The sequence below is a fragment of the Coregonus lavaretus genome (assembly GCF_964263955.1).
Source record: "Coregonus lavaretus genome assembly, chromosome: 23".
NCBI lineage: Eukaryota > Metazoa > Chordata > Actinopteri > Salmoniformes > Salmonidae > Coregonus > Coregonus lavaretus.
Window position 1 is genome coordinate 30721500 of NC_140010.1, and position 144179 is coordinate 30865678.

The 144179-nt window shown below is 43.8% G+C and overlaps 4 protein-coding genes across 4 annotated transcripts; 1 reads left to right on the plus strand and 3 right to left on the minus strand.

Moving 5' to 3' along the window:
- Positions 1 to 3687: 3687 nt before the first annotated feature.
- Positions 3688 to 9737, minus strand: LOC311099264 (alpha-tocopherol transfer protein-like). Its single transcript, XM_084139965.1, has 5 exons — positions 9372 to 9737; positions 6805 to 6958; positions 5141 to 5334; positions 4680 to 4790; positions 3688 to 4407 (listed from the first exon to the last, which is right to left on the minus strand). Exons 1-5 carry the CDS (start codon positions 9588 to 9590, stop codon positions 4165 to 4167), a joined length of 921 nt encoding a protein of 306 aa, XP_083996091.1. The 5' UTR covers positions 9591 to 9737; the 3' UTR covers positions 3688 to 4164.
- Positions 9738 to 18797: 9060 nt separating this feature from the next.
- LOC311098962 (xenotropic and polytropic retrovirus receptor 1 homolog) lies at positions 18798 to 63043 on the minus strand. Its single transcript, XM_084139531.1, has 14 exons — positions 62565 to 63043; positions 42860 to 42911; positions 31867 to 31968; positions 31294 to 31514; positions 30067 to 30216; positions 28232 to 28397; positions 27790 to 27977; positions 27154 to 27333; positions 26788 to 26950; positions 25798 to 25992; positions 25308 to 25474; positions 20204 to 20343; positions 19715 to 19936; positions 18798 to 19496 (listed from the first exon to the last, which is right to left on the minus strand). Exons 1-14 carry the CDS (start codon positions 62631 to 62633, stop codon positions 19442 to 19444), a joined length of 2070 nt encoding a protein of 689 aa, XP_083995657.1. The 5' UTR covers positions 62634 to 63043; the 3' UTR covers positions 18798 to 19441.
- Positions 63044 to 63160: 117 nt separating this feature from the next.
- LOC311098625 (dual specificity protein phosphatase CDC14AB-like) lies at positions 63161 to 90555 on the plus strand. Its single transcript, XM_084139156.1, has 13 exons — positions 63161 to 63359; positions 78253 to 78343; positions 79301 to 79376; positions 79587 to 79679; positions 79763 to 79842; positions 80480 to 80546; positions 81493 to 81643; positions 81814 to 82044; positions 82363 to 82501; positions 84197 to 84362; positions 89430 to 89515; positions 89653 to 89796; positions 89888 to 90555. The coding sequence occupies exons 3-13, from the start codon at positions 79335 to 79337 to the stop codon at positions 89934 to 89936; spliced, it is 1248 nt and encodes a 415-aa protein (XP_083995282.1). The 5' UTR covers positions 63161 to 63359; positions 78253 to 78343; positions 79301 to 79334; the 3' UTR covers positions 89937 to 90555.
- A 14850-nt stretch (positions 90556 to 105405) lies between these two features.
- On the minus strand, positions 105406 to 109706 carry LOC311099134 (cytochrome P450 7A1-like). The gene is made up of 6 exons (XM_084139794.1): positions 109474 to 109706; positions 108447 to 108687; positions 107715 to 108319; positions 106728 to 106858; positions 106423 to 106601; positions 105406 to 106295 (listed from the first exon to the last, which is right to left on the minus strand). Exons 1-6 carry the CDS (start codon positions 109554 to 109556, stop codon positions 105996 to 105998), a joined length of 1539 nt encoding a protein of 512 aa, XP_083995920.1. The 5' UTR covers positions 109557 to 109706; the 3' UTR covers positions 105406 to 105995.
- Between the last annotated feature and the right edge of the window lie 34473 nt (positions 109707 to 144179).

The window sequence follows — 144179 nt, forward strand, 5'->3', positions numbered from 1 at the left end:
CATCTCCTTCTTGGGATACAGGATCAGTCCTCAGGGGGTGTTCATGGAAAGAGCGAAGACAGACGCCGTCAGGTCATGGCCAGTCCCCACCACCATCAAGGGCCTACAGAGCTTCCTGGGCTTCGCCAATTTCTACCGCCGTTTCATCAGGTCCTTCAGCTCCATAGCCACCCCGCACACCACCCATACAGCAGGGCACTCCGGTATTACGCGCACCCTGCATTCTCTAGCATAAACATACTGGTGGCCCACCTTGGCTTCTGATGTCTCTCGCTATGTCAACTCCTGTTTCGTACGTGCCCAAACGAAGACACCTTGGAATGCCCCGCCAGGCAAACTAGTTCCTCTACCAGTGCCTCAGCGACCTTGGTCACACCTGTCCATACACTTTGACACCGACCTCCCACGTTCTGACGGCTTCACCACAGTCATGGTGGTCATAGATCGGTTCTCAAAATCATGCCGTGTTTTGCCACTAACTGGTCTTCCTTCTGCTCTCCAGGTCGCTGAGGTCCTGTTCCAACAGGTCTTCCGGCACTATGGACTTCCAGAGGACATCGTCTTGGACCATGGCCCCCAATTCACCTCCCGTGTGTGGAAAGCTTTCCTGGAGAAGATCGGGGCCACGGCCAGCCTCACTTCCGGGGATAGGCCTCAGCCAAATGGGCAGGTGGAGTTCATGAACCAGGAGCTGGGGAGGTTTCTTCGTTGCCACTGTCAGGACCGGCAGGGTGAGTGGGCGAGGTTTCTTCCCTGGGCAGAATATGCCCAGAACTCCCTCGTTCACTCCTCCACGGGGCTCACTCCCTTCCAATGCGTCCTGGGGTACCAGCCGGCCCTGGACCCTTGGACACCCAGCCAGACTGATGAGTGGTTTCGCAGGGCCGGACAGGTCTGGGACGCCGCACATGTCCGTCTCCAGCGGGCCATTCGTCAGCAGAAGGACCAAGCTGACCACTACCGCAGTGAGGCTCCCGTATTCCAGCCTGGTGAAACTGAGCCCCCGGTTTGTGGGGCTGTTTAAGGTCCTCCGGCGGATTAATGAGGTGTCGTACCGGCTGCTCCTTCCCCCTCACTACCGTGTCTCACCTAATTTCATGTGTCTCTCCTCATGCCGGTGGTTCCTGGTCCTCTGGCGGATGCCGTCCCCCGGGGTACGCCCCCTCCGCCCCTGGACATTGACGGGAGTCCGGCGTATGCTGTGAGGGATCTGCTGGACTCCAGGTTCCGTGGGGGACGGCTCCATTACCTGGTGGACTGGGAGGGGTATGGCCCTGAGGAGAGGAGCTGGGTTCCGGCTGGGGACATTCTGGACCCCAACCTAATTCGGGACTTCCATCGTCGCCGCCCTGACTGGCCCGATCCTTATCCTCGGGGTCGTCCTCCTGGCCGGCAAAGTCCTGTGGCGGGAGCTGTCCTGTGGCGGGTACTGTCACGTCTCCTCCTGTTGCTCCCCTCCTACGTTCTGATTCGCCGGTCTACTGAGCCACCGGTCTGAGCACACTACCTCGGCAAACACAGGAATGGAAACCCAACGCACCCTAATCACCTCCAGCGCACCTGCACCTCATCTCATCACAACCACTATATAGCCCTGGACTGTTTGTTCATTGTTGTGTGTAATTGTTAGCATCGTGTCGTTTACTCGCTCTTTGTTATTCTCTTTTTCATTGTGAAGCAAACCTTTACCTTGTTAATTCCTGCGTCTGCGTCCTGCCTCTTCGTATACTCAGTACTTGTCACAACGGGACGGTTGAGCTAACGTGCGCTAATGTGATTAGCATGACTATTGTAAGTAACAGCAAACTTTCCAGGACATAGACATGTCTAATATGGGCAGAACGCTTAAATTATTGTTAATCTAACTGCACTGTCCAATTTACAGTAGCTATTACAGTGAAAAAATACCATGCTATTGTTTGAGGAGAGTGCACAACAACAAAAAACTTTCACAGCAACTGGTTTGATACATTCACCTCTGAAGATAAATGATGTACTTACATTCAGTAATCTTGTTCTGATTTGTCATCCTAAGCGTCCCAGAGATAAAATGTAGCATAGTTTTTTTTTACAAAATCCATTTTTATATTCAAATGTAGGAACTGGGTTCTACAGTTTGAACCCCTGCTGTCTCTGGCTCCACACCCACCCCGCCCGGCCATCTAGATGTGTGAAAGTTAGTGTGTAAGCTAATGATCCATCGTGTATGACATTACTGGGAGTGTGTAAACTTACATTTTGTATTACCATATCATTGTTGTATGTTCTCTATAGTTATGTACTTCAACATGTATAAATTTGGCACATTTGGGCAGACTTGATAAAAAATAGTCCAGTATTGCAATTAGGGGTGTAACGATCCATCTACTACATCGATGTATCGATTTATATTCCTATGATCCAACTACATCGATCTGTGCTCGGCGAGTTGGCCTTTTGGACAACATATATCAATCTAACATCGTTTTAAAATGTAATAAATCGATTGTATCGATACTAGGAAATAACCCATTGGATTTAAGCACGTCAGACTTTATATGGATGTTTTTTCTTAGCACTTTTAATGATAAAGGCTTTAAATATTACTCGATTCAGTCTGCCTATCCGTGACGTCATCGCCCCGCGCCAGCAGCAGCGCAAAGGCGCAAAGACAACAAAACATAGCATGGCGGACGACAGAGGAGAAGCCGACGAGCGAGAAATTATCAAGCCACCATTGCGGTCCTTACAAGAAACAGGAATCTAGGAAACTTCACCTGCACTGTCCAGTATCCAGGTATTTATTTCAGTCACACTGGTTGAATTTTTGGCTAAAAGGTTACTGAATCGATTTCAAGTCACTGAATCGTTTCGGATCGTATCGTTCTAAATGAACCAATATCGTCCTTGAATCGTATCGACAACCACGAATCGTGATACAAATCGAATCGTTGTTAAAACGAATCGTTACACCCCTAATTGCAATGCTTCACTGGATCAAATCTAAATTGCGCCTAAACTGCAATATATTGTGGCCTTTCTCTTCCATGTTTTTTTGTTTGTATTATATTTTACCAGATCTAATGTGTTATATTCCCCTACATTAATTTCACATTTCCAGAAACTTCAAAGTGTTTCCTTTCAAATGTGATCAAGAATATGCATATCCTTGCTTCAGGTCCTGAGCTACAGGCAGTTAGATTTGGGTATGTCATTTTGGGTGAAAATTGAAAAAAAGGGTCAGATCCTTAAGAGGTTAAGGGATTGTAAGTAAGCATTTCAAAGTAAGGTCTACACCTGTTGTATTAGGCGCATGTGACAAATAACATTTGATTTTATTATCTGCAACATGTCTGTTTTGATGGAAACAAACCTATGGTGGGAAAATGTGCATATTTGTTTAATGCATATTTTATAATATTCACATTAACATCTCTTGCAAATTGGATGGAAACCTAGCTTGTGACATCACAGGGTAGGATTAAAAGTAAAAAGTGGTTTTCAAAACTTGCAACAAGTTTCTAGCCAGAGGGAGGGTATTTGCATGCTCCCAACGTCACTGCGATTCTCATAGTGTTTGAAAATCACTCTTAACTTTTGATGTCATCGGCTAGAACTATTTTCTTCCTACAAAATGTTGAAATGTGCCGTTTTCACATATGTAGACACTGGCATTGTGCTGAAGATAATGAAAATGAGGTTGAAAAGTGGTGGAGTTGCCCTTTAATCTTCGTAATTAAAACACCAATCATATAAAAATACAAGTCACTAATACAGTAGACATTCATAAAATTGAACAAATAGCTAAAACGTACATCTTTAACCTTGGTCTTAGTTATAACACATTATGGTAACTGACAGTTGGCTGAGTACCGCTAATACACTTTTTAAAAACCCATAAAACAGGAGATCTAGGTAGTCTAGGTCTAATTCCAAAGTGTTATTCATTAAACACAATGTACTCAACTCTTTTGAGCACTTGGTCCTACCATCATCCCTCATCATCATTCTATCTTTTCATCGACATCTGACAAACTTAATAACCAGGAAACTGGTAGTAAACTTGAAACTAGCATATCATCTTGGAGCTCGAGGGCTAAAGTTGTGCACCCCAACCACTCCAGAAGGATGCTACGAGTTGTGTGGTTGTTGGTTGGTCGTTGAGATACACTCTGGGATGTGGAGTCAGGAGCTGTAGGCGGACTGGCTGTCAGGGTCAGGTTCTGGCTCCAGGTCAGGGATGACCTCATCTCCTGCAGGGTAGATGGAGAGCTGGGTGAGGCGTTCCTCAGACTGCAGGATGTGGGAGGTCCACTCCTGACACACCTCCTCCATGGAGGGGCCGCTGCCCCCGTACTCCTGGGGGAGAATGTCTTCGGAGAAGAAGTCACTCAGAGTCTCTTCGAAGGTGCTGCCGTGCATGTGGATCTAGGAGTAAGACAGAAGGGAATTGACATGAACTAGCATCACTGCCATCATGATAAACATTGTTATTGTTGTCATTATTATCATCAGAGGCAGCATTATCATCATTATCATAATGGGTTATAAGCACCTGCTCTAAACAACATCTGAGGTCACTATCATCATCATCATCATCACCACCATCACTCCCATTGACAATGTATGAAAGAGATGTATCCAGGTGAAGCAAAAGTCATAGTGCAAGAACATGTGAATGGTGAAGAATGGTGACTGACCCGTTGTTTGATCTTATCAGGCAGGAATGGACGGATCATGGCGAAGACGGGTCTGAAGAATATGGGCTCATTGATCAGATGGATCCCTCGCACCTTCAGAGGAAACGAGTCCTGACAAGATCACATTTACAGAGGCTTATTACAGTATTATTACAGGCTTATTCACAGTATAGCTGTGTATGTAGCTATATTATATAAGAGTAACATGAGATATCTGCAATACAGACAACTCTGGATCCAGACATAACCCTAAGCTTCAAAAGTATTGATAATTCTAAGATTATTTCTGAAAGCAGCAGAGGGACCCTTTAAAAACAGCAGTTCTGGGTTCTGTTCATTAGGCACCAAACTAAAGAAAACAGACTGAAACAGGGAGGGACTACCTGTACTGGTTCAATAGGAAACACTCATTTTTCATTGGGTGTCCTAAAGGACTCAACCCAGTTCAACTGATAGCCTACCGTGAGCACAGAGGAGATCCTCTTTGCCAGGGAGGGGTTGATCTGTAGGGCATGAGCGAAGCACCATCCCTGCATGTCGAAGATGGCCTTCAGTCCATTCCTCTGGGTCTCTGTCTCCTGGACGATCAGCTCCGATGTGATCAGACTAACACGGAACACCTCGTAAGCTGTGAAGTCTTTAGGGTTCCACTGGCCTGAGGAGACAAGCAAACATCTCAAATGACAACTTCTCAAATGACCCAATAGAGCAGGGTCCTCCAACCCTGTTCTTGGAGAGCTACCGTCCTGTACGTTTTCACTCCAACCCTAATCTAGCACACTTGATTCTAACAATTAGCTGGTTGATATGCTGAATAAGGTTAGTTGCAACTGGGGTTGGAGCAAAAACCTACAGGAGGGTAGCTCTCCAGGAACAGGGTTAGAGAGCCCTGCTATAGAGCACATAAATTCTAATCTTGACATCAAAGCCAGTTCCACTGCTTTTTAAAAATTATTCCCTTCTATTGAGGGACTGATTTAGACCTGGGATACCAGGTGGGTGCAATTGATTATCAGGTAGAACAGAAAACCAGCAGTGCTCTGGATCTCGTAGGGTAAGATTTGAATAGCCCTGTTATAGAGTATACTATATTAAGTCAAACACTCCTCACATAGCCTTTTACACAGCCCTGTGCCATGGGCAGATGTATCAAAAGGAATAATGTTCAAAGTACATTTCAAGGTTGCTGCGTTCACGTAGCAGAAGTGATACTTCGGTGCATCTCCATACGATTCAAGAGATTAAGTTACCCCAGGATACCCATTGTGGGCGGTAACAGTAGATGACATGGTATCTTTATTCACCTCAGGGGAATTTAACAAAATAAGGTAGCTTTATTCACGTCAGGGGAATTTAGCAAAACAAGGTAGCTTTATTAATGTCAGGGGAATTTAGCTGAGTGCAGTGCACCTCCATACAATTCAAGGTTGCTGCGTTCACGTCAGGGGAACACAGCAGGGGTGAGACTTAGGTGCAACTCCATACGATATGATATGTGGCTCTGTTCACTCCAGGGGAACTGAGCAGGAGTTAACGTCTTCGGTGAAACTCCACATGATTATTGCATTTCCATTTTCGTGTGTTACACTTGCGTTCAGTAGCATCTATGAGTCACATTATTATGAACCAAGGACACAGATGGTTCCTGATGTTGTGAAACTCTCTCTGTTTTTTACAGAACAACTGGTGCTGTGAGATTAGGATATCAGTATTCAAGGTTGCTGTGAGATTAGGATATCAGGATTCAAGGATGCTGTGAGATATCTGGACTTGCTTAGACACAATATATCACAATATATGGGAAAATGAATGGCTGCGTTATTGCCGTTATAATGAGTGCATATGATGCATGGAATGCTAAGGCATAAATTTATGAAAGTGTGTATTCTTATTTTAAATGTATGTAGTTCTGTCCTTCAGCTGTAATTGTCTATTAAATGTTATGTATTATGTCATGTTTTAGGTTTTGTGTGGACCCCAGGAAGAGTGGCTGCTGCTTTAGCAGTAGCTAATGGAGATCCTAATAAAATACTACAAGTAATAAATACTATTTTAAGTGGTTTTATGCAGTGGTGCCATTTGCCTTGCCTGACACCCAGACCACATCATATAGATGAGGACTAACCTATCCTATAGATGAGCACTCTGCTGCCGCTGTGGTCCCGGTCCCTCAGCACTCCATGGTAGTTATTCTGGAGGAGTCCCAGGACAGAGGACGGGTGCAGGTTGGCACTGATCTCTGGGCACTCTCTCCTCCAACGCTGGTAATTAATGAGTAACTATAGGGATGGAGGGAGAGAGGAAGCGAGAGAGAGAGGGAAAGAAAGAGAGAGGGAAAGAAAACATATTTTAGATTGCAACAGAAAAACAACAGCCAGCGGTCAGCCTGTCAAATCATGTCAGGCTATTGAACCAAGCATGACATTCTGAATCAGGGGAGGATGGAGAATGATCTACACCTTTAACTTTGAGGAATTTAAAATCAAAATAAAGAATAAAAAAAGTAAAAATGTTATCCGTCTCATCTACATTTTTTAAATGTTACGAACAACGATTCTGAGGTAAGTTGACCTAATATTTTGTCATTTAGAAAAAGATAATTAGTATATATACAGTACCAGTCAAAAGTTTGGACACACCTACTCATTCAAGGGTTTTCTTTATTTGTACTATTTTCTACATTGTAGAATAATAGTGAAGATGTCAAAAATACGAAATAACACATATGGAATCATGTAGTAACCAAAAAAAGTAATAAACAAATCAAAATATATTTTAGATTCTTCAAAGTAGCCACCCTTTGCCTTGATGACAGCTTTGCACACTCTTGGCATTCTCTCAACCAGCTTCATCAGGAATGCTTTTCCAACAGTCTTGAAGGAGTTCCCACATATGCTGAGCACTTGTTGGCTGCTTTTCCTTCCCTTTGCGGTCCAACTCATCCCAAACTATCTCAATTGGGTTGAGGTCGGGTGATTGTGAAGGACGGGTCATCTGATGCAGCACGTCATCACTCTCCTTCTTGGTCAAATATCCCTTACACAGCCTGAAGGTGTGTTTTGGGTCATTGTCCTGTTGAAAACCAAATTATAGTCCCACTAAGCCCAAACCAGATGGGATGGTGTATCGCTGCAGAATGCTGTGGTAGCCATGCTGGTTAAATGTGCCTTGAATTCTAAATGATTCACTGACAGTGTCACCAGCAAAGCACAACCACACCATCACACCACCTCCTCCATGCTTCACGGTGGGAACCATACATGCAGAGATCATCCGTTCACCTACTCTGCGTCTCACAAAGACACGGCGGTTGGAACCAAAAATCTCAAATTTGGACTTATCAGACCAAAGGACAGATTTCCACTGGTCTAATGTCCATTGCTCGTGTTTCTTGGCCCAAGCAAGTCTCTTCTTCTTACTGGTGTGCTTTAGTAGTGGTTTCTTTGCAGCAATTCGACAATGAAGGCCTGATTCACTCAGTCTCCTCTGAACAGTTGATGTTGAGACGTCTCTGTTACTTGAACTCTGAAGCATTTATTTGGGCTGCAATTTCTGAGGTGCAGTTAACTCTAATTAACTTTTCCTCTGCAGCAGAGGTAACTCTGGGTCTTCCTTTCTTGTAGCGGTCCTCATGAGAGCCAGTTTCATCATAGCGCTTGATGGTTTTTGCGACTGCACATTTTCCAGATTGACTGACCTTCATGTCTTGATGGACTGTCGTTTCTCTTTACTTATTAGAGCTGTTCTTGCCATAATATGGACTTGGTCTTTTACCAAATAGGGCTATCTTCGGTATACCACCCCTACCTTGTCACAACACAACTGATTGGCTCAAACGCATTAAGAAGGAAAGATATTCCACAAATTAACTTTTAACAAGGCACACCTGTTAATTGAAATGCATTCCAGGTGACTACCTCATGAAGCTGGTTGAGAGAATGCCAAGAGTGTGCAAAGCTGTCATCAAGGCAAAGGGTGGCTACTTTGAACAATCTGAAATCTAAAATATATTTTGCTTTGTTTAACACTTTTTTGGTTACTACATGATTCCATATGTGTTATTTCATAGTTTTGATGTCTTCACTATTATTCTACAATGTAGAAAATAGTAAAAATAAAGAAAAACCCTGGAATGAGTTGGTGTGTCCAAACATTTGACTGGTACTATATATATATATATATATATATACCATTTGGGGAGCCTAAAAACAAATTATCCACTTGTTTAGAGATACAAAAAAGTATCAGTTTTTTATAAAACAGTAGCATTTAAGGTGAGTGAGTAGGGGGTAACTAACTAGACTTTAGCTTTTAAGAGTTAATAAATAAAAAATCAAAATAAAACGTATAAATTTGTTTTTAAACACACTAATCTTCTACACTAGTACTTTGGAAAAACTGCTTTTTGGGTCAGCAATTTCACATTGTTCTTGGGAGGGGAGGGGGGGGGGGCTTGTTACGCCACGTTACCCTACATACAGCCTGATTAATCAGACTAGCATCGACACAACTTTCTTTCACTGACAAACAGTTTTGATTCCAAGTTCTAAACGACTGCAAAATGCATTGACACAACTTTCTTTCACTGACAAACAGTTTTGATTCCAAGTTCTAAACGACTGCAGAATGCATTGAAACCATATCTTAAATAGTTACAATTTACAATACAGTTAACCCACCGCGGATACCAACCTTCAGTGACAGCTCAACATCAAAGTCTCTCGCTCTCAGAAACTTTATTAGAAAACTGTCCGACCAATTCAAGCTGTCCTGCGGGTCGATGATGTCTTTCTGTGCCCTCTGTCTCAGTTGTAATAAATAACGTTGGACAACATTTGAGTCGTCGGGTAAACTATTTAGGTCTCCTTCATAATCTCTCTCCTCTCCAGACATGTCGGAACTGTATGACATTTCACGCCCACCACACACAAAAGTAGGCTATTCTATTTACATAAAGGAAAATGGAGAAACCATGCAGTCAAAATGGAATTGAAATCATTTCTGCTCTTCAACCCGCACGCGGTTCACCTAGGCAAGGCCCTACTCACCGCTTGCAACAAGGCAAATAATCGAAGCGCGTGTCAACAAACATGATGAAATCAAGGCAACTGTACAGCCTATTGGTGGTGAGGGGTAAACCTTTGTTTTCAAGTACTTCTCGACCTAAAGTCTACTGCCATTATACGTTGCAGCAAGGCAAGACAGTGGAAAAACGTGTGCAGTGACTTGTGGAATAGGCCAATGAGCTGTAATTAGTCTAAATAAATTGTTATGTTATGCTACAATTCAAACACTTAACAATGCAGGCTATTTAAGCAATAAGGCCCTAGGGGGTGTGGTATATGGCCAATATACCACTGCCAAGGGCTGTTTTTAGCACGACACAATGTGGAGTGTCTGGATACAGCCCTTAGCCGTGGTATATTGGCCATATACCATAAACCTCTGATGTGCCTTATTGCTAATATAAACTGGTTACCAACCTAATTAGAGCAGTAAAAATACATGTTTTGTCATACCTGTGGTATATGGTCTGATATACCACGGCTGTCAGCCAATCAGCATTCAGGACTCAAACCACCCAGTTTATAATACACTATACAAAAGTATGTGGACAACTGCTCGTCGAACATCTTATTCCAAAATCATCGGCATTAACATGGAGTTGGTCCCCCCTTTGCTGCTATAACAGCCTCCACTCTTCTGGGAAGGCTTTCCACTAGATGTTGGAACATTGCTGCGGGGACTTGCTTCCATTCAGCCACAAGAGCATTAGTGAGGTTGGGCACTAATGTTGGGCGATTAGGCCTGGCTCACAGTCAGCGTTCCAATTCATCCCAAAGGTGTTCGGTGGGGTTGAGGTCAGGGCTCTGTACAGGCCAGTCAAGTTCTTCCACACCGATCTCAACAAACCAATTCTGTATGGACCTCGCTTTGTGTACGGGGGCATTGTGTCATGCTGAATCAGGAAAGGGCTTTCCCCAAACTGTTGCCACAAAGTTGGAAGCACAGAATCGTCTAGAATGTCATTGTGTGCTGTAGCGTTAAGATTTCCCTTCACTGGAACTAAGGGGCCTAGCCCGAACCATAAAAAACAGCCCCAGAACATTATTCCTCCTCCACCAAACTTTACAGTTGGCACTATGCATTGGGGCAGGTAGTGTTCTCCTGGCATCTGCCAAACCCAGATTCGTCCATCGGACTGCCAGATGGTGAAGCGTGAATCATCACTTCAAAGAACGCATTTCCACTGCTCCAGTCAAATGGCGGCGAGCTTTACACAACTCCAGCCGAAGCTTGGCATTAGGCATGGTGATCCTAGGCTTGTGTGAGGCTGCTTGGCCATGGAAACCCATTTCATGAAGCTCCTGATGAACAGTTATTGTGCTGACGTTGCTTCCAGAGGCAGTTTGGAACTCTGTAGTGAGTGTTGCAACCGAGGACAGATTATTTTTACATGCTACGTGCATCAGCACTCGGCGGTCCCGTTCTGTGAGCTTGTGTGGCCTACCACTTTGCGGCTGAGCTGTTGTTGCTCCTAGATGTTTCCTCTTCACAATAAGGAACAGCACTTACAGTTCACCAGGGCAGCTCTAGCAGGGCAGAAATGTGACATACCGACTTGTTGGAAATATGGCATCCTATGACGGTGCCATGTTGAAAGTCACTGAGCTCTTCAGTAAGGCCATTCTACTGCCAATGTTTGTCTAGGGAGATTGCATGGCTGTGTGCTCGATTTTATACAACTGTCAGCAACGGGTGTGGCTGAAATAGCCGAATCCACAAATTTGAAGGGGTGTCCATATACACTATACATACAAAAGTATCTATTTGGTCATGGATCACTCCCCAAACTGAATAAAATACTGATAGATTAATTATTAATGACTAATTATTACACCCTGAAACTGTGTGAAATGTGTTGGAAATGTGTGAGTGTAGGACCAGTAAAGACTATGGCATTGAGCTACTATTTAGCAATGTGAGTAAGAGTTAGACCAGACAACAAAGGAGAACTGTCTAAACCAAGATAAAGGGGCCTCCCAATTTAGGGAGGAGAGAAACTGTTAGACTTTTTGAGGAGTATGCAGGATATTGTGAGGATGCGATAACTGAAGTTTGCCACCTGGCCGAGCAAGGAGTAGGAAAATATAAGAACAGTGTGTGTCCTAAGGGTCAGGAGAGCAGAGGAAAACATGAGCTGAACCGAAGTGTGTGTGTGCTTACAGGATGTGTATAGTGGAAAAATACAGGCCGCCTAAGGGGGGGGGATGTTTTTATGACGTATGAGTATAAAAGATGGACTCTGAAATTGTGATGGCAGAATTCTCAATGAATAAATATCTCTGACTATGCAGACCGGGACTCTGTCCGTTACTTAAATCCCAAAATACTTACAACCTTTTGGGAGACGCACAGAGACACTGAAATAGTTTGTTAAATAATTCACATAACAAATACTTCCAGAGAATGAAAAGGCATAGTGTACCATTACAAAAGTGGCCGTAAAATGTTACCTTGTCTCTACAATCTATCATATAATTGTATCCTTTGTCATCTACCCACATGTACATACACTGCTCAAAAAAATAAAGGGAACACTTAAACAACACAATGTAACTCCAAGTCAATCACACTTCTGTGAAATCAAACTGTCCACTTAGGAAGCAACACTGATTGACAATACATTTCACATGCTGTTGTGCAAATGGAATAGACAACAGGTGGAAATTATAGGCAATTAGCAAGACACCCCCAATAAAGAAGTGGTTCTGCAGGTGGTGACCACAGACCACTTCTCAGTTCCTATGCTTCCTGGCTGATGTTTTGGTCACTTTTGAATGCTGGCGGTGCTTTCACTCTAGTGGTAGCATGAGACGGAGTCTACAACCCACACAAGTGGCTCAGGTAGTGCAGCTCATCCAGGATGGCACATCAATGCGAGCTGTGGCAAGAAGGTTTGCTCTGTCTGTCAGCGTAGTGTCCAGAGCATGGAGGCGCTACCAGGAGACAGGCCAGTACATCAGGAGACGTGGAGGAGGCCGTAGGAGGGCAACAACCCAGCAGCAGGACTGCTACCTCCGCCTTTGTGCAAGGAGGAGCAGGAGGAGCACTGCCAGAGCCCTGCAAAATGACCTCCAGCAGGCCACAAATGTGCATGTGTCTGCTCAAACGGTCAGAAACAGACTCCATGAGGGTGGTATGAGGGCCCGACGTCCACAGGTGGGGGTTGTGCTTACAGCCCAACACCGTGCAGGACGTTTGGCATTTGCCAGAGAACACCAAGATTGGCAAATTCGCCTCTGGCGCCCTATGCTCTTCACAGATGAAAGCAGGTTCACACTGAGCACTTGACAGACGTGACAGAGTCTGGAGACGCCGTGGAGAACGTTCTGCTGCCTGCAACATCCTCCAGCATGACCGGTTTGGCGGAGGGTCAGTCATGGTGTGGGGTGGCATTTCTTTGGGGGGCCGCACAGCCCTCCATGTGCTTGCCAGAGGTAGCCTGACTGCCATTAGGTACCGAGATGAGATCCTCAGACCCCTTGTGAGACCATATGCTGGTGCGGTTGGCCCTGGCTTCCTCCTAATGCAAGACAATGCTAGACCTCATGTGGCTGGAGTGTGTCAGCAGTTCCTGCAAGAGGAAGGCATTGATGCTATGGACTGGCCCGCCCGTTCCCCAGACCTGAATCCAATTGAGCACATCTGGGACATCATGTCTCGCTCCATCCACCAACGCCACGTTGCACCACAGACTGTCCAGGAGTTGGCGGATGCTTTAGTCCAGGTCTGGCAGGAGATCCCTCAGGAGACCATCCGCCACCTCATCAGGAGCATGCCCAGGCGTTGTAGGGAAGTCATACAGGCACGTGGAGGCCACACACACTACTGAGCCTCATTTTGACTTGTTTTTAGGACATTACATCAAAGTTGGATCAGCCTGTAGTGTGGTTTTCCACTTTAATTTTGAGGGTGACTCCAAATCCAGACCTCCATGGGTTGATACATTTGATTTCCATTGATAATTTTTGTGTGATTTTGTTGTCAGCACATTCAACTATGTAAAGAAAAAAGTATTTAATAAGATTATTTCATTCATTCAGATCTAGGATGTGTTATTTTAGTGTTCCCTTAATTTTTTTGAGCAGTGTATTACCTCAATTACCTCGACTAGCTGGTGCCCCCGCACATTGACTCTGCACCGGTACCCCCCTGTATATAGCCTCCCTACTGTTATTTTATTTTACTGCAGCTCTTTAGTTATTTGCTTTTATTTTTTTACTTAACACTTTTTCTATTTTACTTTATTTTTTTTAATGCATTGTTGGTTAAGGGCTTGTAAGTAAGCATTTCACTGTAATGTCTACAGCTGTTGTATTCGGCGCATGTGGCAAATAAAATTTGATTTGATTGATCCTTTCTAACAATGTAACAATTTGTATTTAAACCTTTCCCCAGGGCTGTGTCGTGTTGATCCACATTTAATATAGCGGATGTCCCAAATAGGGACATGAGCATATTATTTTGGTGTCAAATCTGTGGCTGGCCTTGGCCTATACAATATATTTTCTGTTTTATAGGAGAAACATGGGAGGTTTCAGCCTGCCAAGCATGGGCATGACACTATTACTTTGAGTAGCTATAAGAAGTCATTTCATTGACACCTCCCTATGCAAAAGAAACCAAAATGTATAGGAAAATATTCACACCAGTCTACATTCAAACATCATAGAATGCCCACAAGAGGTCATAGAAACTGCGGCATCTGCAGAACAAGTAAATGATGGAAGAGAATGAATAAAGAGGAAATAAATAAGTACAGAAGGATGAAAAGAAAGAACTACGAGTCCAGTCATTTTGTGTTTGATCTTTTTTTTTTTTTTTACTCAAAAACAGTATAACAGGGTGCGGGAGGCGATCCAGGCACCTAAGTTAGCAGAGAATGCCAAATGCATGAGGAGTACTCCTTTAAGGTTGTAGTTACAGTGACCAGAGGTACAGGGTACGATGACAGTACACAGGGCGAGCATGTCCAAAAACTGGAACATAAAACAACGCTCTCGGGACACATGGGACATTTAAACGTAGTCCGTTTCATATAATTCATACAGGATCTTTATTAAGTCTTTATAACGTTCTAGGCATAAGGGAAACATGGTTACGTTCCACAAACTTTCTAAAGAGCTTTGTTTTGGTCCAGGCTTTTGCTACAGTAGATTCCACTCTTCTTCCATGGGGAGGATCCATTTGAGTGACAGCTTTGAGAGATCCATTGATCCAATGAGAAGCGACAGGGAAACGGGTCCAGTGCAACTCCACCCTTAGCATTCATAGATCAGCTGGAACATACTCCAAGCAAGGCGTGTGTGTACAGGGTATGCTTGTAAGCAGGGTGTGTATAAGCACTTCGGAGAGTGTGTGCATGTATATTTACAATATCTCTGTATGTGTGTGTGGGCCCTCCAAGGGTGTGACGTTAATCTAGGAATGTAACAAAATGATTGCTAAATATTTACTTATTTCCCCACTAGGTCCATTGGTTGACCTAGAGGTGTAGTCTCCAGACCTGAAGAGACCACAATATCTGAAAATGTAACAACTGATGGCCATCACCATCTTAACAACGGGCGGGGGACCAAGGTCGCACAGGGTGTTAACTCGTTACTAGTTGTGTCCCATATTTTGCGCATTCGTCAGGAAAATGAATCGCTCGCTTATTCGGTCTGTTATGATTCTTTTTTAGCAGCTAAAGTGCACAAGTAGGTACACATTGATGGCAAATCATTTATTTTTGCCAGAAATTGGACAATCGGATGAGGTGGAATCTAGTTAAATATTGACTCATTGATCTACAAAGCACTGAGGCCCAATGAAAATCAACAGTTTGCCCTGAGACACTGGAGTCCCCCCCTCCCTCGGGTACAAACACTGCTTGACACTTATTAAGACTTATTACAGGGATAAAGCATGGCCGTTATTGCTCACCAGCTCAATTCAAGTCTATGGGCCTCTGTGGAGGGTCCCATCTCAGCTGGGCAAGGCCGACAGTAAAGCTCAACCATAAAGAGACGGGGCATATCTAAAATTACACCCTATTCCCTATATAGCGCAATATAGTGTGCTACTTTTAGTGCACTATATCAGCAATAGGGTGTCATTTGGGATGGAGCCACAAATAGATCACCATGTTGTCTTTTCTTGGTTCTCTTCTTCACCACATTATTTAAGACTAGTTCCCCCAGACCACATTTAAGCTCCATCAGGCTTTCCACAATCACCATTATAGTTGACCTATAAACTACGAAATGCAGCTTGAGAAGCATGGGCCAAATCCTAACCTGAGATACACTTGGGTTAACTGGGCATATCAAGTTAGGATTCTACCCTATACAATTGCTTATATCTTTACAGTGTTAGTAAATCTACCTGGGCATACAGAATGGAGGTTAAAACCCTCAGGTGGCTTTTAGGAAGGGCAGGGATTCTGGGAAATGGTGTTTACTAAGTATGAGTAGAAGGCTTAAAGCTTTTGCCTTCATTAGAACTGAGAAATGCATCGGATTCATTCTAATATTCAAGTCTCCTTAGGTGAGCCAATGCAGACCCTTCTCTTTGGAGTCTTTATGTGAGAGCACACACATTGCATTTCTTGGCTGGAGTTACTAACAGAATGATACATTCAACAAATGCCCCAAAGTGAGAAGTGTCCGAGCTAAGAACACATCCAAGGCTAGGAATAAAATGTCTGGATGGATGGAATGACTTAGATTTCTGCTACAGAAAAATATGATGCTGTTAGACAGTAGAATTAAACTACTACTAATATTAATTTCAGTTAGGGTTAACCCTTATGTACAAAAAGACACTAAACACACCCAGGAAGTGGAAATCAGAATGGACAGGGTGTGTAGATGGAGATGATTGGCAGGTGAAGAGGCCAACCCCTGCACATCCCCAGATACACGACGCCTCACTCCTAACTGGCATTGGGTGTTCAGACCTAAGATCTAATGGAATGGCAAGGACCAGGAGTTTTCCCAACTATGACACCCGCCCAGGAAAAACTCTGGGCCCCAATTATAACACAGTCAGGGGAAACTCCTGGCCCTACTGATGGCTAAACTCAATTTCAGAACAGAGCTGGGCTGTGGTGCTTAGTGGACGCAAAGCAGCATATCATCACATACAGAACTAGGATGTCTAGAACAGACATACGTATCACAGGTGGCTGGCTGGTGGCACCTTAGGATGTGATTTTCTCCTGACCGTGTGACCTGACTCGAAAAAACTAATGTCGCATGGCCAAGAAAAAGTAAGGGCCCTAATAGTGAAATATATTTTCTATAGATTTCATTTCTATCTGCTGTGCAATATCACAAAAAGGTGCTGCAGGAGCAATCCAATGTCTGCATTAGCTGTGCAGCATTTACGGTGATACAGCCTCTGCAGAAGTCAGGGCATTCATACTTATTTCGCTTCGCGGAGCAGCGCAGAACTGTTGTGAAGGAAGTGAGTTTGTGTTTATACAGGACATACCGCCCTCACCTACCGTCAACCAATCATGTCAATGCTATACAGAGCTATATGAAGCCCTCCGCATTGTTACAAAATTTGGGAGGCGCACCACGATGCAGTATGGACCTCAATTTGGTCTCTGCGTGCCTTCGGAGGCTCCGCAATTGCGTCACATCCTCCATACGGAGCCTCTGACCACATTTTCAGATCAAGCATAAATGGGCATTTAGTGAAGCGTTGCGCTTTGGAAGCACAGCTCTCAATGGAATGTTTCAGATATTTGGCTAGCAAGAAACATAACAATAGTTCTAAATCCTGAAATTCCCACACCTACCACGGCTTACTGAGCGAGACTGTTAGCTCACACTGCTAAATAAAAAGAAGACCTACAAGATTTGGCATGAAAGTAAACAATGCTACAGTTAAACCATATTGGTAAAGGGTCGTTCCATATGATTTCAATCACTTTCTGACTGCACCCCTTTTGATTTGAACGAAACCTTTCAATCACGTTTGCCCATGGTGGAAGTGGCCGGAAAGTGACTTTTTGGAATGCCAATGCATTCAGGAGATGGTGCTCAAAGCTGACCCATTTTGCATACCCCACCCTACCATGAGACGTCCACGTCTTCATCACTGGAAAAAATAAACGGTTGAGTTTGATATAATTTTAAATCTTACAAACAGGGTTGTCAGATTATTCTATGATTTCATTTAAGAAAGTTCTTAAAACTGTAATTTAAGCTATAACGTCTATCTAAAAACGCGGAAACTTTTTTTATTTTCACAAATGTTGTAGCTTAGACCAGTGGTTCCCAAACTGTGGGGTCGGCGGGGGGGACTGTCTGGCTTTCAAATTACTCTTGAATGCACAAGATGCAATTTCAAAATTGGGTAGTGCATCATCAGTTTTCCTCTTGTCATTGCAGACCTTAGAGCTATTTAGAACTTGTCAGAATGTCCAGATCAACTAGTCCATGTCAGCTAACGTTTTTTAGCCCATCGATTTTGTTGTAATGTTTGAGTCACTCAGATATCACATGAACACGCATAAGACATGCCAAAATGTGTGGAATTGCAGAAAATTAGCCTAAAAATGGCAAAAAAAATCTCCACCCCATGGCAAAATGTATAGAATTACAGGAAATAAGCTTTAAACCTGCAAAATCCTCTCTGCCAACAAGAGTGGTGTGAACAGTTTTTGTCATGGAATGCACTTGTGCCCATAGAAATAGACGTGGGGGTGGGTGGGGTGGGGTGGGGGTGGGGGGGTGTTCCCCAATGATGGAAGGCCCCCCTCCCTATAAAGGTTCAGAAGACAGGGAAGGGGTGGGCTTGTTTTGAGAGAATTGTCCAATCAGAGCCTCCTGAGGGTTTTTGAACATACAATGTCATTTTATAGGATGAGATGCCCTGAAGCACTGGTCTCTGATCAGCCTTATATTCAGACCGACCCATACTGAACCATTAGAACAAACTCCCCTCCCCCCTTACCAACGTTCTCGGAACAGTTCTTATTGGCAACATTAGGCAGACACTTTAGCAGCCATTTCAAATCAGAACCCCCCCCATTTCACTACCAAATGTTTTAGGCATCTCTCCCCTCACATAAATAACAATTTAATTTAATAAAATAAAAACCAAGGTATTCGTGGAAGAACTTATCGCACCTGGAAAGGACTGCCACATCAATACAGTCATCTTCATCATCATGTTCATCAAAAAAGGTAATTAGAAAGTCAAAGAAAGTCTTGGACCAGACTGATTGCAGAGGAGTGTCTGATCACTGTTCATAGTCCAACGCTCTCAAAGTCTTTTTTATATTAGATCATTTCTGATTAGCCATCTGATATTTACATCAACATTTACAGTCTTGGTGTTTCGTCTCTGCCCCATGAAATCAAAAAAATAACGGGTGACGTCAACTCAGCACTAAATGGTCCATGAAAGTAACAAAACAAAGTGGCTTAAAATTAGCTGTTCCAAGGTGTGTGCGTGTGATATTTGTCTCAAATTGTCATCTTCTGTATATGCCTATATTCATGTCTTTGTACTCTGTGTGCATGTGTGTTGATGCAGATAGGCAGCTCTGTGATGGACTGATGAGGGGGCAGGTCATCAAACGATCGATTGACTGATTGATGGGGGAGGAGGGGGGTCAGGGGGGCGTGCCCCTAGGAGGGACGTGGTCCTTTAAAGAGGTTCTGAACCCATGCTATGGATGCAATGGGTCTGGCCTGATGTCAGGTGTCATCGTCTGTGTCCTCCATGAGAACTTTGGTGTCCCGGGTCTTGGTCCTGAGAGGGAGTGCGAGAGAGAGAAAGTTTAGTAGAGGGAAACATTAGTCGAGGGAAACACAGCCATACGCTTTATTTAAGGTGTATGTGGGGTCCAGTCTGTGTGTGTTATTATTATACTAGGAAGCGAGGCACGGTTGTCTCAGAGACATGCTGTAGCTTTGTGTGTGTATGCATGCATGCCAATATGTGTGTGTGGAGCAATTGTATAACCGTACTGGGAAGTGAGGCGCGGCCTTCTCAGGGACATGCTGTAGGAGCGTTTCCAGTTTTTCTTGCCCAGGCGGTTCCTGACTCCGTCCTCCTGGTCCATCATCTGCTCCAGCAGCGTCTGGTCGTCAGCGTTCAGTGGAGCCACTGAGATGTCCCTCACCGCTCGGAACTCACCACAGTTATTCAGGTGCTCGTTCTCCAGACGGAAGAAGTTCCAGACAAAACGCCTGCAGTGGAGAGGGGGAGGGGGAGGAAGAGAATATCAAGTGAAATGTTGTTGAGGTGTTTCATCATAATTTCATGTATGAAATTACATTGAGGGAGGTATTTAGTGGTTAAATGGTCACCTGTTGAAATCTTCAGGAGAAGGGCTCTACCTAGTGGTTACCACAATAGTAGGCATAGACTGAAATGTTCATTCAAAAAGAAAGGAAGAGAATGCAAAGAAAAGATAGAACGAGAGAGAGAGAGAGAATAAAATAATGTCTTCTCACCTGAAGACCTCCAGAGGGGCTAGGATGGTGGCCATAATGTCTGCAGCTGAGGGTATCCCACTGACCGTGCTCAGGGAGAGGGGTATCGTCCAGGCAAAACGCAGCAGCACATCCTCCAGTATGGCACAGTAGTAGTAGGCCTGAACACACACACAAACACACACACACACACACACACACGTGTATTATCATCACATAACCACATAAACATCTTCTGACGTTACATAAAAATAGTAGGCCTGAAAATATTTGAATGATGATTTATTACATTAGCAGACATTCTCTTATGGCTGGGCGATATGGCCTAAAAATCATACTTGATTTTTTCTAACTTATGAACGATTCACGATAATATCTCTAAATAAGCTTTGTTGTACAATTAACAGTCACATACACTGTATTTCAAACAGTCATCAATAATCTAATGAATTCAGGGCTTGTGAAATTACACCTAGGCTAAATATACAGTGGGGAAAAAAGTATTTAGTCAGCCACCAATTGTGCAAGTTCTCCCACTTAAAAAGATGAGAGAGGCCTGTAATTTTCATCATAGGTACACGTCAACTATGACAGACAAAATTAGAATTTTATTTCCAGAAAATCACATTGTAGGATTTTTTATGAATTTATTTGCAAATTATGGTGGAAAATAAGTATTTGGTCAATAACAAAAGTTTCTCAAGACTTTGTTATATACCCTTTGTTGGCAATGACACAGGTCAAACATTTTCTGTAAGTCTTCACAAGGTTTTCACACACTGTTGCTGGTATTTTGGCCCATTCCTCCATGCAGATCTCCTCTAGAGCAGTGATGTTTTGGGGCTGTCGCTGGGCAACACGGACTTTCAACTCCCTCCAAAGATTTTCTATGGGGTTGAGATCTGGAGACTGGCTAGGCCACTCCAGGACCTTGAAATGCTTCTTACGAAGCCACTCCTTCGTTGCCCGGGCGGTGTGTTTGGGATCATTGTCATGCTGAAAGACCCAGCCACGTTTCATCTTCAATGCCCTTGCTGATGGAAGGAGGTTTTCACTCAAAATCTCACGATACATGGCCCCATTCATTCTTTCCTTTACACGGATCAGTCGTCCTGGTCCCTTTGCAGAAAAACAGCCCCAAAGCATGATGTTTCCACCCCCATGCTTCACAGTAGGTATGGTGTTCTTTGGATGCAACTCAGCATTCTTTACCAAAAAGTTCTATTTTGGTTTCATCTGACCATATGACATTCTCCCAATCCTCTTCTGGATCATCCAAATGCACTCTAGCAAACTTCAGACGGGCCTGGATATGTACTGGCTTAAGCAGGGGGACACGTCTGGCACTGCAGGATTTGAGTCCCTGGCCGCGTAGTGTGTTACTGATGGTAGGCTTTGTTACTTTGGTCCCAGCTCTCTGCAGGTCATTCACTAGGTACCCCCGTGTGGTTCTGGGATTTTTGCTCACCGTTCTTGTGATCATTTTGACCCCACGGGGTGAGATCTTGCGTGGAGCCCCAGATCGAGGGAGATTATCAGTGGTCTTGTATGTCTTCCATTTCCTAATAATTGCTCCCACAGTTGATTTCTTCAAACCAAGCTGCTTACCTATTGCAGATTCAGTCTTCCCAGCCTGGTGCAGGTCTACAATTTTGTTTCTGGTGTCCTTTGACAGCTCTTTGGTCTTGGCCATAGTGGAGTTTGGAGTGTGACTGTTTGAGGTTGTGGACAGGTGTCTTTTATACTGATAACAAGTTCAAACAGGTGCTATTAATACAGGTAACGAGTGGAGGACAGAGGAGCCTCTTAAAGAAGAAGTTACAGGTCTGTGAGAGCCAGAAATCTTGCTTGTTTGTAGGTGACCAAATACTTATTTTCCACCATAATTTGCAATTAAATTCATTAAAAATCCTACAATGTGATTTTCTGGATTTTTTTCTCTCAATTTGTCTGTCATAGTTGACGTGTACCTATGATGAAAATTACAGGCCTCTCATATTTTTAAGTGGGAGAACTTGCACAATTGGTGGCTGACTAAATACTTTTTTCCCCCACTGTAAGCCTTCCACAACCATAATAATTTAATTGTTTTATCAAAATAGTTTAACCTGCTTTTTTGCGATAATCACTGATCTGGCTTTCAAGTCAGTCTATGAAAATGCCCTTTTTGTTACACATTTACCAGAACCATGTATAATGCACATTCACTAATAATGACTAACTTCGTATAGAAGACATTATAAAACAGGTTTCATAATCTCTCTAGCACAAACCCACGTGCTAGTGAGTAGCCAGCTAATCTCTATACAGTTGAAGTCAGAAGTTTACATACACCTTAGCCAAATACATTTAAACTCAGTTTTTCACAATTCCTGACATTTAATCCTAGTAGAAATTCTGTCTTAGGTCAGTTAGGATCACCACTTTATTTTAAGGGTGTACAATGTCAGAATAATAGTAGAGAGAATGATTTATTTCAGCTTTTATTTATTTCATCACATTCCCAGTGGTTCAGAAGTTTACATACACTCAATTAGTATTTGGTAGCATTGCCTTTAAATTGTTTAACTTGGGTCAAACGTTTCGGGTAGCCTTCCACAAGCTTCCCACAATAAATTGGGTGAATTTTGGCCCATTCCTCCTGATAGAGCTGGTGTAACTGAGACAGGTTTGTAGGCCTCCTTGCTCGCACACGCCTTTTCAGTTCTGCCCACACATTTTCTATAGGATTGAAGTCAGGGCTCTGTGATGGCCACTCCAATACCTTGACTTTGTTGTCCTTAAGCCATTTTGCCACAACTTTGGAAGAATGCTTGGGGTCATTGTCCATTTGGAAGACCCATTTGCGACCAAGCTTTAACTTCCTGACTGATGTCTTGAGATGTTGCTTCAATATATCCACATAATTTTCCTTCCTCATGATGCAATCTATTTTGTGAAGTGCACCAGTCCCTCCTGCAGCAAAGCACCCCCACAGCATGATGCTGCCACCCACGTGCTTCACAGTTGTGATGGTGTTCTTGGGCTTGCAAGCATTCCCCTTTTTCCTCCAAACATAATGATGGTCATTATGGCCAAACAGTTCTATTTTTGTTTCATCAGACCAGAGGACATTTCTCCAAAAAGTACGATCTTTGTCCACATGTGCAGTTGCAAACCGTAGTCTGGCTTTTTTATGGTGGTTTTGGAGCAGTGGCTTCTTCCTTGCTTAGCGGCCTTTCAGTTTATGTCGATATAGGACTTGTTTTACTGTGGATATAGACACTTTTGCACCTGTTTCCTCTAGCATCTTCACAAGGTCCTTTGCTGTTGTTCTGGGATTGAACGCACCAAAGTACGTTCATCTCTAGGAGACAGAACGCGTCTCCTTCCTGAGCGGTATGACGGCTGCATGGTCCCATGGTGTTTATACTTGCGTACTATTGTTTGTACAGATGAACGTGGTACCTTCAGGCGTTTGGAAATTGCTCCCAAGGATAAACCAGACTTTTTTTTCTGAGGTCTTGGCTGATTTCTTTAGATTTTCCCATGATGTCAAGCAAAGAGGCACTGAGTTTGAAGGTAGGCCTTGAAATACATCCACAGGTACACCTCCAATTGACTCAAATTATGTCAATTAGCCTATCAGAAGCTTCTAAAGCCATGACATCATTTTCTGGAATTTTCCAAGCTGTTTAAAGGCACAGTCATCTTAGTGTATGTAAACTTCTGACCCACTGGAATTATGATACAGTGAATTATAAGTAAAATAATCTGTCTGTAAACAATTGTCGGAAAAATGACTTGTGTCATGCACAAAGAACATGTCCTAACCGACTTGCCAAAACTATAGTTTGTTAACAAGAAATTTGTGGAGTGGTTGAAAAACGAGTTTTAATGACTCCAACCTAAGTGTATGTAAACTTCCGACTTCAACTGTATTTCAAGTTTCAAGGATCAATTAGCTTGCTAACAAGGCAGAACAGTTGAATTGTTATGAACACACCGTTCTGTCTGTCTCCAACTGTTTGAACAGCATGATAGCCTGTCCACTTTGTTCAGATGTTGAAATCAAGTGGCCTACCTTATTTCTCAGAATGAGAACGAGTTGCCAATTCCTTATATAATAGTTTGTTATGCTCATTGCACATTTATAAAACACAGACTAGACAGCTAGTATAACTGTCTGTGGCTAAAATGCTGCTAGTGGTACTGCAATGCCACGCGCAACAAACTGAGCATTCATTTTCCAGAATCAATGTTCATTGATACACTTTAGTAGTGTCTGCTCTGCGCGCATTTTGAGCAGTTGAGACATAAAAAGGGTATTGGTAGAAAGGTTAACTTCTCCTCTAATACAGTAAAATAATTTCTCAATGCGTTTCGGTGTCCATATGACCGATTCTGTTGGACCAAACCTCAAAACGCAAATAGCAAGTTGAAACCGCTTGTCGGAGAGGAAGAAGTGATCTCTCATCTTTGTTGTGCGAGTGGCAGGGGGAGGGGCTTGGTGTGTGTGTGTGTAAACAGAGAGGAAGAGGCGAAGCGAGAGGTTTCACAAATAAACCCAATGCGTTTCTATGGGCTTATTTCGGACCTAAACTGGTCGACTGCCTTCCCGCCTTTGGGACAACGACTCCCATTGTTAGGGCGGAGACATGAGCATCTTGTCATTATATACAAATCTCTGGTGTAAATGGGAAGGTGAACAGCACCGAAGGAACGAAGGAGACGAGACCAAAAAGACAACATGAGAACAAGCGGACATAAACGCTCATAAAAACTAAAAAACGTTATTCTTGAGATACAGGCATTTAGAATATCGCGCAAAAACATACTGTAACAACCCTGGGTTTATAAGCGCGGATATCGACTCTGCCACGGGAGCATGCTTTTGGGGCACAGTCGATGGCGCGCTGGACTTTGGCCTAGAAGGTTGAGGGTTCGAGACCTGCTCCCTGCCTGTTTCATTACAATACATTCAAATTCATTCCATATCGACCAGCCCTACATCCTCTCGGTTCCTCTTTGAAGCATACGTTTTTCTGAACATTGTGTGTGTATTACTGTATATAGATGATTACCTCTAGGCAACTTTTATTTGTCATTTTGGTCGTTATGTCCCGTTTTAAAAAGGTACACTAACTTTCTGGGGGTAGACGATCTCCTCTCTGAGTATGGTGTTATCTCCTGCATTGCGGTCAAACAGGCCCCAGTCCATCTTCAGGTCCCACACCAGGGTGTAACAAGAACTGACTAATGAACAGCCAATCAGCAGGTAGAAGAAGATCTTGGCGTCATCATGACCCTCAGCTAGGAGGGGAGAGGCATAGAGGTCAAGGTCAATCACCCAATCACTGATCAATCAACAAAGCAACTGCTCAATCAATGATTCAAGCGTTTGGTCAATTAATCAATGTAGTGCATACGTATCAACTACAAACGTTATATTGCAATACTATTACAGTACTAATCTCTCCTTGTTTGTTGTTCCATTGTTTGTGGATCCTCCCTCCTCTTATGAGAATCACTGGTATATGCATGTCAACCGGCGTAGTGGCCAAAAACATTTCTGTACTTACGATATGTCATTTAGATCCTAGTCTAAGATGAGACTATAAACTTTCTCTCCATACCTTTGTGGGTGCTGTAGAGGGCAGCGAAGGTGACAACGAAGAAGGTGGTGGAGTATTTCCCTGCGTTGACCAGGTGAGGGAAGGCCCGTTTGGAGTCGCGGTAACGCCGCAGGCACTGCACAAAGCGGAACCAGGCCGGCAGACACTGGATCACTGCCCGCACGCCGTACGAGTACGAGTGACACACACCTCCACCTATCAGAATACACATTGATTATAAATTAACCCATAAAATCCCGCCCACGGTATACGAGTAGGAGTGACAAACACCAGCACCCATCACAATACACATTATCAGTCAACCAATAAAATCAGCCGAATATGTTCCATTTAAATTCCCGTCTGTTGGATTGGACATATAATTAATTTATTGGAATGCAATTCAATATACTCAATTGACATGCGTTTAAGATGGAGTTGACTTCAACACTTAACACCCATGCAAATAATAACATCAACGGGATAAAACGTGCTTGAACAGGGCTAGGTGGCGGTGGTGGTGTGTATGTTTATTTGGACTGGATAGTGTTTGGAGTGAGCCATCTATGGACTAGGTTATGTTTGTGACTGGGCTATGTTTGTTTGGACTCAAGTTCGCTTTGTTTGGACAAAAGTCTTGAGGGTATGTTTAATGTGGGCTTGATTGGCCTGTAGGTTTGTTTTGACTGAGATTTGTATGTTTGGATAAGGTTGTGTGTTGTGTGTGAGTGAGAAACAGAGAGATACAGACAGAGAGAGGAGACGGGGATAAAGGAGAGGAGAGAACTGAAAGTAGCCATCAGAAATGAGAAAAGCCCTGATTGTTGAGCTGACGGATTGAAAGTAAAACTAACAAGCTTATTTTCCATAGAGCTTGGAGTGTGTTATTGTGTGTGTGTGTCTCCGTGCGTGTATGTATGCGTGTGTGCGCAATTATATGTGTACATTTACACATATGTACGCATTGTATGTATCCATGTGTACTCATATGTGTGTGTATCCGTTGCTTACTGTCCCGCAGTAGCCCGTCCTGTTGCTTCCAGTCGAGCTCGAAGCTGTAGAAACAGATGAGGTACTCCAGGTCCATCAGAACCACCCCTAGAGAGTTGAGCTGGTCAGCCAGCCAGAAGTCTGCAAACTCTACCCTGTGGAACGGGGCTGTCACCACACGGAACTGGAGGAGAGGGAGGGAGAGGGAGAGGGGAAGAGCGAGAGATATATATTACTGACTGAGGATGCACAGGACTACAAAGCATTTGCCAACATAAAAATGTCTACATTGTCCCCATTTCCCCCATCATGATGTCAGGCACATGTTCAGACAGGTTCAGCGGCCCAATAACATTTGACGCTTCTTCAGCATTCTGAGCGTCTCACCAGCAGTTTGAGGAGCCAGAAGCGTGACTTGTAGTAGCAGGTCTTGAAGGGGTTGATGAGGAAGAGGAAGAAGAAGCCGTAGAGGATGAGGGGGTTGGCCTGCATGGGCACCAGGATGGACTTGGAGAACAGACAGGACAGGATGCTCACACACCACAGCACCCCCAGGAAACCAGCAATCTATGTGGAGGGGAAGAGAGAGAGAGGTTCACTTGTGTTGTAAAGCTAGTTTAAATATGAGACAAAGAGGGAGAGATAATTCAAGCAAATGACTTGATAATAATGTGAAAAGCAAGATCCAGTAACACTACACTAAATGTGATTATAAACTGGGTGGTTCGATCCCTGAATGCTGATTGGCTGACAGATGTGGTATATTGGCCATATACCACATCCCCTCAGGCCTTATTGCTTAAGCATAAAAAGCCACATTGGTACAAGTAATAACCAGAGCTGTATGAATAAAACTCAACCAGTATCCAACGACAGACTTATAGGACAGAACTAATATATATGCCATTTAGAAGACGCTTTTATCCAAAGTGACTTAGTCATGACCCCGGGAATCAAACCCAAAATCCTGATGTTGCAAGCACCATGCTCTCCCAACTGAGCCATACAGGACCAAACTCTTACCTCAAAGAGGTGCTGGTGGGAGAGGTTGTTGCGGGGGTTGAGCTCGAAGATGAGCACATGGTTGACCCCCGCCTGGCGCCAGCCGTACGTGTTGATACCCAGCAGGAAGAGGAACTCGATCAGCAGGAAGCCGCCGCGGTAGATCCTCACTAGCGGCCACACGTTGGCATTTTCTATCACAACAGCAGCTAGAGGCCAAGACGGTTAAAAAAACATTAATAATGTATTAATAACACATTAACGTCACCTTTCTGTCATTAACGCAGCTGTCAAATCCTGAACTAGAGCGCTTAGCCCTGTAGGAATGAGGAGGAAAAAAAAATCACTATCGAGCTAATCGTTTTACATGGTAAAGCTCTTCACACCACCAGGTTTAAAACCTGTGTTACAGCCTCAGTGGGAGCGAGGGAGGGAAGGAGGGAAGGAGGGAGGACGGGCATACCTGTGATAACGACGGTGACCATGAGGACGAGGAAGACTCCACAGTACAAGCCGACCCTAAAGGTGGTCCACGCCGGAGCAGGCTGTGCAGCACCCAGTGGGGGCACTCGTAGCCTCTTCATGGCTTTCTGTCTGTCTCCTCCCTCCAACTCTTGTGTTACCAGGGCCTGAGAGAAAGAGAGACAGAGTGAGAGAGATGGAGACGGAGCGAGAGAGATGGAGGCGGAGCGAGAGAGATGGAGACGGAGCGAGAGAGATGGAGGCAGAGCGAGAGAGATGGAGGCAGAGCGAGAGAGATGGAGGTGGAGCGAGAGAGATGGAGACGGAGCGAGAGAGATGGAGGCGGAGCGAGAGAGATGGAGGCGGAGCGAGAGAGATGGAGGCGGAGCGAGAGAGATGGAGGTGGAGCGAGAGAGATGGAGGCAGAGCGAGAGAGATGAGACGGAGCGAGAGAGATGGAGGCAGAGCGAGAGAGATGGAGGCAGAGCGAGAGAGATGGAGGTGGAGCGAGAGAGATGGAGACGGAGCGAGAGAGATGGAGGCGGAGCGAGAGAGATGGAGGCGGAGCGAGAGAGATGGAGGTGGAGCGAGAGAGATGGAGGCAGAGCGAGAGAGATGAGACGGAGCGAGAGAGATGGAGGCGGAGCGAGAGAGATGGAGGTGGAGCGAGAGAGATGAGGCGGAGCGAGAAAGGCGGAGACGGAGCGAGAGAGATGGAGACGGAGCGAGAGAGATGAGGCGGAGCGAGAGAGATGGAGGCGGAGCGAGAGAGATGGAGACGGAGCGAGAGAGATGGAGGCAGAGCGAGAGAGATGGAGGCAGAGTGAGAGAGATGGAGGTGGAGCGAGAGAGATGGAGACGGAGCGAGAGAGATGGAGGCGGAGCGAGAGAGATGGAGGCGGAGCGAGAGAGATGGAGGTGGAGCGAGAGAGATGGAGGCAGAGCGAGAGAGATGAGACGGAGCGAGAGAGATGGAGGCGGAGCGAGAGAGATGGAGGTGGAGCGAGAGAGATGAGGCGGAGCGAGAAAGGCGGAGACGGAGCGAGAGAGATGGAGACGGAGCGAGAGAGATGAGGCGGAGCGAGAGAGATGGAGGCGGAGCGAGAGAGATGGAGACGGAGCGAGAGAGGCGGAGCGAGAGAGATGGAAGCGGAGCGAGAGAGATGGAGGCGGAGCGAGAGAGATGGAGGCGGAGCGAGAGAGATGGAGGTGGAGCGAGAGAGATGGAGGCGGAGCGAGAGAGATGGAGGCGGAGCGAAAGAGATGGAGGCAGCGCGAGGAAGGAAGAGATTGTGTCACAGCTAAAAGTTAAGACAAGATAATAAGCTAATAATTCAGGCTCTGTCGTAGCCGGCCGCGACCAGGAGACCCATGGGGCGGCACACAATTGGCCCAGCGTCGTCCAGGGTAGGGGAGGGTTTGGCCGGCAGGGATGTCCTTGTCCCATCGCGCTATAGCGAGCCCTGTGGCGGGCCGTGCGCAGTGCACACTGACTCGGTCGCCAGGTGTACGGTGTTTCCTCCGACACATTGGTGCGGCTGGCTTCTGGGTTAAGCGGGCACTGTGTCAAGAAGCAGTGCGGCACGGTTGGGTTGTGTTTCGGAGGACGCACGACTCTCGACCTTTGCCTCTCCCGTGTCCGTACGGGGGTTGCAGCGATGGGACAGGGACTGTAACTACTACCAATTAGATACCACAAAATAGGGGAGAAAAAGGGGGTAAAATAGATAATAAGCGAATAAAAAAATAAAAACTGTATGGATTATAGTACATTGATACTACCCAATGCTTTTCATTGATAAGAGGGGAAAACAAAATGGCTGTCCAGTCCAGTACCTCAGTCTCAGAGATGAGCTGCGTGATCTTCTTGCAGGTGTAGAAGGGGGCCACCTCCACGTGGGCCACGCGCCAGTCGGCTCCCCGCGATGTCTCCAGGATCTTATCATGCTTCTTCAAGATCTTACGGAAACCTGTGAAGTTCAGATTCTGGGGAGAGGAGAAACAGTTGAAGGGTTATAAATAGGAGTCTCCCATTGAATTTTTAGGACAAAAACTTGTTGCAATGGATCAGAAGGTGACACAGAACAACAAGGTTAGGGTTAGTGGTAGTGTCTAGGGTTTGGTGATTAGGAGCTGGTACCTAACTTGGTAGTTCTGCAGCAGGATGAGGCTGTATTTGTAGCTACTTTTTAAGTTAACACCTGCAGTCAACTTGTGCAATACATTAGGAGATAAAGCAGATTGCGTTCTTCATTTCACCTGTCACATTATTTTACATTATGAAGCTTACCGTAGTTCCCCAGAACAATTGAGCCAGTCACGTGTTTGTTTGTAAATAGCACAACGGGAGAAAGCGAGAGCTGGTGAGTCCATAGCGTTCTATATCTATCGGCGAGTCTCTGTTGTGCGGCACACATGAGGTGATGAAGTTACACTTGTGTGCAATTCACTACTAAATGTTTTCCATCAGATATCCTATAATGGCTTTCTGCCAGAAGTCAGAGATCTCTGGGTGAGTTCTGTACAGCTGCCATTTTCTCCCTGTGCTTCCTACTAGCATTTTGTCTCCTCCATTTTTGTCCACTCTGCTCCATGTACACATGCTGCTCTTCCTTCAGAAAAGCATGCATCACAACTTCGTTCATTTGCACAATTTCTCTCGTTCACTTTCACTTGTAAATGTCCACACTCACCGAAAATGACATTTGGTAGCTACTAGCTATGCTTGTATAACTTTATGAGCTGGATTTGCCTGTCTGCAATTAGTTTGTTTGTTTTCACTATTAGTTTGTGCTACTTTTGTTAGCCCAATGGCCTTATCTTGTGTTTTTAGCACCCCCTTGTGTGCTATGCCGGTAATACCGTAAATCCCGGGATGAGAGAAGGACGGTATGACGATATGAAAATCTGGATACTGCCCAAGCCTAGGGTCTACTAACTTGGTAGTTCCGCAGCAGGATAAGGCTGAGGTAGAATCTAGCGGTAGTCTAGGGGTAGAGTCTAGGGATAGTGTATAAGATGTAGTGCATAGGGGGTAGTGTATAAGATGTAGTGTCTACTAACCTGGTAGTTCTGCAGCAGGATGAGGCTGAGGTAGAACTCTGAGAAGGCCAGCTGCAGGTCTTTGATGTTGCGGTGTTTGCAGCGCTCCTGCTGGGACAGGTGGAAGACGGCCTTGCGGCGGCGACGGAGGCCCTGCATGCTGCTCTCCCGCTGGGCATCCAGCGAAGACTGCAGCTCATTCTGCAGAGTGGCGAAACGACGCTGGGCCTCGGCTAGCTTTTCTGGAGAGGGGGAGAGAGGGAGAGAGGGTGAGGAGAGAAGAGAAGGAGATTGAGTAAGAGATTCAGTCTCTGTTGCCTAACTATTGGCAGGGAGATTCAGTCTCTGTTGCCTAACTATTGGCAGGAAGATTCAGTCCCTAAGGGATTAATGTTTGTCTTCTGACCAGATGGGCCTTTAGTGGCCTAGACCTGTGGTGGACAGTGAAGAAGAATGTGACTGTTTGCTAATAAACGCAATGTGAATGGGCTGTTGGTTTTTTGGTACAATCATAGAAATAGGCTAGCTAAGTAGAGAAACAAACGGTGGTTTGGTTATATCAGGTGCATGAAATACAGCAACATGCACAGTTACCTGAGTAGAATGTGTTGATTTTGGCCAGCTCCTTCTCGCACGTCTGAAAGAACTTCTCCTCAAACTTGGCGTAGTACCTCTTGACTGTGTCCTCGTCTGTGACTGGAAAGACAGGAGAAGAGAGGAAGCACAAGAAAAACGAGGTGTTATTAATCTTCTCTCTTTTACAGCTGACGTATTTCAAGGGGTTTGCAAATGTCTTTGAGACCTTGCTATTTTTGCCCTCTGTGATATCGAGCAGTGGTCCTTTCGCCAAAGATAGCCTCAACCCAGTCGTTTCACATATTTGATGCATTCCAACACTAACGGCACAGATTTAACTATCTAGTCAACTGATTAGCAAGCCCTTGTTTACCGTAAATACATCAAAACATGTGAAACGCCTGGATTCCTAAGTAGGGATGTCAAACGTTCAGCCTGCTGCACTGACCCTATGGACGCTCTAGTCTAGAGCGCCTTGTTCAATTGTGCTTAGGAGCATTTCTAAACTCTCTCCATGGTTAAAGTAGGAAGAAATATATGTCATTATTGTAAAAAATGTGTGAGTGTGCTACATTTACCATCATCATATATGAAAATATTGAACTACTTTGACATATTGAATTATATTATATTACACTAATTTCCATATGGTGGACAAAACGTGTTACTACATTACACAAGCTTGCATTTTCACCACAAAATTGAGTGGAATTAAACATCCTTTTTACCTCAGATTGGAGATGCTATTATAAAACGTGTATAGTCATCACGCCAACACTAAATAGATTGCTTGAAATCAGATGAATATATTTGGTTTGGTACCGTTGATTTTGTCATACGCGCCTGTCTGTCGCAGGACTTAACACCATTGTCGTTTTCAAACTTAAATGGTACAGACAATTCGTGGCGCACTCTGTATAAAAGTCGCTGGCCACAAACTAATACACAGACTTGACAGTCATCACTCAAATGAAAGCAACCCCTGTCACTATTTAGAACTACCTGTGGAGAGATGATTCGTTGAAATCCACAGTTACATATAGTATACCCAAATTCGTTGTGGTTTTTCTTTTAAAAGAGTGCAAACGATACATGTCGCCGTCCCAGTTCCATTGATTTCAATACAATATGGATGTGAGTGATTCATTTGTGTGCTCTATTGATTACAGTAGAACAAGCTAATCCATTTCAGTCTAGAGTCACTGCTTGGTAAATACTGGTGCGTGAGCAGTTTAAGGTAAATATGTGTGACGTGTGTGTGTGTGGGAGTAATTTATATATGTCAACTTATTTCAGCATATTGATTATGAATTCTGACATTTCAAACCAGTGTTTTGACACTGTTATAATTTTTAAAATCCATGACAACAGGAAGCAGCAACAGTATCATTTTCAACGTATGTTTTAGTAATATTAATGGTACTTTTTACATTATTTTTCAGTATTCTACTTAAATCAGGTCAGATCTAATGAATGAGCCCAAAAACATGCTATGATATATTGATTTTGATGATATTAGTGTCTTGCCTACACTAAGACTGCACTGAGAGAGGCTGTCCTAAGAGATGGTGTGGTAGGTTATTGTGAGACTCAGTAGTGAGCAGGTTTTCTGTACATACATTACACAGTCATTACTTAACCTCTCAAAGTTAGCTTATTCTGCACATTCAGATGGCATGACATGGTGGAGATGAATGGTGCAGATGACATTGACAGTGTCGACAATAGACCGCAGCAGTTCTAGCATGTTCATAATGCTGAGCGCTGCTGAGGTCTTTTAGAATGTAGAACAGCTAGCCATGTTTGAGAGTTCAAACAGTAGAGGGTGAGAATGTTTTGATAGAAGTGAAAAGCAGTTTTGCAATGTTTGAAGAAAGAGAGCTAATGTTTCATAGAAGGCTAATATGTTCATACAGAGAACATAGCAGCGGTAGAACACTAGACTGCTGTGAGAGACTGAAACGGTTCCAATTTCTATGGGAAGAACATATATGATGGATATGTACAAAGTGTTCTTCACTCCTTGTCCTCCTGGAGGCCCACAATGTGTGAAGGCTTTTGTCCCAGCCTAGCACTAAAACACTGGATTCATCTTGTAGATTAGTTGAATCAGGTGTTTAAATTAGTGCTACACTTGAGACCAAAGCCTGCACACATAGCAGCTCTCTAGGAACACTGGTCTAAAGCAGGGGTATTCAACCGGGGGTCTGCGGAGGTACTGCAGGGGTCACCGAAAATATATACAGTTCCAGTCAAAAGGTTGGACACACCTACTCATTCAAGGGTTTTTCTTTATTTTTACTATTTTCTACATTGTAGAATAATAATGAAGGCATCAAAACTATGAAATAACACATATGGAATCATAAAGTAACCAAAAAAGTGTTAAACAAATCAAAATATATTTTATATTTGAAATTCTTCAAAGTAGCCACCCTTTGCCTTGACAGCTTTGCACACTCTTGGCATTCTCTCAACCAGCTTCATGAGGTAGCCACCTGGAATACATTTCAATTAACAGGTGTGCCTTGTTAAAAGTTCATTTGTGGAATTTCTTTCCTTCTTAATGCGTTTGTGCCAATCAGTTGTGTTGTGACAAGGCAGGGGTGGTATACGGAAGATAGCCCTATTTGGTAAAAGACCAAGTCCATATTATGGCAAGAACAGCTCAAATAAGCAAAGAGAAACGACAGTCCATCATTACTTTAAGACATGAAGGTCAGTCAATCCGGAAAATGTCAAGAACTTTGAAAGTTTCTTCAAGTGCAGTCGCAAAAACCATCAAGCGCTATGATGAAACTGGCTCTCATGAGGACCGCTACAGGAAAGGAAGACCCAGAGTTACCTCTGCTGCAGAGGATAAGTTCATTAAAGATACCTGCACCACAGATTGCAGCCCAAATAAATGCTTTACAAGTAACATACAAATCTCAACATCAACTGTTCAGAGGAGACTGCGTGAATCAGGCCTTCATAGTCAAATTGCTGCAAAGAAACCACTACTAAAGGACACCAATAATAAGATTAAGAAAAGTTCCAAAATTCTGCATTTTGACATGTCCTCTGTGCAACCTCTGTGACTTCTAGGAAGATTTTAACCCACTTAACCACAACATTTCTCCAAGTTTTCACCATCATTGTAAAGCCCTAGTTATTTTGTTGCTTTGACAAAGTCATTTCTGAATATTATTATTTATTTCATGTGATTTAGTGATTCAAAACCTGTCCCTCATTTTAAGGTCAACCCTGTTACGTGAACTGAACTCTTAATATGGTGAAACTATTCCTTTTAATATATATATATTTTTTTAAAGAAACTTTCAACATGTAATAGTCAAATCATTTTGTAAAAGCAAGTGAGCTGGTTCTACTCTTTTTGCCATTTTCTGGTGTTTTTTTGGTGGAAAACTGAGTGGGTCGAGCATAACATGTCAACTTGGACATTAATGTTTGCCAACACATGGCTAACCTTTGTTTAACCAGCTAAACAGCTACTCTTAGCAAAATGTGTTTGGAGTTACCCTTCTAGCTAATAGGCTAAGTTAGTTTACACTTCCACTTAATGTGGGAGGTCAAAATAATGAAAAATAATCTACCAAAGCTATTCATTTTAAAATATTAATTATTTCTCCTTGCCATTATCATTCACCTGATGATAAGATAAGACATGTTCATTTGTATTTTTTGCTAACGTATAATGGGGGTCCCCGGGCCATCGGTTTGACTGAGAGTGGGTCCCCTGGTCTAAAGTCATTTAAAGAAAGTACAGTATGTGCCTCGATACGCCGCTGCCTCACTCCTGTAATACCTCAGAGGGCCATCAGGAGGAGCCATTGGAGAGAGGGCAGCAGGTTGGTTCCGAATAATTCCCAGTGTTATAGTATTAGGTTCACTTACAGTAGGGCTATGCGTGTCCAGACAGGTGCCTCTGACTCAGTGTCTGAGCACTATCTGTGAGTCAGAACAGCCAGACTGTGGTCTGGAAAAGACTGGGTGGGTGTCAAGAATATTTCAAGGAGTCTACCTTCCCCTTACGTGCTCATGTAGGGTTCATGATCATTTTATCAGGTGCATTTGTGCTGGGATAGATTAGAAGCAGGCACATACTGTGACCTCGTAGAACTGGAGTTAAGGAGAATGCCGACCTCTGTATTAAGTCCTTGATGACTTGTATTCCTGAAATCGGTTTTGAAACTATGTAATCTCATGTATTTGTAGGATCAAAGACGCTGATATGAACTTGAAATGTGATAGGCTGGGAGGATCTGGGAGGAAAGGATTAATTGCCCTAATAGCCTTGCTTTAGATGCGAAACTCTTGATTCATAACAAAACGCTCATCCTTCTGCTTTCTGCAGAACGAGTATCATGAATACATTACACACGCAAGGACACATGCATTCAGACATTTGCAGCAAAAGATAATCACTGGAAGGTATTTTTTTTATCAAAAAGGGGCTTAGGTGGTGGGCGTGGCAGGGGGAGGCAATGGGCAAGAACATTTTAAAGGCACCCTCCCATCTTGGCAGTGTAGAGAAATGTTTGCAGTTTTAAAGTACATTTCCTGCAATTCTACACATCTTACCATGGAGCTGAGAGAAAAGGTTGCAGTTTTAATGAAAATGTCATGCATTTTGCCATGGCTGATGCTGTGTTCTAATGCTCAAACATAATAACAAAATCAATTTTCCCTGACTGTCTAGCTTTTATTTTGGTGAGTTAGTCTTCAAAGATGATATATATATTTTTAAAGTATTTAGCTCCATTATATTTTCTACATACCTTATATCTGGTTTCAGTCATTTGAGTTTACACTGAAAGTGTTTTTTTTTCAACCCGAAAATGTATTAAAAAAAAGAAAAAGTGTTATGACTCCAGTTTCAATATACAGTGACACATGATGACCAAATCTGAGTGGGGACTATCCAAGAGGGGTTGTTGTGAGTCTGCAGACTGAATACAGCTCATTTTATTAAAATATATGCTATTTTATCTCAGACAGGGATCCTGACAGTGGCTGAATCATGGACCAAATGACAGTTTTTCCTCAATGTCCCTTTTCTTGTTTTTCCAATGGGATCTTAATATTATTGAATTGCTATGAACCCCTCAACAGGCTACCTCTGCTATATACCACCCAATAAAACACTTCTCTGGTGTGATGTTTATCAAGTTCAATGTACACCGAGTGAACAAAACATTAAGAACACCTTTTTAATATTGAGTTGCATCCCCCCTTTTGCCCTCAGACCATCCTCAATTCATCAGGGCATGGTCTCTAGAAGGTGTTGAACGCGTTCTACAGGGACACTGGCTCATGTTGACTCCAATGCTTCCCACAGTTGTGTCAAGTTGGCTGGATGTCCTTTTGGTGGTGGACCATTCTTGATACACACGGGAAACTGTTGAGTGTGCAAAAACCCAGCACCTACTACCATACCCCGTTCAAAGGCACTTAAATATTTTGTCTTGCCCATTCACCCTCTGAATGGCACACATAAACAATCCACGTCTCAATTGTCTCAAGGCTTAAAACTCCTTATTTAACCTGTCTCGTCCCCTTCATCTACACTGATTGAAGTGGATTTAACAAGTGACATCAACAAGGGATCAGACTGGTCAGTCTATGTCATGGAAAGAGCAGGTGTTCATAATGTTTTGTACACTCAGTGTATAGTGTAGGAAGTTGAACTCCCAGTTTGATTAAGGTTATCAACTGCCCCAGGGCATGGCAACAGCACTAGCACATCCCAGCAGTTTGTGTAGTACTGGTTTGACTGTGAGCCAACCCCTGTATAACTGGTTTGGGTAACTCTCTGTATAGCTCTACAGAACTGGGTCACTGAGGCTGTCTGGGCCCCACACACCAACCAATCGATACACAGCTGGATGACACACTGACAAATCACAGGAGCGCCTGAGTAGTGTGCACATATTGTTGGCCTAGAGTTGAAGAAAGACCCTTAAAACAGTTTTGACACAGTGGGTAGATGGTGGTGGCAGTGAAGTCAGACTTGTGAGAGTGCTGGTAAAGTAAGTGACATCATGTCGTCTGTGTGTGAAAATTAACGGGCAAAACCAACCTCACAAGTCTGCAAACCTCAGCTGTTTCCAAGGACCATCATTAACTTTTCAATTACATTCAATTTGGCCTAAAATGGGCCTGTGATTATCATCAGTCTGCCATGGCAAATAACAGCTATTTACACCCAGTTCTGGCACACACACACACACACACGTAATGGTACAAAAACAGCAGCAGAGATAATCAACACACACCCACACACATATTCATAAGCATCAGCCATTCATAACTGTCATTTACAACACGTGGGTAGGTCACATCCTCGCTCCCGTTCTCTCTGACACACTCACACAACACATTGACAAACAGCTGCAGAGATCACAACAATCAATTCACGCATAGTTCTATTACCATCTGTTGATTGGAAACAACTATGCCTTTAGGCCTAATTCATGTAGTGAATGCATCTATGGTGTATCATAGTGATGTAAACAAAGACGACTGCAGTCTGCAGTTGTGAGTTTGGAAAGGGTAGGCCTACTGAAAAAAGAGCTAAGGGTTAACAAAAATCAAACAGTTGGTTGGGAGTCTCACAGTGTGCGGACTGTGGTGTCTTCTTGGTTATATAACACAGGGTTGGTTACTATTTTGTTATTACAGTAAACACACTGGGAGCATAACAGTGTCCCAATACTTTTTTGCTGATGCACTGGTGAGTTGAGTTTCAACCCGGGCAACACTCCAGGCCATGTGTCCACTGTCCAGCCATAGCAACAGCACCTACAGACCCAGAGATAGGCTCGCTCCAATCCTATCAGTGGCAGTGATGGTTGAACTATGACCTCAGATGAACACAGGAATCTGTGTTTGTTTTCGCGCCGAAGAAACACAGGGATATACAGTGTCTTCAGAAAGTATTCAACCCCCTTGACTTTCCCCACATTTTGTTGTGTTACAGCCTGAATTGAGATTTTGTGTCACTGATCTACACAATACCCTATAATGTCAAAAAGTGGAATTATGTTTTTAGAAATGTTTATAAATTAATCAAAAATGTAAATCTGAAATGTCTTGAGTCAATAAGTATTCAACCCCTTTGTTATGGCAAGCCTAAATAAGTTCAGGAGTAAAAATGTGCTTAACAAGTCACTTAATAGGTTGCATGGACTGTGGACTGTGTGCAATATTAGTGGTTAACATGATTTTATTTAATGACTACCCCATCTCTAGACCCCACACATACAATTACCTGTAAGGTCCCTCAGTCGAGTAGTGAATTTCAAATACATATCTCACCACAAAGACCAAGGAGGTTTTCCAATTCTTTGCAAAGGGCACCCAATGGTAGATGGGTAACATTTTTCAAAAGCAGACACTGAATATACATACGTTTGAGCATGGTGATGTTATTAATTACGCTTTGGAGTTACTACAAAGATACAGCCGTCCTTCCTAACTCAGTTGCTGGAGAGGAAGGAAACCGCTTAGGGATTTCACCATGAGGTCAATGGTGATTTTAAAACAGTTACATTTACATTTTAGTCATTTAGCAGACGCTCTTATCCAGAGCGACTTACAGCTAGTGAGTGCATACATTTCTCATAGTTACAGAGTTTAATGGCTGTGATAGGAGAAAACTGAGGATGGATCAACAATATTGTAGTTACTCCACAATACTAACCTAAAATGACAGTACTAACCTAAAATATTCCAAAACATGATTCGTGTTTCTTTTTTTTCTTTTTTTTTAGGGGGTAGATCAGCTTTAATATTTCAGATAGATTGTAACATGCATCATGATTGCAATAAGGTACTAAAGTAAAACTTCAGCAAAAAAAACTAACTTTTTGTCCTGAATACAAAGCATTATGTTTAGGGCAAATCCAACACAACACATCACTGAGTACTACTACATATTTTCAAGCATAGTGGTGGCTGCATCATGTTATAGGTATGCTTGTCATCGATAAGGACTGGGGAGTTTTTCAGGATAAAAAGAAACCGAATAGAGCCAATCCTAGAGGACAACCTGATTCAGTCGGCTTTCCAACAGACACTGGGAGACAGCAGGACAATAACCTAAACACAAGGCCAAATATACACTGGAGTTGCTTACCAAGACAACATTGAATGTTCCTGAGTGGCCTAGTTACAGTTTTGACTTAAATCTGCTTGAAAATCTATGGCAAGACTTGAAAATGGCTGTCTAGCAATGATCAACAACCAATTTGACAGAGTTTTAAGAGTTTTAAAAATAATAACGGGCAAATATTGTACAATCCTGGTGTGCAAAGCTCTTAAGAGACTTACCCATTAAAACCCATTTGACGTGACGTCACTTTGAATATTGAATAGCTCCCCGTGTGTTTATGCTTGAGACTTAGTTCTTTCAGTGGCTACAGCTCAATCCCCACTTTCTGCCGATATAAAGCTTGCGCCTATTCCATAACATGGGGCATGTGAAAGAGGAGACACTCACAGTGTTGTTTGTTTTGCTCTACGACATTCACAAGCTTTACGGCAGTCATCTGAACATTGACGACCACGTCCTAATTTCGAAGATGTCTTCTCACAAAACCGACTGTCCAGACTGAACCGTTTGAGCTATAAACTAATAAGTCACCAACATCGACAGGTAAGATGTTCACCAACATCGACAGGTAAGATGTTCACCAACATCGACAGGTAAGATGTTCACCAACATCGACAGGTAAGATGTTCACCAACATCGACAGGTAAGATGTTCACCAACATCGACAGGTAAGATGTTCACCAACATCGACAGGTAAGATGTTCACCAACATCGACAGGTAAGATGTTCACCAACATCGACAGGTAAGATGTTCACCAACATCGACAGGTAAGATGTTCACCAACATCGACAGGTAAGATGTTCACCAACATCGACAGGTAAGATGTTCACCAACATCGACAGGTAAGATGTTCACCAACATCGACAGGTAAGATGTTCACCAACATCGACAGGTAAGATGTTCACCAACATCGACAGGTAAGATGTTCACCAACATCGACAGGTAAGATGTTCACCAACATCGACAGGTAAGATGTTCACCAACATTTAGCTCTATGACGCGCACAGGCTTCAGGGGAGTCGTCGGAAGCTAACCCAGTGCCGGGCCTTAAAAATGTCACAACGTGAATAGGGTGTAAAAGTGCCATAACCAAAGTTTGCTTATATTTCCTAGATATAGGACAGACACATCAAAACCTTATTCCTTAGGATTTCTTTTTTGACTGTCTTTTGCCATTTATGAATGTGTTATTCAATGCGTTTCTATGGCTATAGCAGTAAAGGCCAAATTCAATATATGTCACGACTTCCGCCGAGGCTGCCTCCCCTCCTTGTTCGGGCAGGTTTCGGCGTTCGTCGTCACCGGCTTACTAGCTACTGCCGATCCCATTCTCATCACTCCATTTGTCATGTCTTGTCTTGTCAATCACACACACCTGGTGCTCATTCCCCTAATTAGTATGTGTATGTTCCCTCTGTTCCCCTTGTTTTTGTGAGTGATTGTTTATTGTGAGAGCGAGTAGCTTGGTTGAGCTACTCTTCCATTTGTATTGGCCAAGGTGGAATACTTTCCCTTGTTATAGTTTCATTTTCACGCTGGTTCGTTTGATTTATGTAAACGGAATAAACTCTGGACTTTGGTGTTTTACCGCCTGCGCCTGACTCCTTCATTCACACCTCGTCACAATATATAAAAAAATAATAATATATATATATATATATATATATATATATAGGTCCTAAAATTCAAACTCAAATAGCTAAATGATCCTTGGTATGACCATCTTAAAACACATGTTAGCTTAGTAGATATCGCGAACAAAGGGAGTTACACCCCCCCCCCCCCCACTTTGACAGAGTATTTTGTGTAGATCATTGACAAAAAAAATGACAAATCAATTTTAATCCCACTTTGTAACACAACAAAATGAGAAAAAAAAACAAGGGGGTTGAATACTTTCTGAAGGCACTATAGGCCTATACACACACACACACACACACACCACACCACACCGAAGTTCAAATACAATCTGAAACCTTTCAAATACTTTGAGCATTTGCTTGCCCCTGCCTGGATTGCGAGGTAGGTGGCTGAAGTATTTGAACCCAGGTCTGACACACAGATATGCACACGTTTGATAGTAAACCCTTTCTATCCTTTGAGAGAAGCTCCAGTGTACAATCCCCCACCTACATGTTTTCTCGGGTCCCCTCAAGCTTTCACTAGCCTAACGCCTACGTCTAACTTCAGGCACATCTCAAGGTTGATAGATGCCAACTCTTTCCACCCTAATCAGCTACACTATACAATCCTACACCTACATGTGTGTACTGCAGTTCCGTCCAGCTTTGACTGTGTTACCGACTTCAGGCTCTTACAAAGGTGTTGACAGGCGAGTGGAACAGAGTAGCCTCTGTGGCCTGGTCAAACGTAACAAGCTGGATTAAGTCTTCAAGCCCACAATGCCACGCAGACATCACAGGGAACTCTTAACAAAGGAACATGACGCGTTTCACTGAGAATCACGCTGTAGAATTGGATTAGCCGTCCAATAAACTGAAAACAGCTATGACGACGCCAGCGACAGTAGAAAAAGGCCTGAGCAAAGCATTCTGTCATTCTTCTCCATGTTAGACCAAAGACTGATGGACAGAAGCTTCATTTAAAGAGAGAGGGGTATTTGAGGGATGAAATTTGATTATTGTGCACTTTTCTTCCTCTCCCTGGCTCGACAATCTTTTCCTCCACTCTCTTTTCTCTCCTAGTCTATCTAATGCAGATGATTGACTTCGTTCTTGCATTGCTATCTGCAGCAGTTTGATACTGAAAGGCCAAGGGTTACCTAATAGTGGTGTGTTGGGGGGGACGTGTGGGTCAGGGTTGTGCCCTAATAGTGTGCAATATGCACGTACACTGCATGTGCACGCACACACGCGCACACACACATACCTTACCTTCGATAGAGGGGGCCTGGTCCTGGGCAGAATACAGCATATCCTTGAACGCCTACAGATCAGAAATAGAAAAACAAGAAAGGGGTAAATAAAAATCATAATAATCACTAACCTAACTATTCGGATGACACATATAAAAGGCATAATGCACTGCAGACGTTTTATTTGAGGCGACATTACTTATGTTTCGACCTTTAAACTCTTTAAATAATGCACTTTATGTACACAGATGTAAGCCGACAGCACAATGTGGTATTGCAGCACATGATGCAGGGCTCCACAGTTCGCCCAATTTACTCGCATATGCGCTTAAATATTTTGCTGTGCGACCCAGAATTTTTATTTAGGAGCACCAGTGTGCCTAGAAAAATGAAGGATTCTAGCTTTATTACCTCATATTTTTCATTGTGCTCCTAAATGCCTTTGTGTGCACCTACATTGTTTTACTTAGGCGCACACATGATCCTTGTAAAAAAGGTCAGCGTAGAGCCCTGTGATGTACTGTAGTGTATGACTCATGACGCTTCCACTACTTAACATGGGCAACCAGATTATTCCACCGCTGACTAGCTAAAACAGACGGCAAATTTCTGCCCAGGAGCAAGTAAGCAGGCAGGCAGGCACAGAGGTAGACAGACAGCGACCAGAGACAGTACAACCAACCAGCCAGCCAGCCAGCCAACCAGCCAACCAGCCAGCCAGCCAGCCAGCCAGCCAGCCAGCCAACCAGCCAACCAGCCAGCCAGCCAGCCAGCCAACCAGCCAACCAGCCAGCCAGCCAGCCAGCCAGCCAGCCAACCAGCCAGCCAGCCAGCCAGCCAGCCAGCCAGCCAGCCAACCAGCCAGCCAGCCAGCCAGCCAGCCAGCCAACCAGCCAGCCAGCCAGCCAACCAGCCAGCCAGCCAGCCAGCCAGGGGAAATCTACTGAAGCAGCAGAGTTGCGTGATAAAACAGGTCATGATTTTCAGGGCTTCAAATCTACCAATAGAAAAGGAAGGCGAAAAAGGGGAAGCGTTCTGTCCTAGCTGTCCTTGGCATCAGCGTGACAAAGGAAACAGTCAAGGATATTCTGGTGCATCAGGGAGCCAATCACATAGAACAGAAGGCGCTTTTCGAAGCTCTAGCCCCCTAGTCGGAGAGTCCAGACAATGGGTACAGAATAGACAGAGTCAGCAGCAGATAGCTACTGCAGTCTTTCTACAGTCTCTCGGTGTGTGTCGCGGAGTGCAGAGAACAAGAAGCCACTCATTATTGTGGAGAAGCCAGCGAGACAGAAGACAATAAAAGTCCTCTGTGCCAATAGAGCCGCATGGTCAAGGTCACTCATGCTTTGCTGAATGAGTGGATTCAGTAGATTTACAAACAAACAAGAGCTACGAATGAAGAGAACGAATGAACAAATGATTGGGAAAGAAGTCTAGTTCACTGGAAGATAACATATTGGTTATGTTGTACTGATGTGGACAAGTGCAAACAGGAGTTTCAAAGTCTTGCCTGTTTTATTTCGTTGCAGTCTGTGCATGACCTGGGATCAGTCATTTTGCTTTGGGTTCGTTGGCATACTTGTGTTGTGTGGGAGTGTTTGGCGTTTGTGTGAGTGAGTGAGTGTGTGCGCGCCTGTGTGTGTGCGTGTGTGTACTATCTTACAGTGGGAATCCCAAATCAATCATTCCCAATCATTCAGTGTTTGCTGGTTCTTTATCAGGGTTCCATACTGTCACCTTATCCAACGTGTGTGTTTGTGTGTGTGTGTGTGTGTGTGTGTGTGTGTTTCCAACACCGCCAACCCCCACTGTTCCCAACAACAATGATGTAGGCAGATCCATTCTCACATGCTTGTTTTTTTCTCATCATGTGACTCCTTGGAACAACAGTTTCAACATCAGGCTACAATAACAAGCACCCTCAGTTCCTCAGTCCAAGAGATGCCCCTAAAGAGTCCAGATAAATGTTACTCCTAGGCAATGGCCTGGGGTCAGCTTTCGCTGCCTTAATCCAAGCCTACACTATTAGAAATGCTGTTCTTAGAGTCTAGACAAGAGATTCGGGGGAAAGTCTACCCTACCTAGATGGGGGAAAAAATGACTTACACTAGTTTATGCCTATTCTCTTAGAACTTGGCTAGATCTGATAGAATCTCATAAATAGTAAATAGCGAGAGCGTGAGAACCAACAGACTAGGGGCACTGTGTAGTCCTCTTTCTTAGCTATGGTCTTCTGTGAGGGGTTGGTTGTGTTCCAGCCCATCTCCACACAGTCGGACTATGTTTATCATATTAATGTGGTTCCTAAGATGTAAAACACTTCTCCAGGCATTGTGAGATCTGATCATTTGCACAGTGCGACGGGCTGGAACGCAACCAGTGTCTTTCTTAATCTGCCCTGGAGCTGAGCTAGTCAATGACACTGATACGACCCTGCCGTGAACCTGGTTCCTGCCTGACCCTGCTCTGCACTGTACCCCACAAAGACAGTCACGGGACTGTCCCTGTGAGAAAGAGGGCTAATATAATGGAACAGTCCACTGTTAAAATGATCCAGTAGTTTTATTAGAAGCATTCATTTTTGACCACAGAGGGGAAGGCCTGACGAAGACCCTTTTGTGGTAAAATCTTTGCTAGTATGTAAAACCACGGGAACATTTAGCCCCTAGGCTTAACCGTGAGAAAGTGTCTTCCTCTTTTTCACATGACGTTTTGTACCCTTTTTTGCACTACTTTCGAACTAGCAGTCCAGTGTTTCCCTAGGCTTGTTCTGTTTTAAAGTGGTGAATGTGTTTTGACTGAGCAGCAAACGGTTTGTGGCACAGATGGTAGGGATGATAACAGCGGCAGCGGCAGGGATGGCATGACATGACATGGTCTGCTTACAAAGCTCACCAACTGTCATGCAATGTTCAGCATATAGCCTACACGGCAGAGCGCGCTGCTACTAGTGTAGCGAAAGCCCTCGCTTTCCCACACTACCCACGGTGTACGGGTGTGTACGTGACAGAGAGGGCAACTGCCCGTGCTTGAGCCTGTGTGTGTATCAGCGGGTGCTAAAGCGTACGTTTCCTAAAGAAAGCAGACCACTACAGGCAGGCGATTATCCCTTTAGCCCAACCTCCCTCCATCGTCCCTTCATCCTCCCTCCTCTTCCCTCTTCTCTCCCGCTGTACTCCTGTTGGCCTTTCACAGTTCTGTGGTATCTTTGCAAATGGCTTTACTCACACAGCGTGGACCGTAATACAGGCCAAACAACAACACAAGGCCAGCCAAAATCAACGCAGTGTGGACTGTGGAGATATGGGGGGTGTGTGTGTGTGTGTGTGTGTGTGTGTGTGTGTGTGTGTGTGTATGTGTATATTAGGCTACACTAGGAGGAGTCTAGGAGACAGAGCCTGGTTAGAATGAACATAGAGTCAAGTTGAGTGACTTCTGACTACAACTGACAGCTCACTCCGTCTCCAATCTCACTGCATTCGTTGGCCGAATAGGCTAATATGCTAAAAGGAAACTGAGATAGATATATATATATATATATATATATATATATATATATATATATATATATATATATATATATATATATATATATATATATATATTTGGGTGTCATGTCATGCTTATAATAGGATTATATCTACTCTATGACGCACAAGCCAAGATGAAGGAGTAGGTGGGCTATAAACTATTAACTACTGGTGAGTTAGCCACTGCACATCTCCAATGTGAGCTCAGTAAACCATAATCATATTCATCGAACAGAAAAAAACTGACTGAAAACGGAAGGGACTACCTGAACATGTCCAATAAGAAACGTTGTTTTCCGTTGCAAACCATTTTGCCCTAATGAATACGACCCACAATGCAATGACAACAGCAATAATCATAAACTGTGACTTTAATGGATTGGTGCAACTCCCAAAGATACAGCAGTGTAGACAACAACAGAGGTCACACAGACAGCACTAAGACACACTAATGACAACCGTAACCACAGTCACACACACATGAATACAAACAGACATGAATATGGCACGCAAACACATGAATGCGCACACAGTCACACACACGTACGCAGATGAATTCCAACGACAAAAATAAACAGTACAATGACAGACATAAAATGTCTGCTGCCTGTAAATAAATAAAACTAAAGGTGCTGCAGGGTCAATCTGACGTCTGCATTGGCCATGCAGCATTTACGGTGATACGGCCTCAGCATTCATACTTCTTGCGCTTCGCGGAGCAGCGCAGAGCTCTTGTCAAGGAAGTGAGTTTGTGTTTATACAGGATCTCCCGCCCCCACCTACCGTCAACCAATCATGTCAACGCGGAGCTATACAGAGCTATATGAAGCCCTCCGCATTGTTACAAAATTTGGGAGGCGCACCACGATGCAGTATGGACCTCAATTTGGCCTCTGCATGTCACCGGACGCTCCGTAATTGCGTCACACCCTCTATACGGAGCCTCCGACCACATTTTCGAATCAAGCATAAATTGGCTTTAAGCCTCAGCCTGTTTCCCTTCTGAATCTAATTCAGAGGCAGTACAGTGGTCTGCTCACAGAGCCCTGAGAGAGAGAGAGAGAGAGAGAGAGAGAGAGAGAGAGAGAGAGAGAGAGAGAGAGAGAGAGAGAGAGAGAGAGAGAGAGAGAGAGAGAGAGAGAGAGAGAGAGAGAGAGAGAGAGAGAGAGAGAGAGAGAGAGAGAGAGAGAGAGAGAGAGAGAGAGAGAGAGAGAGAGAGAGAGAGAGAGAGAGAGAGAGAAGAGAAGAGAAGAGAAGAGAAGAGAAGAGAAGAGAAGAGAAGAGAAGAGAAGAGAAGAGAAGAGAAGAGAAGAGAAGAGAAGAGAAGAGAAGAGAAGAGAAGAGAAGAGAAGAGAAGAGAAGAGAGAGAGAGAGAGAGAGAGAGAGAGAGAGAGAGAGAGAGAGAGAGAGAGAGAGAGAGAGAGAGAGAGAGAGAGATCAGTCAACAAATACAACACCTTTACGAGGAATTAAGATATATTCTCAGAGCGGCACATGCATGCACTCACACACATGCATACATGTGTGTGCGCGCACACTCAAACAAACAAACAAACAAACACACACACAGCAAGGCAGAATCTAACAAACAGGTTCTCATAAATAGGCATAAGCAGATTCTCACAAATATTTTGAAAACCACTACATGAATAGACTACACTTCTGAAAACCACTACACAAGTGATAATTCGTCCCTATGTGTTGTGCAATTCCAGACAACAGCCGGGAGTCTGGAAAGACAAATTGTGTCATCATTGTGTAAAGAACTGATCCCTGCAAGAGCCACAGAGCATCATTCAGTGTCTGTTCCAGCCCTGTCCATCTCTAACCGGTAGGCTAAGAAACCTCAGCAGCACTGATGTTAAATGATTAAATTATATGTACTGCAGATGGAGGGAGTGCTATTTTCTGAGGGAGAAGGAAAGGGGTGCTGGGTGTGGTGGACACATAACTACACCATATTTCATACATTTTTAAGAATGCCGGCCTGCACACCTGCATGGATCAATATGCCATAAATCTATTTGGCATGCTTATTTTATAACAAAGAAATGCTTTAGGGACCACTGGTCTGTACCCATTTTGTTCACACACTGTCCAGCAGACTGAAGTCCTGGAGGAGGGCAAGCTGACCCTTTCCAGAGATGTTATGAAAAGAATCAGTGCAAGAAGCAGCAATGGGTAGATTAGTCCCGTGTAGCTCAGTTGGTAGAGCATGGCGTTTGGAACGCCAGGGTTGTGGGTTCGTTTCCCACGGGGGACCAGTATGAAAAAAAAAATGTATGCACTCACTAACTAAGTCGCTCTGGATAAGAGCGTCTGCTAAATGACAAAAAAACTAACAAACAAAAATACAAAAAAAATAATAATAATATTACAACTGGAGGGAGCTGTGTTTCAGTCTGACTGAGGACAGCAGCCGTCATCACCTCCAAATGCAGGTGCTCATTGCAGAGCTACAGTATGTTGCTGCATTCCACACCAGTTCCATAGATTGCAGGTCTTTTCAACCATCACCATCGAACAGAGGCACTGAGTTTTGTAGTTGCTCCCATGCTGCCGGAAAAAATTTAGGGGATCAGTAATATGGTGTGCCCTGTATTACAGGTAGCTAGCTACTGTATAACATTTCTGAACTAGCTAGATAGCTATTTGGTTGCAGTTAAATAATTGCATTGCAAGAGTTCGCTTGCTAGCTAGCATAATAAGGTAGCTAGCTAACTAAATAATAACATAATGTTGTAGTTAGGTAGCTATGGCTCAATGAGTAACGTAGCTAGTAGACTTGCTAAAACACTAGCTAAATAGCTCAAATGCTTGACATTCACTGCCTCAAAAACTTAACTCACTGCAGGTGCAAACCCCTCACCCACGAAAAACTTGCTAGCTAGCTAACCGCTAACGTCAGTGTTGTAGTACTTGAGACCGGTCTTGTCTCGGTGTCGGATACATTTGTACTCGGTCTTGACTCGGTCTCGGACAGTGAGGACTTGTAATTTCTTCCCGAGACCAGCGGAGTAAAGAACTCATAATTATGAGCTTCCATTCAGTCAGCGCATAAAACCGCTACACCAGGCCAAATATATACACTTCTTTATTGAAACATTAATATCTTTACAGCCTTTATATCTATTATAGACATGTTTGCGCAGTGGCGAACCTATAGGCCTTCAGTGTGTGACATGTTCGTGATTCTGAAAGGACAGCAACCGTAATACCAGCGCGCTCATGTAGGAGAGTGCACTTTTTGTAAAACACAAAGGGCCAGCGGTGTAGTGGAGGGTATACGCAGGTATAAGCCGTATCCCCTCTTTTTTAACAGTGGGCATTGCGTATACTCACTTAATCCCTACTGATGCGTATCAAAGTGGTGTAGTGGAGGTATAAGACTTGTAGTACAATAGAGAAATAACGCACAAAGTAGCCCTACACAATCGCAATGCATGTGAAATATATTCACATGCTCGCCGCATACATAACCTAGTTTCAGCGGAATAGCATCTGCATGCAGCAAGAGTGTGCAGCTCTCAACTGGTTTTGGCATGGAGCAGCTCACAGAAGACTGACATTGGTAGCCAGTAGGGTAGGAAAGACATTTCAACTTATGATATCTACCAGTAAATGCTAACTAAGGCAACAATGGGTATGCAAACCAGGTATTGAAAAAGTTTAGTCCGAAGTGTTGGTTAGTAGGCTATTTGTGATGCACAATTGTCATCATGTGCTGTTTGCATCAGGGGCGTAGAAATGGATGGGCCTGAGTGGACACAGGCCCACCCACTGGGGAGCCAGACCCTGACAGGCCCACCCAATTAGATTGATGTGGTTTAAGCATTGTTGTGGACTTAGACAGTCATGTTTTTGTAAAATAAATAAATAAGTGATTTTAAGAGTGACAATCTGAAAAATCTATAGGAAAACTCATAAACAACCATAGGAAAACATAGGATGTTTCACACAGGGTGCCTTTCCTTCACTGGGCAGGCCGTTTGGGAACTTTTGGGCTAAATTTGATTCACCAGGTAACACTACACCACTGCATAGGGCCGATGGAAAGACAGCAGCCACACACCATGATGTTAAAGGATAAGCAGTCCATAAACTCAGAGCGCAGAACGACTGATTAATTTATGAACGCGCAACACCTGCTGAATATGAACGGTGTCAGTAAACGTAGGCAAAAAAAAAAATAGTTAGTCAAGAACGCTCTAGGTAACATGTAAACAGCCTAACCAGCTCTGCTATGGCAAGTAAAATGATCAGAGTGCGGTGTTCTCTCATTTGTGTCTGGAAGTAGCTTGCTACCAAGCTAGCCAACTTTAGCCAGTTAGCTTGGGTGCTTGGTTGGGACAAGCATTCATTGGCATGCAAGCTGCAGAAGGACAATGAGGCTATAATTCCCCATTGTTTATCAGTGCAATTTGACGGCCAACTAGCTGAAAAAGCTTTAGAGGGTTTATCTAATGTTTCTTCGTTAGATTTGAGCTAATATTGCTCTGGTTAGCATTAGTTGTTGATCTTGTTGTTGATGGTCATAAATGAGGGAGAGAGAGCCTACCTTTTCATGGCTGTTTGATCAATAGGACTGTAATGTTCCCAAACGTAAGACGACTCCCGTTAGGCCTGGGCGATATGAGCTAAAACTCATATCTCAATCTTTTCAAACTTATGGCCGATTCACGATATACAGTACCAGTCAAAAGTTTGGACACACCTACTCATTCAAGGGTTTTTCTTTATTTGTATTATTGTAGAATAGTGAAGACATCAAAACTATGAAATAACACATATGGAATCATGTAGTAACCAAAAAAAGGTGTTAAACAATTCAAAATATATTTTAGATTCTTCAAAGTAGCCACCCTTTGCCTTGATGACAGCTTTGCACACTCTTGGCATTTTCTCAACCAGCTTCATCTGGAATGCTTTTCCAACAGTCTTGAAGGAGTTCCCACATATGCTGAGTATTTGTTGGCTGCTTTTCCTTCACTCTGCGGACTCTGCGGTCCGACTCATCCCAAACCACCTCAATTGGGTTGAGGTCGGGGGATTGTGGAGGGCAGGTCATCTGATGCAGCACTCCATCACTCTCCTTCTTGGTCAAATAGCCCTTACACAGCCTGGAGGTGTGTTAGGTCATTGTCCTGTTGAAAAACGAATGATAGTCCCACTAAGCGCAAACCAGATGGGATGGCGTATCGCTGCAGAATGCTGTGGTAGCCATGCTGGTTAAGTGTGCATTGAATTCTAAATAAATTACCGACAGTGTCACCAGCAAAGCACCCCCACACCATCACACCCTCCACCATGCTTCACGGTGGGAACCACACATGTGGAGATCATCCATTCACCTATTCTGCGTTTCTGAGGCAGGTAACTCTAATGAACTTATCCTCTGCAGCAGAGGTAACTCTGGGTCTTCCTTTCCTGTGGTGGTCCTCATGAGAGCCAGTTTCATCATAGCGCTTGATGGTTTTTGCGACTGCACTTGAAGAAACTTTCAAAGTTCTTGACATTTTCCGGATTGACTGACCTTCATGTCTTAAAGAAATGATGGACTGTCATTTCTCTTTGCCTATTTGAGTTGTTCTTGCCATAATATGGGCTATCTTCTGTATACCACCCCTACCTTGTCATAACACAACTGATTGGCTCAAATGCATTAAGGAAAGAAATTCCACATATTCACTTTTAACGAGGCACACCTGTTAATTGAAATGCATTCCAGGTGACTACCTCATGAAGCTGGTTGAGAGAATGCCAAGAGTGTGCAAAGCTGTCATCAAGGCAAAGGGTGGCTACTTTGAAGAATCTCAAATATATTGTGATTTGTTTAACACTTTTTTGGTTACTACATGATTCCATATGTGTTATTTCATAGTTTTGATGTCTTCACTATTATTCTACAATGTAGAAAATAGTAAAAATAAAGAAAAACCCTGGAATGACTTATGTGTGTCCAAACCTTTGACTGGTACTGTATATCTAGATTTTGAAAATGTTTTCTCTAAATAATCTTTGTTGTACAATTAAAGGTCAAATACACTGCATTTAAAACAGTCAGCAATGATCTAATGAATTCAGAGCTTGTGAAATTATATATAGGCCTTTGGAAAGTATTCAGACCCCTTGACTTTTTCCAAATTTTCTTACGTTACAGCCTTATTCTAAAATTGATTTTTTTTATTTTTACATCCTCAGCAATCTATACACAATACCCCATAATGACAAAGCGAAAACAGTTTTTTAGAAATTTTAGCAAATATATTACAATTTACAAAACAGAAATACCTTATTTACATAAGTATTCCGAATCTTTGCTATGAGACTCTAAATTGAGCTCAGGTGCATCCTGTTTCCATTGATCATCCTTGAGATGTTTCTACACCTTGGAGTCCACCTGTGGTAAATTCAATTGATTGGACATGATTTGGAAAGACACACAGCTGTCTATATAAGGTCCCACAGTTGACAGTGCATTTCAGAGCAAAAGCCAAGCCATGAGTTCGAAGCAATTGTCCGTAGAGCTCCGAGACAGGATTGTGTCGAGGCACAGATTTGGGGAAGGGTACCAAAAAATGTCTGCAGCATTGAAGGTCCCCAAGAACACAGTGGCCTCCATCATTCTTAAATGAAAGAAGTTAGGACTCTTCCTAGAGCTGGCCGCCCGGCCAAACTGAGCAATCGGGGGAGAAGATCCTTCATCAGGGAGGTCACCAAGAACCCGATGGTCACTCTGAAAGAGCTGTTGAGTTCCTCTGTGGAGATGGGAGAAACTTCACCAATCAGGTCTTTATGGTAGCGTGGCCAGATGGAAGCCACTCCTCAGTAAAAGGCACATGACAGCCCGCTTTGTTTGCCAAAAGGCACCTAAAGACTCTCAGACAATGAGAAACAAGATTCTCTGGTCTGATGAAACCAAGACTGAACTCTTTGGCCTGAATGTCAAGCGTCACGTATGGAGGAAACCTGGCACCATCCCTACAGTGAAGCATGGTGGTGGCAGCATCATGCTGTGGGGATGTTTTTCAGTGGCAGGGACTGGGAGACTAGCCAGGATCGAGTCAAAGTTGAACGGAGCAAAGTACAGAGAGCTCCTTGATGGAAAACCTGCTCCAGAGCGCTCAGGACCTCAGACTGGGGTGAAGGTTCACCTTCCAACAGGACAACGACCCTAAGCACACAGCCAAGACAACGCAGGAGTGGCTTCGGGACAAGTCTCTGAATGTCCTTGAGTGGCCCAGCCAGAGCCCGGACTTGAACCCGATCTAACATCTCTGGAGAGACCTGAAAATACCTGTGCAGCAACGCTCCCCATCCAACCTGACAGAGCTGGAGAGGATATGCAGAGAAGAATTGGAGAAACTCCCCAAATACAGGTGTGCCAAGTTGTAGCGTCATACCCAAGAAGACTCGATGCTGTAATCGCTGCCAAAGGTGCTTCAACAAAGTACTGAGTAAAGGGTCTGAATACTTATGTAAATGTAATCTCCGTTTTTTATTTGTAATACATTTCTAAACACCTCTTTTTGCTTTGTCATTATGGTGTATTGTGTGTAGATTGATGAGGGGAAAAAACAATTGAATACATATTAGAATAAGGCTGTAATGTAACACAAAATGTGGAAAAAGTAAAGGGCTCTGAATACTTTCCGAAGGCACTGTATGTCTTCCACAACCATAAGACCCACTTTTATTAGTTATTTTATCAAAATGTACCTGCTTTTTCTTTTTGCAATAATCACTTATCTGGCTTTCAGGTCTGTCTATAAAAATGCCCTTTTTGTTACAGATGTAACCAGAACCATGCATAATGCACTAATAATATAGCAGGCGTTATAGAAAATGAACACCTGTCTCATAAACAATCTCTCAAGCACAAGCCCACATGCTTGTAAGTAGGCAGCTAAAATGACTAACATGTAAGTTTAGCCAACTTGGATCTAGGTATAATTTCAGTTGAATTGTTATGAACACAACCTTCAGTCCGTCTCCAACTGTTTGAACAGCATGCTAGCCTGTCCACTTTGTTCAGATGTTGAAATCAAGTGGCCTACCTTATTTCTCAGAATTATATATATTTTTATTGCTTATTGCACATTTATAAAACACAGAATAAACTGTTAGTATAACAATCTTTATTTGACTAAAATGCTGCTAGCAATACGTGGTACCATATTGCGCGCGCGACAAACTGAGCATTCATTTTCCAGAATGAATGTTCATTGGTACATAAAATGCAAATGAATTACTTAAAAATCATACAATGTGATTTTCTGGATTTTTGTTTTAGATTCCGTCTCTCACAGTTGAAGTGTACCTAAAACCTGCAAAATCGGCAGTGTATCAAATACTTGTTCTCCCCACTGTATATGTAATTCCTAAACATTCTAAGAATTTATGTAAATGTTAAAATGACTATATCTAAGTGGTCACTTGTCAGATTTCTTTTTTTTAAGTGTGTCATTCTTCCTGGGGGTGTATATGAACAGATTTTAATAGGATTTCATGTTGCTAAAATGCTGTCAGTTCCACTTTAAATGCAACAATGTTTCACACACAAGTTATTTTCAAAGAGATGGCTAACAACAGCAAGTGCACTGCAATACAAAATACAGTTCCACTCACCAGATGATCATTTGAAACTGAACTTCTCTTCTGTAGGCATAGCAGGCCCATTGTTCCCCACTGTGTTTGGGTTAGTAATCATTTGCAGAGTGGATCAATTTTCCCTTAGCATGCATTTTTTCACTATTCTGAATGTCTAAAGAATCCATATGATGTTCTGAAATACAGTGGGGAAAAAAAGTATTTAGTCAGCCACCAATTGTGCAAGTTCTCCCACTTAAAAAGATGAGAGAGGCCTGTAATTTTCATCATAGGTACACGTCAACTATGACAGACACATTGAGAAAAGAAAATCCAGAAAATCACATTGTAGGATTTTTAATGAATTTATTTGCAAATTATGGTGGAAAATAAGTATTTGGTCATCTACAAACAAGCAAGATTTCTGGCTCTCACAGACCCGTAACTTCTTATTTAAGAGGCTCCTCTGTCCTCCACTCATTACCTGTATTAATGGCACATGTTTGAACTTGTTATCAGTATAAAAGACACCTGTCCACAACCTCAAACAGTCACACTCCGAACTCCACTATGGCCAAGACCAAAGAGCTGTCAAAGGACACCAGAAACAAAATTGTAGACCTGCACCAGGCTGGGAAGACTGAATCTGCAATAGGTAAGCAGCTTGGTTTGAAGAAATCAAGTGGGGTCAAAATGATCACAAGAACGGTGAGCAAAAATCCCAGAACCACACGGGGGGACCTAGTGAATGACCTGCAGAGAGCTGGGACCAAAGTAACAAAGCCTACCATCAGTAACACACTACGCCGCCAGGGACTCAAATCCTGCAGTGCCAGACGTATCCCCCTGCTTAAGCCAGTACATGTCCAGGCCCGTCTGAAGTTTGCTAGAGTGCATTTGGATGATCCAGAAGAGGATTGGGAGAATGTCATATGGTCAGATGAAACCAAAATATAACTTTTTGGTAAAAACTCAACTCGTCGTGTTTGGAGGACAAAGAATGCTGAGTTGCATCCAAAGAACACCATACCTACTGTGAAGCATGGGGGTGGAAACATCATGCTTTGGGGCTGTTTTTCTGCAAAGGGACCAGGACGACTGATCCGTGTAAAGGAAAGAATGAATGGGGCCATGTATCGTGAGATTTTGAGTGAAAACCTCCTTCCATCAGCAAGGGCATTGAAGATGAAACGTGGCTGGGTCTTTCAGCATGACAATGATCCCAAACACACCGCCCGGGCAACGAAGGAGTGGCTTCGTAAGAAGCATTTCAAGGTCCTGGAGTGGCCTAGCCAGTCTCCAGATCTCAACCCCATAGAAAATCTTTGGAGGGAGTTGAAAGTCCGTGTTGCCCAGCGACAGCCCCAAAACATCACTGCTCTAGAGGAGATCTGCATGGAGGAATGGGCCAAAATACCAGCAACAGTGTTTGAAAACCTTGTGAAGACTTACAGAAAACGTTTGACCTGTGTCATTGCCAACAAAGGGTATATAACAAAGTATTGAGGAACTATTGTTATTGACCAAATACTTATTTTCCACCATCATTTGCAAATAAATTCATAAAAAATCCTACAATGTGATTTTCTGGATTTTTTTCACTCATTTTGTCTGTCATAGTTGACGTGTACCTATGATGAATATTACAGGCCTCTCTCATCTTTTTAAGTGGGAGAACTTGCACAATTGGTGGCTGACTAAATACTTTTTCCCCCACTATATGAACACAAAAACAAAATTTTGAACTCTTATTATGGTGGTGATTTGACAAAATTACTATCATGGTCTTGAATTGGACTTGCATTTTTCTGGTCTCGGTCTTGACTCGGTCTCCGACCCCTTGTCCCCCTCCCGGTCAAAGGTCTTGAACCAGGATCTCTAGTGGCACAGCTAGCACTGCGATGCAGTGCCTTAGACCACCGCGCCACTCAGGAGTTACTCGCTAGCTAGGGGTTCATCCTAGTAGGCAGGGCAAACCCATTTAGGTGATTTCTGGTATATCATAAAAACAAATCAATCGCAGCATGTGTTTGGACTCATTCAGCAGATTTGACCTGATGAAGTACAATACCATGGAAATTAATGTTGAAAGTTACATTTATATTCCTAAAATGTAAGTTGAAAATGATGCTGTCGCTGCTTCCTTTTTTAAACAAGCGGAAATAAAGTGGAAATAAATCACTAATATCGATTAGTGGGGAGATCAAGTGGAAACTGGAGATCTTTTTTACATCACTGGTTAGAGAACAACCTCCAGAAGACAGTCAGGTACAGTGAGGGAAAAAAGTTTTTGATCCCCTGCTGATTTTGTATGTTTGCCCACTGAAAAAGACATGATCAGTCTATAATTTTAATGGTAGGTTTATTTGAACAGTGAGAGACAGAATAACAACAAAGAAATCCAGAAAAACGCATGTCAAAAACGTTATAAATTGATTTGAATTTTAATGAGGGAAATAAGTATTTGACCCCTCTGCAAAACATGACTTAGTACTTGGTGGCAAAACCCTTGTTGGCAATCACAGAGGTCAGATGTTTCTTGTAGTTGGCCACCAGGTTTGCACACATCTCAGGAGGGATTTTGTTCCACTCCTATTTGCAGATCTTCTCCAAGTCATTAAGGTTTCGAGGCAGTCGTTTGGCAACTCGAACCTCCCATTTCTATGGGATTAAGGTCTGGAGACTGGCTAGGCTACTCCAGGACCTTAATGTGCTTCTTCTTGAGCCACTCCTTTGTTGCCTTGGCCGTGTGTTTTGGGTCATTGTCATGCTGGAATACCCATCCACGACCCATTTTCAATGCCCTGGCTGAGGGAAGGAGGTTCTCACCCAAGATTTGACGGTACATGGCCCCGTCCATCGTCCCTTTGATGCGGTGAAGTTGTCCTGTCCCTTTAGCAGAAAAACACCCCCAAAGCATAATGTTTCCACCTCCTTGTTTGACGGTGGTGATGGTGTTCTTGGGGTCATAGGCAGCATTCCTCCTCCTCCAAACACAGCGAGTTGAGTTGATGCCAAAGAGCTTGATTTTGGTCTCATATGACCACAACACTTTCATCCAGTTCTCCTCTGAATCATTCCGATGTTCATTGGCAAACTTCAGACGGGCCTGTATATGTGCTTTCTTGAGCAGGGGGACCTTGCGGGCGCTGCAGGATTTCAGTCCTTCATGGCGTAGTGTGTTACCAATTGTTTTCTTGGTGACTATGGTCCCAGCTGCCTTGAGATCATTGACAAGATCCTTCCGTGTAGTTCTGGGCTGATTCCTCACCGTTCTCATGATCATTGCAACTCCACGAGGTGAGATCTTGCATGGAGCCCCAGGCCGATTGACAGTTATTTTGTGTTTCTTCCATTTGCGAATAATCGCACCAACTGTTGTCACCTTCCTTCTCACCAAGCTGCTTGGCGATGGTCTTGTAGCCCATTCCAGCCTTGTGTAGGTCTACAATCTTGTCCCTGACATCCTTGGAGAGCTCTTTGGTCCTGGCCATGGTGGAGAGTTTGGAATCTGATTGATTGATTGCTTCTGTGGACAGGTGTCTTTTATACAGGTAACAAGCTGAGATTAGGAGCACTCCCTTTAAGAGTGTGCTCCTAATCTCAGCTCGTTACCTGTATAAAAGACACCTGGGAGCCAGAAATCTTTCTGATTGAGAGAGGGTCAAATACTTATTTCCCTCATTAAAATGCAAATCAATTTATAACATTTTTGACATGCGTTTTTTATGATTTTTTTGTTGTTATTCTGTCTCTCACTGTTCAAATAAACTTACCATTAAAATTATAGACTGATCATTTCTTTGTCAGTGGGCAAACGTACAAAATCAGAAGGGGATCAAATACTTTCTTCCCTCACTGTACATTTTGGAGTGATACATTTTGAATTGGGGGTCACCAAAACTGAAAGAAAAACACAATAGTTATTTGTTAATCACTCATATCGATATCACATTGAAAACAATTGCATGAGAGGGGGAGATGAGGTTGCACGTCCTGTTAAAACTAACACAGCTCCAAAAACCACACGAAATCTGGGAATAATGTGTACATCACTAGGTAGAGGACAATTTGTAGAAGACAGCTTGCTACATTTTGAAGTGTTGCATTTTGATTCAAGTGGGTCACCAACGCTGTAAGTGTAACACATCACTTTTTTTGTTCATCACTTCCATCGATATCATGCTGAAATCAATAGAACAGGGGGCAAACGTTTGGTATGTAGCGCAGTTTAAACTAACACTATTCAAAGGCCACACGGAAACTTGGAATACATGGTTGGTTAGATGAGAACTTATAGAATGCTTATATCTATATTTTGGAAAGTCGGATGTTGATTTCGGGAGGCTGCCATCACGGAAAAGGGAACAGAACACTTTTTGTGTTAGTTAACTTAAACGAATCATGACGCGGCATAGGATATCAACAATGACAACAGTTGGTTGCTATTTAAGGGTGCAATATGCAGAAGTCACTCTGTCATTTCCTGGTTGCTAAAATTCAGTTTATAGTGCATTCTGAAAGTATTCAGACCCCTTGACTTTTTCCACATTTTGTTATGTTACAGACTTATTCTAAAATTGATTAAATTGTTAGTTTTTTCCTCAAAGGGAAGGGGTCTGAATACTTTCTGAATGCACTGTATGTGACAAAACAAGCAATCCATAGTGTAGTGAATCATTGTATCTAAACTGATGTGAAATATCTTTTCAATAAACAACAATATTGTATTTTCTGTTTTTTGAAGCTGGTGTACAAAACCGAAAGTAAAAGACGCAAAAACGAAATGTAAGAATGGGAAGCATAGAAATAGCGCACATAGACCTCATCTACCACTTATTAGACTTGCTTTCAATGAGAATAACAGATATATAACTTAGATCTATAATTCTGTGAATTTGGTCGGGTTGCCTAAAAAGTTACATAATGCAGCTTTAAGTGATGGTTTCACTGTCAAATCCATGTATTGGTGTGTGGTCAGCAACTTTTATAGAGAGACCGCCCTGATTCTCACAGACACAGGAGTTTGTCTCTTCTGCTGGTGTGAAGCGGGATGTGAAATCTGACACCGCTTGAAGCTGGGATGTCCCTCCTACCATTTCATTCGCTCTTCCGACTGTCCATCAACTCCTGGCTGAACCCTACATCACAGCTACTAACAACGCATATGCCTGGTATCCTTACATCTTAACGCAGCAGGAGAGAGTAGTTCCGTCACTGTAGCACATTCAGAAATCTAAAATATTTCATAGTTTTGAAACAAAAAACACTGTTTGTCATAGACGGACAAGATGAAAGGCGAGTTCCTAACGAGTTCAGGAAGCCAAGCTAGAGCTATGTGAGACGTTCACAGCAATGGGGGGCATACGTTTTGATCCAGAGACCTTTAGAATAAATATGTATTTTACAGTTATAAGGAAGGTGAAATCTTATAGTTAGTCATTTTATAAATTTATTATACTTTATTTAGAAAAAATATAACTCATTTTAAGCCTTACTCATACAGTTTTGTTGAATAGGAAATACATAATCAAATATTTGTACTGTGTCCTTGAGCTTGTATCCTCAAAAGTGACTACACCTCAGCAATTTATAACAATTCTTACCAGAAAGGTGAGATTTTAACCTTTCTTGGAGTATGCAGCATTACTAGTTATTGTTTACGGCACGCTCATGATAAATCATTACTTTGGGGGATTCTGTAGATAACATTTTCGGTTACATTTAGTTACATTTCAGAGGTTAACTCCGCATTCTTAGTCCTGTGTATCCCAGCGTGTGACAAAATCAATGGTACAAAACCAAAGATATTGATCTGTCTCTCCCTCCCCTCCCGGAGGACCTGAGCCCTAGGACCATGCCTCTGGACTACCTGGCCTGATGACGCCTTGCTGTCCCCAGTCCACCTGGTCGTGCTGCTCCTCCAGTTTCAACTCTTCTGCCTGCGGCTATGGAACCCTGACCTGTTTCACCGGACGTGCTACCTTGTCCCAGACCTGCTGTTTTCAACTCTCTCCCTCTACCGCACCTGCTATTTCAACCTCTAAATGCCCGGCTATGAAAAGCCAAGTGACATTTACTCCTGATGTACTGACCTGTTGCAACCTCTACAACCACTGTGATTATTATTTGACCCTACTGGTCATCTATGAACATTTGAACATCTTGGAGAAAAATCTGGCCTTTATGGCCATGTACTATTAGAATCTCCACCCAGCATAGCCAGAAGGGGAATGGCCACCCCTCGGAGCCTGGTTCCTCTCTAGGTTTCTTCCTAGGTTTCTGCCTTTCTAGGGAGTTTTTCCTAGCCACTGTGCTTCTACATCTGCATTGGTTGCTGTTTGGGGTTTTAGGCTGGGTTTCTGTATAGCACTTTGTGACATCTGCTGATGTAAAAAGGGCTTTATAAATAAATGTGATTGATTGATTATGTCATTGATTATTTACATTTACGTCATTTAGCAGACGCTCTTATCCAGAGCAACTTAATACTAACATCACCATGCTGAGGTAAAAAGGATGTGTAATTCCTCTAAATGTTATGGGGTGAAAAAGCAAGTTTGTGTAAGGTAGTAGCACAAACTGTCAACATTAGGGAAGTTAGCCCAATATACAATACTTTAATATGGCAAAATAATTCAACATGTCAATTTAAAGGTGCAATATGCAGAAATTGTTAAAATTCTAATAGTTCGCCTAATTTCAGTTTATGTGACAAAACAAGCAATCTATAATGTAGAGAATCATTGTACCATCTAAACGCTGTGAAATATATTTTAAATTGTATCTTCCGCTGTTTGAAGCTGGTGTACAAAAGCGAAAGCAAAAGATGCGAAAACGAAATTTAAGAAGGGAAGCATAGAAATAGCGCACATCTACCGATTCTTAGATTTTCTTTCTTAGATTTTCTTTCAATGAGAATGACAGATCTATAGCTAACATTTCTATGGGAATTTCGTCGGTTGCCCAAAAAGTTACATATTGCAGCTTTAAGATGATAGTATATGTTGCCCACTCACAAACTATTGCAACAATGACATCTATTTCTCACTATATTTCTTAACCATTTAGAGGGTTTAAAAATGCTCTCAAACACAATTTAACCAGGCGCTCTAGACTAGTCTAGAGCATCTATACTGTCTGTGCAGAAACCTGAACGTCTGAAGTCTCTAATCCTAGCCGATTAAACTCAACTCCACGATTTACGATGGAGTTGAGCCGCGACTAGTGTGGGCGGACTGGAGCACCGATGTCTCATTAAATTAGGTTTTTATCAAAAACTACTGATTTCAGCACCCAAATAGCCTGCAATTACAAACGAGATTGTTCTGTGTACTAGCAGGCTATTCATTGGGTGCTGAAATCAGTCGTTTTTCGTAAATCGTTGAGTTTAGTCCGCAAAGGTTCAGCCGAAACTATTTGTGATACTGGCTAGCTGGTTAGCGAGATAATTTAGCAAGCTAACCCGTTTTACTAGTTGGGTTGGCTATAAAAAATCAAGCTCCATTAAGAAAATCCCCTTTGGCAGCTACTGTAGATAGCATAATTTAGCTAGCTGCGCGAGCCAAAAAGCAAGCCAGCTAACGTTAGCTAGCTATTTACCTCATACTGGATGTATTGTTTTCTCCATTCAGGAGTGATGTGCGCCGAAAGGTGCTCCGTGAATTTCATCCTTCCTCAGCGGTTCCCCTCCCGGGGTTTCGACGATGAAATACTTGCTGTCAGATGACTTTCTTTGTGATGGATGGATATCATACAGCTAGCTAAAATGAAGCCAGCATGGACGATGTGACAATCACCACTGAACAATGTTTGTCATCCAGATTATGACTGTGCTGGCTGCTCGGTCCAAGAACCCCTTTTCCTCCGTCTCACATTATGGTCGGAGAACGTTGGCGGGACAGCCCCGAAACATTACTGCAAGATGATGCTCCTCTCCTCCTTTATCTTAACTATGTTGTCACTATAATAAAATGTTATTTCGCCTTTAGTTATTACTTAGACAATATTGTTTTTGTGGTTACACAGCTCTAGCCTCTTGTTCTGTAAAGTCGTTCAGTCGCCATCATTGAGCAGAAAGTGACGTGCTTGTGTCGTCACCACTCATAGAATGCACAAAATCAGGCGTGTATTCATTACGCCGATTCTGTTGCAAAACTTTTTGTCTGTTGTAAAACGTATTGCAACAGAAACCATTTACTCCAAACTGAAAACGTTTTGCAACAGAAACCGTTTACTCCAAACAAGAGTTTATATTTGACAAATTCAGGTCCGTTTGCTCTGTTTGCTTCAGTTTGGTTCTTAAACGGTCAACGGTTTCCGTTGCGAGACGTAATGAATACTACACAGTTGGATTGTTTTGTCCAAACTCTCACCGCTCCCTACATTTGGAATACGGTAAGAGCATGTGCAAATCGCCACAGGGCCTTTCTCACAATTTATAGTCTAAACCACAGCTTTTTCTGTAAGGTCCAAACCCTTGCCAGATGGTCAGACCTATCATACATTTGCGTTGTGAACATCATTGTCTCCCAGAGCAGTGCTATATTTATCAACAGACTATGAGTCGGAGCTTGATTGGCCCCAAGTAGGTCTGGCACCAAGGCGTTATGAACAGAGCTCAGACTGTTCCTTGGTATGCAACCAGCATAATAAGACACAAATCGTGACTTAGTCACTAGATGGCCATGCAATATTAAGGACAAATGTAGAGTAGGGATTGAGGGAAAGAGTCAGAGTAGGACTTGAACCATCAATTATGCACTTCCAGGGCAAATGCACAACCACCTATAAGGTCCAGACCTCTTGGTACAGAGTAGGCTATGCTCACATACAGTCACACTATTCCAGCGTCTTGGTGGCACAACCACAATGAGAGTTGGACAAACTTCCAACAAAATTGAGAGATCACAGGGATGATCTCAGTGCTGCCAGTAATGTAGCAATTAATGGGAACAGTTGGAGCAGGACCTCAACCAGTAACTTGGCAGGGTAAAAGAGCCCCAGACCTCCTCTTGGCAGAGGCAGTAGTGTACTCACATAGAGGGAGGGAGACCATAAACTACAAAATATATGTTCAGAATTAAAGAGCAAGTGCATTAACTAATTTATCTTAATTTTGGGTTTAGGGTTAGGTCACCATGATATGGTGAACTACTCTATCATGAGCATGGAAATTCAGGATACATGTGTTTCTGTAATAAGATGGTAACCTAAAGTGAAAGGGTAGGAACCATAGTTTCAGTCTCTGTTTCCCAGGGGACCCCAATTATTGGGGAACAATAAAAGGTGCTATGAAATCACTCCTCAGACATGTTCAGGTGAGAGCATTGTGTCCCTAAAGGTAATGTGTAGTATAAGTTTATTTCTGTGTGAGCAACTATTTTGTGACTATACAAAATAGTGATGTTGATTGGGGTGTGGGCCAGTGCTCTGAGAAGGTATGTTTGTTTCGATGTTACACTAACACCGGGTCAGGCCTGTTTTCTGTCTTCGAACACATACAAAATCTCAATTCAACCCCAGGTTGTACTCCATGCTACGTTGTTTCATTGATTGAATTGCAGTAATCTCCAGTCCACTGTTTCAGCCTGAACCACACGCTGTAGACTGTAACCCTTATTTAGTTGTTAATCCATTTACATACATCTTTGGCATGACAATGAACACAGAGAGAACATGGTTAAATCACACAGACAGGACCAGCAGGCTTTTTTAAAGGCTCTTTCATACCCGTGATGTATCTGAATACCTCTATATATAGCATTGGACACAAACTGGACAACACCGGAACTTGTGTGAATGTGAGTTTCTTGTGACAACAGCGCCCCCAGGTGTCAATATCAGATATGCCTAGAGCATAATGTCACCAAGCACTGCCCATAGGTACCGCCAAAGTTGGTGGATAAATGAAGATATCCCTTAAAGGTCGTTTACCATTGAACAAATGGTCACAGTTCTGATCAACTTAAGGGGTGGCTCTCCCAAAGGCACCAATGTGATAGCAGCTGGGTCTAGTCTACTTAGTTAATTGACCGAAGGCCTGAACAGGCCTGACCCCTACTCCTGAGTGGCGCAGTGGTCTAAGGCACTGCATCGCAGTGGTAACTGTGCCACTAGAGATCCTGGTTCGTATCCAGGCTCTGTCGCAGCCGGCCGCGACCGGGAGACTCATGGGGCGGCGCACAATTGGCCCAGCGTCGTCCAGGGTAGGGGAGGGAATGGCCGGCAGGGATGTAGCTCAGTTGATAGAGCATGGCGTTTGCAACGCCAGGGTTGTGGGTTCGATTCCCACGGGGGGCCAGTATAAAAACATATATAAAAAAACATGTATTCACTAACTGTAAGTCGCTCTGGATAAGAGCGTCTGCTAAATGACTAAAATGTAAATGTAAATGTAATGAATGTCTCTGGTACAGCTACCCCTCATGTTGCCCAATAAATCAGCCTGTGATACCAATTATTGGTATAGAGTCTGAAACAAACCACTGCAAAAAAATTGTCATTTACTCTACCGGTTGTCTGTGAGTTTGGTCCTTCAGCTGGTCAACATTTATGGCAAATGTTTTATATGTTTTACATTTTAGTCATTTAGCAGACGCTCTTATCCAGAGCGACTTACAGTTAGTGAGTGCATACATTTTCATACCCCCCCCCCCGTGGGAAACGAACCCACAACCCTGGCGTTGCAAGCGCCATGCTCTACCAACTGAACTACACGGGGCACATACACCATTTGTCCTGCCAGCTATCTATTCCTGATAACCTATACAGACACAGTGTAAACATTAACACAACTAATGAAGAAGAAGAAAGGGGTGTACTCTGCTAGCTACTATCCAGAGGAAAGTGCCCCTTCCATATCCTTGTCTGTACATAATGCCCTGAATCTATTCTACAACGCCCGGAAATCTGCCCCTTTTATTCTCTGCACCCAATGCACTAGAAGACCAGTTCTTAAAGCCTTTATTCTACTCCTCTGTTCCTCTGGTGATGTAGAGGTTAACCCAGGCCCTCTAGCCCCCAGTATCACTCCTACTCCCCAGGCGCTATCATTTGTTGACTTCTGTAACTGTAAACGCCTTGTTTTTTTGAATGTTAACATCAGAAGCCTCCTCCCTAAGTTTGAGTTACTCACTGCGTTAGCACACTCCGCCAACCCTGATGTTCTAGCAGTGTCTGAATTCTGGCTTAGGAAGACCACCAAAAACTCTGAACTGTCCATCCCCAACTACAACATTTTCCGTCTAGATAGAACTGCCAAAGGGGGCGGAGTTGCAATCTACTGTAGAGCTCTATCATACTATCCAGGTCTGTGCCCAAACAGTTTGAACTTCTACTTCAAAAAATCCACCATAAACTGGGATATGCTTAACACCCGGCCGTCCTACAATGTAAACTAGATGCCCTCAATCTCACACAAATTATCAAGGAACCTACCAGGTACAACCCTAAATCCGTAAACATGGGCACCCTCATAGATATCATCCTGACTAATTTACCCTCTAAATACACCTCCGCTGTCTTCAACCAGGATCTCAGCGATCACTGCCTCATTGCCTGCGTTCGTAATGGGTCCACGGTCAAACGACCACCCCTCATCACTGTCAAACGCTCACTAAAACACTTCAGCGAGCAGGCCTTTCTAATTGACCTGGCCCGGGCATCCTGGATGGATATTGACCTCATTCTGTCAGTAGAGGATGCCTGGTTGTTCTTTAAAAGTGCTTTCCTCTCCTTCTTAAATAAGCATGCCCCATTCAACAAATTCAGAACTAAGAACAGAAATAGCCCCTGGTTCACCCCAGACTTGACTGCCCTTGACCAGCACAAAAACATCCTGTGGCGTACTGCATTAGCATCGAACAGCCCCCGCGATATGCAACTTTTCAGGGATGTCAGGAACCAATATACACAATCAGTTAGGAAAACAAAGGCTAGCTTTTTCAAACAGAAGTTTGCATCCTGTAGCACTAACTCCAAAAAGTTTTGGGACACTGTAAAGTCCATGGAGAATAAGAGCACCTCCTCCCAGCTGCCCACTGCACTGAGGCTAGGAAACACTGTCAACACCGATAAATCTACGATAATCAAGAATTTCAATAAGCATTTTGCTACGGCTGGCCATGCTTTCCACCTGGCTACCCCTACCCCGGCCACCAGCTCTGCCCCCCCGCTGCAACTTGCCCATGCAAATCGGAGGGCCTGTTGTCTGGACCTCTGGCAGTCTCTATGGGGGTGCCACAGGGTTCAATTCTCAGGCCGACTCTATTCTCTGTGTATATCAATGATGTCGCTCTTGCTGCTGGTGACTCTCAGATCCACCTCTACGCAGACGACACTATTTTGTCGTCACTATTCCTAGCGATCCTTGACTGTGCTAACAAACCTCCAAACGAGCTTCAATGCCATACAACACTCCTTCCATAGCCTCCAACTGCTCCTAAACGCTAGTAAAACTAAATGCATGCTCTTCAATCGAACACTGCTTGCGCCCGCCTGACCGACTAGAATCACAACTCTCGGCGGGTCTGACTTAGAATATGTGGACAACTACAAATACCTAGGTGTCTAGTTAGACCGTAAACTCTCCTTCCAGACTCACATTAAGCATCTCCAATCCAAAGTTAAATCTAGAATCGGCTTCCTATTTCGCAACAAAGCCTCCTTCACTCATGCTGCCAAACATGCCCTCGTAAAACTGACTATCCTACCGATCCTTGACTTCGGCGATGTCATTTACAAAATAGCCTCCAACAATCTACTCAGCAAATTGGATGTAGTATATCACAGTGCCATCCGTTTTGTCACCAAAGCCCCATATACTACCCACCATTGTGACCTGTATGCTCTCGTTGGCTGGCCCTCTACATATTCGTCGCCAAACCCACTGGCTCCAGGTCATCTATAAATCACTGCTAGGCAAATCCCCGCCTTATCTTAGCTCATTGGTCACCATAGCAACACCCACCCGTAGTCTGCGCTCCAGCAGGTATATCTCACTGTTCATCCCCAAAGCCAACACCTCCTTTGGCCACCATTCCTTCCAGTTCTCTGCTGCTAATGGCTGGAACAAACTGCAAAAATCTCTGAAGCTGGAGACTCTTATCTCCCTCACTAACTTTAAGCATCAGTTGTCAGAGCAGCTTACCGATCACTGCACCTGTACACAGCCCATGTGTAATTAGCCCACCCAACTACCCCATCCCCATATTGTTATTTATTTTGCTCATTTGCACCCCAGTATCTCTATTTGCACATCTTCTTCTGCACATCTATCACTCCAGTGTTAATACTAAATTGTAATTATTTTGCACTATGGCCTATTTATTGCCTTACCTCCATAACTTACTACATTTGCACACACTGTATATAGATTTTCTATTGTGTTATTGACTGTATGTTTTGTTTTATCCCATGTGTAACTCTGTGTTGTTGTTGTTTTTATCGCACTGCTTTGCTTTATGTTGGCCAGGTTGCAGTTGTAAATGAGAACTTGTTCTCAACTGGCTTACCTGGTTAAATAAAGGTTAAATAAAAAATAAAAATAAATAAAGTTATTTAACTGTTTAGAGGTCCAGTACTACCTTTGACATTTATATCACCTGGCACATGCGCAAAACCATGTAAACGCCTGCAAGACTTCAGTTAGTATGCATGCATCTTGTGCATCTACTTCCGTCTTGTGCACATTACTTAGGTCATAAGCAAACAAATCTTGATTGCCACACACAGAGACACACGTTTTGAAGTCGGTTTAATAATACTTTCCTGTGGATATTTTGTCTCAAATGTTGGCCAGCTGAGAGATCAACCTCATGGGCAATTGGCAGAGTAATTTCAAATATAATTGTATTCAACATTTGTGACAGACAAGGGACGTTTTTCTTTCTTCTATGTAAATGTGCGTGGCTATGCTGTTCAGGCAATGGAAAGCATCACCACAATCGGGATTATCCCTCATGGGGACTTGGTTATGTAGTTTATTACAACAAGGTCTGGTATTATTAGAATGAAAAGTGAATATGGGACAAAAGAACATGTGATTGAAGTTGAATCCAAAGTAGATAGTTGTATTGAAAGTAGACATTATGGGGAAATTATGCAAAAGCATAGAGCTTGCATGTCTCCCTGGACTCTGCTCTGGCTGCTAGTAAAGAAGATGAATATCTAAAATAAAATAAAAATATATATTCTTTGCGGACAGTGATTTTACTCTCTGTAATTCTCACAAATCGTAATTTTTGTGTAAATGTTTACTTTTTCTTGTATGGATTCAAAATGCTGTTGTGAATAGGACAGCTAGTACTGACCCCCAAAGAGGGTTGTTTACATGCTAAGTTAACCCTATATTAAAGAGTGACAAGACCCCACAAAGCTATATCCTCTTGGCCATGAAAATGAATGCAAGTTGAATTACTGGAATTGAACTCAGGAAATGAGCCTTGTGTGATAATTTTTGATTGTGTGAATATGCTGCAAAGTCAGCTCCACTATTTAGTGCTGTTGTGTGTGTGAGTGTGCTAGTGTGCGGGTGTGTGTGTATGTGTGTCTGAGATAGAGAAAGATCATAAATACCTAAACACAACTTTCTTTCTCAATAAATCTTTATTAGGCATGAGGTTAACAAACAGTGATTCTCAAAAAACAGTGGGCCTAACACACCATACATAATGGAGGACAGCATTTGGAATGGATTCCTCTTGCCTTTCAATTACATAACAGTTGAGTTTGCTTTGTTTTGACGCTCTAAGCAGCCAAAGGCAGACTAACGCCATGATGACACTGGCCTCATCGGCCTCTGGTCAAATTCAGCACCTTGCGTTGTGGACAGCGCCTCTGTGCCGCACCACATATTGCTGGCTTGAAATGGCAAACGTATGTCTCCCTGCAACGATAACGAAGTGAAATCTGTATAGCAATTATATTTGGTGGTAGAATCCCTAATTTATGCGTTATTGATTAGGCTACAGATGCAATGCTATAAAATAAAAAAATAAAAACAGCGTCGCGTCCATTTAGTGCTGTAGGCCGAGGGCTCCGCTCTTGGCATTCACCGCGTGCCTTAATTGAATGACTTTAAATCAAGGTCCGCTGTGAACACGGAGAGCCGGAGTCTAAATCATGGATGGAGAGAAAAAGGCGTCACCGGTCTCCATTTTAGGCTAGCCTATCCATAATCTCACCAAAAGGGAAAAGCGGCCCTTGTCCCGTCGGATGGGGGTGCATTCCATATAGCAAAGCCTATTTTCCATATAAGGTGTTGCAGCCAATCGAGGCGGTCAACAATAACTCAATTGTCTATTCCTAAAACCTGCGTCTCGAATTTGGATAATGTTTGACCCCTGAAATTTCGTTGACTCAACCTCGGCTATTCATAAAGAGATCACCAATACGCCTACGAGATAATCCACGGCAGCCATTATAAGAGAATGAAGTTGGTCAGGCACGGCCGTGCATTTTAGTCCTTGCAGGAAAGGCTATGCGGTGCACTGATTTTGGATGTTGTAGGCTACCACAATGAAAACACCTTAAAGTGAAAAGCGGTGGCACATTTGATCTCCTTACGCGTCTGTCATGCAGCATAAGCAAACATGTTATTTACCATAGTAGTATGACTAGAATAATCCCATAAAAAGACCAAGGCCGTTATTCCTCAGGCATTCATTCAGAGATGGAGGGGAGATAATCTAGGCCAAACAACAACAACCAACATAGCCTACAACACCGACATTGAATGCAAATATTTGACAATTCTGCAACGCCCTAATTCACTGAAAAACGCAAAGAAAAATACAAAATACACAAATAACCTAAACGATTACACATTTAGCCCGTGTCTGGTTGAAGGGTAACAATGATTAGGCTAAATAAAATAATATAAAAATGCTGTCAAATACCAACCGTGCGCACAAAGGTAGTCTATTCTGTAAAGAGAAATAACATAATTTTATCGAAATACAACCCACATAAATACAACTGCACAGGTTTTAACTGCATATAGGCTATTCTGGTCAATGGCGCATTCTTTCCTCAGGAATGATCCCCAGTCGCATAGCACTTCTTATCACGACTGAGTTCGTCTCCAGAATTCTAGGGATTTTGATTCGATGCCGGAAAAAATCATTTCAAATCTGATCTAATAGCCTACATCCTCGTTCGGCATTCTTCTTCGGTGAGAATTGTACTATTATATGTCGTTCCAGACGATAGCAATTTAGCATCCTTTCAGCGCGAGAGGATTACTAGCAGGGTCAGTGACGTCACCATGCAGACAGATGCTCCAAAGTCCCTCTCATCCTCATCCAATGCCCTTGAGACTGTTGCTGCGCTTGCAATTTTACCAGCCTTTTCTCAAATAGCTATTTGCAAAGACGTCCATCTATATTTTTTTCCACAAGTCAGCAATATTTTCATATGCATTGTGAATATTTGTGTCTAGGCTTGCACATAACTGTGCATGATGACACATTAATAAACTAATGACTCAATTATGTCTAGGCCTAATTCTAATAGGCCTACTCTCTTCAGATACCCATGCAGCACAAACTTTGGGTCTTTTAGCAATAGGCCTATCAGAATATTTGCTAACTATAACAAGATTTACAAGATATAGGAGCCATCCAAATAAATTGTGCATAATTCAGCGATGGACATACTGAGTTTGCCACTAGAAAGCAGTACAGCCACACAAAGCACCTTGATGCAAAGTTAAATGGAATTCAGCCACACTGAGAAAGAAGGTTAGATTTGTATTGATTAGTCTGGACTGATTAGCTCAGTTTACAGTTGCCTCTGGCCAGCCAGGGATGTGCTTGTGTCCAGTCTAAACACATGATTCAATGGCTCTATTCTTCAAATTCAGTAGGTCATTCCATTATAACCCTGTCACCATATTCAGTACATTGTGCACTCGATGTTCATCAGAACATCTCTCCATATAACAGACGAACAGAAATGCTACGGACAGAGCGAGACATGCCCATGATATTCTGCTTATCCTTTTCCTCTCTTCCTAGTTTGCACTTTCAGTCACTAGTTCCCTATGATGGAACCACATCTGTTCTGCCTTAAGCCTGCATCAAACCATGTGACTCTTTGTGGAGCAGCAGGCTATACCACATCCACTTTATCTAGCTGGACAGTATAGAGAGATTGAATTGGTAGCCTTGTGATTTAACCAATGAGGGTGGAAATGAACAAAAGATGAATGCTTTGGTTTACAAAACATCATCAGCTTGCTTTTAACCCTCGATATTGGGGAAGGGCCGATATTGGATGAAGCTGAAATCCCAAGTTGCATGCGGTCACACACCTTAGTTTTGACTCTTGTTACATCTTGAATAGCTTTAACAGCTGTTACACAGCACAGGCACCCATTTATGACATGTGATTTGTTTGTTAACTACTTAATATCAAAGTAATCCTGCTTTCTTAAGTAATAAAAATAGATTGAATATGTGAGAATTATGACCTCACTCCTTTTCTCTTAACACTGACATCATGCAGTAGCAGAACAGTATGCTCATCCCTTTCAATATATTAAAACAGATCCAGATCTCAGTGCTGTTAATGGGCCTCCGTCTTGTCCTTCCCTTATGACTGCATGAGGCAGAAGTTGCCCTTACACACAGATCTAAGATCAGATTTCTTTGCATACCTGCAATTCTAACATCTGACTCTGCACTGGTGGTTGGGGGCAACTACCTACTCCTATATGACCACTGATACATACAATAACTGGATAGGTATCCAACATATTGCTCTCAAATGATCAGTGCTTTCAGAACAGTGTTAGTGAAGGAAAGGATTGAAGAAAAGGGAAGGAAAGTTATAAAGCCTCAGTAAGAGTGCTGAGGTGTCCTGGGATGTAACCAGGTAACCAATTCCTGGTAGTGAGATTTGCAATACCTGAAGGTCCCAGCTTTACCTACAGAATAGTGTCTCATCTCACCTAGTTCCCACCGGCCATGGGATTAGTATTCATGAATGTGTGTGCTGGGCCATGTTTCCATGACCCTGTCTAAGCTCTCGCCTAATTGGTTAATTAGGGCAGATGGTTCTGTGATAAGAATAGATGGGACAGTCTACATGTCAGGCATGATATAGGGGAAGTTTAGGGTAACCAGTTCACTCCAGGGAATGTTGCACAAGTCTACTTGTACAGGGAACTGACATGGCAGAATAGAATTAAATAGAATAGAGTTAAATAGAATAGAATATAATTAAATAGAATAGAATTGAATAGAATAACTTGATGTTTCCCAGAAGGAACTTTGGGTGTTTTTTTGCAGCTAAGATGACTCCTGTTGATATGATTGCCCCCTGTTTTTCATAACCTTGATGGGATTGGATTTAGCCCTCTCTATGAAGTCAGCATATGAAGACTGTAGGGCAAATAATCTCAGTCTTGCTGTATAAATTACACTCACCTTGGATCAGGGCCATGCACAGCACATACCTTTCTGGGGTCAGGTACTCAAAATAAAAACAGGGGCACCCTGATAGAAAAAATAAATACTTTCATAATTCATATCTCGAAATTCATAACATACCAAATTTTTAAAATATTTTTTTGCATGGCCTATTTATTTCTGTAACAACACCCTCTCTCATCATCACAAATTGTAAGCAAGGCAGTTAGTTAGTGCCTCCTAAACACATGATTGACATCAGGACAAGATGGTGGGCTATCAGATGATCATTGATGTTGATGTAGGCAAAATCTTCTGGTTAGCTAGACTGATTTATGTTACTGATTGCATCTTTGAGCAGTCCCAGATATTTTCAAACATGTTTGATTTTCTCGGTACAAAATCTGCAATGCTCTTGTAGTGTGAGATGTGCAACAACACGTTTTGAGAACGGGTGATCAGCAATAGCCAATGAGAGCTAGCTCGCCAGAGAAGAAGCCAGTGAGATGATGACGTTGTTTTGCATCACCCAGAATGTGTAAACTCGAGCAGGAGCGATGACTAGGCGACTACTAGTATGCGTTTGTACTTGCCTTAAACCAAAGCGTCAAATTGTTACAGCTCTAAAGTTCACAAGCAATGTTATTCAATTCGAAATGTTGGCTAGATATTTCAACTCTGTATGGCAAGCATGAATGTATGACTGAAAACCTTTATGAGGCTGCTTTGAGACACAGCTAGCTCTAGCTACATTAGGGATTACTACATATAACAATACCTGTAGCAAACCTGTGTTTATACACATGGATATCAACTTGACCACTTCAGCATGGTTTTGTGGCACAGTTGATGCAATGCAGGGCTATGGGCAAGAAGGTTAAGGGTTCGCTGACCACCACTGAGGAGCTCACTCTCCCTGCCGGTCTCATTACACTACGATCAGAGCCATCTGCAGACAATGATCAGCTACACCCGCAATAAGATCTGCTAAACATGTGTACGTGACCAATAACATTTGATTTGATTTGATTTGATTTAGGAGGAAATCAGATTATCAACATTTTGATGCTATATTAATAAATTATATAAAATACATGCAACTAATTTTCCACCAACAGGTTTCTGTGCCAATGCACCACACACAACCCAAAATCAATGCATAACTGCATACCGATTACTGACTTTGAGTGTTTCATCATGTAACACCACAATTAAATAGAGTGTGTCAATCTCGAGCAAACAGAAAATACATCCCTCCCTAATCAGTATCGAAGGCTTGGCTTGACAAACTCTGATTGTCATTCAACTTTTTGGTGTTTTGTTTTGTAACAGATGTTTCTTCCCATTCATCGAATGACTGTTGCACAGTTTGGATGCTGGAATTATATTGGAGTGGATGAACATGCACATGAAGCCTACAGGATACTTTTTAAGTAGCATAATCAGATTATAACATTGTGACTGGTTGTGTTTATGCCACACATAATATGTAATACATTTTAAAAGTTAAAAGTATGCGCCGGATGTCATTCATTTCAATGGGGACGTCCACAACGGAGTGGAATCGCAACACCCCCTTGTGGTTGAAGGTTCCGTTGCAAGACTGACACTGCATTCTTTGAATTTTCTCAAACTTTCTGTGGTCTTCAGTCCAGCCAGAGTCCATCGAAGAACAGGATGTGACCAAACCACAGAAGAAGATAAAAATATGTGGTTTTTGGTGATGGCTTTATGGGATAGCTAGCAACTTGTAAACAAATGAGTACTATTTTAATAGTAATGTTAAATAATACACATTGGCTGTTAAGCCAATGAGGACATTTGGCTATATGGAAGAAATTATATAGTAAAACTTGCAAAATGGGGAATGTAAATCAGGGGAAAAATGCACTACCCTCCTCTGTAGCTGGTCCGGATCCAGAATTCTAAATAATGTCATGCGTCTGGGCCGGATCTGATTGTCACGGGTTTCAGGTATGTGTAATTTTAACTGACTTGTCTGGAAGTGCCGTACAGATCCGAATGAAACTGCTGCAGTAGAGAGAGAGAGAGAGAAATGTTATCATTTATGCTGAGCACTACTCTTGCTTATCAGAAGAGTGGAGCGTGGCACGTGTGTGGCAAAAGTTAGGAGATATCTAATCAATGGAAGATGAAATTATAATGAAGGAATTTAAAGTTAAAGGAGAAGGATAGGCTACAATGACCAAGAGCCAACAGGTAGGCTGCTACTTAATATTCTGAATGGAGTTGTTGTTGTTTGTAGCTGTAGGATGAGAAAGCATATGCTCTGCAGCCTCAATTAGCCTAGCTAGTTAATGAAGCTTCACTAGCTTCTCGCGGTTTGATGCAGTCAAGACAGGTACTACATAATCATATTGGATGATAAAATAACCTAGCTATGGCAACTATTAGTCTACTATAGCACGAGTCGGCTTGGTTGGTTGCTGTCTCTTATCTCTCCCTCCCTCCTCCCTGTTTAATTTGCTCACAGTATGGCTCCTCCCCCGCCTCCTAGAGCAGCTCCACCTCTCTCTCCCTCCTCTCATGCTTTATCAGCTCTGGTTAATAAAGTAGCTTAAAAAAATAATTTTCTGCTGCTCCCCTCAAGCAGATCAGACCGGATCTGGATCCGACCAGGTCTATATGGAACGGGTCTAGTTGTTCTCTGGTCCGTTCGGAAACAGGTCTCTATTTTAAAAATGAATTTATCGGTCAGGGTGGGAAAGCCCCAGGCCCTTCCCTAATTTGGACCAGTCCCCCCACCCCAGTAAATTTAGAACTGTCCATTAAAAATCTAATTACATCATTGTTTTTTTCGCGAGACAGGGTGGTGGTATCGAGAATCCTCAAGACCAAGTGGAGAATCTTGTAGTCTGTGCCAGATCGTTTAGTATGCGCACCACGTTGGAAAGACAAACAACTACAGGAAAGACGGTCGTTTAATGTGAGAGGCTCAGCGATGTTAGGATTTGGAAAGTCGTGTGGTGTAGGCCTATACCCGGCATGTATACAAATAATAAAGTACTGTCGAAAATAATGACCTCTATCACAGTGAAGGCACTTTGTTAAAGTGTAAAACTGTGTTCTTCAACCCTTTATCTCATAGACACTTTTCCCCGCTCAAAGACATTCATTATCATTCCATTATGATGGGTTGCAGTATGCCTAACTAAGCCATCCCAGACATATGACTTTGCCGTGTGTTTGAGGATTGTGCCTGAGCGCGAGTTGTCTAGTGCGTGTGGTTGCTGATCAAAGTAATTAGTGTTGGGGGTTTTAAACACGTCAGTGGCACGTCCTGCTATGGAGAGGTACCAAGGCCTAATTGTAGTCAGGTGGGAAGAAACAATTCGTAAGAGAACTGCATCACATGCCACAGGGAATGCCAAGCACACACACCATGATGAGTGGTCTGTTTGTGTTGGTGGCCTGCAGCTTACATCACTGCAATGTTAACCACACTGTAAAAGTGACTGTTTTACAGTTAGGTCTATGTACTTTCATTCAGACATATCAAAACTAAAACTGACTGAAAAAAGATTGTAAGATGACTATTATAAGACTTAAAGTGGAAAAGTTAACTTAGGAATGTAAAATAACAACTGAATTATGACACACAAATCCACAAAGAACATTCTTGAATCCTTATGCGTAAAAGACGTGACACTAACTGTACTAGGCTATGCTAGATGAGTAACCATCCCTGCGCAGCTCAGACACTTGACAGGGGATTCACTTCTTAGGTCAGAGCCGCCTCCTATCAAATGCTGATTGGTCAGACTCTACCAAACCATAGCAACGTGCCCTGTGTTGAGGTTTGGCATATGGTTACTTTGGATGCGTCTTGGACGAACTGAATTTTTCAGCCTTCTTCAATCAATCAATCAATTTTATTTTATATAGCCCTTCTTACATCAGCTAATATCTCGAAGTGCTGTACAGAAACCCAGCCTAAAACCCCAAACAGCTAGTAATGCAGGTGTAGAAGCACGGTGGAACTTTTTGTTGAAGAACAAACTAAATTGGAATATAGAACACAATCCAGTCTAAATTCTAGTGAAGAATTTGAAGCCGTGCTGACAAGTGAGGAGAGTTGTCGCAAGTTGGATATGGTCACCTTTGTTCTTCTCTTCATCCCTTTTGCCTGCGACATAGTTTTCACTAGTTCGTCAATAGAAGATCATCAAAAGGAATATCTCGTATTGTGTGTTTTAGTTTCATTCAAAAGGGTATAAAGAACTTGTTTTGCATCAACAACTTGTGCACTCCATCTCCAATTCATCTGTTGAAGAACCCTATATAATTCTGAGATTTTAACAACGCCGAATGAAATGGCAGATGAATATGTAATACTTGGAGCGTCGGAGTTCATCAAAGGTAAAAAAAGAAAAGTAGTTGCGCAACTTGGCTTGAATAACATCTACTTATTGCGCGAGAGTTCATGCGCGTGTTGCGGTCAGGCGCAGCCTTAGATTGCTTTTGCCCACAGACGTTTAGAACATGTGATTTAACAGCTGTTTAACTAATTTGTATGTGGAATCAATGCGTTTCATTCGTGTAGTTAGTTTCTTTGAGCATTGTTTGTGCAGTTTTTAGTGACTTTAGTACTTGATGAATCTCCCAGAGCAGAAATATGATTGCACCAGCCAAAACATAGGCCTATATGGGAACACATTTAATGGAAGAGTAACTTTATATTTTGGGTGTTAATGAATGTTGTTTGATGTTTTGGAAGAAGCTAAGTCGGAATGGAAAGGGTTAAAAAGAACCCCTGATGTGGGTCACATTCACATAATGCTCATTGAGCGTGGGAAATGAAATATGATTATTATCATTGTTATCACTTTGCCCTTGTTTTCTCTATTCTCTTACAGACCGGTTGTATTTTACAACCCTTAGAACCAAACCGAAAACTACAGCAAACACTCACTACTTCAGCACAGATGATGAACTTCTCTATGAGAAGTAAGTAGGCCTGTTGTATGGACTGCCCTCTTCAATTCAAACCACAGGTTTTCAATGGGTTTCATGTCCGGAGACTGCGATGTCCTGGTACTGGATAAAGTTCATGATGCCGTTGACCTTAACAAGGTGTGTGTGGCCAAAGAGCACTATTTTCATGTAATCTGACCAAAGCACCGGTACCAATCCAAGTGCCAATGCTGTTTAGCAAACTCCAGGGGTTTACATGTGTTGGATGACATGACAATATAGCTCTTTGGCCACACACACCAGTGTGGAAATGAGAATGCATGAGCAGAAAATAACTCCATACCTACTGTAAAATATGGTGGTGGAGCTTTGATGTTATGGGGCTATTTTGCTTCCACTGGTCCTGGGGCCCTTGTTAAGGTCAACGGCATCATTAACTTTACCCAGTACCAGGATATTTTAGCCAAAAACCTGGTTTCCTCTGCTAGGAGGCTGAAACTTGGCTGCAAGGGGATCTTCCAGCAAGACAATAAACCCAGGGACACATCAAAATCCACAAAGAAATGGTTAATTGGCCACAAAATCAGCATTTTACCATGGCCATCTCAGTCAAAAAATTTGAGCATACAATATAGTTCAGTATTTGAATTATTTATTTTATACAGTCATTTTTGTACACCTTTATCAAGGGTGTCAAACGTTTCAGACCCGACTATAGCGCACATAGATAGAACACGTGTTGTCTATGGATTTAGGCTAACCAATAACCAGTAGGTCTAGGTCTAATGGCAACCAGTTACCATGTGTAAAATTGGATTTTATAACCTGATTTCTAAATCCCAAAATGTGTATTACATGTACTTTATTCTGTAATTGTTCATTTACAGTATACAGGCCTACATGATATTACCTTCCTCCAATGAAGAGTAATAGTTATGCTATTACTTTAGATACATTATTTACGTTTGCTCTCTTGGGCTTGTGTCTCAGCTTCTATGCTGACTTTGGACCCCTGAATCTGGGCATGCTGTACAGGTACTGCTGTAAACTGAACAAGAAGCTCAGGGTAAGACACAGATACATTACCATTCCTCCAAGGGGGTTTCCTCAATATGAACATTACTTTACCCTTTTGATAACCCTTTACATTAAGGTGCTCCTATTACTGTGTAATAGCAATGTCATTTTCAACACAATCTTTCCTATAAAACCAAACATAGAAGTCGTTTAACGAACATCTTATGATTTGAAATGTTGACAGTCTGGTTTCTTTCAGTCCTTCACTCATTCCAGAAAGAGGGTGATTCACTACACCAGCTATGACCAGAAGAAGAGGGCCAATGCTGCAGTACTTATTGGTGCCTATTCTGTAAGTGTTCATCTTCTTGTCTTTATTATGTCATTCTCGTAATCTCTTATTGTCTCTAATGCACATGCACACGTCTGTCTCAGGTGATCTATTTGAAGAGAAGCCCAGAGGAGGCCTACAGGACCCTCATCTCAGGAAACAATACCGCATATCTGCCTTTCAGGTAAACAAACAGTACACCACTCCAGTAACTATTCAGTTACTCTATCGCCCAATCTTAAATTTAGAGGTTGGTAGGCTAATGCTGTGTACATAACACCCTTCATGAATGGTGCATATACAAATACTGCCAAACGTCATGCCTAATGCCTTTATGCCTAACTGCCTAATGTTTGTCACTGATAATGTTGAAAAAGCGTACTGCTGAACAAAGGAGAATATTTGTTGTTTCTTTTCTATAACTGGTATCAATATGCGCTCGCATTAGACTCAGAGATATACTGCAAATCCCAGCTTAGCCAGGCTGTGCCACTGACAGAAATGACTCTGGCACGCCCATAAATACGTGCGGTTGCACACGTACATACAGTTAGAAATGAGTTGAGATGAGAATGTGGAAGATTGATGCAAAGTTCCTGCAGAGCGTTCTAGATTCCTGATGACTCAATGCCACATTGTAACCCCATCATCCTGACATCGCAGGATGACACAACACCATACCAAGTTACACTGTCACCGTTTGGGTGTATGTTGAGTAAATGTAATTGGAAAAGCTTATAATGAGGTTAGCTGTTGAAAATGCACAGCCAACAATAATCTCCAAAAGTGTAATGAATTCACCATTTGTTCTTCTCTTTTAGGGACGCTGCTCTCGGAGACTGCACATACAATTTGACCATCCTAGACTGTTTACAAGGAATCCGCAAGGTAAAAATGCGTTGTTTATTTTCAGTTGAGCCTTGGGTTGGTCATTATTATAAATAATGATTTATTATTAGACTCTGTCCTTCTTATCGTGGGTAGTTGGTGTCTTCTAATGCTTGATAACATGTTATAATAACTGTCATTAATAAGCATTAATAAACTATTTATAAGTAGTACATACTCTTAATAAATGAGTATTCCATCATTTATAAAAATGTATATGGCATTTACAATGGTGTATCAATTAAATTTTTTATAACATGTTATCCAGCCTTTTTATGAGTTTAAAAGGACCCATAGACCGGTTACATGGCCTCAAGAATCCATTTTCTTTCTCCATTCCCCCTCTCTCTGTCTTGTTCTCAGTGTTAATCTTTTAGTCCAATTATGCTCACAGGGAGAGAAACATGGTTAGCATGTATCAACATGGAGGAAGGGTTACATCATGGGTTCACTACAGAACGTTCCATTCAGATAGAAATATAGTATCTAGAATAAACATGATTCTCAACTATGTAGAATATGGAATCATCTTAGTTCTCTGCAAAACATTTATATCTGAGCATTTCAAAATCTTTCTCGCCTGAATTCGACCCTGCACTATGTGCTTTTGCTCACCCTGGCTTTTTAGTCAGGGACTCATTTCTACACACGCAACCTGGTGTGTGGATTCTATATCCAGTTAATGAATTGATGAATCAATCAAGTGCCAGGGAGATGTGAAGAACAGAAGGATTGTGCAATGGAGTGTAATCAATAAGAGAAAAAGAGAAGATGAGAAGAGAGGGAACTCTTGCAATTTCTCCACGTTCACACAGGTCCTTGAGACTGCAAGGCTATGTCTACAGTGACTATATATGTACGTTGCTCCTAAGTACTCGTCTTTTTGTGAACAACAATTCATGTCAGGTTTGATTGAATACCACCCTGCTTTTTCTTCCATCCCTAGGCCCTGCAATATGGATTCTTCAACTTTGAGACATTTGATGTGGAAGAGTATGAGCATTATGAGCGGGTGGAGAATGGAGACATGAACTGGATTATTCCTGGGAAGATTTTGGCCTTTAGTGGACCTCACCCAAAAAGCAAGATAGAGAATGGTGAGTTTTTCTCAGTGCCTATACATGTTTTTAAGAGACAATTACAGCGCTTGTCATGTCACAGTAAATGGAATGGCAGTTGATAGTACAGAATACCCAAATTACTTTACTTCACCAACCTCCACTATAATGGTACTGACCCCAACCCTGTTGCCCCCCCTCCCTCCCAGGATACCCTCTCCACGCTCCAGAGGCCTACTTCCTGTATTTCCAGGAGCATGATGTCACCGCCGTGGTGCGGCTCAACAGAAAGATCTACGACGGACAGCGGTTCACTGACGGCGGCTTCGAGCATCACGACCTGTTCTTCGTGGACGGAACCACGCCCAGTGACCTCATCACACGACGCTTCCTCCACGTGTGTGAGAGCACCGAGGGCGCTGTGGCTGTCCACTGCAAGGGTTAGAGGCTGTGTGTGTGTGTGTATTAATGAGTTCATCAAGCCATCATGTACAGAAAGCAACATAAAACATGTGTACATCATACAGTACATAAAGCTCTGCTGTCTGTTCAGTAGCAAATTTCAAAATTATTCAGTGGTGGACTCTAGCATGCAGTGATACAGAGACATCACTAGAGGGCAGCAATTGACTGACATATCAACAGTAGGCTTACTCACTCACCATTACTCTATCATAAAGAACTCTATTTTCTCTTCTTCTCTCTTTACTCTTTCTCTTTCTTTTCTGCGCACTCCTCCCCTCTCTGTCCATTCACAGCGGGTCTGGGTCGTACGGGGACTCTGATAGGTTGTTACCTGATGAAGCACTATCGTTTCACGGCGGCTGAGGCCATCGCCTGGATCAGGATCTGCAGGCCTGGATCCATCATCGGACCTCAGCAGGACTTTCTTGAAGAGTAAGGAATAAACCCCAATATTTCACACTAAGGCCCAGTGAAAGATACAGTGCATTCGGAAAGACCTCTTGACTTTTTCCACATTGTGTTACATTACAGCCTTATTCTAAAATGGATTAAATTGTGTTTTTCCCCTCATCAATCTACACACAATACCCCATAATGACAAAGCAAAAACAGGTTTTTAGAAATGTTAGCAAAAAAAGAAAATATCACATTTATATAAGTATTCAGACCTTTTACTCAGTACTTTGTTGAAGCACCTTTGGCAGCGATTACAGCCTCAAGTCTTCTTGGGTATGACGCTACAATCTTGGCACACCAGTATTTGGGGAGTTTCTCCCATTCTTCTCTGCAGATCCTCACAAGCTCTGTCAGGTTGGATGGGGAGTGTCGCTGCACAGGTATTTTCAGGTCTCTCCAGAGATGTTCGATTGGGTTCAAGTCTGGGTCTCTCAAGGACATTCAGAGACTTGTCCCGTAGCCACTCCTGCGTAGTCTTGGCTGTGTGCTTAGGGTCATGTCCTGTTGGAAGGTGAACCTTCGCCCCAGTCTGAGGTCCTGAGCACTCTGGAGCAGGTTTTCATCAAGGATCTCTCTGTACTTTGCTCCGTTCATCTTTACCTCGATCCTGACTAGTCTCCCAGTTCCTGCCGCTGAAAAACATCCCCACAGCATGATGCTGCCACCAACATGCTTCACTGTAGGGATGGTGCCAGGTTTCCTCCAGCGGTGACGCTTGGCATTCAGACCAAAGTATTCAATCTTGGTTTCATCAGACCAGAGAATCTTGTTTTTCATGGTCTGAGAGTCCTTTAGGTGCCTTTTGCCAAACTCCAAGCGGGCTGTCATGTGCCTTTTACTGAGGAGTGGCTTCCGTCTGGCGACTTTACCATAAAGGCCTGATTGGTGGAGTGCTGCATAGATGGTTGTCCTTCTGGAAGGTTCTCCCATCTCCACAGAGGAACTCTGGAGCTCTGTCAGAGTGACCATTGGGTTCTTGGTCACCTCCCTGACCAAGGCCCTTCTCCCCCGATTACTCAGTTTGGCCGGGCGGCCAGCTCTAGGAAGAGTCTTGGTTGTTCCAGACTTCTTCCAATCTATTGAATTTACCACAGGTGGACTCCAATCAAGTTGTAGAAACATCTCAAGGATGATCAATGGAAACAGGATGCACCTGAGCTCAATTTTGAGTCTCATAGCAAAGGGTCTGGATACTTATGTAAATAAAAAAAAAAATAAAAAAAAAAAAAACTGTTTTCACTTTGTCATTATGGGGTATTGTGTGTAGATTGATGAGGACATGTTTTTATTTAATCAATTTTAGAATAAGGCTGTAATGTAACAAAATGTGGAAAAAGGTAAGGGGTCTGAATACTTTCCGAATGCACTGTATATTGCAGTATCTCAGGTTCACAGTGCTTCACCACTTTTCATGAATTTGATTTACTTCCAGGAGTTTGTAAAGTATGATTTGACATGCACCGCAGTTGGGTTCAGGCCTTGTACTCATGAAGTGTCGCAGAGTAGATCAGAGTGCTGATCTAGGATCAGTTTTGCCATTTAGATCATAATAAATATGAGGAGGACCTGATCCCAGATCGCTTTTTTAATATGGACCCTTTGGGGGAGACATCATCTGGCTCTTAAATCTGTGGAAGTTTGGTACATCTGACTCCTCATCTCTCTCTTTAGTAAGCAACACAGTATGTGGGTGCAGGGTGACATGCACCGCACCAAACAGAAGCAGCAGCAGCGTCGCCAGCGGCCAAAGCTGGACCAGGAAGTGACTTGCCTCGTCTCCAGCATGGACGACCTGTCAATCAATACGACTCTTTATAAGTCCTTCAGCCTGGATGAGGTGAGTGACTTTGGCAATAGTTCTTTGTATGCAGGGTTGGGTAGGTTACTTTCTAAATGTCATCCGTTACAGTTACTAGTTACCTGTCCAAAATTGTAATCAGTAACGTAACTTTTGGATTATCCAAACTCAGTAATGTAATCTGATTACTTTTCGTCATGCATCTTGTTCTGGAGGCAGCTCTGGCAGAGCCACAAAGTTATAACATCTGATTTTAAACCTAACCTTAACCCTAACATTAACAACACTGCTAACCACTAATGCCTAACCCTAGCCTTAAATTAAGACCAAAAACACATTTTTGTTTTCATACATTTTTACAATATAGCCAATTATGTACTCTGCAGCTGGCCCATCTAGTGGAAATCTCTCAGTTCTGCCTCAAGGACAAGACTCATCCCAATAAACATCAACCTGCTTAAGAGGCATTAGAAGAAGACAAAAGTCAATGCTTACTTACAAGCCCTTAACCAACAATGCAGTTTTTAAGAAAATAAAAAAAGTGTTAAGTAGAAAATAGAAAAGTAAAGAAATAGCAAATAATTAAAGAGCAGCAGTAAAATGTACGTTTGTGTAAAACATTGTTGATGGCTGTTTTGTGGATGATCACCAGTTTTATAATTGTACAACCATGAAATGACTATCTAATGCAGTTGACCAACTTCCATTTAAATTTGCTGCTATGCTTGTCCTAGTCGCGTACGAGACAGAATGCTGGATTTGAAAAGTAGATGGTTGCTGTGCTTCTTGTATGAATTGTAGCACTTTTCTGGCCAGATATGCCACCTGAGTTACACCAACGGAGAGTGATTGGCAGGTACCACAGCTGCAAAAAAAGATTATTTACAAAGATGGATTCCACCTCATTTACCAATGCAGCAATGGCTGCTCACGTTCAAGGAAATTGTCCTTATGTCCACGGCCAGGATTCACAGGGCCAAGGTGTCCACTCTGGACACATGGAAAAAAAGCAGCGGCCGACATTTCGGAATTTCTATGCAACAGACATCCATGAATGCGTCGCTATAATTTATAACTATTTCCGACGCTATATGATGTATTGTTCAGTAGATCTACAAAGTAATGTGTTTTTCCTGATTTATTTTACATATGCTACCCCTGTAGCTCAGTTGGTAGAGCATGGCGCTTGCAACGCCAGGGTTGTGGGTTTGTTTCCCACGGGGGGCCAGTATGCAAATAGTCCGGGTAGCCATGATTAGCTTTTCAGAAGTTTTATGGCTTGAGGGTAGAAGCTGTTAAGAAGCCTTTTGGACCTAGACTTGGCGCTCCGGTACTGCTTGCCGTGCGGTAGTAGAGAGAACAGTCTATGATTAGGATGGCTGGAGTCTTTGACAATTTTTAGGGCTTTCCTCTGACACCGCCTGGTATAGAGGTCCTGGATGGCAGGAAGCTTGGCCCCAGTGATGTACTGGGCCGTACACACTACCCTCTGTAGTGCCTTGCGGTCGGAGGCCGAGCAGTTGCCATACCAGGTGGTGATGCAACCACTCAGGATGCTCTCGATGGTGCAGCTGTAGAACTTTTTGAGGATCTGAGGATCCATGCCAAATCTTTTTAGTCTCCTGAGGGGGAATAGGCTTTGTCGTGCCCTCTTCACGACTGTCTTGGTGTGTTTGGACCATGATAGTTTGTTGGTGATGTGGACACCAAGGAACTTGAAGCTCTCAACCTGTTCCACTACAGCCCTGTTGATGAGAATGGGGGCGTGCTCAGTCCTCTTTTTATGGTGGTCTGCTTGAAACATGTTGGTATTACAGACTCAGTCAGGGACATGTTGAAAATGTCAGTGAAGATACTTGCCAGTTGGTCAGCGCATGCTTGGAGTACACGTTCTGGTAATCCGTCTGGCCCTGCGGCCTTGTGAATGTTGACCTGCTTAAAAGTCTTACTTACATCGGCTACGGAGAGCGTGATCACATAGTCATCCAGAACAGCTGATGCTCTCATGCATCCTTCAGTGTTGCTTGCCTCGAAGCGAGCATAGAAGTGATTTAGCTCGTCTGGTAGGCTTGTGTCACTGGGCAGCTCGCGGCTGTGCTTCCCTTTGTAGTCTGTAATAGTTTGCAAGCCCTGCCACATCCGACGAGCATCAGAGCCGGTGTAGTACGATTCAATCTTAGTCCTGTATTGACTCATTGCCTGTTTGATGGTTCGTTGGAGGGCATAGCAGGATTTCTTATAAGCATCCGGGTTAGAGTCCCGCTCCTTGAAAGCGGCAGCTCTACCCTTTAGTACGTATGGTCACTGTGGGGACGACGTCATCGATGCACTTATTGATGAAGCCAGTGACTGATGTGGTGTACTCCTCAATGCTATCGGAAGAATCCCGGAACATATTCCAGCCTGTGCTAGCAAAATAGTCCTGTAGCTTAGCATCTGCGTCATCTGACCACTTCCTTATTAACCGAGTCACTGGTGCTTCCTGCTTTAGTTTTTGCTTATAAGCAGGAATCAGGAGGATAGAGTTATGGTCAGATTTGCCAAATGGAGGGAGAGGGAGAGCTTTGTACGCGTCTCTGTGTGTGGAGTAAAGGTGGTCTAGAGTTTTTTTCCCTCTGGTTGCACATTTAACATGCTGGTAGAAATTAGGTAGAATGGATAAAAATTTCCCTGCATTAAAGTCCCCGGCCACTAGGAGCGCTGCCTCTGGATGAGCGTTTTCCTGTTTACTTATGGCCTTATACAGCTCATTGAGTGCAATCTTAGTGCCAGCATCGGTTTGTGGTGGCAAATAGACAGCTACGAAAAATATAGATGAAAACTCTCTTGGTAAATAGTGTGGTCTACAGCTTATCATGAGATACTCTACCTCAGGCGAGCAAAACCTCGAGACTTCCTTAGTATGAGATTTTATGCACCAGCTGTTGTTTACAAATATACACAGACCGCCACCCTTGTCTTACCGGAGTCAGCCGTTCTATCCTGCTGATGTTGCGTATATCCCGCCAGCTGTATGTTATCCATGTCGTCGTTCAGCCACGACTCGGTGAAACATAAGATATTAGAGTTTTTAATGTCCCGTTGGTAGGATAACCTTAATCTTAGGTTGTCCAATTTATTTTCAAATAATTGAACATTGGCTAATAGGATTGATGGAAGAGGCAGTTTACTCGATTGCCGTCGGATCCTTACAAGACACCCCGACCTACGTCCACGATACGTCCAAGATCTCATGCGAATGACGGGGATTTGGGCCTTGTCGGGTGTCTGTAGAATTCCTTCGCGTCCGACTCGTTGAAGAAAAAATCTTTGTCCAATACGAGGTGAGTAATCGCTGTCCTGATATCCAGAATCTCTTTTTGGTCATAAGAGACGGTGGCAGAAACATTGTGTACAGAATAAATTAGAATAACGCAAAAAAACACACATAATAGTACAATTGGTTAGAGGGCTGTAAAACGGCAGCCATCTTCTCCGGTGCCATCAAGTCGAAGCAACCACTACCCCATTGTTGACTAGAAATTAGCTATAACTGGGCTAATAACCCATTAACTAGAAAAGAATATGAACAAATGTGCACGTGGCTACATGCAGCTCTCACTTTGATCTCAAAACAAGTGCATCTACTCGCAACCACACATACTGTAGCCTAAACATAGTCTAGTTCAAAGTGAATGGCACAGATCCATATATGGCAATGGCTATTTGCATATAGGCCTACTGCAGCTCTGATTGGTTATGGCACACCGGTCTGTGTAGAGTACAGGCCTGGTTCATGCCTGTCAATATAATAGAATCCTACTCCAATGCGCTTTGCCTACAAGAAAATATCTTGCCAAGTTAGTTTAGCATACTATGTCTTGCAAAGTTCGTTTTGTTACGGTATGTTACATTGAAAGTGGCTAATATTGCGTTGATTCGATCACAATTCCCACAGTAGAGCGAAACGTTGATAGTGTTAACTAAAGGGGAAAACTCTAGAAAGTTGAGTGAAGTTCAATCTAGTGCTTCTCTGCGTGGGTTGATATTTCTTCTGCGTGGCAGTCCGAGGGGAGCTGAGCGCCCGCGCACGCACGCAGCTTAGAGGGAACATTGCCATTGAGCATGTTTGGGATGCTCTGGATTGACGTGTACGACAGCGTGTTCCAGGTCCTGCCAATATCCAGCAACTTCGCACAGCCATTGAAGAGGAGTGGGACAATATTCCACAGGCCACAATCAACAGCCTGATCAACTCTATGCGAAGGAGATGTGTTGCGCTGCATGAGGCAAATGGTGGTCACACCAGATACTGACTGGTTTTCTGATCCACACCCCTACAATCTTTTTAAGGTATTTGTGACGAACAGATGCATACAGTATCTGTATTCCCAGTCATGGGAAATCCATAGATTAGGGCCTAATGAATTTATTTCAATTGACTGATTTCCTTTTGTGAATTGTAACTCAGTCAAATCTTTGAGATTGTTGCATGTTGCGTTTATTTTTGTTCAGTGTAGATATCAATAATAAGTGATATCCGTATCTCCCGTAGGCTACACCACTGCTGTCGTCCTTACCTCCAAGCATTTATTCAAGTTGGATAATCTTTGGATACCGACAGCAGTCACTCCATTGGAAGACAGCTTGGACTGTAGCTTACAAAAGCCTATTCCTGCTCTTTTCCCGAGATCCATCAAACGCATTTGGTGTATCATCAAAGTGGTCTCTGCCTTGTGGTCAGACTCGCTCAGGCGGAACAAACGTAAACTTGCGGCTTTTTTCAATGCTGATTTGAATGTCATTGAGAAAACATAAAGGTGTAAAAGAAAAATGTGCGCAAACATGCTTTCTGAATTTAAAAGTAATCCTCAAAGTAATCATCTAGTTTTTCAAAAGTATCTGTAATCTGATTACAATATTTTTGGCCTTGTGTTTGACACATGTGGTGTTACAGATATGACTGTTTGTCAAGTACAATAATCATTCAGGTCAGTTTTATTCATTGCATTATAATCTGAAATGTTCTGACCCTGTCTAAGTTTTTTGAGGGCTGGTATTTCGCTAGGATGTGAAATGATTGTGACTGCATGTCTTGGTTTGTTGCCCTCTCTCTGCCGTCTGCAGAATAACTACAGGGAGTGTCTGACCCAAGGAGATAAACTCAGGGATTTGAAAGGCCGTCGCTCATCCAGGTCTGCCACCTCTTCACGGTATGTGTGTGTGTGGTGCGAAAGTGAATGTGGTAAAACATACATCGATAGGCATAACCCTCATCTTTAGAGCTGTACTTTGAATGTATTTTAAAAGGTTATGAAACCTTGTTGTTTGTTGTACCATCATTCTCCAGGTTGAATTTGACAAAGACCAGTCAGACCTCTATCACCCCTCCCAAGTCTTCCAAGTTATCTCAGGTCCCTGTCCCCTTCTCCTCTTCCTCTTCTCCCAAGAGGCTGGTGCAAAGCTCCTCATCCTCAGCTAGTAACCTTAAGAGGTGAGTTTCTGTGTGTGATGTGTGTGTTTTTGTGCCATCTTCATGTGTTCAGGTATGTATGATCTCTCTCTGTCTCTCTCTCTCTCTCTAGTCCCTTTAGCCTGAGTATGTTCAGCTCTAAGGCTACTGCCATTCACTGAGCCAGCGTTGATCACTGACTTTTCATCTTTGACCTTCTGACCTTCCAGTTGACCCCAGGAGACGGGAGGTTAACCCTCTCAACAGCTGGAGAAATGTGCACGATTGTCTCTGTTAAAAAATCTAATCCACCCCTGAGACACTGTAAAAATCCTCTTTGTAACAATTGGATTTGTAGACATGATGTAATTTAAATCAATGTAATTTGTTTGATTTGAAAATGGGTTTATAATCATTTTAATTGTGTGTTTATCATGGCTTTCTCTTTCTCTTATTCAGTTATTCAATTGGTATCTATTTTTTGATTGACGCTGTAAAAGCAGACATATCCTACACTCAGCTGAAACATGAGTGGCTGTCTATGAATGTTGTCATACAGGAGATGTATTTTTTGAATGTGAATACGTTTGGATTGTAACAGAACTGACTCTGGTTGAGCACTTTTTTTCTGACTTGTTTTTACGACTCTGTTGTTGACAGGCTTGAGACAATTGTTGTTTTGTTTTAAGTAACTTTAAGTAGTAGGCCTATATGGCGTATATGGAGTGTATTTCTGCAAACTTTGCAGAAATACTATTGGTACATTGTGTCCTTTAAATTTGATTAAAAACTTTCCTTGTCAAAATAAGTCATCTTTCTCTGCAAATTTCATTTGACTCATAGACATGGCAGGATGAGACCAATTTTCTTGCTTATATTAAATATTTCCAACTGAATAAAATAGGGACCATGTATAGCAGTTGTAAGGGCAGGAAATCAACAGAAGGTAAGGCAGATTGAAGTGCTACATTTTATTTATTTATTTGCAGGTCTTAGGCGTTTACACAGGCAGCACAATTCTGATATTTTTTCCACTAATTGGTATTTTGACCAATCAGATATTTTTACAATATGTTTTTCAGAGCTTATCTGATTGGTCAAAATACCAATTAGTGAAAGAAATATCAGAATTGGGCTACCTGTGTAAACGCAGCCTTTGTGATCCAATGGTGAATATGCCTACTTGACCATACCATTACCAAATTGGCAATTAAAACCAACTGGTTCTACTATGTAAAAGGCAATTTCCATATCCATCTTTACTTTGATACATTTGTATAAATCAGAAATACAGTGAGGGAAAAAAGTATTTGATCCCCTGCTGATTTTGTACGTTTGCCCACTGACAAAGAAATGATCAGTCTATAATTTTAATGGTAGGTTTATTTGAACAGTGAGAGACAGAATAACAACAACAAAAAAACAGAAAAACGCATATCAAAAATGTTATAAATTGATTTGCATTTTAATGAGGGAAATAAGAATTTGACCCCCTCTCAATCAGAAAGATTTCTGGCTCCCAGGTGTCTTTTATACAGGTAACGAGCTGAAATTAGGAGCACACTCTTAAAGGGAGTGCTCCTAATCTCAGCTTGTTACCTGTATAAAAGACACCTGTCCACAGAAGCAATCAATCAATCAGATTCCAAACTCTCCACCAAGACCAAAGAGCTCTCTTAGGATGTCAGGGAGAAGATTGTAGACCTACACAAGGCTGGAATGGGCTACAAGACCATCGCCAAGCAGCTTGGTGAGAAGGTGACAACAGTTGGTGCGATTATTCGCAAATGGAAGAAACACAAAAGAACTGTCAATCTTCCTCGGCCTGGGGCTCCATGCAAGATCTCACCTCGTGGAGTTGCAATGATCATGAGAACGGTGAGGAATCAGCCCAGAACTACACGGGAGGATCTTGTAAGCTGGGACCATAGACACCAAGAATACAATTGGTAACACACTACGCCGTGAAGGACTGAAATCCTGCAGCGCCCGCAAGGTCCCCCTGCTCAAGAAAGCACATATACAGGCCCGTCTGAAGTTTGCCAATGAACATCTGAATGATTCAGAGGAGAACTGGGTGAAAGTGTTGTGGTCAGATGAGACCAAAATCGAGTTCTTTGGCATCAACTCAACTCGCCGTGTTTGGAGGAGGAGGAATGCTGCCTATGACCCCAAGAACACCATCCCCACCGTCAAACATGGAGGTGGAAACATTATGCTTTGGGGGTGTTTTTTTGCTAAGAGGACAGGATAACTTCACCGCATCAAAGGGACGATGGACAGGGCCATGTACCGTCAAATCTTGGGTGAGAACCTCCTTCCCTCAGCCAGGGCATTGAAAATGGGTCGTGGATGGGTATTCCAGCATGACAATGACCCAAAACACACGGCCAAGGCAACAAAGGAGTGGCTCAAGAAGAAGCACATTAAGGTCCTGGAGTGGCCTAGCCAGTCTCCCGACCTTAATCCCATAGAAAATCTGTGGAGGGAGCTGAAGGTTTGAGTTGCCAAACGTCAGCCTCGATACCTTAATGACTTGGAGAAGATCTGCAAAGAGGAGTGGGACAAAATCCCTGCTGAGACGTGTGCAAACCTGGTGGCCAACTACAAGAAACGTCTGACCTCTGTGATTGCCAACAAGGGTTTTGCCACCAAGTACTAAGTAATGTTTTGCAGAGGGGTCAAATACTTATTTCCCTCATTAAAATGCAAATCAATTTATAACATTTTTGACATGCATTTTTCTGGAATTTTTTGTTGTTATTCTGTCTCTCACAGTTCAAATAAACCTAACATTAAAATGATAGACTGATCATGTCTTTGTCAGTGGGCAAACGTACAAAATCAGCAGGGGATCAAATACTTTTTTTCCCTCACTGTAACATCACAGTTCATAAATTGAACACTTTCCAAATGAGGAGCGCAGGCCACGTCTATACATATACTTATTAGATCAGCTCTTTTGCCAATAATTGGGCAAAATATCAGAATTGGGCTGCCTGTGTAAACGCAGCCAGAGAAACTAGACTCAAGCAAAGATGGAGCGCTCCAAACAAAAATACATAAATGTTATGTAATAAATCTAAAAAAGTTTTTTTTGCCTGTGCTACATCGGTCCGTTAATTCAGGACTAGTGAAGGACCAGTGCATAACTTTTGTGAATTATTTTTATTTAATTAAATGTTTTATGTCATTCCTGATTTTTCAGGACCCCGCGGCTATAGTCCACTCTGAGAATGAGAACCTTAAATTAATGTAGGCTTTTGCTGGTAATAAGAACAGAAGTTATACAGTGCCTTCGGAAAGTATTCAGACCCCTTGACTTTTCCACATTTTGTTACGTTACAGCCTTATTCTAAAATTGATTAAATCGTTTTTTCCCTCATCTATCTACACACAATACCCCATAATGGCAAACCAAAAATAAGTTTTAAGATATATTTGCTCATAAAATAAAAAAATGAAATATCAAATTTACTTAATTATTCATACCCTTTACTCAGTATTTTGTTGAAGCACCTTTGGTAGTGATTACAGCATCGAGTCTTCTTGGGCATGACGCTACAAGCTTGTCACACCTGTATTTGGGGAGTTTCTCCCATTATTCTATGCAGATCCTCTCGAGCTCTGTCAGGTTGGATGGGGAGCGTTGCTGCACAGCTATTTTCAGGTCGCACCAGAGATGTTCGATCGGGTTCAAGTCCAGGCTCTGGCTGGGAAACTCAAGGACATTCAGAGACTTGCCCCGAAGCCACTCCTGCGTTGTCTTGGCTGTGTGCTAAGGGTTGTTGTCCTGTTGGAAGGTGAACCTTTGCCACAGTCTGAGGTCCTGAGCGCTCTGGAGCAGGTTTTCATCAAGGATCTCTCTGTATTTTGCTCCATTCATCTTTGCCTCCATCCTGAGTGTCTCTCAGTCCCTGCCGCTGAAAAACATCCCCACAGCATGATGTTGCCACCACCATGCTTCACCGTAGGGATGGTTCCAGGTTTCCTCCAGATGTGACGCTTGGCATTCAGGCCAAAGAGTTCAATCTTGGTTACATCAGACCAGATAATCTTGTTTCTAATGATCTGGGAGGCTTTAGGTGCCTTTTGGCAAACTCCAAGTGGGCTGTCATGTGCCTTTTACTGAGGAGTGGCTTCCGTCTGGCCACTTTACCATAAAGGCCTGATTGGTGGAGTGCCGCAGAGATAGTTGTCCTTCTGGAAGGCAGATTGACACTCAGCAGTCCACTCAAAGGACAATGAAGGACTGAGTAACCTAGTCATTGGGGCTACAACAGTTGAGAAATCCCTACAAAATGTACGATAATAACCCGTAATGCCTAAGAATCTGCGTAATTCCCGTCGAGTGGCAGGGGCAGGAAACAGCAGAAGCAACAGAGGTTACAACAGGATTTTTACTGGTAATGGGGGATTCGATACCAACTCTAACATAATAGGCTTTAATCATGTTAATGTGACATATCCCAAATGGGCGTCTACGGTCTGGCGTTTGATAACATAATCAGTATCACTGAGTTTTCGCTCCACCACATATGGGCCAGAGAAAATGGAAGAGAGGCACGAGCCGGGTACTGGCAACAACACCAAGACTTGGTCACCTGGTTGAAAAGAACGAGACACAGTTTTTACATCAAAGTGACGTTTCATTTTCTTTTGTGTGAAAGACATTATATAAATGTAGGTGATGCTGCTCCAATCAAACAGCACCCTTATCGTGTGAATTCAATCAAGAGGGGAGTGATGAAGAAAGAGGTAACTTATTTAGTGTTAAATGAGATGGCAATCCCCAGTGACAGTCCTTGGAGTTCCCCCTGTCTGCTGATTCCAAAGCCTGATGGGACGCAAAGGTCTTATTGTGGCTCTAGTGTATTATTAAGGGGGATCGAAATGGGTTGTGTGCCTGTTCCGTTACATATTGTCCATTTGACTTCTGATCAAGTGGATGTTTCAGAATCTGTGTGCAGTCCGAGCTTCCCATAAATGGGGTTGCTCTAATCATGGGTAACGATCTAGCAGGAGGCAAAGTTGTGCCTGTGTTAGAAGTACTAGACAAGCCTGATGCTCAGTCAAGTGCTGATGTTTTGGCCACTACGTTTCCTGAAGCATTTCCAGCGTGTGCCATTACGTGTGCGCAGTCGCGTCGCTTAGGTACCATGGTAGACTTAGCTGACTGTGCTTGCACCTATGTTGAATGGGGAAGTTATCCAGTGTTCTACTCCTGTGTTCCCAGTGAGTTCTGATTATGATGATGGTAGTAAAGACAAGACAATGGCTTCCTCGGTGGACTGTTTAAGGTTGCCAGTTACTCGGGAGAAGCTAATAGCTGCCCAGAAAGAGGATGTGGGCTTACCAAATGTTTTTCCTCCATGTTACCTTTGAGTGAGGGTCTTTTGATGAGAAAATTGACTCCCTTGCTGACCTAGAAAATTATTGGTGTTCCGTTTTCCAGATTGTAGTTCCTGCCACGTTTCAGACGAAGGTGTTGTCCCTGGCTCATGATATTCCCTGGTCTGGTCATCTAGGGGTGACTAAAACCTACGATCGAATCCTCCGTCATTTCTTCTGGCCCGGGAATGAAATGGGATGTGGCTCGTTATTGTCGTACATGTAGTACGTGCCAAGTGGTGGGGAAGCATAACCAGGTAATTTCCCCGGCTCCTCTCTGCCCAATTCCGGTCATGGGAGAGCCGTTGGAGAAAGTAATAATCGATTGTGTTGGTCCATTACCCAGGACTAAGTTGGGTAATCAATTCTTGTTAACAATAATGTGCACTGCTACAAGGTACCCATTTTATTTTTTATTTTTTTTATTTCACCTTTATTTAACCAGGTAAGCCAGTTGAGAACAAGTTCTCATTTACAACTGCGACCTGGCCAAGATAAAGCAAAGCAGTGCGATAAAAACAACAACACAGAGTTACATATGGGGTAAAAAAACATAAAGTAAAAAAATACAACAGAAAATATATATACAGTGTGTGCAAATGTAGCAAGTTATGGAGGTAAGGCAATAAATAGGCTATAGTGCAAAATAATTACAATTAGTATTAACACTGGAATGCTAGATGTGCAAGAGATTATGTTCAAATAGAGATACTGGGGTGCAAAAGAGCAAAATAAATAACAATATAGGGATGAGGTAGTTGGGTGGGCTAATTTCAGATGGCGTACCCAGAGGCGATTCTTATGTGTAAAATCACCAGTAAGGCAATTGTGAAGGCGCTAATTAAGTATTTCTCTACCTTTGGATTTCCAAAAATCGTACAGACGGGTCAAGGCATTAATTTTACATCGAGATTGTTTGGAAATGTGTTGAAGTCCTTGTCAGTGTCCCATCAGCTGTCTATCGCTTACCACCCAGAGAGTCAGGGTGCGCTGGAACGTTGGCATCAGACGCTAAAAGCCATGTTGCATAAAAACTGTATGGACACAGAAAAAGATTGGGATGAGGGGGTGCCGTACGTGCTGTTTGCTATTCGGGAGACCGTACAAGAGTCTCTTGGGTTTAGCCCAGCTGAGCTAATCTTTGGTCACACAGTGAGAGGGCCTCTAAAGGTACTGAAAGAACAAATTATGGCTGATGATTAAGTTGGGTCCTCTACTAATGTACTAGACTATGTTAGTCAAGTCCAGGAGCGGTTGCATGACACGTGCTGTAGCCAGAGAAAATCTATGCAGAAAACGTGGTTGCGGATGCTCTGTCACGTGCCTAGTTCAGAGAGAAAAAAAAGAAAATAATAGAATGGGGGGTTGACAACTATGGGGGGATGTGGGCGGCAGGTGGCTTAGTGGTTAAGAGCGTTGTGCCAGTAACCGAAAGGTTGCTGGTTCTAATACCCGAGCCGACTAGGTGAAAAATCTGTCGATGTGCCCTTGAGCAAGGCACTTAACCCTAATTGCTTCTGTAAGTCGCTCTGGATAAGAGCGTCTGCTAAATGACTAAAATGTAAATGTAATGTGTTGGAAGTAAGTACTTGGTATTATAAAAATAAAGATATATATATAAATGTAATGTTCTCATCATAAACACAGGGGTTTACTCATTTTTTTATTTGGGGGGGGGGGTTACGTGTGACATGTTTTTCTTTCTCCCAATCTTCCTTTGTAGTGTGTGTGTGGTTCAGAGTGGTTGTTCTGTTTGTGTGTTCTGGTTATTACAGGTGTGATGAGTTGCGGCTGACGATGGTGGGCGTGGCTTCGGTCCGGAGTCCTGGCAGCTGTGGTTGTGACTGATTGACTAGAGTATATAAACTGTTTGCCATTTGAGCTTAACAGAGAGAGGGGGCACTTTTTGTTTGGCTGTTTGTCTGAGGATTTGGTTATTTTAATGTATCGTTGTTTGTGGTCCAGCCTGTCCTCCTGATGTACTCCACCCTACCTGGGTCCTGGAGAAGGAAAAGGTAGTTCTGCCCATGGGTGTACATTCACACGTAGATAACCCACTGTTTTACACACTAGGTTAGCCGGGCGGGTGTCACCCCTGTATTTGTGGTAACAGGTAGGAAAGCGGGTTAAGGCTTAGAGTGTGATAGGAAGGATTAGGTGTGTAGAAGAGGAGGGACCTTTTGTTTATTTTCATTACTTGGACCCCGTTCCCAAACATTCCCTTCTCTTACCATCCCTGGTTTGTTTGATTGGTCTTTGTTTTATTACTGTGTCTTTATGGGTGTTGTATATTATTTTGTTCAGTACCTTACTAAACATCCCCAGAGGGCTAATATTGAGTTCTGGTTGTTGTGTCTGGTTATTTTAGTTAGTTACACCCCACATTTCTTCCCCATCCATCTAGTTTACTTGTGTGCGCAGGCACGGGCATTTACGTCTCCTCCTCAGACGAGCTACACCCGAGGGGAGAACATTATACTCCATGTTTGAACTTTTGTCACCCAACAACAAAGGGAGGAAATGAATGACCAGCTGTACAGATTTCATTCATAGCGTTCTCCATCTTGCCCCAGAGTAACCCCAGTTCTAGTTAAATTACCTCACATACAGTGGCTTGCGAAAGTATTCACCCCCCTTGGCATTTTCCCTATTTTGTTGCCTTACAACCTGGAATTAAAATTGATTTTTTTGGGGTTTGTATCATTTCATTTACACAACATGCCTACCACTTTAAAGATGCAAAATATTTTTTGGGGTGAAACAAACAAGACAAAAAAAAAACAGAACATTTGAGCGTGCATAACTATTCACCCCCCCAAAGTCAATACTTTGTAGAGCCACCTTTTGCAGCAATTACAGCTGCAAGTCTATTGGGGTATGTCTCTATAAGCTTGGCACATTTAGCCACTGGGATCTTTGCCCATTCTTCAAGGCAAAACTGCTCCAGCTCCTTCAATTTGGATGGGTTCCGCTGGTGTACAGCAATATTTAAGTCATACCACAGATTCTCAATTGGATTGAGAATCATTCCTTCAATTCTGGCTAGTCTCTCAGTCCCTGCCGCTGAAAAACATCCCCACAGCATGATGTTGCCACCACGATGCTTCACCGTAGGGATGGTGCCAGGTTTCCTCCAGACGTGACGCTTGGCATTCAGGCCAAAGTGTTCAATCTTGGCTACATCAGACCAGAGAATCTTGTTTCTCATGATCTGGGAGTCTTTAAGTGCCTTTTGGCAAACTCCAAGCGGGCTGTCGTGTGCCTTTTACTGAGGAGTGGCTTCCCTCTGGCCACTTTACCATAAAGGCCTGATTGGTGGAGTGCTGCAGAGATAGTTGTCCTTCTGGAAGGTTCTCCCATCTCCACAGAGGAACTCTAGAGCTCTGTCAGAGTGACCATCGGGTTCTTGGTCACCTCCCTTACCAAGGCCCTTCTCCCCCGATTGCTCAGTTTGGCTGGGCGGCCAGCTCTAGGAAGAGTCCTAACTTCTTTCATTTAAGAATGATGGAGGCCACTGTGTTCTTGGGGACCTTCAATGCTGAAAAAGTTTTTTGGTACCCTTCCCCAGATCTGTGCCTCGACACAATCCTGTCTCGGAGTTCTACAGACAATTCCTTCAACCTCATGGCTTGGTTTTTGCTCTCATATGCACTTTCAACTGTGGGACCTTATATAGCCATGTGTGTGCCTTTCCAAATCATGTCCAATCAATTGAATTTACCATAGGTGGACTCCAATCAAGTTGTAGAAACATATCAAGGATGATCAATGGAAACAGGATGCACCTGAGCTCAATTTCGTGTCTCATAGCAAAGGGTCTGAATACTTATGTAAATAAGGTATTTCTGTTTTTTATTAATAAAAGTGCAAACATTTTTAAACTGTTTATTTAATTTAACAAATGTGGAAAAAGTCAAGGGGTCTGAATACTTTCCAAAGGCACTGTAGATGTCTGCTAACCAAACACTTACATTCTAGAACACTGGAAATGACGGGGGTTACCGTAAATACATTACTGCCGATTTATCAGGTAGCCTGAATTCAAATCAAATCACATTTTAGTGATATACATTTAGAGTGCATTCGTGGTGAGAGGAGCCTAAAAATAAAAAATAAATAAAAACATTGTGACGGAAGTCTTTATTTAGACATGTCCATTGTTTGTGAATTAGGGGATGGTCCTTTGATACCCTTAGTCACTTCCTCCTACCCCTCAGAGAGGCACACACATTGGCCCTCTAGATACAGGAATTCCATTATATTCTATGTTTGAGCTTTAGTCACCCAACAAGAAAGGGTGGAAATGAATGACCAGCTGTACAGATTTCATTAATAGCATTCTCCATCTTGCCCCAGAGTAACCCCAGTTCTAGATAAATGACCTCACATACAGTGGCTTGCAAAAGTATTCAACCTTTGGCATTTTTCCTATTTTGTGCCTTACAACCTGGAATTAAAATTGATTTTTTGGGGGGTTTGTATCATTTCATTTACACAACATGCCTACCACTTTGAAATGCAAAATATTTTTTATTGTGAAACAAACAAGAAGTAAGACAAAAAACAGAAAACTTGCGCGTGCATAACCATTCACCCCCCCAAAGTCAATACTTTGTAGAGCCACCTTTTGCAGCAATTACCGCTGCAAGTCTCTTTGGGGTATGTCTCTATAAGCTTGGCACATCTAGCCACTGGGAATTTTGCCCATTCTTCAAGGCAAAACTGCTCCAGCTCCTTCAAGTTGAATGGGTTCTGCTGGTGTTCTCAGTGTGATGAGAGGTGTTGGGTTTGCGCCAGACATAGTGTTTTCCTTGATGGCGAAAAAACTCAATTTTAGTCTCATCTGACCAGAGGACCTTCTTCCATATGTTTAGGGAGTCTCCCACATGGCTTTTGGCGAACACCAAACTTGTTTGCTCTTTAAGCAATGGCTTTTTTCTGGCCACTCTTCCGTAATACCCAGCTCTGTGGGGTGTACGGTTTAAAGTGGTCCTATGGACAGATACTCCAATCTCCGCTGTGGAGCTTTGCAGCTCCTTCAGGGTTATCTTTGGTCTCTTTGTTGCCTCTCTGATTAATGGCCTCCTTGCCTGGTCCGTGAGTTTTGGTGGGCGGCCCTCTCTTAGTAGGTTTGCTGTGGTGCCATATTCTTTCCATTTTTGTTAATAATGGATTTAATGGTGATGTTTTTTTATAACCCAACCCTGATCTGTACTTCTCCACAACTTTGTCCCTGACCTGTTTGGAGAGCTCCTTGGTCTTCATGGTGCCGCTTTATTGGTGGTGCCCCTTGCTTAGTGGTGTTGCAGACTCTGGGGCCTTTCAGAACAGGTGTATATATACTGAGATCATGTGACAGATCATGTGACACTTAGATTGCACACAGGTGGACTTTATTTAACTAATTATGTGACTTCTGGAGGTAATTGGTTGCACCAGATCTTATTTAGGGGCTTCATAGCAAAGGGGGTGAATACATATGCATGCACCACTTTTCCATTATTTAGTTTTTAGAATTGTTTGAAACAAGTTTTTTTTTTCATTTCACTTCACCAATTTGGACTATTTTGTGTATGTCCATTACATGAAATCCAAATAAAAATCAATTTAAATTACAGGTTGCAATGGAACAAAATAGGAAAAACGCCAAGGGGGATGAATACTTTTGCAAGGCACTGTAGACACTCTTTCCCAGCCTGTGCTTGTGGCTCAGACCTCAAATCAATGATTGTATCTCTGCTCAAAGGTCACACTTTCAATTGTTTTTAATGGCTTAGGTTTACTTTAGGCTGGAATGTTTGGAAAGTTTCTGTTTGTGCTTTAAGCCAAACTAAGTCACAAACTGTCATTTTGTACATCATGTCAGGCTAAAGCACATAGATACAGATCTGGAGTCAGGCTCGGGAAAGTTATATCAGAGTTATGAAAGGTTTCTGGTATTATGTTGACATTTGTAAGAACTAAGACTGCAGTGTATCCCAGGAGTCTCTAACATGAAATGATCAACAATAAAACACCTTGAATAGCCTAAAGTAGTGAAGAAAGACTCAATCTTTAAAGTCATCATTAATAAATAAGCCATCCTGCCTTTGTATTTTGAAACGTACTTCCATTATACAGTACCATGGTGTTGGTATGTGATCTTAGCCCACAATGGCAGGTTTGGGTCTGAACTGTGGTAAACTCAACTGTTCAATTTGATGGCCTTTGCTAACAGCTCCTGCATCAGCTGGAGATAAGGAAAGGTTTGCTCTCTGAAGAGCAAACAAGCAATTCAACAGTAATATTTAAACAGCAAACACTGCAGTACAATCTACATTTTATTTCTGTGCTCATCCAATAACTACATTCACAGACGGTAGCCCACAAATGCACCCGTTGGCATGTTGGTGAGACAGCAGTGCTGACGGCAGCAGCTGGGGTTATTATGTGCCAGTGATGACACTGTGCCTACTGGTTCTCTTATCGTCCTGGGGTTGATGTCTTGCCCAGCTGGCACACATACAGTCAGGTCCATAATTATTGGCACCCTTGATAAAAATGAGAAATAAATACTGTATAAAAGAAATAATTCAAATACTGAGCTATTATTGTGGGCTCAAAAAAAGGGATAATTATATTATTTTATATGAATACAATTGCTCAAAGAAAGAGATTTTGTTTAAGAAGTAATAAAAAAAATCTACAAAAGATAGGGGTTAAATTGATTGGCACCCCTGTTTTCAATAATCTAGCACCCTCCTCTTGCGAGGATAATGACACTGCCTTTTTCTAAAATGTTTTATGAGTTGGAGAACACATTGGGAGGGATCTTAGACCATTTCTCCATACAGAATCTTTCCAGATCCTTGATATCCTTTGTCTGCTCTTATGGACTGCCCTCTTCAATTCAAACCACAGGTTTTCAAGAGGGTTCAAGTCCATTGCAAAATGTTGATTTTGTGGTCAAATAACTATTTCTTTGTGGATTTCGATTAGTGCTTGGGGTTATTGTCTTCCTGGAAGTTCCACTTGCTGCCAAGTGTCAGCCTCCTGGCAGAGGCAACCAGGTTTTTGGCTAAAATGTCCTGGTACTTGGTCAAGTTCATGATGCCGTTGACCTTAACAAAGGCCCCATAACACGTGCAAGCTAAATAGCCCCATAACATCAAAGGTCCACCACCATATTTTACCGTAGGTATGAGGTACTTTTCTGCATATGCTTCTGTTTTTCAACGCCAAACCCACCATTGGTTTGCGTGACCAAAGAGCTCTATTTTCATGTTATCTGACCTTAGCACCTGTTCCAACCTAAGTGTCAATGCCTGGAGGAATGGTCTAAAAACTCTCCCAACATGTTCTCCAATCTCATAAAACATTTTAGAAAAAGGTTCAGTGTTGTTATCCTCCAGTGGTGTGTATTCATGGATGCCAAGGGAAGCCGGGCTTTCCCAAAAAATTGCCAACAAGTGACATCAATAATGGATCATAGCTTTCACCTGGATTCACCTGGTCAGTCTATGTCATGGAAAGAGCAGGTGTTCTTAAGGCCGAGACAATAAAAAGACACACTGACAGAATAAATTATACCACACCTTTGTTTCATCACAAAACCGGAGAGCAACCTCTGCCCGGTGAAGTCCACAAAGCCTATTGCATGTAACAAACAGTTACATGACCTACAGCATGGTCAAGCAAGTTAATGTTTCTGACATTTTCGGACTACTAAACAACTATTGATTTAGAACTACGGAGAGCTGCCTCCACTATTCCAGCATAATTTCAGTTTCAACATTACGGTTGGATCTGAATCGCCTTTATAATCATTGGCCAGTACGGAGAATTAAGTAAGCCACAAGTCCCTATCTTTATCCATGGCTAATTTAGGAAAGGGCCAATTTAAGCTAGCTAGCCACCGGAGAACAACAACACAACGAGATGCAACAAGTTGTTTCTGTCAATGACATATTTCTCTCGATGCGATGTGATAGGAGTGAAGACTGGCTTCCCTTTACACATTTTTTGGTGCGCCAGGACCATTCACAGTTGAGCTCACTCAGTTTAGCTCAAAACTGATTGGCTATTTTTTTATACTTTTTTTAATCAAGGGAGGCCAAATGCTCGCTGGCTTCCCTTGCATTCAATTCTATGGGCGGCAACAATGTCATAATCTTTTTGAACAGACAACATCAGATACACCTACAGAGACAGAGGGGTGCTTTATTCGCTTGGTCAGATGCTTTCTTCGGTGAGATACATTCAGTCTCCTGCGAATTGAAGCAAAATTATGAAACACACAGAGACGAAAGATACATTATTTTATTTATTTTAACTTTTTTTCTTGGTCAATGATTTGGCGAAGCCTGGCTTCCCTTGGCATCCATGAATACACGCCACTGGATTTATTTATTACTTCTTTCTCTGCGCAATTGTATAAAATAATAGAATGTCCCTTTTTTTGCGTACAATATAGCTCAGTATTTGAATCATTTATTTTATACAGTATTTTTTGCTAATCTTTATCAAGGGTGCCAATAATTATGGACCTGACTGTATCTATGTAACAATCAATGTTTTATGATCTAATGATGACTGAACAAGTTACTGCAGGACATGAGGAGCTGGCCAATTGTGCTGTAGGTCTACCCACTAAATCTTGTCATAGTCTTGACGTCTTCAAAATTATTAATTTCAAGGCTAGTCTTCTAATTAAAACCCAAATAATACAAAAACATCACATGCATTTTTATACTTGTTTTGTACAGTATATCAAAGTAAACATTAATACAGATTACCACAATGTATTTCATCCCAGTAGAGGGAATCTTTCAATGGAACTACAATGTACATTACACTACTCAGTCAATGTAGTTAGAGCTATTCAACATCACAATAGAAGCATTTACCAACTAACTACTGTTAGTTAGTGTCCCAAACAGAATTACCACTGAAATGTTGAATGATTTCACAATAGTGAAACAGTTATGATGATTAACTGGAAGATGCAGTAAATATGACTAATAACACTTACAGTGGGGAAAAAAAGTATTTAGTCAGCCACCAATTGTGCAAGTTCTCCCACTTAAAAAGATGAGAGAGGCCTGTAATTTTCATCAAAGGTACACGTCAACTATGACAGACAAAATTAGAAAAGAAAATCCAGAAAATCACATTGTAGGATTTGTTATGAATTTATTTGCAAATTATGGTGGAAAATAAGTATTTGGTCAATAACAAAAGTTTCTCAATACTTTGTTATATACCCTTTGTTGGCAATGACACAGGTCAAACGTTTTCTGTAAGTCTTCACAAGGTTTTCACACACTGTTGCTGGTATTTTGGCCCATTCCTCCATGCAGATCTCCTCTAGAGCAGTGATGTTTTGGGGCTGTCGCTGGGCAACACAGACTTTCAACTCCCTCCAAAGATTTTCTATGGGGTTGAGATCTGGAGACTGGCTAGGCCACTCCAGGACCTTGAAATGCTTCTTACGAAGCCACTCCTTCGTTGCCCGGGCGGTGTGTTTGGGATCATTGTCATGCTGAAAGACCCAGCCACGTTTCATCTTCAATGCCCTTGCTGATGGAAGGAGGTTTTCACTCAAAATCTCACGATACATGGCCCCATTCATTCATTCCTTTACACGGATCAGTCGTCCTGGTCCCTTTGCAGAAAAACAGCCCCAAAGCATGATGTTTCCACCCCCATGCTTCACAGTAGGTATGGTGTTCTTTGGATGCAACTCAGCATTATTTGTCCTCCAAACACGACGAGTTGAGTTTTTACCAAAAAGTTCTATTTTGGTTTCATCTGACCATATGACATTCTCCCAATCCTCTTCTGGATCATCCAAATGCACTCTAGCAAACTTCAGACGGGCCTGGACATGTACTGGCTTAAGCAGGGGGACACGTCTTGCACTGCAGGATTTGAGTCCCTGGCGGCGTAGTGTGTTACTGATGGTAGGCTTTGTTACTTTGGTCCCAGCTCTCTGCAGGTCATTCACTAGGTCCCCCCGTGTGGTTCTGGGATTTTTGCTCACCGTTCTTGTGATCATTTTGACCCCACAGGGTGAGATCTTGCGTGGAGCCCCAGATCGAGGAAGATTATGAGTGGTCTTGTATGTCTTCCATTTCCTAATAATTGCTCCCACAGTTGATTTCTTCAAACCAACCTGCTTACCTATTGCAGATTCAGTCTTCCCAGCCTGGTGCAGGTCTACAATTTTGTTTCTGGTGTCCTTTGACAGCTCTTTGGTCTTGGCCATAGTGGAGTTTGGAGTGTGACTGTTTGAGGTTGTGGACAGGTGTCTTTTATACTGATAACAAGTTCAAACAGGTGCCATTAATACAGGTAACGAGTGGAGGACAGAGGGGCCTCTTAAAGAAGAAGTTACAGGTCTGTGAGAGCCAGAAATCATGCTTGTTTGTAGGTGACCAAATACTTATTTTCCACCATAATTTGCAAATAAATTCATTAAAAATCCTACAATGTGATTTTCTGGAAAAAAAAATCTCAATTTGTCTGTCAGAGTTGACGTGTACCTATGATGAAAATTACAGGCCTCTCTCATATTTTTAAGTGGGAGAACTTGCACAATTGGTGGCTGACTAAATACTTTTTTTCCCCACTGTATATGGAGTTCCATCAATGTCACTTTTGAAACGTGACTCCTCCTAAAATGTGCTTTTCACCAATGCTACCATTCTGAGGCGATCACAAACCACTCTGTGGCTTATGTTTTGTGTATGAACTTAAAAAATGCATTATAACAAGACATTGCAGCCTATGTACATCATTGTGGCTTCAATTGTTAAATATACAATATATACAATTTACATTATTGAGAAAGTAGATCAGTGGAGTCTATCTCACTGAGATTTCAGTTTGTATCTAAAGTTAACGTCATAGGTGGGCTGCAGGATCCCCAGGCCTGCACGTGATTGGTCGAGAGGAGGCACTTTAACGGCTGAGTCTAGGAGCTCCATGTCGAAGTAGGACAGAACCAGCGCCAGGAACTGCTTTATCTCATGCACGGCAAAGAAGCGCCCGGGGCACTTGGTCACCCCCGAGCCGAAAGGCATGTAGTAGTACCGCAGTTTGCGTCCCTCCCTGTAGAACGTTGTCTTCTCCTGGCCATTTTCATCCAGATATCTGTCGTATTTGTAGCTCTGTGGATTGACAGAGAGAGGGGTATTAGAGGAAAGACTGAAAAACTCCTGGCCCTAGTTATGTGGTCTTTCCATGTACATCAAGATCCCCGTCATCTTTAAAGGAAAGACCCTGAGCATCACTTACCAATGGATCCTCATAAATTTTGGGGTCAAAGTGGAGCATCTGGGGGTAGAGGGCGATGACGTCATCTTTGCGGACGTGGTACGACTCCTGGTTGTCAAGGTGAAGCAGGAAGTCCTCTTTGGCCACTCGGATGTTCATTGATGCGCTCGACAGACGCATGGCCTCCTTGATGATGCTGTCTGCAGGGCAAGAAGACATGATTCTTTATAATACCATATTCACTGGACAGCTTGACTTTGGTATCAAACATTATTTTGTTAAAATATCTACTAAATCAGTTTTGGTATATTGCAGCTTCCCCTTACCTATTACAGGCATGTTGTCCAGGTCCTCCCGGGAGAGAGTGAGTTGTGGTTTGCTAGGGTCGACACGCTGACCTGAACTTTCCAGAATCTTCTTCACCTCCTCTTTGGCTGCTTTCATAGCCTCTGGACTCCTTAAGAGGCAAGACAAGATGGAGGGTAAGTCAAACCATCAAGTTCAGACTATACAGATCATGTATCACAATATTCCCAACATGCACTTTGGACAAGGTCGTTCTCTGCAGCTCTATGACATAAAGGGAATGCTATGTTTCTCCAATGAGTGGTTCTTGACACCTCTGTTATCGCAAGAGTTACTGTGAGCCAACTCTAAGTCGTAGTTAGTAGAATGCTGATGTACTGTACAGGACTGTTACAAAATACATTACTCAGCCCTTATCTCCACCCTAATGAGCACAGCATATATGTTCAGCTGTTTGAACAAGATAGCTAAACTGATATCCGCCCCCCGTTCACTGCCTGTACTGGACTGCCCATGTCTGTGTACACTATTATGTACCTGTTCTCTTCAGGACTAAATGTTCTGTTCAGTTAAACTCTTTGTAACACTTTGTGGCCTACCTAGTCTGGCCTACATAGTCTCACTTGGACAGTCTCGCTTGTCCAAACTTACCCAGACTTGTGACACAAGTCTATGGTGGATACACAAAGGATGAGAATGAGACTAAGCCCTGCTGTACAGATGTAGGATCTTAATTTGATCACTCTTTTGTTACTGAGAATTTTTCTACAACGCAGGAAATGCAAACTTGTAGTGTATTTGAGTTTAAAAAAAAGGCTTTTAAAGTTTGTAATTTCCACTTTGAAATTTCAGACTTGTTTTGCCCTAATGAAAAATGTATCAACCCCTATAAAAATGTCCATTAATTATAATCCACATAATAATTAAAATGTCCTGTTGCTGCAGGATAATTTTCCTGCTTTAGCAAACTGGCTCAAATTAAGGTCCGACACACAGTATATACATACCTGATCATGTAGAGCAGGCTCCAGAAGGTAGCGGGGAGCGTGTTGGCCTGTGAGGCCCAGAGCAGAGCCACGTGGGTGCGGGCCTTGCTCAGGTCATTGAAGGTCGACAGGGTGTCATTCAGCAGCATGCGCAGCGAGATCAAGTCCGATACGTTCTCACGTTTGCTCAAGTTCTCAGCCAGCATGGTCTTAGCCAGGTTCTCCCTGGCAGAGTGGGCACTCTTGAACACGTGGATGGGTAACCCAGCCACCAGCGCCGGGAAGATCTTGTCGAACTCCTTGAAGTTCTCCAGGGCATTGAGGACCAAAGCCTTCTGGACCTCCTGGCGTGCAGCATTCTTGTCGTTGCCCAGATCCTTGCCGAAGAGCGTTAGGTAGCCCGACTCGAACATGACCTTGTAGCAGAAGGCAAAAACGCCGTCCACGTCCCAGCGATCCTTGCTGGGGCTGAGGGTGTCTGACTGCAGCATGACCGACTGCAGATTCTCCATCATGGTCTCGATGAGTGAAGGGAGGGCTTCACCCTGCAGGGTCTTCATGAAGGTCTGGTGGAGGTTCTCTGTGGTGTAACCGTGTCTGGGATCCATGCTGTCATGGCCGAAAGCCTGGGTGGAGACAAAGAGAGGTTTCATTTAATATTCTTGAAAGCCTGAATTGACAGATATGGATAGATTAACTCATCATCAGCAAATGTTTAGTTGAACAACAATTCATAGGTCGGCTTGTCCTTACATTGACCGAGGTAGAGAAGTGAAACTTCTTCCAGTCCAGATGCCTTCCTTGGCGGATGACGGCATGGTAGGAGAAAGGGTCGCACAGGAAGTGAAAGTACTTGCCAGCGATCTTGCAAGTGAATATGTGCCCATATTTATTCTGTCGGCTCCGGAGAAATTCCAGGGGGTTGGCTCCAAACTGGACCGCACAGCCGAGGTATGGGATCAAACCGTTTTCCACTGGAGGCTCACCTGGTTTTCTTGAAGAGCAACATCAATCATTTAGCATCATAACAATATAAAGCAATGTCCAAGCAAGCCATCAGAAATATTTGAACATATGAAACACCAAAGTGATGTTTAGACATGAGATGTATAAAATAGTTGAGTTAAGCAAAGGACACTTAAAGATGTCCAATGTATCCATACTTGTATCCGAACCCAATTTAAATGTTGTCTTATAAACCCAAAGCAAACAAAAATACAGTAATGTCAGAATAACTCTAGTGATGTCCAAAAAAACGATGTACTCAAACTACAAGGTAAAGTCAAAACAACTTTGGAAGGTTATAAATCACATCCAGTAGAGCAAAACCCAATGACACCGCAACAATCTCAGAATAACACTATCATTTACGCATAACAATCAGGTCTTAAAGTACCGTATGTCAAAGACAGAAATTACCTCTGGCTTTTTTGACACGTAGACAACACTAAAGTCTCCATAAAAATGAATAACCTTTTGCAACATGGAACCCATTTATATTTTAAGAAAAATACAGGTGACACAAATAAAACCATAGAACATCCAAGAAAGAAAACAGTGAAAGGGTCAGCTGTAAATATTTTATTGTTATACAACATTCCATTTCTGATTTTAAAAAGTCATCACCCAAGCCTTCACGTTATCAGCCATGAGTTCCATTCCACGATATTACAGTCTATGTTGTGTTCTTCATTAGATTGCTGACTATCTAACATTGAATATAATTTAACATTTTGCATGTGAAGGCATTTTACTATACAACGCATGGGTCTCTGCTTACCTCTTGCGGATCCCCAGAGCAAGCCACAGACAGCAGCAAAGGCTGATCACCACAGCCCAGATCAAAGAGATGGTGATGATCATGGTTGCTAAAGATGCTGGTGGCAAATACCAGTGTAGAGAATAGATCACAAGCTTCCTGGTGCTAGAGAGGGCTAATGGTCAGGTTTAGTGTTAACTCCCTGGCAGTGAGAACTCAACTAGATGACAGTGGAGGTTCCGGAATCCTAAGCTTTGAGTCATCTTATTTATATGGTGCTCCACACAAGCCACGGGGCGGGACATGAAGCAAAAAGGCGGTGGGGATGACTTGTGACATGTTTGCTAGTGTTACCTGTTACACTAGATGTATCTAGGAAATCCATGGAGGTGTGTGTGTGTGAGTTGTACATGGCCTTGACTGTAGTCCATGGACCACTCCACCTGAAGGACAGCAGACTGTACCTGATAGCACTGCTGGGTTGGCAAATAGCTTTCAAGGTCTTTGATGCTTCTGTGTGTGTCTCTCTCGCGCTGTGTGTTTGCGTGTGTGTGTGTATGTGTGTGTGTGTGTGTCTCTCTCATTCTCATTCTCGCTCTCTTTTATGTTTGTGTGTGTGTATGCTTGTTTTGACCTGTTATGACGAATTGTTGAGACCAGTAATTAGGTGGAGGAGGCGAAGTATTGTTTTTCAGTTACTCTTAGAACATCAATATCAAAACAATAAATATACTGTATTCGCACTCAAGAGATAATTATCTTGAGCAATAACTGTTTCCATTACCTCATGAACCCTCAGGACAGAACATTTACATGCAGTACATTATTATTACCATCGAACATTTTAAAAAGCAACCCTCAGGTGGTGACTAGTCCATTTCCAGCCTTTTATACAGTGCCTTGCAAAAGTATTCATCCCCCTTGGTATTTTTCCTATTTTGTTGCATTACAACCTATAATTAAAATTGATTTTTATTTGGATTTCATGTAATGGACATAGACAACATAGTCCAAATTGGTGAAGTGAAATGAAAAAAATAACTTGTTAAAAAAAATTAATTAATTAATAACGGAAAAGTGGTGCGTGCATATGTATTCACCCCCTACGCTATGAAGCCCCTAAATAAGATCTGGTGCAACCAATTACCTTCAGAAGTCACATAATTAGTTAGATTGCACACATGTGGACTTTGTTTAAGTGTCACATGATCTGTCAAATGATCTCAGTACATACACCTGTTCTGAAAAGCCCCTGAGTCTGCAATACCACTAAGCAAGGGGCACCACCAAGCAAGCGGCACCATGACGACCAAGGAGCCGTATACTCCACAGAGCTGGGCTTTACGGAAGAGTGGCCAGAAAACAGCCATTGCTTGAAGAACAAACACATTTGGTCTTCGCCAAAAGGCATGTGGGAGACTCCTCAAACATATGGAAGAAGGTACTCTGGTCAGATGAGACTAAAATTGAGCTTTTTGGCCATCAAGAAAAACGCTATGTCTGGTGCAAACCCAATACCTCTCATTACCCCGAGAACACCATCCCCACAGTGAAGCATGCTGTGGGGATGGTTTTCATCTGCAGGGACTGGGAAACTGGTCAGAATTTAAGGAATGATGGATGGCGCTAAATACCTGGGAAATTCTTGTGGGAAACCTGTTTCAATCAATTTTTCAATCAATTTTATTTTATATAGCCCTTCTTACATCAGCTAATATCTCGAAGTGCTGTTTCAGTGTTCCAGAGATTTGAGACTGGGACAGAGGTTCTCCTTCCAGCAGGACAATGACCCTAAGCATACTGCTAAAGCAACACTCGAGTGGTTTAAGGGGAAACATTTAAATGTCTTGGAATGGCCTAGTCAAAGCCCAGACCTCAATCCAATTGAGAATCTGTGGTATGACTTAAATATTGCTGTACACCAGCGGAACCCATCCAACTTGAAGGAGCTGGAGCAGTTTTGCCTTGGGGGGGGGATAGTTATGCACACTCAAGTTTTCTGTTTATTTGTCTTATTTCTTGTTTGTTTCACAATACAAAATATTTTGCATCTTCATAGTGGTAGGCATGTTGTGTAAATGAAATGAAACAAACCCCCAAATCCATTTTAATTCCAGGTTGTAAGGCAACAAAATAGGAAAAATGCCAAGGGGGGTGAATACTTTCGTAGATAACAGCAGCTCTTGTATCTACAGTTTAGGAGATTAGTCAGATACGTGTAACCTAGCATATAATTACAGAGAAGTGAAAGATCCTCCAATGTCTCAACAGTATTTTAGGTTTGGATGATGTAAGCTTTTTGGAGAGAGCCTCTCTACATGGTTGTTTTAGACAAGTGTCTATGGACTATGTCCAACCATGTGTATTAAGTAACACATCATGTCAGGCTCTTTGTGTTTGAACAATACGTGTCATTTCATCAGTAAAGACTATGTAGTGGTGGCCCTGAGTGACACCGCTCTTAAAATAGTTTTTATTTCTCAAGATGAATTCATTTTCAAAAGTTTGACCACAGAGTGACTGTAATTGTTGGTGGGAATATAGTGTGTGACTTTTCATGATCTAAATCAATTTTTTAAATTGTAAGAGGATTGTTGCATCTTTCCTCATACATTGTTACACAAATTAATTTCCCCTATATTCTCCAAACCACATGATGATGCTCTGATAAAAATAAGTAACTAAGATGTTCATTTATTTTATTCCGTCTGCCTGACTACCGACCCACGTAGGACTATACTTATTTTCTTCCCATCTCACCAAATGAATCCCCTAGGCATTCATTACACACACTGCACACAACTGACAGTTCAAGATGAAATCATGAGAATGATTAAACAGGAAAAGTTGGAATGAACCCGTGAAGAGGTGAAGATGTGAACAGGATGGGACTTGTCCACCTGATGGAACATTGAAACACCTGGGATGGTGTGTGTGTTTGTGTTTGTTTCAACATTAAGTTAGCAGTTCATAAAAGAGATTATATATATTTCACCAATTACTAATCGAAAAGACTTGCTGACACAGGTTTTGTCCTTATCCCTCGCGTCATGCCAACTGATAGTTTCAAGGTTAAAGTCTTGTTCATTGTTTGTGTTTTATCCCTTGTAGTCTCTCCGGTCAGATGGAAAGGTGTTTTGCAAAAATGTTATTGTAAACTTTACAATGTGAAACTTTTAAAACGTTCCCTAATAGATATACAAAAAAATGACAGTCAAATCAATTCTTCAGATATATCCATAAAAAATTCTGCCAAGTTCTGAACTTGTGTTCAAACAAAACCAAACCCTTTCTTTCTTTCTTTCTTTCTTTCTTTCTTTCTTTCTTTCTTTCTTTCTTTCTTTCTTTCTTTCTTTCTTTCTTTCTTTCTTTCTTTCTTTCTTTCTTTCTTTCTTTCTTTCTTTCTTTCTGTAACTAACTACAAATGTGAGTCATCAACCAAAAACCCCTTCTGACCAGTGATGTTGTGGCATTGCATCGCCACTGTTCTGCCAGCCTGCCCTTTGAGTTTAGACTGTAGTAACCTAAATCCATCCACCTCCACACAGGTCACTCCTGGATAAAAGGTTACTCCCGTACCATGGTTGGGGCTGGCTGTGGCTGATGGCTCTCATATCATTCAGTTAACAGTCAGGAAGGTAAATCATTTCTTAATTTGAGATATCACCTAATGCAGGGATGGGCAACTTTGATGGGGGTGGGGGCCACAACAAATCTGAACTCATCATGGGGGGGGGGGGCTGATAGAGCGGTTAGTTGTATGTGGAGGTTGAGGGCTGTCGTAGGTATCTCAGATAGGGGGGAGTGAGGCCTAAGAGGGGTATACAGAGATGACCAGTTTACAGAGGAGTATAAAGTGCAGTGATGTGTCCTATAAGGAGCACTGGTGGCAAATCTGATGGCCGAATGGTAAAGAACATCTAGCCACTAGAGAGCACTCTTACCTGCTGATCTATAAATTACGTCTCCGTAATCTAGCATGGGTTGGATGGTCATCTGAATCAGGGTTCCAAGTCTAGAAACCAAGTCTAGATTTAACCTAAGCCTGCAGCTTGGATATGTGCTGAGAGAAGGACAGTGTACCATCTAGCCATACTCCCAAGTACTTGTTTGAGGTGACTGCCTCAAGCTCTAAACCCTCAGAGTTAGTAATCACACCAGTGGGGAGAGGGGCATTCTTCTTACAGAACCACATGACCTTTGTTTTGGAGGTGTTCAGAACAAGGTTAAGGGCAGAAAAAGTTTGTTGGAGAGTGTTTAACACAAAATCTGGGGAGGGGCCAGCTGAGTATAAAACCGTATAATCTGCATTCAAATGGATGAGAGAGCTTCCTACTGCCTGAGCTATGTTGTTGATGTAAATTGAGAAAAACGTGGAGCCTAGGATTCAGCCTTGCGGTAGTCCCTTGGTGACAGGCAGTGGCTGAGACAGCAGATGTTCTGACTTAATACACTGCACTCTTTGAGAGAAGTAGTTAGCAAACCAGGCCAAAGACCCCTCAGAGACACCAATACTCCTTAGCCGGCCCACAAGAATGAAATGGTCTACCGCATCAAAAGCTTTGGCCAAGTCAATAAAAATAGCAGCACAACATTTCTTAGAATCAAGGGCAATGGTGACATCTGTAGCTAAGACGCAGGGAGTCAGGAAGCAGCTGCAGTCGGTGAGTTTAATAAAAACAAACATAGAGTAGAAAGGAACAAGAGTAGCGTCTGAACATAAACCAGAAACAATACTGCCTGATGGATGACAACAACAGAGTGCTAGATAAAGGGGGAGTAGTCAAGGAAGTGATGAAGTCCAGGTGTGCCTAATGAAGGTTGCCAGGACCGGTGGTTAGTAGACCGGCGACGTAGAGCGCCGGAGGGAGGGAGTGGGAGTAGACGTGACAGTACCCCCCCCCACGGACGGCTCCAGCCGCAGGACGACGCCAGCCAGGAGGACGGCCCCGAGGGCGAGAAGCGGGCCGGTCGGCTAAGGTGGAAATCTCGGATGATGTTGGGATCTAGAATGTCATCCACCAGAACCCAACACCACTCCTCTGGACCGTACCCCTCCCAGTCCACCAGGTACTGGAGCCGACCCCCACCACATCTGGAGTCCAGGAGGAATCTGACGGCATAGGCGGGACCTTCCTCGATGTCCAGGGGAGGCGGAGGGGTGTCGTGGGGGACGGCATCAGCCAGGGGACCAGGAACCACTGGCCTGAGGAGGGAAACGTGAAAAGAGGGTGAGATCCGGTAGTTAGTTCTGGGCGTATTCCTCCCAGGGAAGAAACCGGGCCCACTCCCTCTGCCGGTCCTGACAGTGACTCCTCAGGAAACTCCCCAGCTCCTGGTTGGTCCTCTCCACCTGCCCGTTGGACTGAGGCCGGTACCCAGATGTGAGGCTGACCGTGACCCCCAGCTTCTCCATGAAGGCTCTCCACACTCGCGAAGTGAATTGGGGACCATGGTCGGAGACGATGTCCTCTGGAAGGCCCTAGTGCCAGAAGACCTGCTGGAACAGGTCCTGCCTCAGCGACCTGGAGAGTGGTAGGGAGACCAGAGAGAGGGATAAAAACGGCAGGATTTGGAAAGTCTGTCCACAACAACCATAACAGTGGTGAAACCATCAGAGGAAGATCAGTAACAAAATCAATAGACAGATGGGACCAAGGCCGCTGAGGCACAGGGAGGGGAAGGAGTTTCCCTGCTGGAGCGTGCCGGGGAGACTTGGTTTGAGCACATACGGAGCAGTAGTTGACATAGCGGGCGACGTCCTGCACCAAGGTGGGCCACCAGTACTTAATGGAGATGGATTGAGAGGTGTGGGTGATTCCTGGGTGTCCAGCGGCAAGGGATGTGTGCACCCAGGTCAATATCCGTGGGAACGTAGGTGCGCTCTGGAGGACAGGTAGCAGGCGTGTATGTCCATGTCTATGTCCCAAAGCACGGGGGCAACGATTCGGGAGGGCGGTATGAAGGGCGCACTCAGGACCGGAACCTCACCCGAATCGTGGAGACGGGACAGGGCATTGGCTTTGATGTTCTTTGAACCTGGGCGGTATGACAGGGTGAAGTTGAATGTAGTAAAGAAAATGGCCCACCTTACTTGGCGCAGGTTCAGCCAGGTTACGTATGTACTCCAGGTTACGTTATGTACTCCAGGTTACGATGGTCGGTGAGGATGAGAAATGGGTCAGTGGCGCCCTCCAGCTAGTGTATCCACTCCTCTAATGCCAACTTTACCGCCAGGAGCTCCCAATCACTGATGCCATAGTACCTTTCTGCAGGAGACAGTTTTTTAGAGTAGGATACACATGGATACAATTTGTGGATTACCTTGATGTTGTGACAGGACAGCCCCCACACCCAATTCTGAGGCGTCCACCTCCACCACGAAAGGCAGCGTAGGATCTAGGCATTTCAGCAACGGGGTGAGGTGAAACGCTCCTTCAGTAGGCGTAAGGCCTCTTCGGCTGCAGGATTCCACAACAACTTACGGGGACCACCTTTGAGGAGAGAGGTGAGGCGATGAGCTGATGTTCCTAATTGTTATGAGGTTAGGTCATAGTGTTGTGTGAACCAGGTTAAAGTTAGTAGATAAGTGGCTTGGTGCCACAGAGTCTGCATTCCATTATGTCAAGGGAGATTACTGATGTTTATTGTAGAATGATTGATGGATATGATATACTGACTTGGGTACAGGGGAATAACATCAGAGAAGGGAGTGCCCACTGATGGTTACCAGATGTGGTTGAAGAAATGTGTAACAGAGGGTATATAAATGAGAGGGTTTCTTTGTTCAGTAGTTCGGAATAGCTAGAGGCAAAGCACTGTCTGTTTGTTATGCGAACCATGGTACCTATTCAATATTTATATGAACTCCCCAGCTAAGTGTTAAATATCTTCTTGCATCATGAATTACTTGATACCCGAGAAACTCATCATAACATTAATGAAGCAACGGTAGATGTTGGCAAACACCAAAAATCATTGTAGTCCCTTTATGGTGGTTGGGACTGGCCATGACCTGACTGCATCTACCTTCCTCTCCTCCATAACCACTCCCCAAGAAGGAGATGTCGACCTGATGTAACTGGCACTCCTCCGATTTGACGTACAGATGGTTCTCCAGGAGGCGTTCCAGGACTACCCGGACGTGGGTGATGTGCTCCTCCAAGGTGGCCGAGTAGATCAGGATGTCGTCGATATTCATGACCACCTGAAGTCCAAGCATGTCCCGAAACACCTCGTTCACAAATGCCTGGAACACCGACAGAGCATTGGCTAATCCATAAGGCATCACCAAGTACTCGTAGTGCCCAGACATCGTGCTGAAGGCAGTCTTCCATTCATCCCCCTCACAGATGCGGATCAAATTGTAGGCACACCACAGGTCCAGCTTAGTAAAAAAAACGTGCCCGGCAGATCTGTTCAATGGTGGCCAGCAACAACAGGAGGGGGTAGCGGTACTTGGTGGTGATGGCATTGAGACCTCTGTAGTCAATACGTGGATGAAGATCCCCTGCCTTCTTGGCCACGAAGAAGAAACCTGTCAACGCAGGAAACCCTGTTGGAGAGCCTCCTAGACGTACTCCTCCATAGTCTTGGTTTCAGCCACCGACAGGGGGTAGATGCGGCTGCGAGGAGGCGCAGAATCTGTTAGCAGGTTGATGGCACAGTCCCAGGGGCGATGAGGAGGGAGACAGGTGGCGCGGGTCTTGGAGAAACAATAGGGACAGAGCCCCAGCTGTCTCCGATGGCGTCGCTCAGCCGCGGGGAGGCATGTGGCCCTTACCCCCATGGGTTCAGGCTCTGACTCAGATTGGTCAGCGAAGGAGGGAGAGAGGCGATGGAAGTGTCGACGCTCCTGAAGGAGGTTCTCCAGACGGATGGCCATCGCGATGAGTGCATCCAATGAGAGAGTGTCGTCTCGGCATGCCAACTCCTTCTGGACCTCCTCGTGCAATCCTCTTCTGAATAAGGTGCGGCGCGCCGGCCCATTCCATCCGCTGGATGCTGCCACTGTACGGAAGGTGAGGGCGTAATCCTCAGCTGTCTGGTCTACCTGCCATAGATGGAGTGGGTACTCACCCCCCTAACTGCCCTCCAGTGGATGATCAAAGACTCCTCTGAACAGAGCAATGAACCTCCCATAGGAGCCCAGCTCCTCCTCTCCTCTCTCCCAGACAGCTGTAGCCCACTCCAACGCCCGTTCAGCAGGGAAATCACCGTGGCAACTCTCGACCTCTCTGTGGTGGGGGCTCCCGTTTGATGAGCTAAATAGAGGGAGCTGGCTCGCTGGGTCAACTCATAGTAGAAGATCCTCTGCATGTTGGGGGTGACGCCCCTTGAGAAAGGACCTCATCCATAGCCGTCCCCAGTTGCGCCAGCGGGTCATGGTGTTGGCGAAGTAGGTCTCCCTGTTCGCCGACCATCTGGGAGATGTCTCGGTTGGCTGCTGCTTCCATTCTGAGAGGCAGTATTCTGTAACGAAGACGCAGGGAGTCAGGAAGCAGGTGCAGTCGGTGAGTTTAATAAGAACAAACATAGAGTGGATACAGGAACAAGAGTAGAGTCTGAACATAAACCAGACACAATAATGCCGGATGGGTGACAACAACGGAGTGCTAGATAAACGGGGAGTAATCAGGGAAGTGATGAAGTCCAGGTGTACCTAATGAAGGGTTTCCAGGACCGGTGGTTAGTAGACCGGCGACGTCGAGTGCCGAAGGGAGGGATAGAAAACGTATGTTTTATTGTTTGTTTTATATTTTACCAGATCTATTGTGTTATGTTCTCCTGCATACTTTTCACGTTTCCACAAACTTCAAAGTGTTTCCTTTCAAATAGTATCAAGAATATGCATATCCTTGCTTCAGATCCTGAGCTACAGGCAGTTAGATTTGGGTATGTCATTTTAGGCGGAAATTGAAAAGAAGGGTCTGATCCTTAAGAGGTTAACCGTTTTCCAGAACTTCTTAGGGTTAGACCCACAGAGAGAGAACTGATCCTTAAAGTAACTAACTTTAGCCTTCCGGATAGCCTGAGAGCACTTATTTCTCATTTGCCTGAACCAGAGCCAGTCTGCCTGAATACGCATGCCAAGCCTTTCATCAAAGGGAATTCTTGAGGTGGAGTAACTCTGCCAGATCACGGTCGAACCAGGGGCTGAACCTGTTTTTAATTCTCATTTTCTTTATGGGGGCGTGTTTGTTAAAAATATCACTGAAAATATCAAAAAAGAAGGTCCAAGCCTTCAACAGAGAATATCAAGCTGATTCTATACCAATTTACAGAGGCCAGGTCATGAAGGAAGGCTTGCTCATTAAAGTTTTTTAGGAAGCGTCTATGACAAATCAGGACAGGTCGTTTAACTGAGCAGCCATTACGAACACAGGCTGTAAAACAGTGATCACTTAGGTCATTACATAAACATCAGACTGATAGCTATCAGGATTATTTGTGAGGATAACATCAAGGAGAGTAGCCTTTTCTGGGTGTTTGGAGTCATACCTTGTGGGATTGGTAATAATCTGAGAAAGATTTAGGGAGTACCATTGCTTCAGGACTTGGTCAGGTGGTTAAAGCATGTCCCAGTTTAGGTCACCTAGCAGGACAAATTCAGTGTAAGGGGCCAGAAGAGAGCTTAGGGCAGGTAGGGTGCAGGCAGGTGCTGATGGTGGACGATAACATCCAACAACAGTCAACAAAAAGCTATTTGAAAGCTTAATGCTTAAAACCAGCAAATCAAATTGTTTGGGGACAGACTTGGTAGAGACAACAGAGCACTGAAGGTGTTCCTTGGTAAAGATTGCCACTCCACCACCTTTGGAAGATCTGTCTTGTCGAGAAAGGTTATAACCAGAAAGGTTAACATCAGTGTTCAAAACACTCTTTCTTAACCACATCTCAGTAATGACCAACACATCTGGATTGGAATCTGTGACCCAGCACTTTCAATTGATCAATATTAGGTAATAAGCTTCTAGTGTTAACGTGCAGAAAACCCAAGCTTTTACGAGAGCAGAAATCAGTGAAGCAGAAATCAGAGCACAAGTCAGGATTGGGGCTAGCAACAGTAGATGGGCCAGGGTGTACATGCACATTTCCAGATATCATCAGCAGTAATACAATCAGGGCATGGCAGAGGACAGGAAGAGCTCTGCAGTGTTGATTTTTTATGACATTTGAATGTGCATCAGATGGTAACAAGATCATATTGTACAGCAATTTCATCAGGTAACATGAATACAAAGCTGGCGAGAGGTGGTTAGAATAGGATGGGAGGCCAAGAGTCCATGTAACCAATAGAGAGTCAGAGTCGTGAGTGTGGGAAAAAACATTGTCTGTCCCACGGTCAGGTAAACAAGCAAGTTTATAGTTAACAAAGCACGCAGGAGTCATGGGGCAAATAGCATAAAGCTGAAGAAAAAATAAAACGACTCGGGGCTAGCCATTGTAAGTTCAAAGAGTCACTCGCTCCAACAAGATAACTTTACACACCTGGATTGTACAATATTTTCCCATTATTCTTTTTAAACTCTTCAAGCTCTGTTAAGTTGGTTGTTGATCATTGCTAGACAGCCATTTTCAAGTCTTGCCATAGATTTTCAACCCGATTTGAATCAAAACTGTAACTAGGCAACTCAGGAACAAACATTCAATGTCGTCTTGTAGTGATGTGCGGGTTGACTCATAACCCACCCGCAGTGTGGATGGGTTTAGGGTCATTAAATATTGGGTGGATGAATTGCGATTGGGTGGCAAGGGTGTTGAATAAAGAGAAAACAATACCTTAAAAAATCCATAAATGTATCGTTTTTGTGTAATTTATATCTATAGGCTACATTCAGGTTTTTCTTTCATTATTTTATGCTATCTGGCATTAGTGCATAAGTGTCAGTAATGCTGATGTGGATGCGGTGGTGAAGTCAAGCGCAGGACACAGAGGATAAGTCAAGATGACTTTACTAATAAACTCTATACGCACAAAAATAAACGGCCTCAAAACACAAGAGGCGAACAAATACGTGGAATGCGTAATCAACACGAATAGCTAAGGTACTGAACCAATACATTAAAGACAAGCGGACAATAACATACAAATGCAAACATAACACAGGGGAACTTATAGGTGACATAATCAATACAGAATACGAAACAGGTGCACCAACTAGACATGACAAAACAAACATTGAAAACATCAAGCGGTAGTAGCTAGTACTCCGGGGACGACGAACGCCGAAGCCTGCCCGAGCAAGGAGGAGGAGCAGCCTCGGCAGCATCCGTGACAGTACCCCCCTCCCCCCTTGACGCGCGGTTCCAGCCGTGCGCCGACCCCGTCGGGGACGGCCAGGAGGACGCGGAGCAGGGCGCGTGGGATGACTCCGGTGGAACTCCGTCAGGAGGGAGGGATCTAAAATGTCCCTCCTAGGCACCCAGCACCGTTCCTCCGGACCGTACCCCTCCCACTCCACGAGATACTGCAGACCCCCCATCCGACGTCTCGAATCCACGATGGACCGGACTGAGTACGACGGAGCCCCCTCGATGTCCAGTGGGGGCGGAGGAGTCTCCCGTGTCTCACTGTCCTGGAGTGGACCAGCTACCACCGGCCTGAGGAGAGACACATGGAACGAGGGGTTAATGTGATAATCATTAGGCAGTTGTAACCTGTAACATACTTCGTTCAATCTCCTCAGGACTTTAAATGGCCCCACAAACCGCCGACCCAGCTTCCGGCAGGGCAGGCGAAGGGGCAGGTTTCGAGTCGAGAGCCAGACTCGATCTCCAGGTGCGTACACTGGACCCTCACTGCGGTGGAGATCGGCGCTCGCCTTCTGCCTACGGATAGCCTGCTGCAGATGTACATGCGCAGCGTTCCATGTCTCCTCCGAGCGCCGAAACCACTCATCCACTGCAGGAGCCTCGATCTGGCTCTGATGCCATGGTGCCAGAACCGGCTGATAACCCAACACACACTGGAAAGGGGTCAAATTCGTAGAGGAATGACGAAGAGAGTTCTGGGCAATCTCTGCCCAGGGGATATACCCCGACCACTCCTCCTGCCGGTCCTGGCAATATGATCTCAGAAACCTACCCACATCCTGGTTCACTCTCTCCACCTGCCCATTACTCTCAGGGTGGAAACCCGATGTAAGGCTAACCGAGACCCCCAAGCGTTCCATGAACACCCTCCAGACTCTAGAGGTGAATTGGGGACCCCGATCAGACACTATATCCTCGGGTACCCCGTAGTGCCAGAAGACGTGGGTAAACAAAGCCTCAGCAGTCTGTAGGGCAGTAGGGAGACCCGGCATTGGGATGAGACGACAGGCTTTAGAGAACCGATCCACAACGACCAGAATAGTGGTATACCCCTGGGAGGGGGGAAGGTCCGTGACAAAGTCTACCGAGAGGTGAGACCACGGCCGTTGTGGAATGGGTAGGAATTGTAACTTCCCCCTGGGCAGGTGTCTAGGCGCCTCACACTGAGCGCACACCGAGCAGGAGGAGACATAAACCCTCACGTCCTTAGCCAATGTTGGCCACCAGTACTTTTCACTAAGGCAGTGCACTGTCCGGCCAATACCAGGGTGTCCAGAGGAGGGTGACGTATGAGCCCAATATATGAGACGATCCCGAATCTCGAGCGGAACATACGTCCGCCCCACTGGACACTCTGGAGGAGTAGGGTCGGTGCGTAACGCCAGCTCGATTTCCGCATCGACCTCCCACACCACCGGTGCCACCAGACAAGACTCTGGCAGTATGGGAGTGGGCTCAATGGACCTCTCCTCTGTGTCATTTCGCCGGGACAGGGCGTCTGCCTCACCGTTCTGGGACCCTGGGATGTAAGTGAGCTTAAACACAAACCGGGCCAGAAACATGGTCCACCTAGCCAGAGGAGGGTTCAGTCTCCTAGCTGCCCGGATGTACTCCAGGTTACGATGGTCAGTCAGAATGAGAAAAGGGTGTTGAGCCCCCTCAAGCCAATGCTTCTTAGAGTAAAAGGCGCAGGGCCGGAGTTTAGGGGGCGTGCCTGAGCGTTGAGACAGTACAGCCCCAATACCGGCCTCTGACGCGTCCACCTCCACCTGGAACGCTAAAGCGGGATCCGGATGCGCCAGCACCGGAGCCGAGGTGAACAGGTCCTTCAGTTTTCCAAACGCCCTGTCCGCCTCAGCCGACCACTGCAAACGCACCGGGCCCCCCTTCAGCAGGGAGGTGATGGGAGCTGCTACCTGTCCAAAACCCTGGAAAAACCTCCGGTAGTAATTGGCAAAACCCAAAAACCGCTGCACTTCCTTAACCGTGGTTGGAGTCTGCCAATTACGCACGGCTGAAACGCGGTCGATCTCCATCTCCACCCCTGACGCGGACAATTGGTGGCCCACGAAGGAGATGGACTCCTGGAAAAACAGACATTTCTCTGCCTTGACATACAAGTCATGCTCCAACAGCCTACCCAACACTCGACGCACCAGGGCTACATGCTCGGCTCGTGTAGAAGAGTAAACTAGTATGTCGTCAATATACACTTCTACTCCCTGCCCATGCAAATCCCGGAAGATCTCGTCCACAAAGGATTGGAAGACTGAAGGAGCATTCATTAACCCGTATGGCATGACGAGATACTCATAGTGACCCGAGGTGGTACTAAATGCTGTCTTCCATTCATCTCCCTCCCTTCTTCACAAAAAAGAAACTCGAGGACGCAGGGAAGTGGAGGGCCGTATGTATCCCTGTCTCAGAGACTCGGCTATGTATGTCTCCATAGCCACCTTCTCCTCTTGAGACAGAGGATACACATGACTACGCGGAAGTGCAGCACCTGCCTGGAGGTCTATCGCACAATCCCCCTGTCTATGAGGTGGCAATCGCGTCGCACTAGTCTTGCTGAACACGAGTGCCAAATCATCATACTCAGGAGGAATGTGCGGGCAATTGGTTCGGACTTTCCACCGTGGTCGCCCCTACGGACACACCTAGACATCGCCCAACACACTGGTCAGACTACTCCTTGAGAGCCCTCTGTTGCCACGAAATGGTGGGGTCATGGGCGATTAACCAAGGAAGCCCCAGCACCACGGGATACGCAGGAGAGTCGATCAGATATAACTGAATGATCTCCTCTTGACCCCCCTGCGCCTTCATCTTTAGTGGCGCTGTGACCTCCCTAATCAACCCAGATCCCAACGGACGGCTATCTAGGGCATGAATAGGAAAAGGACATCTACTGGTAGGAGGGGAATCCCTAACTTAACATAAAAATTACGATCAATAAAATTCCCAGCTGCGCCTGAATCGACTAGTGCCTTATGCTGGGAATGAGATGCAACCTGGGGGAATACTACTGGTATACACAGGTGAACAACAGAGAGCTCTGGGTGAGTTGGGCGCCTACTCACCTGGAATGACACCCCAGTGCGTGACCTGTTGCCTCGATCCCCTGGAGACCCTCCCCAGCACCGAACCGCAGTGTGTCCTCTACGGCCACAGTTGGTGCAGGGGACGGCCTCCCTCCGGATCTCTCTCCTCCTCTCTCTAGCGCCAGCAACCCCAAGCTCCATAGGGCTCGGCTCGGAGGTGCTGGGGGATGGAATGGACGGCCCCAACTCCGGACGTCCGCGGGTAGCCAGCAGGGTATCCAGACAGCAGGGATTGACATGTCCACCAACTGATCGAAGGTTAGATTGGTGTCGCTGCAGGCCAACTCTCGTCAAACGTCCTCTCGCAGGCTGCACCGATAGTGGTCGATGAGGGCCCTCTCATTCCACCCCGCATCCGCCGCTAGAGTCCGGAAGTCAAGGGCGAACTCCTGTGCGCTCCTCTTCCCCTGTCGGAGGTGGAACAGACGCTCCCCCGCCGCTTTACCCTTTGGGGGATGATCGAAAACAGCCCTGAAGCGACGGGAGAACTCCGCGTAGCTGATGGTGGCGGCGTCTTTTCCCCTCCATTCGGCATTGGCCCACTCCAAAGCCTTGCTGGATAGACAGGAGATGAGGGCAGAAACGCTCTCGTATCCCGAGGGCGCCGGGTGTATGGTTGCCAGGTAGAGTTCCACTTGAAGTAGGAACCCCTGACACCCGGCTGCAGTGCCATCATAGGCCCTCGGGAGCGAGCCTCCTCTTACCCATCGGCGCAGGGTGTCCATCACGTCTTGCATGGCGGAGCCAAGTCGCTGGATCATGGCATCCTGGCTGCTGACCCGATCCTCCAGTGACTCGGTCACCGCCGCTGCTCCTGCTGACTCCATGGGTGGTATGTTATTCTGTCAGTAATGCTGATGTGGATGCGGTGGTGAAGTCAAGCGCAGGACACAGAGGATAAGTCAAGACGAATGTACTAATAAACTCTATACGCACAAAAATAAACGGCCTCAAAACACAAGAGGCAAACAAATATGCGGAGTGCGTAATCAACACGAATAGCCAAGGTAACGAACCAATACATTAAAGACAAGCGGACAATAACATACAAATGCAAACATAACACAGGGGAACTTATAGGTGACATAATCAATACAGAATACGAAACAGGTGCACCAACTAGACATGACAAAACAAACATCGAAAACATCAAGCGGTGGTAGCTAGAACTCCGGGGACGACGAACGCCGAAGCCTGCCCGAGCAAGGAAGAGGAGCAGCCTCGGCAGCATCCGTGACAATAGGCCTAAACTTTAGGGTCTAACTGTATGCGGGCCAAATAGCCTACACGCCAATCATCAATCGCCAAATGCTTTTGGGAACGGGCAGAAAATGTTTACCTCAATCCATGGAGGCAAAAACAACAATGTCGGAGTTTGATTCAATAAGAGAAAAGCTGCGAAATGGAAAGTTGAAAAAAGAGATGGGAGGGCCACAAAAGTAATGTTTGGGAAAGATTTGGTGAAGTGGTAAAAGAGGATGATAGCAGTGCATGGCTATGTTATGTGTGATGATTGTGAGGCACTATACAAATTCGACAGTCACAAGATGGGGACTTCAAATAGAGAAGTTCAAGGGAACTGTAGCCTACTGCTCAGATGGGTTAAATGGAAACAAAAATCTGGACACTGACTGTAGGTCTATAACCTCTCACGTAGCCTTAATATTAACTCCTGCAGAATTAAGCAGTTCTTGCAGTAAAATTATACACCAACTGTAGGCAACATTTTGACTAGGGAACAGGAGTGGAGAAATATGACTTCTTTCTTAGAATGCTAATGCTCAGTTAGATACCATCTGTAAGAGGTGCTATCTTTATCAGCATCATAAAAGCTGATAGTATTTCAACCACATAAAATATTCATCCAAGCCAAACTGAAATCCTATCAGGAACATGTTGGGTCATTTTCACAGCTTTCTATTTCCTTACAACTAGTCAAACTGATGTAATTTGGACATTTTGCACGGAAAACTTTGCCGTTTTTTTGTTGTTGAGTTATTGCATTTTTTCCGCGGCCCCTAAGCGGCTTTGTTCTGCATAAGAAGATGACAGAGAAACTACAGATGTCAACTAGATTAAAGCATTAATTATATCGATTTATTACACTATTCTGGTGATGAAGGGTTTATTTAGTATTCTAGGGCAACATACAGTACCAGTCAAAAGTTTGGACACACCAACTCATTCATGTCACGCCCTGGCTCTGGGGACACTGTTATGTTGAGCCAGGGTGTGTAGATCTATGGGTTTTGTTTCTATGGGTGTTTATTTCTATGTTGGCCAGAGTGACTCCCAATCAGAGGCAACGAGTGTCAGCTGTCGTGGGTTGTCTCTGATTGGGAGCCATATTTAAACTGTCTGTTTTTCATTCGGGTTTGTGGGATTTTGTTCTATTTTGGTTTGTGTAAAACCGTAGACATCACGTTATCGTCTGTTGTTTTGGTCGTGTGATCATTCCAATTTAATAAATATGTTCGCTTTCAACGCTGCGCCTTGGTCCTCCTCATTGGTAGACGATCGTGACAGAAAATCCCACCAAGATGTGACCAAGCAGCGTGTCCAGGAGCCATCGCCAGGGAGATCCCTAACAGATCTCCTTCGCCTCCTCGACTGGGTCAAGCCGAGTGAGGAAGAGAAGGGCTTGACCTTGTGGCAGAAGGGCGAAAGGCTGGCGAGGGACATGGAGACCTGGTCCACGGGTAGGAGAGACGCCCCGAAAATTTTTAGGGGGGGCTAACGCCGTGGACGACGGGGCAGCAGGAGGCCGCCAGGTTACGGGAGTCACTGGTCACCAGGGGGAGGGAGGATGTAGAGGCACGGCGAGAGGTCCTGGCGTGTGTTGCCAGTCCGGTCCGGCCTGTTCCTGATCCCCACGTAGGGCCAGTGGTGTGTGTTCCCAGTACGGTCCGGCCTGTTCCTGCCACTTGCACCAAGTCTACGGTGCGCGTCGCCAGCCCAGTCCGGCCCGTTCCTGCTCCCCACACCAAGTCAGGGGTGCGCTTCGACAGCCCGGCTCGGCCCGTTCCTGCTCCCCGCACCAAGTCATTGGTGCGCTTCGACAGCCCGGCTCGGCCCGTTCCTGCTCCCCGCACCAAGTCAGGGGTGCGCTTCGACAGCCCGGCTCGGCCCGTTCCTGCTCCCCGCACCAAGTCAGGGGTACGCTTCGACAGCCCGGCTCGGCCCGCTCCTGCTCCCCACACCAAGCCAGTGGTGTGCGTCGTCAGTCCGGCACGGCCCGTGCCTGTTCCACCGGTGGCTGGTCCGGCACCGGTCAGATGCTTCACGCCGGAGCTAGAGCAATCCGCTCCACCAGTGTGCAGTCCAGCTCCAGCCAGCGGGGCCAGACCGGACCAGGGGTACGTTGTGGGGTTGGAGAGGGAGCGGGGATCAGGTCCGGAGCCGGATCCGCCGCCTAGGCGGAGTGCCCACCCGGTCCCTCCCCTGTGGGTTTTGGTTGACGCGGTCGGAGTCCGCGCCTTTAGGGGGGGTACTGTCACGCCCTGGCTCTGGGGACACTTATGTTGAGCCAGGGTGTGTAGATCTATGGGTTTTGTTTCTATGGGTGTTTATTTCTATGTTGGCCAGAGTGACTCCCAATCAGAGGCAACGAGTGTCAGCTGTCGTGGGTTGTCTCTGATTGGGAGCCATATTTAAACTGTCTGTTTTTCATTCGGGTTTGTGGGATTTTGTTCTATTTTGGTTTGTGTAAAACCGTAGACATCACGTTATCGTCTGTTGTTTTGGTCGTGTGATCATTCCAATTTAATAAATATGTTCGCTTTCAACGCTGCGCCTTGGTCCTCCTCATTGGTAGACGATCGTGACAATTCAAGGGTTTTTCTTCATTTGTTACTATTTTCTACATTGTAGAATAATAGTGAAGAAATCAAAACTATGAAATAACACATATGGAATCATTTAGTAACCAAAAAGGTGTTAAACAAATCAACATACAGTGGGGAAAAAAGTATTTAGTCAGCCACCCATTGTGCATGTTCTCCCACTTAAAAAGATGAGAGAGGCCTGTAATTTTCATCATAGGTACACGTCAACTATGACAGACAAAATCAGAAAAGAAATTCCAGAAAATCACATTGTAGGATTTTTAATGAATTTATTTGCAAATTATGGTGGAAAATAAGTATTTGGTCAATAACAAAAGTTTCTCAATACTTTGTTATATACCCTTTGTTGGCAATGACACAGGTCAAACGTTTTCTGTAAGTCTTCACAAGGTTTTCACACACTGTTGCTGGTATTTTGGCCCATTCCTCCATGCAGATCTCCTCTAGAGCAGTGATGTTTTGGGGCTGTCGCTGGGCAACACGGACTTTCAACTCCCCCCAAAGATTTTCTATGGGGTTGAGATCTGGAGACTGGCTAGGCCACTCCAGGACCTTGAAATGCTTCTTACGAAGCCACTCCTTCGTTGCCCGGGCGGTGTGTTTGGGATCATTGTCATGCTGAAAGACCCAGCCACGTTTCATCTTCAATGCCCTTGCTGATGGAAGGAGGTTTTCACTCAAAATCTCACGATACATGGCCCCATTCATTCTTTCCTTTACACGGATCAGTCGTCCTGGTCTCTTTGCAGAAAAACAGCCCCAAAGCATGATGTTTCCACCCCCATGCTTCACAGTAGGTTAGGTGTTCTTTGGATGCAACTCAGCATTCTTTGTCCTCCAAACACGACGAGTTGAGTTTTTACCAAAAAGTTCTATTTTGGTTTCATCTGACCATATGACATTCTCCCAATCCTCTTCTGGATCATCCAAATGCACTCTAGCAAACTTCAGACGGGCCTGGCATAATCAGGGTGACACGTCTGGCATTGCAGGATTTGAGTCCCTGGCGGCGTAGTGTGTTACTGATGGTAGGCTTTGTTACTTTGGTCCCAGCTCTCTGCAGGTCATTCACTAGGTCCCCCCGTGCGGTTCTGGGATTTTTGCTCACCGTTCTTGTGATCATTTTGACCCCACGGGGTGAGATCTTGCGTGGAGCCCCAGATCGAGGGAGATTATCAGTGGTCTTGTATGTCTTCCATTTCCTAATAATTGCTCCCACAGTTGATTTCTTCAAACCAAGCTGCTTACCTATTGCAGATTCAGTCTTCCCAGCCTGGTGCAGGTCTACAATTTTGTTTCTGGTGTCCTTTGACAGCTCTTTGGTCTTGGCCATAGTGGAGTTTGGAGTGTGACTGTTTGAGGTTGTGGACAGGTGTCTTTTATACTGATAACAAGTTCAAACAGGTGCCATTAATACAGGTAACGAGTGGAGGACAGAGGAGCCTCTTAAAGAAGAAGTTACAGGTCTGTGAGAGCCAGAAATCTTGCTTGTTTGTAGGTGACCAAATACTTATTTTCCACCATAATTTGCAAATAAATTCATAAAAAATCCTACAATGTGAGTTTCTGGATTTTTTTTCCTCAATTTGTCTGTCATAGTTGACGTGTACCTATGATGAAAATTACAGGCCTCTCTCATCTTTTTAAGTGGGAGAACTTGCACAATTGGTGGCTGACTAAATACTTTTTTCCCCCACTGTATATTTGAGATTTGAGATTCTTCAAATAGCCACCCTTTGCCTTGATGACAGCTTTGCACACTCTTGACATTCTCTCAACCAGCTTCACATATGCTGAGCACTTACATTTTACATGTACATTTACGTCATTTAGCAGACGCTCTTATCCAGAGCGACTTACAAATTGGTGCATTCACCCTATAGCCAGTGGGATAACCACTTTACAAATGTTATTTTATTTTATTTATTTATTTATTATATTTTTTTTGGGGGGGGGGGGGGGTAGAAGGATTACTTTATCCTATCCCAGGTATTCCTTAAAGAGGTGGGGTTTCAAATGTCTCCGGAAGGTGGTGAGTGACTCCGCTGTCCTGGCGTCGTGAGGGAGCTTGTTCCACCATTGGGGTGCCAGAGCAGCGAACGGTTTTGACTGCCCTGAGCGGGAACTATGCTTCCGCAGAGGAAGGGGAGCCAGCAGGCCAGAGGTGGATGAACGCAGTGCCCTCGTTTGGGTGTAGGGACTGATCAGAGCCTGAAGGTACGGAGGTGCCGTTCCCCTCACGGCTCCATAGGCAAGCACCATGGTCTTGTAACAGATGCGAGCTTCAACTGGAAGCCAGTGGAGTGTGCGGAGGAGCGGGGTGACGTGAGAGAACTTGGGAAGGTTGAACACCAGACGGGCTGTGGCATTCTGGATGAGTTGTAGGGGTTTAATGGCACAGGCAGGGAGCCCAGCCAACAGCGAGTTGCAGTAATCCAGACGGGAGATGACAAGTGCCTGGATTAGGACCTGTGCCGCTTCCTGTGTAAGGCAGGGTCGTACTCTCCGAATGTTGTAGAGCATGAACCTGCAGGATCGAGTCACCGCCTTGATGTTGGCGGAGAATGACAGGGTGTTGTCCAGGGTCACGCCAAGGCTCTTCGCACTCTGGGAGGAGGACACTACGGAGTTGTCAACCGTGATGGCGAGATCATGGAACGGGCAGTCCTTCCCCAGGAGGAAGAGCAGCTCCGTCTTGCCAAGGTTCAGCTTGAGGTGGTGATCCGTCATCCATACTGATATGTCTGCCAGACATGCAGAGATGCGATTCGCCACCTGGTTATCAGAAGGGGGAAAGGAGAAGATTAGTTGTGTATCGTCAGCGTAGCAATGATAGGAGAGGCCATGTGAGGATATGACAGAGCCAAGTGACTTGGTGTGTAGCGAGAATAGGAGAGGGCCTAGAACTGAGCCCTGGGGGACACCAGTGGTGAGAGCACGTGGTGCGGAGACAGCTTCTCGCCACGCCACTTGGTAGGAGCGACCGGTCAGGTAGGACGCAATCCAAGAGTGAGCCGCGCCGGAGATGCCCAGCTCGGAGAGGGTGGAGAGGAGGATCTGATGGTTCACAGTATCAAAGGCAGCAGACAGGTCTAGAAGGACAAGAGCAGAGGAGAGAGAGTTAGCTTTAGCAGTGCGGAGAGCCTCTGTGACACAGAGAAGAGCAGTCTCAGTTGAATGACCAGTCCTGAAACCTGACTGGTTTGGATCAAAAAGGTCATTCTGAGAGAGATAGCAAGAGAGTTGGCTAAAGACGGCACGCTCAATAGTTTTGGAAAGAAAAGAAAGAAGGGATACTGGTCTGTAGTTGTTGACATCAGAGGGATCGAGTGTTGGTTTTTTGAGAAGGGGTGCAACTCTCGCTCTCTTGAAGACGTAAGGGACATAGCCAGCGGTCAAGGATGAGTTGATCAGCGAGGTGAGGTAGGGGAGAAGGTCACCGGAGATGTTCTGGAGAAGAGAGGAGGGGATGGGGTCAAGCGGGCAGGTTGTTGGGCGGCCTGCAGTCACAAGTCGCCAGATTTTATCTGGAGAGAGAGGGGAGAAAAAAGTCAAAGCATAGGGTAGGGCAGTGAGAGCAGGACCAGCAGTGTCATTAGACTTAACAAACGAGGATCGGATGTCGTCAACCTTCTTTTCAAAGTGGTTGACGAAGTCATCCACAGAGAGGGAGGAGGGGGGGGGGGGGAGGATGATTCAGCAGGGAGGAGAATGTGGCAAAGAGCTTCCTAGGGTTAGAGGCAGATGCTTGGAATTTAGAGTGGTAGAAAGTGGCCTTAGCACCAGAAACAGATGAAGAAAATGTAGAGAGGTGGGAGTGAAAAAATGCCAGGTCCGCAGGGAGTCTAGTTTTCTTCCATTTCCGCTCAGCTGCCCGGAGCTCTGTTCTGTGAGCTCGCAATGAGTCATCAAGCCACGGAGCTGGAGGGGAGGACCGAGCCGGCCGGGAGGATAGGGGACACAGAGAGTCAAAGGATGCAGAAAGAGAGGAGGGTTGAGGAGGCAGAATCAGGAGATTGGAGGGAGAAGGATTGAGCAGAGGGAAGAGATGATAGGATGGAAGAGGAGAGAGTAGTGGGAGAGAGAGAGCGAAGGTTGCGGCGGCGCATTAACATCTGTGTAGGGCAGAGTGAGTAGTGTTGGAGGAGAGCGAGAGAGAAAAGGATACAAAGTAGTGGTCGGAGACATGGAGGGGAGTTGCAGTGAGATTAGTAGAAGAGCAGCATCTAGTAAAGATGAGGTCAAGCATATTGCCTGCCTTGTGAGTAGAGGGGAACGGTGAGAGGGTGAGGTCAAAAGAGGAGAGGAGTGGAAAGAAGGAGGCAGAGAGAAATGAGTCAAATGTAGACGTGGGGAGGTTGAAATCCCCCAAAACTGTGAAGGGTGAGCCATCCTCAGGAAAGGAGCTTATCAAGGCGTCAAGCTCATTGATGAACTCTCCAAGGGAACCTGGAGGGTGATAGATGACAAGGATATTAAGCTTAAATGGGCTAGTGACTGTGACAGCATGGAATTCAAATGAGGAGATAGACAGATGGGTTAGGGGAAAAATTTAGAATGTCCACTTGGGAGAGATGAGGATTCCTGTGCCACCACCCCTCTGACCAGATGCTCTCGGGGTATGCGAGAACACATGGTCAGACGAGGAGAGAGCAGTAGGAGTAGCAGTGTTTTCAGTGGTAATCCATGTTTCCGTCAGCGCCAGGAAGTCGAGGGACTGGAGGGTAGCATAGGCTGGGATGAAGTCAGCCTTGTTGGCAGCAGAACGGCAGTTCCAGAGGCTGCCTGAGACCTGGAACTCCAGGTGTGTGGTGCGTGCAGGGACCACCAGGTTAGAGAGGCAGCAGCCACGCGGTGTGAGGCGTTTGTGTAGCCTGTGCGGAGAGGAGAGAACAGGGATAGGCAGAGGCATAGTTGACAGGCTGTAGCAAATGGCTACAATAATGCAGAGGAGATCGGAATGAAATGAACTAAACATCAGGGAAAGGAGAGAGCGGGGCCTCCCTCACCACAACTCCCAAATATAACTCTCCCAACTTCCACCTCAGAGACTATAATTGTTTCACTGAACCACCCGAATAAAACTCTCCCAACTTCCACTTTAGAAATTAGAATTGTTGTAAACTACAGCGGTTCAATGTTTCAAGGAATAGACTCAACTTACTTTATTCAGCTAGCTAACTATGACGCCATAGCTAACTAGCACTTGTTGGCTGCTTTTCCTTCACTCAGAATTTGATGTCCATCCATGTCTGAGGACGTCGGGAGATGATGTGGAAATCAGTTTAGGTTTTACTAGGGCGTTTGGATTCCAAAGGTTGCAAGTTCGAATCCAGTGATAGAAAGTTGTTTTTGAGATTTTTGTTTTAAGCCTATCTCAAACCATAACCCTTACCTTAACCATTCGGAGTTAATGCCTAACCTTAAAATGTCAGAGTTAATGCCTAAACTTAACCCTAACCTTAAAAAACGTGTTTGCAACAACTTTGAAATGTGACGTTTGAGAACCATGGAGGAACGTCTAATTCTGGCTTGACTGTGAGAGCTAGTTGCCACCCAATCAATGGGTGGCAACTAGCTCTCACATTTTTATTACACTACTAGGTAAAATTTCTGAATTGCCAGACGCTTATTAGCCTAATGATTACTCGTGAGATTCAATAAAGATATCCAGTCCGATCTGATGTGTCCCTTGTCAAGCTGCCATGGAGCTTTGGTTCAGACTGTTGGTTGGATGGAGAGATAGATAACCCACTGCACTCTACTCCCCGACCAACAGTCACAGCGATTAGCAAGCAGTCCAGGGAACTGCTGTAAAATGGAGATACTATAAAAAGTGAAAGGAATGCAAAAGGGAAGATAGAGGAGCCCTCACGGCAATTAATCATAGCAAAGTTATTGCAGTGTTGTCTTGTGCTCCTGAAGATGAAGCATACATTACCCTTGAGGGGATTGTTTCAGTGGTATTATCCTGTATTTTGTTTTACTGGACAAGGATGAATTGAAACAGTTTTGACGTGGATACTTTATCCAATCATATTGAAGTTCGAGTTTACAGTAAATCTGTAGCTGTTAAATATCTAATAGTTGTTTGAAATTACATGATAACAACGTGATAGACTACTTATTTGAACTTCAAGTAAGTAAGTATGTACTTTAAGTAACAGTAATTATGTAATTCAAATAAAGTAAGTAATTGAACAAATATCTTGTTGTTTCAGTAAAACCAGAAGAAACCAAAATGATTTGTTTGGTTATAATAACATTGCAGTTACTTTTACAGTGCACTGTAATTTCAGCATATTGTAAAAAGTAAGTGAGATTACGGGGACAAGAGAGCTGATGTCCACAATCGGTGCTGCTCCATATCTATCATTCACAGATAGACTTATGGGTGTAGTAGGGTTATCATAGGTCTTGGATATGTTCACCTAGCAAACAATAGGACTGGGTAAAAGAGGAAGTGGAATTAGGGTTGATACAGTTGTGCTGATTATAACTTTTCTCTGGTATTTATCTGATATTTAATATACAATTACTTTGGTAGGCTACTTTATGGTAATTATTTCGATTAATTAAGACAATTTGTAACTGTCTTGGGTAATAATTATGTAATTACTTTGATACCATTTTGTTTCCGTTATGTGGTCATTTATGATTACATTAGATAAGCATATTCATACTTTCAGCAAGTTTGTAAGGGAAGACCTACATTGTCCCATCGAACAACCTCTATTTTGACACTCTGACCCACCCACACCCCCACACACCCACACACCCACACCCACACCCACATGCACACGCACACGTGCACACGCACACATACACAGTCTTGCGCAGCTAACCTTGTGGGGACATACAATTCAGTCCCATTCAAAATCCTATTTTCCCTAACCCCTAACCCTAAACCTAACCCGTACCTGTATCCTTACCCTTACCCTAACCCTAACCCTAACCCTAACCTTAAACCAAAAACCTAACCTTAACCCTAACCCTAAACCTAACCCCAACTCCTAACCCTAACCCTAAAACTAACCCTATCTCCTAACCCTAACACTAATTCTAACCTTAACCCTTAACCCCCTAGAAATAACATTTGATCTTGTGGGGATCAACAAAATGTCCCCAGATGGTCAAATTTTTCTTGGTTTACTATTCTTGTGGGGACTTCTGGTCCTCACAAGTATAGTTAAACACGTCCACACACACACACACACACACACACACACACACACACACACACACACACTCACACACACACACACACACACACACACACACACACACACACACAGCTGCACCTTGACACAGACAACAGATGATAGCTGTGGCTGTGGAGGATAATTGACCTTGACAGTACTGCTGTGTGGAGGATAATTGACCTTGACAGTAATGCTGTTTGACAGATATGAAGCTGGTGAGCCAACTAGAAATGTATCTCAGATATTCTTCCTCTGAAATACAGTAATAATGTACAGCAGGCAAAGGTCTGGATAGTGGAGTGAATGCCTCATATAGTGGTGCTCCACAACCTCGTATAGATCTGGTCTTGGATTCGCTAAAGTCAATTTCTGGAGAGCAGCACTATCTGCTAATTTGTGTTCTTTTTTTATTTTTTTATCTTCAGATTTAAACCTGGAAGACATGTGGACTTCCTAGCTAATCAATGACCTTGATCAGTTACATGCAAGGGAGGAAGGGAAACACATAGACTAGAGTTTGATAATGTGAGCTATAAGATGCCTCATACAGGTTGTGAACCATTGTTCTTCAAGCCTGATCCTGGGGACCCATAGGGTGTTCAGACTATTGTTCTAGACCAATTCTAACGCACCAATCATCAAGCCCTTGATTAGTTGAATCAAGTGTCTTACTACAATGTAATGTATAGCTCATGTCTAGTTGTTGCATTATTGTCTTTGCACATAAAGGCAGTAGCGGTGCGTGGGTTAAATCACTGGGAAAGCCAAGCCAAGCCAGTAAAAAAGCCATATTACAACTTATGTTGTGATATTTGCGTTGTTTGCTCTATAACCGTTCGTTCATACACCACCGTGATATACAATAAGGCCGTGACAACAAAAAGACAATAGTCACACAGTGGCGGAATAAATGATTTAGAACCACAGAGTTACCGCAAGTCAGCACAAAGACAACATGAGCACTGCCTCCGCTATTCCAGTACCACTGTGATGAGTGTGATAGAAGGAGTCAGGCGCAGGAGGGTAAATCACCGAATACAGAGTTTATTCCGTCGTACACAATTGCACTGGATAGCGACACACGAAAACAGGCACAGAGGAAACTATCTACCCTGGCAATACACGGTACGGGATACTCTAACAATATACAGGCACAGGGGAAATATCTACCCCGGCAATACAAAGTGCGAGTAGCTCCACCGAGCTACACTACTCGCACAAATAACAATCACCCACAAGCACAAGGGGGGCAGAGGGAACACTTATACACAGACTAATAAGGGGATAAAAACCAGGTGTGTGTAATTGACAAGACAAGACAAATGGAATGATGATATATGGAGCGGCAGTGGCAAGTAAGCCGGTGACGACGAATGCTGAAGCCTGGAGGAGGGGAGGCAGCCTCGGCGGAAGTCGTGAAAGGACCCCCCCCCCCCCCCCCTTGACGTGTAGCTCAAGCAGCGCGCCGACCCCGGCCTCGGGGACGGCCAGGAGGACACGGAGCAGGGGCGAGCCGGATGGCGACGGTGGAAATCCCGCAACAGGGAAGGATCAAGGATATCCCTCACCAGGACCCAGCACTGTTCCTCTGGACCGTACCCCTCCCACTCCACTGACGCCTCGAATCCAGAATGGAATGGACAGAGTACGCCAGGGCCCCCTCGATGTCCAGAGGAGGTGGAGGAACCTCCCGCACCTCAGACTCCTGGAGCGGACCAACCACCACCGGCCTGAGGAGAGACACATGAAACGAGGGGTTAATACGGTAATCAGGGGGAAGTAATAACCTATAAGTGACCTTGTTGATTCTCCTCAGGACTTTGAACGGCCCCACAAACCGCGGGCTCAGCTTCCGCAAGGGCAGGAGGAGGGCAGATTCCGGGTCGAGAGCCAGACCCGATCCCCCGGTACGAAGACCGGGGCCTCACTGCGGTGGCGGTCAGCGTTGGCCTTCTGACGACGCATGGTGCACTGGAGGTGAACGTGGGCAGCGTCCCACGTCTCCTCCGCGCACCGAAACCAGTCATCCACCGCAGGAGCTTCGGTCTGGCTCTGGTGCCACGGTGCTAGAACCGGTTGGTAACCTAAAACACATTGGAATGGCGTTAGGTTAGTAGAGGAGTGGCAGAGAGAGTTCTGGGCATATTCTACCCATGGCAAGAACACCAACCACTCACCCCGGCCGGTCCTGGCAGTAGGACCGCAGGAACCTACCCACATCCTGATTTACCCGTTCCACCTGCCCATTTGACTTAGGGTGGAACCCAGAGGTCAGGCTGACCGAGACCTCCAGACGTTCCATGAACGCCTTCCAGACCTTGGACGTGAACTGGGGACCTTGGTCGGAGGGTAAATCATTGAATACAGAGTTTATTCCATCGTACACAATTGCGCTGGATAGCGACACACGAAAACAGGCACAGGGGAAACTATCTACCCTGGCAATACACGGTACGGGATACTCCAACAATATACAGGCACAGGGGAAATATCTACCCCGGCAATACAAAGTGCGAGTAGCTCCACCGAGCTACACTACTCTCACAAATAACAATCACCCACAAGGACAAGGGGGGCAGAGGGAACACTTATAGACTAATGAGGGGATAAGAACCAGGTGTGTGTAATTGACAAGACAAGACAAATGGAATGATGATATATGGAGCGGCAGTAGCTAGTAAGCCGGTGACGACGAACGCCAAAGCCTGCCCGATCAAGGAGCGGAAGCAGCCTCGGCGGAAGTCGTGACAACCATTTCAACTTAAACATTTAAACATCATCAAATCAACAAGGCTATATATTCTTAATAACTCCTAGAGTCGATTGACGCACCGGTGCCTATGTCACACTTCCGTATCTGCAGTGAAAGGTGACGGAGCTAGAGCAGTGTTTGACAGACCATGAGACATCCCGATAATCAGTCTTCTCAGTGTATAGCTTCAGTTTTTGACCACTCTATGGAGAGGGGATACTCTCACGAACACGATGGTGTTATCTTTTGCTTTACAACCCCAACAAGTGTCACAGGACTCGTCTGGTTTAAAAAGATATATATTATGGAAGTATTAAGGTAGGTTTGTGCCTACCCAAACCAAGGGGTTAAATATGTGTTAGAAAATATATATATAAACTCAGCAAAAAAAGAAACGTCCCTTTTTCAGGACCCTGTCTTTCAAAGATAATTTGTAAAAATCCAATAACTTCACAGATCTTCATTGTAAAGGGTTTAAACACTGTTTCCCATGCTTGTTCAATGAACCATAAACAATTAATGAACATGCACCTGTGGAACGGTCGTTAAGACAGTAACAGCTTACAGATGGTAGGCAATTAAGGTCACAGTTATGAAAACTTAGGACACTAAAGAGGCCTTTCTACTGACTCTGAAAAACACCAAAAAAAAGATGCCCAGGGTCCCTGCTCATCTGATTGAACGTGCCTTAGGCATGCTGCAAGGAGGCATGAGGACTGCAGATGTGGCCAGGGCAATAAATTGCAATGTCTGTACTGTGAGACGCCTAAGACAGCGCTACAGGGAGACAGGACGGACAGCTGATCGTCCTCGCAGTGGCAGACCACATGTAACAACACCTACACAGGCTCGGTACATCCGAACATCACACCTGCGGGACAGGTACAGGATGGCAACAACAACTGCCCGAGTTACACCAGGAACGCACAATCCCTCCATCAGTGCTCAGACTGTCCGCAATAGGCTGAGAGAGGCTGGACTGAGAGCTTGTAGGCCTGTTGTAAGGTAGGTCCTCACCAGACATCACCGGCAACAATGTCGCCTATGGGCACAAACCCACTGTCGCTGGACCAGACAGGAATGGCAAAAGGTGCTCTTCACTGACGAGTCGCGGTTTTGTCTCACCAGGGGTGATAGTCGGATTCACGTTTATCATCGAAGGAATGAGCATTATAGATTAGATAGATCCATAGATTAGGGCCTAATTTATTTATTTAAATTGACTGATTTCCTTATATGAACTGTAACTCAGTAAAATCTTTAAAATTGTTGCATTTATATTTTTGTTCAGTATCGTTAATGTGAGCCTACTAGGCTACATCTAGGCTACATATTGAACTTCAATCCTCCCAGGCCAGTGGCACAATATATGAATTTATGGTTAGATCAGAATTGCCGTTATAATCATTGGCCTGTATTAAGTCAAAACCACAAGTCCAAATCCCCATCTCCATCCATGGCTTAGGAAAGAGCCGATTTAGCAAACTAGCTACTGCAAGACACAAGCAGACCAGAAACAGACACATTTTTCTGACAGTGATGACGTTTTGTTTAGGATGTGATTCGCCAGGACAACCCACAATTGAGTTCAGTTTAACGCTGATTGGTTAATTATTTTTTTATCAATGGAGGCCAAATCTAGCTGGCATCAATCAATCAAATGCTACGGTGCAACATGTCATCCTCTTCTGTTCCAGACAGAGTCAGATACATGGGCTACACATACTCAGACAGAGTCAGATACATGGCCTACACATACTCAGACAGAGTGGCGCTGTTTCCGTCGCTCGGATGATTTCTCAGGTGAGATTCAGTCTTGAGAGACGAAAGATAAATTATATATATATATATATATATATATATATATATATATATATATATATATATATATATATATATATATATTTCCAAATATTTGGGGAAGCCTGGCTTCCCTTGGCATCCATGAATACAAACCGCTACATAAAGGTTCCTTTTTATAAAATCAAATTGGATTCTGATTGTCTGAAGGACTAGTCTGGAGGAAAATATGTATAGTAGCCTATTTCTATAATTTCTTAACTTTGTTGTTAGATGTCTTTATTAAAACATGTTTCAAATTTGTTAGCCTACTTTGCAAAATGAAACATATAATTTGCAAAATATTTGGGATTTGTACCGATGGCATTATCAAAAGACTGGATTAGCGCGTTCATTCATTGTAATGGACGACCTATTTCAGGGCCAGTAGGATGACGTTCCCTGTAGCTGCTGATGTGAAGTCAGTATCGCGTTTCCTTCCCTAACGGTTAAGGTTAGAATTTGGGGAAGGTAAGCTGATCCTACAGCAGTGCCTAAAAGCAACTACAACCGGCAGCGTGTCAGGAACTCTGGGTTGGATTGTCATGTCACAAAATTGTTTTTCTTTGTGTGTGCTGCCCCCTTCTGGTAAAACAGTACAGTACTATTAATAGCCTTTACATCCAACACAATGAGGTATAACCATGAGGACAGAGAAGAGTACAACAGTGAACCCCCTGTATGATGTGTGATTCTGTGTGCAAAGCCAACATCTCTGTGCTCTAAACATTGCATAACAGTCCCAATGTTGTATGTTTGTCCATCAGTGTGACATCATACAGTCATCATGACCATCAATGAACAAAATCATTTTAAGGAACATAATGTCCCCAGAATCAAAGTATTGTTGCCTACATGTTTTTAAAAACTAAATAAATAATAGAAAAAATAACTAGCTTGCTTGTAGATGATTAATCTCCAATTAATGACACTTTGTTGACATGTTGTCAAACTGAGGATGTCAAACTAATCCACCATTTCGGTGGTGCTAAAGGCCTTGCATAGTAGGGGTTAGATTCTGGACTCTGGACTGGAAGGAAAGCTTTTTAGGTCAATTATACCCTGCATGACAGCCCCTCCAGGATTCAGCAACCTCGGACACACAACCGTATCGAACCCCATTGATTCATACCCAGTCTGTCTGAGAAACATACCATTTACCAAGCTAAAATGGATACAATTGAGAAAAGTACATAAAATATGAATAATACTTGCATGTGTTAAAAATCTAATGGTTCTGACTTTCTGAGGTTCCTTGGAATTATGAATTTCTGTTAGAATGTGAGGTAGCGTTAAAAACAAATACATTTTCAAAATCAAACTCTGTGTCATTGGTGGTCCTGATTAAACACACCATGTTTGTATCCAAACACAGATACACCAATTCCACTACGGAATTACCCATAAACCCATCTCCTGTCACCCACTGACATCCTAAACAGGGCTGTGGTCAGTGGTCACATTCTCCTAACAGCCACTTAATAACAGTCACTGTATTTATCTCTCAGTGTGTTTACAGATGTAATCTGCAGCAATGGTGGTTGACTGTGTATCAACCAGTCATTTCAGAATGATCAGGCCATTTCCTCAGAAACTGCATCTAACGGTCCGTAATTCCAATGTACCTTCATGTAGTATTCCAGAGCATCATGGGAATTCTTTGGAATTCTAGAACATTTGTGGAAATCCTGTTTCTTGGAAAGCATATTCTCAGAAGTCTAGTCTGAAACCACATTGTATTGTTTCCTTATACAGTATGTCCCTATTCAGATTACTGAAATTCACCCAACAGTCATTCGACTTAATGCAATTTATTATTTTACATAAAACATAATCATATACCGGTAGTCATAATGGAATTACAACAGCTGCATCCAAACTAAGTATAGAAACAAACACTCATTTTGCATAATCTGTATTAACATGTATATCAAATCTATATACTGTATTTAATCATCTATATATATATTTTTTAAATCATATGGATTATCTCAATCATATGATGGGACTATCTAATATCATGGTAGCCTTAGCCATGCAGTTATTATTGTGCTGCTTCTCCCTGTGTATTCCTTGCTGGGTAAAAGTGTGTCACGGTAAACCATGGCGACATCACATTAATCTTGAGTTTATCCCTCTGGTGACAGAAACACTTACAGCAGAACCGACATGATACATGGGGCTGCCATCTCCACAGCTTCACCCTTCAACAGTATTGGAGCCAAACAGCTTTTGATGAATTCGATAGTTAATTCCCCTCCCAGCAATGTTTACAGCAACAGTTCAATATTTCACTCCATTAGGAAAGTTTCACACCGTATTGGATCTGATCAACTGATTTATAGACCCACTGTGTGACATGGCACTGTCAGTGGTTAGGCCTGCAAACCTGTCTGTGTGTTTAATTGTCTGTCCGTCCGTCAGTTTTACAGAACAACACAAAGGAGGCGTGCTGTTGAGTGAAATATCTGCTGAGGCTTTTGCATAGCGATGGAAGATCTATAGCACTCATCTGTTAAAGTCATTTAGCCTTTTTGAGGTTAACCTTTCTGCTTCAGAATGGAGTTGTCGACAGATAAAGGAGCAGACATACCATATTGAATGCCTTCTTACTCAAAAGCAAGCTGAAACTATCAATTGATACAATGGCCAACTGTGATTATTACAAATCATCGTACAAATCTGAACAAATCATCGTACAAATCTGAACGAAACCCCTAATTTCACAATGCAAAGAGGGAAAGGCCTACATGTAAATCATGTTGCAAAATGGCTACTAATATTCAACAGCAAACAAACCTCTTAAAGGAGCAGATAGATAGGCTTACTTATGCAGACACACGTATAGTATACAGAAACCAAGACAAACAAAAATAATCAGTTGAATCATCATAACAATTACATATACAGCCATGATAAGTAGCCCTAGCCTCCTGCTGAATAACGTCCTCTCCACTCTTTATAGCATTCCTATGTTATCAGACTGGTGGTACTGGGGTCTCTGTGGATCTGCCTGGCCCTGGACGAGCCCTGATCCTGGTGATAATGACCAGGGAACAAGCCCTACTGTAGAGGGGAGATTATGCTAACCCATTTTGAATAGTGTTTTTGCTGTTGGACAACCTACATTCTCCATTAACAGTATTACAATCCTCTCTCTTGGATTGGCACTGGCTGACTGTACTGTATCGTGCTCTTCACCTCTGTGGAAAAGTTTTTGAGTGAGGCAGAAATTTGTCAGGGTCTCACCACTCATCATCACTAATGATCTCCATATGGGGTGACTGCAACTCCATGCCGCTTTACTCACTTCCTGTTCTGACTAACTATAGGGAGGAACACCAGTGAAAAAAACTCCTGGTGTAGAAGAAACTAATACACAGAGTTGTTTCTGACCACCGCAAACTAGGGGTCGCGACACTGCCTGATTTGAAAATGGGGTCGCGAGAGAAACTCAGTTTTCCTCTAAAATGTGCCACTTGGTTCAAAGATATCCGCTAAATGCGGTTGTGACAAACAGAGCGTTTTCTGCTTTCTTCCTACAAATGTGGCTCTAACTTTTGAACTGTTGGAGCTGTAAGCCACGGGTACTCAAGTACTATTTGAGAAGGTCCAGTCACACAAATTTCCTAGGTGGTAAAGGTCTGGATGGATATTGTCATTTATCAACATAGTAACAAACCCCCACCTCGCAACCCCAAAATGTTCAAACTCCTCTTGTTGGTGGAGAGAACATGTAGCAATTTTAAATTCATTTCCTGCAATTCTACACATTTTGCCATGGGGCGGGGAGAAAATGTTGCAGTTTGAAAGGCCATTTCTAGCAACTCTACATGTTTTGCCATGTCTTATGTGTGTTCATATGACACCAGTGGTCGAGGCCTGACTGAGTCGTCCCCCCCCCCTCCGGATCCGGATTTGATTTGATTTGGTCTGCCTGTTGAGTATGGCTGCTATAAGCTACTGTATTATGAACCCATTCCTGAAAACTAGGACTCTCAGGAACACGTACATGTCTTCTGATTCCCTCTGCAATGCTCACAAGTCACGCAGGACTCGTTACAACAGACTGGACAGGACCAGGCACCAAATCACACTGGGGGCTAAAGAACATCATGACTGAAAGCAATGATGGAGTTATTTTCTACACAGAAGATCATACACAATTATTGCCTGATGATCTTCTGAACTTCCCAATACCTTTATGATGCATTTTAGTCACTTGAAACCATTTCCCCATCAGATTGAAAGTAGATAAAAAAGTAAACATTGCTGTTGATTTCATCACTTTTTTTTCTTGGTGAAATAAAAATAGGGTCAAGGCCCAGAAAAGTATGGGAACCCCCGCCTTAGAGCCTATGACTAACTTGGGCTCAAAGTTTTTCTTGTCAGAAAAGAACTGGCCCCAAAGATGCCCTCTGTCTCTCACATGAACACATTTTCACTTAGCTACCTTTTATCACAGTGTAAATACCAAATACATACTTTATGGGAGGGTGAGACAAATAGCATGCAATTAATAAAAGAGTGAAAAGGCCTACAGTGCCGCTGAAAGCAAACCTTTGGTGAGTGCATCGCGGGCGGTTTATGCAATTTTCAGCCACAATACTGTTTTGATATCAATCTTTCATGATTCAATAAATTCTGCCTCTCTCTGCCCAGAATGTCC

Bases quoted from the DNA above. Each gene is read 5' to 3' on its own strand.
- LOC311099264 (XM_084139965.1), bottom strand. From the start codon at position 9,590: ATGTCATACAGTTCCGACATGTCTGGAGAGGAGAGAGATTATGAAGGA. The intron at 6,959-9,371 runs GTTGGTATCCGC...CCATCCCTATAG, and splicing joins ATGTTGAGCTGTCACTGAAG to TTACTCATTAATTACCAGCG. The intron at 4,408-4,679 runs GTCAGTCACCAT...TCTTACTCCTAG, and splicing joins CTGATAAGATCAAACAACGG to ATCCACATGCACGGCAGCAC.
- LOC311098962 (XM_084139531.1), bottom strand. From the start codon at position 62,633: ATGAAATTCACGGAGCACCTTTCGGCGCACATCACTCCTGAATGGAGA. The intron at 27,334-27,789 runs GTAAGAGTTTGG...CCCTCCACATAG, and splicing joins CCCACCAGCACCTCTTTGAG to ATTGCTGGTTTCCTGGGGGT. The intron at 25,475-25,797 runs GTATGGAGAGAA...CTCCCCTCCTAG, and splicing joins CCTCTACAGCACCCACAAAG to CTGAGGGTCATGATGACGCC.
- LOC311098625 (XM_084139156.1), top strand. From the start codon at position 79,335: ATGCTGTACAGGTACTGCTGTAAACTGAACAAGAAGCTCAGG. The intron at 80,547-81,492 runs GTAAAAATGCGT...TTCCATCCCTAG, and splicing joins GTTTACAAGGAATCCGCAAG to GCCCTGCAATATGGATTCTT. The intron at 81,644-81,813 runs GTGAGTTTTTCT...CCTCCCTCCCAG, and splicing joins AAAAAGCAAGATAGAGAATG to GATACCCTCTCCACGCTCCA.
- LOC311099134 (XM_084139794.1), bottom strand. From the start codon at position 109,556: ATGATCATCACCATCTCTTTGATCTGGGCTGTGGTGATCAGCCTTTGC. The intron at 108,688-109,473 runs GTAAGCAGAGAC...TTGCTCTTCAAG, and splicing joins GCTCTGGGGATCCGCAAGAG to AAAACCAGGTGAGCCTCCAG. The intron at 106,859-107,714 runs GTATGTATATAC...TTGCCTCTTAAG, and splicing joins AGCCTGCTCTACATGATCAG to GAGTCCAGAGGCTATGAAAG.